The sequence below is a fragment of the Prionailurus viverrinus genome, chromosome E2 (genome assembly GCF_022837055.1).
Source record: "Prionailurus viverrinus isolate Anna chromosome E2, UM_Priviv_1.0, whole genome shotgun sequence".
In the NCBI taxonomy this organism is placed as follows: Eukaryota; Metazoa; Chordata; class Mammalia; order Carnivora; family Felidae; genus Prionailurus; species Prionailurus viverrinus.
Genome location: NC_062575.1, coordinates 50,858,876 through 50,961,683, shown reverse-complemented (window position 1 = coordinate 50,961,683; position 102,808 = coordinate 50,858,876). Strand labels below are relative to the sequence as shown.

Here is a 102,808-nt window from a genome sequence, read left to right as displayed (position 1 = left end):
CCCCCCCCCCCCCCCCACGATCAGAGACCTTAAGAAGGAAATGCATCAGCTGTATCTGGTCAGCTCTGCCTCTGGGACCTCAGGCTGTATCCTCCCTGGTCTGAGGGCCATCCGTGTGTCTTGCCCAAGCGTGGCTTCTGCTCCCCCGGGACCTCTTCCTCCTTGTTTTGGACACTTTGCCTTCCTTGCTGGGTGACTGGCTCCCATTCTCTGGGCGGGGGCAGGGGGGACCCATCAACACCAGCACACTGGCTACGGACGATCTCCCGGGACCTGCGTCTTGGCAGAAGGTGCCTGGAACTCACGTCCTCCAAGTTCACGTCCACCATCTTTCCAGTCCTCGGACGGCCCCGAGCAGCTGAGTTCCAGCCTCGGGTTCTCTTATGGATTGAGGGTTGGAGGTATTTCTTGTCACCACAGGGATTCCACCGATCCAGGGATTTAGAAGTTCAAGGCCAGAGGTCAAATTCTTACAAAAATTCTCTGGCAGCTGGAACAGTCTGTGTGGCCCCACTATGTAGGAAAGGGTTAACCTTGCCCAAGGAAAGGTTTGGCCCTTTGCCCCTGACTCTGGGAGGTAAACCTCTAAGGTGTTGGAGTGTCTTGGCCGATAGTCCTCTTAGTTTGCCTGGGGCTGTGGACTGCACCAAACAGTCTATGCTAACTGTGATTTACAGTGGGGCCTTAAGACGGGGTGCCTGGGTGGCACGGTCCATTAAGCGTCCCACTTCTACTCAGGGCACGATCTCACGGTTCTTGAGTTCCAGCCCCGCCTTGGGCTCCGCGCCGACAGCACTGAGCCTGCGTGGGATTCTCTCCCTCCACTTCTCTCTCTGCCCCTCCCCCGCTTGCACTGGCTCTCAAAATAAACTTTGAAAAATAACATAGTGGGAAGGGAAACAAAAATGACCTAAAAACAGGGAGGGAGACAAACCGTCAGAGACTCTGTAATACGGAGAACAAACTGAGGGTTGATGGTGGGGGGGGGGGGCAGTTGAGTGGTGGGGGGGGTTGAGGGGTGGGTGGGGGATGGGCTAACAAGGTGAGGGGCATTAAGGAGGACACCTGTTGGGACGAGTGCCGGGCGTTACGTGCAAGTGGCGAATCACTAAAATCTATCCCTGAAATCATTATCACACTCTATGTTAACTTACTTGGATGTAAATTAAAAATAATAATAATAATAATAATAATAATAATAAATAATTAAGAAGAGTAACACAGTGGGGCTTTGAGCTACAGAGGTGCTGGAGAGGACGGTCAGCTCCGTGGGTGGTCAGCCGTCCCTACCACGACGGAGCCCCGGAATAAATACTGCAACCAAAACTCCGGCAGCCCAAGGTCCGGCAAGGATGGAGGCACTCTGTTGTGCCATCACACGTCACGGCTGGGAGAAATCGGGGCTGCCCGTGTGGGACGACTGGGGCCTGGTGCCTGGTCGGTCCAGCCTGGTGCCCCCAGGGGCTCTGCATCCACGCTGCTGACCTGAGTCTCATGCTCTCACTGTGATAACCCGAAGCGTGAGCGTAACCGCGTTCTTGGGTTCCGCGAGTCCTTCCAGCGAATGCCTGAGCCAGAGAGTGGTCGTGGGGAACACCCGAACGTGCACCTGCTGCGGCACGGTGAGGCACAGGGGTCATTCCTGAGGTCAGCCTGGCACAAGGGAGGTGGCTAGTCTCTTTGGAGGCAGCCTTCCTCCACTGGGCAGGGTGGCCCCAGTCTCTCTCTCCAGCAGTCCCCACGCAGTCACCTGGTGTTCCCTGCGGGCGGGTCCTGGGAAGAGCTGGCATTAAGGTCCACCGCTGTGTAGGAGATACACTGGAAAGCGGACAGTCAAACTTTAGCCTCCGAGACCTTCCAGACAAAACCCTCCCGCTGAAGCCCAACCCGTACCTGGCACAGAGCGGCGGGCCTGTCCCCGCCCCTCCCCCTGAAGGCCAAGCGTTTCCTCGCTTGGTCTTAGCCCAAAGGCCAACAGGCGACCAAAGCAGCCCTTCTGAAGGTGCCGTCATGAGTGGGGAGGGAAGGGGCGCCCGTGGGAATGCAGAGCCCCAGCGCGGACCCGCCAGACGGGGACGCTCAGGGAGTGAGGGCCCGGGAGCGTGCATGCGGAGTCTGCCCGGCAGGAAAGGCTGGGAACCGCTGCTTGAGGCTTCTGGAGGAAGCCTGGCTCCTGACATCATGCTGGCTTTTGGTTAAGCGCTGCAGGTGCCCGGAGACACCCGTCCCCTCCTTGGGAAAGCCCGCGTGGCGGGGCTGCGGTTCACGCGGAACCCCCACACCCTCCCCGGTGCCACCACCACACTTACGCCATTGGCAGAGGAGCTGTTTGGGGTCCGACCTGGGGAAAGAGGAGGAGAGGTCGTCAGGAACGGACGACAATGCCGGAAGGCTTGGGACGAGGACACACGTGGGTGGCAGTGCCCCCTGTGTTCTCAGTCCCAGCTCTGCCTTTGACACGCGGCGGCCACTCCCCACGGAGGTTTATACATTTGTAAAACCTGGGGGTTTGTGCCTCCCCCAGTTACGCATTCCGTTGTTAAGTATAAATGAATGTTTCTTTATTAAAACTATTTTTTCTCTTTAATGTTTAGTTTGAGAGTGAGCAAGGCACAGCGCGAGCAGGGGAGGGGCAGAGAGAGAGGGAGACACAGAATCCGAAGCAGGCTCCGGGCTCTGAGCTGTCGGCACAGAGCCCAACGCGGGGCTCGAACTCACGGACCGGGAGATCATGACCTGAGCCGAAGTCGGACGCCTAACCGACTGAGCCACCCAGGCACCCCGTAAATGAATATTTATTGAGCATGGGTTCTGGAACCTGATAGAAGGTTCCAAATCCTAGCTCTGTCCTTTAGGGGCTGTGCGACCTTGGGTAATTAACTGAACCTCTCTGTGCTTCAAGTTTCCTCAACCATCAAACGGGTTTATTCAGAAAATAAGAAATGTCTACTTTGGGGATGTTTGGGTGGCTCAGTTGGCTGAGTGTCTGACTCTTGATTTTGATTTTCTTTCTTTCTCTTTCTTTCTTTCTTTCTTTCTCTTTCTTTCTTTCTTTCTTTCTTTCTTTCTTTCTTTCTCTTTCCTTCCTTCTTTCCTTCCTTCCTTCCTTCCTTTTCTTTCCTTCCTTCCTTTCTTCAGGTCATAATCTCACGGTTTGTGGGTTCAAGGCCCGCATTGGGCTCTGTGTTGGCAGTGAGGAGCCTGCTTGAGATTCTCTCTTTCTTTCTCTGCCTCTCCCCCACTTGAGTGCGCTCTCTCTCTCTCTCTCTCTCTGAAAAATAAATAAATATTAAAAGAAATGTCTATTTTATGCCAGGTGCATTCTAGGCTCTGGAGATACAGCCGTGAACAAAAGAGACAAAAGTTTCTGCTCTCATGGAGCTTATGTTAATCAGAGAAATAGCATGACCGCAATAATGATCATAGCTTATATACACCCAGCGTGTGGCTTACCGTGTGCCAAGCGCTGTGCTAAGTGTGTTACCCATATGAGCAGGTACGCTTAGTCCCGTTTCACAGATGAGGAAACCGAGGCAAAGAGAGCAGGTCGTTTGCCCACGCCGACACAATTAATAAAGCAGTAGAGTGAGCGGCAGGTGGTGCTGGGGACACAGCCGTGACCATGAATGACAGTTCTAGCTCTGCCCTCCTGGGCATCACAGGTCACTGGAGAGATCGACAAGTCCCCACCCAATGGTGTCCCAAAGTGGGCGAGCCCAGCACAGGTGCTTGGCTCATTCTGGGAGATCAGCAAGGGCAAGGGCAAGGAGGAGGAGGAGGAGGAGGAGGAGGAGGAAGAGGAGGAGGAGGAAGAGGAGGAGGAGGAAGAGGAGGAGGAGGAGGAGGAGGAGAAGGAGGAGGAGGAGAAGGAGGAGGAGGAGAAGGAGGAGGAAGAGGAGAAGGAGGAGGAGAAGGAGGGGGAGGAGGAGGAGGAGGAGGAAGAAGAGGAAGAGGAGGAGGAGGAGGAGGAGGAAGAAGAGGAGGAGGAGGAGGAAGAGGTGGAGGAGGGGGAGGAGGGGGAGGAGGAGGAGGGGGAGGAGGGGGAGGAGGAGGAGGGGGAGGAGGAGGGGGAGGAGGAGGAGGAGGGGGAGGAGGAGGAGGGGGAGGAGGAGGGGGAGGAGGAGGAAGAGGGGGAGGAGGAGGAGGGGGAGGAGGAGGAGGAGGGGGAGGAGGAGGAGGAGGAGGAAGAGGAGGAGGAGGAGGAGGAGGGTGGAGGAGGAGGAGGGTGGAGGAGGAGGAGGAGGGGGAGGAGGAGGGGGAGGAGGAGGAGGAGGGGGAGGAGGAGGAGGAGGAGGAGGAGGAGGAGGAGGAGGAAGAGTAGGAGGAGGAGGAGGAAGAGGAGGAGGAGGAGGAGGAGGAGGAGGAGGAGGGGGAGCAGGCCGCCTCCAGCTGGGATGTGAGGAGGCAGTTTTGTTTAGTGGTCGAGCGAACAACCTTCGTAGTTAGGAGAACTGCCCTCTACTCCCGACTTTCCAGCTGTGTGGCTGTTGGAAGACTTCAGCTCTCTCAGCAGACATTTCCTCATCTGTAAAATGGGGCTCCCAGCACGAGGCGCTCTGCAGGCTCTTCTCCCGAAGCCGAAGGACTTCACCAGAAGGGGCCGTGGCGAGGGCGCTCCAGGCGGGGGAACAGCCTGCGTGAAGCCCTGGGAGTTAGGAGCATCAGGCCCTTTGGGGGCGCCGAGGTGGCTCAGTCGGTTGAGCAACCGGCTCCCGCTCAGGTCACCGTCTCGCGGTTTGTGAGTTCGAGCCCCGCGTCGGGCTCGCTGCTGTCCGCATGGAGCCCACCTTGGATCCTCTGTACCCTTCTCTGCCCCTCCCTCGTTCCCTCTCTCTCTCAGAAAGAAATAAACATTAAAAAAACCAAACAAAACAGCGTGGGGCCCTTTAGGGAGCATCAGGCATCCTTCAGGGCTGCCCTGTTCCCTAGACATTTGTACGCGGAATCAGTGGTCCAAGGCGCCAGATTCCCTGAACCTGGTGTCCTCATGTGGAAAATGGGGCAACCCCAAGGCACTGGGGATTCAGCGGGAGGCGGCCACGGGCGGGGCTCAGCACGAGTCATAGCAGGCGCCCAAGCCCGGCAGCTGTGGTGACGTTCGTTCGTGGCTGACGGGCAGGGGACGTGCCAAAGAGGGAGGACTCACGGGAGCGTCTGAACCAGCAGAAATAAATCAGCAACAGGGCCACTAAGAACACGGTCACCACGATCGCCACGATGATGGTGATGGACAGGGCTGGTTGTGGCTCTTCCTCGTGAGGTTCTGCTGGAAGAGAAGCAGGAGCCAGGGTTGGGTTCCCAGATTTCAGGGGTCTTCACCTGTCTCCCCGCCACCCCCCCCCCCCACGTTACTCGGTACCCTTTAGGAAGCTACCACTGCCCCTCCCTTGGTCTATACCGTTCAGCAGGACTTGACCCCACCCTGTGGTTCTTAGGCCGAGACTTTGACCCGGGCCAGGCCGATCAGAGCATTCCGTTCTCCATGGCTGTTGTGACTGATTCTCGGGGCAGGGGAGGGGGCTGGGACCCTGGCTGTGCCAATGACTGGCAGCCCTGGGACTTGGGCTGGAGCCTTCGAAAGTGGCGTATTCTCTCCCCTGGGGCTACTGAACTAGGGGAGACGCGAGGCTATAGCTGCTGGGGGACCTCTCGCCTCTCTGAGCGCACACTCAGCCAGCAGAGACAAGAGAGACGTAAAGGAAAGTTCTGGGGTTACACAGCTGGAGTGTGTGGGTCCGACCATACCTGAAGGTGCGTTTTTCAATCAAGTCCCGTTTTTCTTGCTTAGACTATTCGGGGTTGGGCTTCTATGAACTGCAATTGACAGAGCCCTGCCTAATTTGCTTGGGAAGGCCCTTCCCAGCCCCTGGGGACAAGCCTCACGCCACCGCCCCAGCCTGGGTCTGCAGAGTGGTATAGCCAGGAGGCTGGATGATGATTGTTGCAATGGTACAGATGGTGAGTTACCAGGGTAAAGAGGACTCCACTGGTCCTTTCGGGAGGGGGATGAGGGGTAGAATAGGAATCAGAGAGCGGTCTTGTGACTGAAGACTCCCTAGCCAGGGGACCGCTTCCACACTTCTCCCTCAGAAGGGATCCTGCTGTCACCTCCTCCTTCCGTCCCTCTGTTCTCTCCACTCGGGGCAGGGTCGGGGGGGGCCTCCTCACCTCTGATCAGGACGGTCATTTCTGCCTGGCCAGTCCCTAGGGCGTTGGTGACGTGGCAGATGAAAGTTGTGTTGATTGACTCGTCCACGGTACGGATCAGGAGGTGCGAGCCCTGGGCCTCAGCAGAGGGTGGCAGGGGGCCCCTGGTCCTGGGGAGACACGGACGGGTGAGGAAGCGGGAGGTGTGAGCCCTGACTGTATGAAGCTCACGCCCCCGTTTCTGAGCGAAGCCGACAGAAGCCCCGAAAGTTCCCCGACTCTCCCTCTCGTGCCCACACCCAGCCTATCAGCAGGTGCCGACCGCCCCACCTTCAAAACCTCCCCAGACTCTGACCACTCCGCCGCCCTCCCTGGCCACCCCCGCCGGGGCTGACCCCCTGCTCTGGGCTGCTGTGGCCGCCTTCTCACAGGGCTCCCCGCCTCCGCTGCAGTGGCCGGAGACGTCTCGTTAGAACCACCCTCCACTGTTCACAGCCCTCCTGTGGCTGCTGCGTCACTCGGCGTAAACCCCAAGTGCTTACCCGGCCACAGACCCCATGAGCTGGCTGCAATACCACTGACCCCACTGTCTGTTCCTCTCCCCTTGGCTCTGCATCCACAGTGGCCTCCTTATCTTCAAAGGCTCCAGTTATGCCGCCACCTCGGGGGCTTTGCATATGCTGTTCCCTCTGCCAGGAATGCTGTTCCCTCTGCCGGGAGTGCTCATCCCCTGGATGCCAGCACGGCTCATCGTCCCCTTCCTTCAGGCCTCTGCTCCGATGTCACCTCAGTGACACCTTCGCTGGCCACCCTGTTTCAACTGTAGCGCTTCCCTCCCCTGCCTTCCCTCTTTCACAGCATTTATCCTCATCGGACACACCGCGCTTTACAGTGTTATTCTGTTTATCCTTTCCCTTCCCACTAGAATGGAAGTGCCAGGAGGGGAGGGGATTAGGCCTGGCACACCGTAAACAGTCAAAAAGCTTTGGTTTAATGGATGGAGAAGGCGCCAGCATGGAGTTTTGGGCATTCTGCAGAGCCGGGACGGAAACCCGGCCATGGGCCTCCTGAGCCTGAACCACGGCTTGTGGTTTGAGGCAGGACAGTAAGGGCGTCTGCCAACACCGTTGGAAAAGCCTTGGCCGAGCCTCCTTTGACTGGCGGTAGGGACTCGACTGTGGCTCTGCACAGACACGGACAGGCGGGGACGGTCCCACCGCAGCATCTGCGTGGTGCAAACGGGAAGTGAGCCCACGTTCAGGTCTGGTTAAATCAGTGATGGCATGCATCTAGGACGGAACCCCAGCAGCACTGCAAAGGGGGCCCGTGGATGCTTTGAAATGCAGGAAAGGTAAAAGATTGGCGGGTGGAGGGAGGGGTGGACCGATGGACAGAAAACGTGATCGAGCAGGTCCAGCAGAATGTCAGCGGGAGAATCCACGCGGTGGGTTTTTGAGCGTTCGCTGGAAGATTCTTAACATCTTTTGTGTACGTCTAAAACTTCCCCTAAGGAAACGCTGGGGGGAATGGGGATGTGGATCTATGGGCTGGGACCCAGAAAGGCGTTCATGCAATAAGGGGAAAGTTTCAAAACTGTACCCATAGCACAATTTTTGTTTAGAAGTGTAGAAAGGTGGGTTGGAAGTGTTAGAAGCGGGAAGGATGTATAACAAAGGGTAACGGTGGATATTTCTGGAGGTGGCTGTGTCCACTTGACTACGGGTGCTATTTTCTTCTTGCTCATAACTGGATCGTCTCAAGTTTCCATAGTGGTCGTAAGTCATTTTGTAACAAGCACGAAAGCCCAACACAAATTATGAAAGGCAATCGGTCCCTCTGCCTTTTTCTTTCCTCACTCTTAACCCTGACCTTGGCATGAACTTGAAGAAATCTGATTGCTCTGTAATGGGGACAGCACCTGCTCCGTCAGAACTGACTTGAGCAGATTATATGAGGTGACCCATGACAGGGTGGGGGTGGGGAGGTGGCACAGCCCAGAGGTTAAGAGGGTCGGTTTGGAGGTACTTCTGTCCCCTTGTGGCTGTGGGTCCCCCCGCAAAGGACTGCACCTATTGGGGCCCAACTTAACTTTTTTCTTTAATTTTTAAAAAAATGTTTATTATTTTTGAGAGACAGAGTGCGAGCGGGGGAGGGGCAGAGAGAGAGGGGGACACAGAGTCCGAAGCAGGCTCCAGGCTCTGAGCTGTCAGCACCGACCCTGACGTGGGGCTCGAACTCACGCCCCGTGAGATCGTGACCTGAGTGGAAGTCGCAGGCTTCACAGACTGAGGTGCCCCGGGCCCTGCTTATCTTTAACCCTGGTAATAGCGCTTCCTAGGCCCAGAGTGGGGTGTCACACGGGGTCCATGACCACCGGTACACAGCAGACAACAGAAAAGAGCAGGTGTAACGGTGAACCTGAACTAAACTCCCTCATACGCTGTGCACACCAGACAGAAAATTTTACTGGGGCCTAAAGTCAACTTTTCTTTTTTTACTTTCTTGCGCTTCCCTCCTCCCTCAGACCCAGGAGTCCTGCCCCCAGCCCCCTCCTCCCTCAGACCCACGGGTCCAGCCCCCAGCCCCCTCCTCCCTCAGACCCACGGGTTCAGACCCCAGCCCCTCCACCCTCAGACCCAGGAACCCAGCCCCCAGCCCCCTCCTCCCTCAGGCCCAGGAGTCCTGCCCCCAGCCCCCTCCTCCCTCAGACCCAGGAGTCCTGCCCCCAGCCCCTCCTCCCTCAGACCCAGGAGTCCTGCCCCCAGCCCCTCCTCCCTCAGACCCAGGAGTCCTGCCCCCAGCCCCTCCTCCCTCAGACCCAGGAGTCCTGCCCCCAGCCCCTCCTCCCTCAGACCCAGGAGTCCAGCCCCCAGCCCCCTCCTCCCTCAGACATAGGAATCCAGACCCCAGCCCCCTCCTCCCTCAGACCCATGGGCCCAGCCCCCAGCCCCCTCCTCCCTCAGACCCAGGGGTCCAGACCCCAGCCCCCTCCTCCCTCAGACCCAGGAGTCCTGCCCCCAGCCCCTCCTCCCTCAGACCCAGGAATCCAGCCCCCAGCCCCCTCCTCCCTCAGGCCCAGGAGTCCTGCCCCAGCCCCCTCCTCCCTCAGACCCAGGAGTCCTGCCCCCAGCCCCTCCTCCCTCAGACCCAGGAGTCCTGCCCCCCGCCCCTCCTCCCTCAGACCCAGGAGTCCTGGCCCCCAGCCCCCTCCTCCCTCAGACCCAGGAGTCCTGGCCCCCAGCCCCCTCCTCCCTCAGACCCAGGAGTCCAGACCCCCAGCCCCTCCTCCCTCAGACCCAGGAGTCCAGCCCCCAGCCCCCTCCTCCCTCAGACATAGGAGTCCAGACCCCAGCCCCCTCCTCCCTCAGACCCATGGGCCCAGCCCCCAGCCCCCTCCTCCCTCAGACCCAGGGGTCCAGACCCCAGCCCCCTCCTCCCTCAGACCCAGGGGCCCAGACCCCAGCCCCTTCCTCCCTCAGACCCACGGGCCCAGCCCCCAGCCCCCTCCTCCCTCAGACCCACGGGTCCAGCCCCCAGCCCCCTCCTCCCTCAGACCCACGGGCCCAGACCCACCCAGGACTCACGTGCTCCAGTCGTAGCCTGTGGGCTCTGGTTTGCTGCGGACATCACAGTTCAGGGTGGCCTCGCTGCGGCCGAGGTACCAGTTGTCATCATAGCCGGAAATGGAGACCTCAGGGGGGTCTGAGGGAAACAGACACACGGGCTCAGAGACGGGGACTCTTCAGAGCAGCCTAGGGACATGTGGGATCGTGCCATAATGAGGAAAGGCCTCAGTGGGTTTAGGCACAGCTCAAGATAGAGAGGCCTGTCAGGAATCTGGGGCAATGGATTCCCTCGGAATAAAAGGCCAGAAGTCCTCGGCAGCATATGGGAGCCAGCGGGTGCTAAGAAGGCTTTTCGGGACCTGCTGCTCTCTACTCGTTTTCCTGGACAAGCCGGGTCCTTGTGTGCCTCGGGTGTCCTGTGAGAAAAGGCCTCTTGGACACTCATAACACACAGGAGCATATTCAAGGCTCTGACAAGTCCTGCTGGAAAGAATCCTGGATGACCCTGCTTCAGCTGCTGTTTTTCCATCCTAAATGTGATGGACCAGGAAGACGTTTCAAAGTCCCCAGGGGGAAGGCCAGCGAGACAGTGTTTTTTTGTTTTTTTAAAAAAAAATTTTTTTTTCAACGGTTATTTATTTTTGGGACAGAGAGAGACAGAGCATGAACGGGCGAGGGGCAGAGAGAGAGGGAGACACAGAATCGGAAACAGGCTCCAGGCTCCGAGCCGTCAGCCCAGAGCCTGACGCGGGGCTCGAACTCCCGGACCGCGAGATCGTGACCTGGCTGAAGTCGGACGCTTAACCGACTGCGCCACCCAGGCGCCCTGAGACAGTGTTTTTTTGTGTGGGGCGGAGCCCGTGTCGATCCCCTCCTCCCTCGGACCCACTGGCCATGTTGAGGGTGCCCCGTGTAGACAGTGCCCGAGGGAATCAGTGTGGCAACTTCTTGGAGGGAGTATTCAGTATAGACAGTGAAGGGAGGACACAGCCCCTTAGATGAGCCAGTGTAGACACCATCGGGGGCCAGTGTGAGAGAGTACCCAGGAAAACCAGCATAGAAAATGTAAGGTCAAAATGTCAATGCAGACAGACGTCACAGGAGCCAGGCTAGACAACCTGGGAAACAGTGACAGCTTCCCAGAGCTGGCGGCCAAGTGACAGGTGTAGACAATGGGGGCAGTCGGGTCCGCAGCCCGCATGTCCGGCAGAGATGATGGCGAAACAGGGTAGAAAGCGGACAAGGGGGTTGGCGTAGACAACGTGGGAAACCCTGTAGCAATAGGCAAGGTCAGTGTAGACAGTCGGCTCGGGAAGCGGGTGGAGGCGGCGTGTGTAGACTGTGCTCAAGGGAGCAGGGAGAGACAGAGGCCTTCATGTGGCGGTCCCTGCCTTTGCTCACATTTGGGTACACTCACAAGGCACGGCGAGAGTCACAGACAGCAGGACGGCCTCCTTGAAGCTCTCATGTTCCACTTTGCAGGTGACGTTCTGGCCATCTGCCTGGCTGGAGGGTGTCAAGGTTAAGAGGCTGATGACGTCGAACGTGCCAGGCAGGTGTCCTGGCACCAGGCTGTCATTGGCCTTCCCGTCTGGGTATGACCAGGAGATCCGGGCGGGCGGCCGGCCCCCACGGGAGACGCAGCGGGCCACGGGCACAGGCTCCAGGCTGAGCGGGCCGGGCGGGACCTCCTCCGTCTCAGCCGTGTTCTCCGGCTGGGCTGTGGAGGGAAGCAAAAGGGACCAGTCAGTCCTCGCCCGCGGTCGTTCAACAGACATCTCAGCAGCAGACGGGGGAAGCTAGCTGAGGGCCAGGTTCAAATCCCAACTCTGTCCCCGAGCCACTGGGTGGCTTTGGGCACGTCTGTGCCTCAGTTTCCTTGCCTGTCAACGGGAGATAATGATAGGCTCACAGGCAATGAGATTATGCAGGGAAGGCTCCTAAAATGGTAGTGGGCACATAATGACTGCTTGATAAATAATATAATTGGGACGTGAATACCTTGCCTGGCCATATGACGGGCAGTGTTGGGGACCCAGGCATGACTGGGACAGCCCCAGCCCTGCCTTCATGGGCTATACAGTCCAGGGGGAAGACAGAATTCCCCACGTAGTGGCAACCCAGAGTGGGCCAGGCTGGGATGGGGGAGCCCAGAAGGAGTGCCCCAGTCTGGGGTAGCAGTGAAGGAGGGTTTCATGGAGGAGAGGAGGGCTGGTAGCGTCCTGGAGGTCGAGAAGGGAAGTGATGGGCTCAAGGTTATACAGTTGTAATGGACAGAGCTAGACTTTCACACAGTTCTGACTCCAAACCCATCTTGACCATCTCTCTCTCTCTCTCCTTTATTTATTTATTTATAATTTTTTAGACATTTATTTATTTATTAAAAAAATTTTTTTTAACGTTTATTTATTTTTTTTGAGACAGAGAGAGACAGAGCATGAACAGGGGAGGGTCAGAGAGAGAGAGAGGGAGGCACAGAATCCGAAGCAGGCTCCAGGCTCCGAGCCATCAGCACAGAGCCCGATGCGGGGCTTGAACCCACGAACCGTGAGATCATGACCTGAGCCGAAGCCGGACTCTTAACCGACTGAGCCACTCAGACGCCCCTTGACCATCTCTTTATCGTCATTCTGGTGATTCCCAAACCTGGGGTTTCACTTGGTTCCTTCCTCATTATTGCCTGTTGCCGTAATGTTATTATGGACTGGAGATTTCTCTTGAATTTGACTCACTGGTTGGGTTTTTTTTTTTTTTTTTTTTTTGGTAAAATACTGAGAATTTTATGTAAAATACATAAAATTTCCAAAACAACCGTTACCCGGTCTGCTAGGTATCTGCAACGAGTAAATTATTAACGGGAATATTACTTTAAATTAAAACTAGTTTCTATCTCTGCCGGCAGGGAGTTCCGGAGGGACCCATTGCAGGCACAAAAGACCGGGCTTCCGGTTGTTTCTGATTCACATAAAGAATCACACACAGTACATGCTGCAGAATGGGGTCCACGGCCTGAAGGATACTGAAGTTAGGAGGTGGATTAATTTTTTCTTGATCTGTTGCTCGGTATTGTGAGCCCTACCAACATGGTCCCTGCGATCATCTCCTATCAGGACGGCCTCCTCGGGTTCACGGCCAGCACCTCCCAGAGGCTTCCAAAAAGGACATTTTCTCAGGTTTTCCCACGACAGTGGCTTTGGTGTCTGCGGTCCATTTGAAAGCAGTCACGGCCGGTCTGGGGCGCAGGGACAGACCATCCTTCCTCTTGGAATACTTGGCTTTGGGATTGCTATCAGGGGCATACCCCATCCAGGAGGAACCGGAGGGCTCAATTCAGAATTTGATAATGAAAATATTCTGATGCCAAGCCTATGACCATAGCATTAAGATCACTTTTTTGGTGGGCGCCTGGGTGGCTCGGTCAGTTAAGCATCTGACTTCCATTCACTGTTGGTGAGTTCGAGCCCCGCATCAGGCTCGACAGCTCAGAGCCTGGGACCTGCTTCGGATTCTGTGTCTTCCCCTCTCTCTGTCCCTCCCCTGCTCACGCTCTGTGTCTCTCTCTCTCTCAAAAGTAAACAGGGGCGTCTGGTTGGCTCAGTCGGTTAGGTGTCCAACTCTTGGTTTCTGCTCTGCTCATGGTCTCACGGTTGGTGGGTTTGAGCCCGGCATCGGGCTCTGTGCTGACAGCGTGGAGCCTTCTTGAGATCCTCACTCTCCCTCTCTCTCTCTGCCTCTCCCCCACTCGTGTGCTCTCTCTCTTTCAAAATAAATAAACTTAAAAAAAAAATCACTCGTTTGTATTCCTTTGAGATCAGGTAGCCCCCCATCATCCCCTCCCGGCTCCTCGGCTCACCCAGCACGCGGAGCCAGGTGCGCGCGCTCTTGCTGCCGTCGGGGAACATGGCGAACCGGCAGGTGTAATTGGCCTCGTCCTCGGCGCGCAACCCTCGCAGGGCCAGCGACGCGTCCCGCAGCTCCTCGCCCGGCCTGGCGGCCACAAACTCCAGCCGCCCGGGCTCGGGGAAGCTGGAGCCCTGTGTGGGGTGGAAGACCGCCACGTTGAGGTCGTCCCCCGCCGCCGTCCGCCGCGTCCACGTGGCCTGCGTCACCTGCACTTTGTGCTCCAGGGGCGGCAGTTTGCACCGCAGCTCCACCGTGTCGCCCAGGAAGCCGCGCACCTGCGCGGGCGCCTGCACATCGACCGTCCCGGTCCCTGCGGGGAAAGGCGGGGAGGGGGGGGGGGGTCAGACCCGGCGCCTGTGGTCTGTACGCTCCATGCGAGGGGCATCCGGGAGGCCGCTCGCTCTGGGTCTCCAACCCGTCCGGGCCACTTCCCTGGGCTGTTATTACCGTATTTCCCCGATCTCAGCATCATCGATGTGTTTAATTGTAGTTAAAAACTGAAATCTGCCATTGAAACCATTTCAAAGGGCACGAGGCCGTGCATTAACTATCACCGATAACTAGTTCCAGAAGGTTTCTGTCAGCTCTGTGTCGTCAGTCCTGCGGTGACACTGTCACAGCATGAGTCACTGAAGGGTGGGAAAAGGGGCAGAAACTCTTGAGTCTTAGAATCCATGAAATACGGTATTATTATTACTTTTATTGGGCATGGACCCCCGATCGGGAGAAGGTTTGTAGGGGATCCTGGCACAAGAAGGCTGGCGATTATAATCCAAGGATTTTGGATCCCTTCCAGTCTGTGCTGTGAGGCTTCAGGCAGGTTACTTAAACCCTCTGATTCTTTTTCCTAATTTGTAGCGTGGGGCTAATAACAGTTAACACTCACTGATTGCTTACACACACCAGGCGCTGTTCCGAGTGCTTCATGTATCTCTCAGCATTGAGTCCCTAAACAGCTCCTTGAGGCCAGCACGGCTGTCAGCCCCACTTTATAGATGGGGAAACCAAGGCAGAGTCGTTTGCTCCAGGTCACGGAGAGGGTAAATGGCTGAAGTGCGCTTTGAACCCTGGGGTCTGACCTCTAACCCACAAGGCTCTGTATTAAAGTCTTTCAGCCTAGGGGCGCCTGGGAGGCTCAGTCGGTTGGGGTTGACGGTTGAGCGTGAGACTTTGGCTCAGGTCATGATCTCGTGCGTTCACGGCTTCAAGCCCTGCATCCAGCTTGCTGCTGTCAGTGTGGGGTCCCTGCTTCAGATCCTCTGTCCTTCTGTCTCTCTGCGTTCCACCCCGCCCCCCGAGCTCTCTCTCTCTCTGCTCTCTCAAAAATAAATACTTAAAAAAAAAAAACTAAACTAAAAATCTTTGGGCCTGGGGCCCCATCACACAGTAGGCCCTCAATATAGGTACTGACTCTTATTTTGTTTTATTATTTTTTAATATGAAATTTACTGTCAAATTGGTTTCTTACTGATTTTAATAAATAAAATCCTACACATTCTTTTTTTTTCCTATGCACTCTTATTATTAATACAGATAATGGAGAAGGTGGGAAAGAGTTAAGTTCTTTGAACCCCAGCACTGCTACTCATTAGCTGTGGGTCTACGTGTGGGTGGTTTCACTGCTCTGAGCCTCAGTTTTCTCATCTGTGAAACGGGTGTGATTATAGCAGCGTAGGGTTGCCGGGCAGATGAGGTGATGAAATCTATGTAAAGGGATCAGCACCTGCCAATGACTCTATCAAGGTGAACAGTACTGTGTTGTGAGGAAGAGGAAGCTGGGAGGTAGCACGCAGAGGCGCTGGGAGCTGGGAGCGTGGAGGAGGGCACAGCTGGAACACAGGGCGCGAATGTGGGGTCCAATGAGCAAGTGAGTCTCCCGCTCTGGTGCTTTCCTCCACCAGAGGGCAGGTCTCCTCCACACTGAGTGGAGTGTACTAACCACACGCAGGTGCCTACTCTGTGCCAGGACCTGCCTACTCTGTGCCAGGCATTGAGCCGCTTCCTTACAGGTGGCCTCCTGCAACCCCGTCCTAATGCCCCACGAGATGTGCATGATTAGTATTTTCATCCCCACTGGACAGAGAGGGCAAGGGCATTCCTGAGGGTCAAGCCACTGGCCTAGCCCCGGGGCTGGTCTACCCTGCGTCTAGGCTCCCAGGCACCAGTCTCTCCTGCTGCCCTGGTGGAGGGGGGGCCTGTCCAATTTTGGTTCACTCATTGGGTCTGTTACTTGGTTTTTTTTTTTTTTTAATTTTTTAAATGTTTATTTGTGTGTGTGAGAGAGAGATGGAGAGTACGAGTGGGGGAGGGTCAGAGAGAGAGGGAGACAGAATCGGAAGCAGGCTCCAGGCTCCGAGCTGTCAGCACAGAGCCTGAGGTGGGGCTCGAACTCACGGGCCGTGAGATCATGACCTGAGCCGAAGTTGGACGCTTAACTGACTGAGCCACTCAGGCGCCCCATGGGTCTGCTGCTTCTTGCTGGTGCCTGGGGCAAGTTACTTCCTCTCTCTGTGCCTCAGTCTCCTCATCTGTAACTGGAGGTCACAGTAGGACCCATATTGGGGATCTCCTTAAGCGGTGTAGGTTGGTAGCTCTACATGAACTCCTCAAGCCTCGGGAGAAGTGCCCTGTGTTCTGGGAATCACCTTTTGGGAAATGCCGAGATGAGGGACTGTGGCTTCCCCAGTATCGTGATTCAACAATTCCCACACTTCCCAAGTCTGTATTCGGTATTAATATTGTTCACACGAATTATGCTTATTGTTCTTACCAAGTGCAACACTGGTCAGCAACCTCCCAAGACACAGTCTTACGAGATAGGTAAGAATCCCTCCCCACCCTCAACACGTTTTATGGAAACAGAGAGCTTAGGAAACGCTCCTGAGCTCAGGGCCGTCTGACTTCAAGGCTGTATCCCCAGGGCTTGGAACACTGCCTGACACACAGTAAGCGCTCCATAAACGCGTGTGGGGAATGAATGCATGCATGCTTTCATACTGGACACGAGCCTGGAAGGGCCGGCCGCAGGGTAGGCCAGCCCCCGGCTCTGCCACTTGCTGGCTAGCCTAGGCAAGTGACTTGACCCTCAGGAATCCACTTGTCCTCTCTGTCCAGCGGGGATGAAAATACTAATGCCCTTAGAGCCATACAATAGGGGTCAGAAGCGATTCGGGGGAGTTATGTGCCACCGCCTTCCTGTTCCCCATCAAGATTCTCTGTCCCGATCGATCGGCGGGCCGCAGGAGTCAGGGAAGCACATCCGGCCACGGTGAATGGCTGGACATGGAGGAGTCATCCTCCGCTGAGATTCTCCCATTGACTGATGGCCCTACGGTGGTGTATCGGTGTATCGAAGTTTGGCCTGAGCCCTTCCCGGGGACCCAAGTTCCTCCAGAGTCGGGGCGGCGGGGGACCCGGGAGGCCGAGCACCCCGCTGGTGCGGAGGGGGAGGGGGGAGGGTGGGGGAATAAGCAGTGGCCGCCAGGTCGAACGCGGTTACTCACCTGCTCTCGTGGGCGCCCAGAGCAGGCACAGCAGCGACAGCAGCAGCGGCGGCCACACCATCCTGGGTTCCTCCGGGTCGCCGCTGGGGCCGAGCCTCCTCCCGGGTTAGCTGGGCCACCGCCCGGGCTTGGAACTGCTACCCAGGAATCCCCGGGACTGCACCGGCGCTCGCGCGGAGCCTGGCTGTGGAGTGGAAGTTCCGCACGGGTGTGCAGCCCCGGCTGGGAGGGGCTGGGCTGCCCTGCGCGTCGGTGCTCCTCTGCGCCTGCGCGCGGGGACTGCCGGAGGACTGGGTGCGGGTGAGAGGAGTGGCATCTCCCCGGGCTGCGGGCAGAGATTCAGCGGTTGCTTTGTTCTCTTTCAAGCCAATGTAATTAACACACGGCGTGGTGTTAATTTCGGGAGTCCAGTATAGTGATTCAACAATTCTCTACACTTCTCCGCGCTCATCATCATAACAAGCTTACTTTTTAATCCCCTTTACCTACCCCCTCCACCTCCACCCCCCCCCCCCCCCCCCGTCCCCCCACCTCCCTACCTCCCCTCTGGCAGCTGCCAGTTCCTTCTCTGTAAGAGTCTTTTTTTTGGTACGTCTGTCCTCCCTGTGTCCTGATTCTTAAATTCCACCTAAGTGAAGTTGATGTTTGTCTGTCTCTGACTGACTCATTTCATTTAAAAAAATTTTTTTAAATGTTTATTTATTTTTAAAATTTTTAATGTTTATTTATTTTTGAGAGAAGGGGAGAGATGGAGCACCAGTGTGGGAGGGACAGAGAGAGAGAGAGGGAGACACAGAATATGAAACAGGCTCCAGGCTCTGAGCTTTCAGCGCAGAGCCTGATGCAGGGCTCAAACCCACAAACCACAAGATCACAACCTGAGCTGGGGTTGGACGTTTAACTGAGCCATCCAGGCGCCCCTGATTTATTTCATTTTTTAAAGGTTGAGGTTGCTGTGTGCCAGAGCTGAGATTCCAACCTGAAATTGGCACAGATGCCAAATTCTTAAGCAACGTTCCCCCCCCCCCCCCCCAATCCCTTCCCAAACCCTCTGGACTTTGGAGCCAGACAAGGCCTGGGCTCATATTGGGGCCTCAGTTTCCTCATCTGAAAAATGGACATAACAGTACTCCCCTCACAGGAGGGTTTGTAAGGTTTAAACAAGCAACTATTTATTTAGCCCGATTCCTGGTATTATAGTTTGTACTCAATAAACAGCAGCTATAACAACTATTATCGTTGTTTTATGCTTGTCATGAAATAATAATGTTGGTGAGAATGATGATTCACCCATTCTTCATTCAACCTAGATTCATTTTATAATTTTTAAAAGTTTATTTATTTTGAGAGAGAGAGAGAGAGAGAGTGCATGTCTGTGTGTGTGTGTGTGTGAGCAGGGGAAGGGTAGAGAGAGGGAGGGAGAGAATTCCAAGCAGGCTGTGTACCAGCTGCACAGAGAGCCAGACCCGGGCTCGATCTCATGGACTATGAGATTGTGACCTGAGCTGAAATCAAGAGTCGGATGCTTAATTGACTGAGCCACCCAGATCCCCCCCCCCCCCCGCAACATGTATTTATTTATTTAAAAAAAATTTTTTTTAACGTTTATTTTATTTTTGAGACAGAGAGAGACAGAGCATGAATGGGGGAGGGGCAGAGAGAGAGGGAGACACAGAATCGGAAGCAGGCTCCAGGCTCTGAGCCATCAGCCCAGAGCCTGATGCGGGGCTCGAACTCACGGACCGTGAGATCGTGACCTGAACTGAAGTCGGACGCTCAACCGATTGAGCCACCCAGGCGCCCCAACATGTATTTATTGAATCAGGCAATATTCCTGGCATAGGAGATGCAGGAGGAAATAATACAGACAAATATCTCTGCCTTCGTGAAGCCCACCTTCTACTGGAGGGAAACAGATGTTAACAGTTTAATACATAGGACACCATCACGTCCGCTGGTGATGATGGTTATAGAGCAACATACAACAGGGGAAAGGATGAGAAAGAGAGAGAGAGACACCAAGAGAGACAGAGGCAGAGGTGAGAGAAATAGAGACGCTCAGGGACTGGGAGGTAGGGAGAGACAAAGGGAGAAACAGATACCAAGAGACAGAAGATGAGATATGAAGGGAGATGAGAGGCCAACACAAGCACAGACAGGGCAAGATGAGAGAGAGTTGAGAGTTGACAGAGAGACCCAGAGAGCCATATACTCAGGCACAGAGCTTGGGAGACCGCCTGGTCCCCAGCTGTGTCCATCTGGCTCTGGTCCCCCCCAGGCCCCCTAGCAGCTCTGACCCTTGTTTTGTGACACCCTTCTATCTTTCTAGACAATTCCCCTTTTGGGCTTTGGCCAGTTTGGAGGGTTTTGTCTCCCACTGACCTCTTTGGCTTGGACCCGGTGCCCACCCGTGGCACGTGGATGTGGGCAGGTGCCTCTGGCTCTGGTGTCTCTCACCCTGGCTTGTAGGTGAATTTCTGAATGGGAACATGGAGGCTAGTCTCTGGGAAATCTCTGAATTTTCTGGCACCCTTGTTCGGGGGTGCTGAGTTATCTCTGAACCTGGAACCTGTGGTTGCCGCTACATTCCTCCTCCGGACCATGCTGTCACCCTCTGGGGTTCCCCCTCCTCCAGGGCTCCCCCGGCCACCGTGGCTCCAGCCGCCACCCCTCTCAGAGGTCTGGCTCGTCAGAGGCTGCCCCCTCCTCCGTGGATGGGAGGTTCAGATTTGGGGCCCGCCTCATCCCATACCTTCCTTCTTCCCCGCCGCAGGCATGGAGCCTCTGTCTCAAAATAAGCCGTAAGAGCCCTGATCCTAAACCATGTCATATGAAGAGAATGATACTCAGTCACTGAAGCTTAAAAGTGAGGTCAAGGCAGAGCTGAGAGTTCGGGATGAGGTGAAGGTTAGGGATGGAGTCAGAGACGAGGTCAAGAAGGGGAAGGGTCTCAGGGATGGGGTCAGTGGGAGGGGGAGGGCCTTCGGGGGCTGGTTTTCCTGTCCCTCCCCCTGCCAAAAAAAAAAAAAAAAGGGTCAATAAATACTTGGGAAGGCCCAAAGCGCCATGCTGTCAAAATCACCGAATTAGGGGCGCCTGGGTGGCGCAGTCGGTTAAGCGTCCGACTTCAGCCAGGTCACTATCTCGCGGTCCGCGAGTTCGAGCCCTGGGTCAGGCTCTGGGCTGATGGCTCGGAGCCTGGAGCCTGTTTCCGATTCTGTGTCTCCCTCTCTCTCTGCCCCTCCCCTGTTCATGCTCTGTCTCTCTCTGTCCCAAAAATAAATAAAAAACGTTGAAAAAAAATTTTTTTTTAAAATCACCAAATTAAATAAAATACCTTGTTTCAGGTCTGGATGAACCCAGGTGAGGATGTGATGGGGGGGAGATTGTTGCCACTCGGAATGGGTGCGTTGAGACAAGAGACAGCCCCTCCCATGACCCCTCCCCACCTCTGAGCCCTGAAGGTGGTCTGGGGTCTCCTTGGAAACCCTCTCCTTGAGTCCTTCCCTTGTGTGAAGACACCATCAGTTTTGAACCTGTCCTCAGCGCCCGGGCCTTGTGGGTGTTTCTAGTGCTTTGCCCAAGCCGAGGGTGCTGTCCTGGGCAACCCAGTCCACGCCATTTCCCGCCTGCGTGGTGGAGTCAGTTCCTTGCTTTCCTAGAAGCGAGTTTGTTTGGTCAAAGGGCATGCGCATTTGTGGTTTTGGGAGATGCAACCAAAATCATTACCAGTGAAAATCTTGCCAGTGAAGGAGAGTCTAGCAGTGAAATGCTTACTATCCAGGGACCCCCCTGGCGGTGAACTGGAGCTTCTAAACTTTCTGATGTGAAGCTTTGTCCTGAAGGGTCTGATGTAGGAACCTGGAGGCTGGGTGGGAGGGAGGGGGGCAGAACGGGTGGGGAGGGGAGAGAAGGATGAGGGGAGGGAGGAGGGGTGAGGGAGAGAGAAAGCGAGGAGAGGGAAGGCAGGGGAGGAGGGAGGAGGGGCTCCGGAATGTGACTCTTTTGGTTCAGATTCTGGTTTCACCAACGAATAGCTGGTGACGGTACACCCGGATCAGTTCTCTTGCCTCCTTTTTCTCATCCCTAAAACAGGGGATCAAAGAAACCCCTGGGGTGATGGTCAAATAAGTTATGTGAAAATAAGTTAGATGGTTAAAAAAAGCAATTTATGTAGCGGCCTCGCAAATGGCAGAAGCTATTATTGCTGTCCCGGGGCAGGATTTTCGCCTTCTGTACTCTGAGGCTAGGCAGGAAAACGCTGGAAAGAAACCCCCAAGCAACCGCCACAGGCCCATCCTTCCCCAAGAACGGGCTGGCTACGGGAGCGGGCATTTCCTCTTTATCTTCTCCCGCCAGGCCTCGCCCCCACATCCACTGAGGTGTAGGGGCGTAGTGATGCCTCTCCACGGTTGTTCCCTGTCTCCCCTCTTCCATATCCTGCAGCCCTCCCGCGGCCCAAAGAAGGAAATGAAACCTACCCTCTCCAGCCTGCCTCCTTCCACCACTGGTGACTCATCAGAGCCCTACCCTGTGGCAGGCAGGTCTGGGTCGTGAAGGACAAAGTCCAGACTGTACATGACCTGGCCTCTGACGACAGCTTGAGGTCACTTCCTCTCCTGCTTTACACATCAGCCAGCAGAAGCCCTTGCAATCCTTTGAATCAAACTGTGTTTGCTCACGTTCGCGCTGGGACACCTCCTCCCTGTGACCCTGGCGGTGGTCACTCACACTTCAGTTCAACGGCCGAGCCAGCCCAGCTCCCCCCACCTCCCGAAAGCCTTCTTGGTTCCCCATGCCGGGCAGTCCCTCCTCTGGTGTCCCTGAGCCCTCCTTAGGCTTCCCCGGCCCGGCCTGGCCCACTCTGGGTTGTCACTACTTGGGGAGGGTTCTGTTTCCCCCACTGGACGGTGAGCCCCGGGAGGGCAGGGCTGTGGCTGCCGTGCTCAGCCCTGGGTCCCCAGTATCGCCCAGCAGAGAGCTCTACACAGATGGGGGGGGCCAGAGGGAGGCATGTTGAATGAATGAATACAGGAGTGCACGAATGAATGGTTTTGGCAATGAGTTGATCTCTGATTATCATCTGTTAGGCCCCTTTCCAACGGCAGCACATACACTCTGTTTTCTGTCGATACTGGAATTTAGAGGAAAATTACTCATTAAGTTCTGCGTGTGTCTGTATCTGTGTGAGAGAGACAGAGAGCGAGCGAGCGAGTGAGAGCTTGAAGAGAGTCTGAGGAAAGAGCTGGGGGGGGGGGGGTTGTGGGAGGCGGGGAGGGCTGAAGACGCACACAGGGAGTGGGCCGGAGGTTTGGATTTTGGAGATGGAGTCTGTGAACTCTGTGAGGGCAGAGGCCACGTCTGTCCTGTTCCTGCCTCTAGCACAGAGCCCGCCATGCAGGAGGTGCCCAGTGAATATTCGTTGGGCGAATGAAGGAACCAGGTGTTGTTCAAGTCGCCTGGGAATCTCGTGTGCCTCTGTCATTGCGGATCGCAGTGTATCCGGGGCCGGTGTGGAACCAGAAGTAAATTCTCCCGGTCCCCTTCAGGGAGGAGAGTCTGACTCACTTCTGATAAGCATGGGAGGCAAATATGGGACTGCAGTCACCACTCTATTCTGGGCTCCCAGAGACATCAATACTCCCTACAGGTCCTTCACCCTGGAGAGCTTGGGTGGGTCCTCAGAACTTTCGGTTCACCACTTACAGCAGCTGCTGCTGGTCTGGCAAATGTGGGGGTCGAGGAGAAGTGGACGCTGGCGGAATGGGGGTGAAAAACACGAGTTGTAGAGAGGAACTGGGGCCAGAGGTTACAGCTGGAAATCCCATCTCCCCTCGACCGCTTCTTGCTTCTTGTGCTCCTGCCTGTGGTCCTCGAGCACAGGGCAGCAGAGACGGCTGCCTGGATGTCTGGGATGCCTGGATGGAGGAGGAAAATCCCAGGGTTTCTTCGTTGTCGAGTTTTGTTTCGTTTTCGTTTTTGTTTTTGTCTTCTACCTGGATACAAAACGTGTGATGCCTGCACAGTCACAGAATAAAGCAGAACGGGTTCAGGATTCTCAGCTCTCTTTCTTTTTAAAAAGAAATTTTTTTGGGGGCGCCTGGGTGGCGCAGTCGGTTAAGCGTCCGACTTCAGCCAGGTCACGATCTCGCGGTCCGGGAGTTCGAGCCCCGCGTCGGGCTCTGGGCTGATGGCTCAGAGCCTGGAGCCTGTTTCCGATTCTGTGTCTCCCTCTCTCTCTGCCCTTCCCCCGTTCATGCTCTGTCTCTCTCTGTCCCCAAAATAAATAAACGTTGAAAAAAAAAATTTAAAAAAAAAAAAGAAATTTTTTTTAACATTCATTTTTTTGAGAGAGAGAGAGAGAGAGAGAGCGCGCAAGTCGGGGAGGGACAGAGAGAGAGGGAGACACAGGATCTGAAGCAGGCTCCAGGCTCCGAGCTGTCAGCACAGAGCCCGACGCGGGGCTCGAACCCACGAGCCTTGAGAACGTGACCTGAGCTGAAGTTGGACGGTCAACTGACTGAGCCACCCGGGCGCCCCAGGATGCTCAGTTTTCTTATCTAGCATTTCCTACTTTTGACAACACTCTCCACTTGTGCCCCCACCCAGGGACAGGGAGGGGGGGATGTGGGGAGAGGATTTTGCTTGTTCTTGGCTCATACTTTTCACGGTGGCCCAACTCATCCACCCCTCCGTGTGGTCACAGGCTCCCTCCTCGTCATGCAAGCTTTGTTTCGCCAAATGTCGTCTAAATCTTTGACCTTATGGTTTAAAGCTTAGGGTTAGATGTATCCATTGGTATTAGACCGGCTGCCAGGAAAAACAGAGCTAAAACAACAGTGGCGTAAGACAAAGGTGTGTTTCTTCCTTGGTGCACAGAGAATCCAGACACGTTTAAGACAGGGCCAGTTGGAATGGCTTCCCGCAGTCTCCAGGCACCCACTTTTCAGTGGCGTGTCGGTCACCCGGAGATCTCTGGTTTGTGCTGTTTTCCAGTTTCCATGGTGAGCGTGCTGTGGCCAGGCTCACCGAGCACACACTTGTAACGGCCACAGACCTCGCCATCGTGGATGAGATAAATAGTAAATATTCACACCGGTCACTATTTAACGACACGATGCGGTTACATGGTATACAGCAGAACAGTGCCGGGACCGCGTTCAACCAGGGGACCGAATTTGTAACAGGGCTGGTCAGGAGGTCTCTTTGAGGACATGTGCTGCCGTTTATTTTTGTGGGTGGGGAGGGCCATGACGGTAATTCTCAGCTGTCCCGAAGGGCGAGCGAGCAGCCTTGCCACAGCCTTGGCCAGAGGACAGCTGGCCCCCGGCCGGCGAAGGCGGTGGCTGTGGTGTCACCGCTGAGACCTCGCCAAATTGGGAGCCGCAGGAACCAGCTTCCTCCGCGTCACCACCCAGGCCGGAAAAATAACTCCTTTCTCCTTTGACAGGAGGGAACAGGGAGGAGAGAAGGGACAGAGCAGGATGATTCAGGCAGGAAAGGAGCTGTTTAGATATCAGGGGTTTCTAGGTTTCTCAGCAAATCTGAGCCTTTGCACAGACCAGGGTGGGGACCCCAGAGGCAGTGATCTACACATACGGGTGTTGGGGGATTTATTTATTTTTAACAAATAGGGGCGTGGGTTTGGGAATGGAGTAGACTTGAGTCGGCCTCACGCATGGCTGTGGAACCTGGGGCAAGTCACTCGCCCTCTCTCCGAGCCTCCCCTGCTCTGTCAGGAAAAGGGAGGTGGGCTCTCCTTTCCTGTGGACACGGTGAGGATGACACGGCTCATGAGTCACCTACGGCACAGAGCGTAGTGACGGCTACACAGACAACCCTCCACAGACAGTATTCGAACTCACGTCCGTTGCTCTTCTTGCTAAGCAGCACGATGCGGTAGGTGGCTTTGTGCCGGTCACAGAAGCACTAATGCTCCTCGGGTGTTAGATGCATCCGCACATCGGCGTCCTCCAACAGCTCAAAATCAAAGGGTCGATCTTGTTTATAATTCAGCCACGGATTCCCCCGGGGGGCTGTGGCCACCGCCCCCACTTCGCTGCATTTCATATGTTTTTCGTTTATGAAAAGGAGCAAAAATCAGCTCCGTGTGTAGAAGACGTTTTGGGGTGCCTACCTAGCTTACAAGGCCAAACCTGCCCCCGTTCTCGGGGCAACGAGCCCCCACTGACGCGGCCGGGCCCCTTGAGCTCTGCTTGTATGAAGCATCCAGGGCCCCACCCGGGCCCAACCCCCCCCCCCCCCCCCCCCCCCGCCACAGGAAGGGGTGCAAGGTTGACACGTGACCTGAGTGAGCCAATCAGATGCCTTCTCCAGGGGCTTCGGGAACAAGGCAAAGGGGGTTCTGTGGATTTGGAAGCTATGGGATTGTGTCTTCCCCCATGTGGATGGGGAAGCATTGAGAACCCATCTGCAGACACAGAGAGAGAACTAGGAGTCTAACGTACCCGGAGAAGAGGATTACAAGGGGTGAGGGCTGGGGGCCGAGAAGTTTCCAGCAACATTCCTGCTTTTTCTCTTTTTTTTTAAATGTTTGTTTATTTATTTATTTATAAAAAATTTTTAATGTTTTTATTTATTTTTGAGACAGAGACAGAGCATAAGCAGGGGAGGGGTAGAGAGAGAGGGAGACACAGAATCTGAAGCAGGCTCCAGGCTCTGAGCTGTCAGCGCAGAGCCTGACATGGGGCTCGAACCCATGAGCCTTGAGATCATGACCTGAGCTGGAGTTGGATGCTTAACCGACTGAGCCACCCAGGCGCTCCAATGTTTATTTATTTTTGAGAGAGAGAGGCAGAGGATGAGTGGGGGAGGGGCAGACACACACACACACACACACACACACACACACACACACACACACACAGAATCCGAAGCAGGCTCCGAGCTGTCAGCACAGAGCCCAACACGGGACTCGAACTCACAAACCGCGAGATCATGACCTGAGCGGTTAACCGACCGAGCCACCCCGGTGCCCCAAGGATGTGCCATTCTTCATTTCGGGCCTAAGAGGCATTGCGCCTCTGTCTCCCTCCTGGAATCCTGCCTCTGGCATGTGAACAAGCTTGGGTCTGCCTGCTACAGGATGATAGATGATGTGGAGGACAGGTTAGTTGTCCCAGACGACCGTCCTAGTGCAGATAGCCCCTGGGTAACTGCCACCTCATCACAGAAGTGGGAGTGGGCCCAGCAGAGACCAGAAGACCCGCCCAGCTGAGCCCAGCCCAAACTGATAACCCTCAACATTGTAAGCTAAACCCATGGCTGTTGTTTCAAGCCATTAAATTTCAGCGGGGGGCGGGGGGGGGGAGTATTTTGTTACACAGCAAGTGCTAACTGATACACCCTTGGATTTTTTGAGTGTGTGCGTGTGTGTGTGGAAATCTTGGATCCTTATAGTAAATTCGTCCTTTTGTTTTTATTGAGCCACTTAAGTGAGTATCTTTCGCTGACAGCCCACGAATTTTAGGAAATACAGGCTACTTGTGTAGGTGCCTTCCCGGGGGTTGGTGAGCTGGGCAGATGGGAGGCTGGTAATTGCAGAGAGGGGAGAAAAGCGGTCCCTGGGACCCTCAACGAGACGAGAACATCCCACGGGCAAATGGTCAGGAGGGAGGGGGTCTCACTGGAGCCCCCGGTAACTTCCTCTTTTCCCCAGCCGCGGGATGCTCTTGCCGCCTTCCTGGCATCACCTCTTAGGCTGACAGACAGGTGCCCACTTTAGCAGCACATCCGCAGTCTTCGTCGGTGAATCCTACGACGGAGAGCGAGAAGTCGTCACCGTCATCGCCATCAACGTGGCTGACGTTTATTGAAGGTTTACACGCACCAGGCACGATTTGCAGCGCTTTGGTCCTCCTGCCACGTGTAATCCACACACTCCCCCTCTGAGGTAGGTATTACCACTGTCCTTGTTTAACAGAGGTGGTTAAAGGACCCGCTCAAAGTTCCGCAAGCTAGCGGATGAATGGCAGAGCTGGGATGCACCCAAGTAGCCTGGCTTTGGGGCCCGTGGCCTTAGCGACAAGCGGCAGGGGTCTCTCTTGCCCTTGGTGGGTGCGGTCGACGTGTGTGGGGCTTCCCCTCAGTCCATACCCCTCTTTTCCGAGGACTGCCCCTCCCCACCGAGAGGGTCAGGACAGCCATGCTTGTCCTCACGACCTCATCTCTAAGGCTGACGCTGTTTTGGAAGAAGCTGGTTCCTTCTGGCTGACGTCAGCAGTGGTTTGCCATCATAGGTCTGGGCCAAAATGGTAGGGGGACGGGAAGTGACACCCCCCGCCCACTCACAGGGGGCGGGGACTGGATCTCTCATCCTTCCCCTCTAAGAACGTGGTTTTGGATTTGGATCTGGGTTTGGTTCAGAGTCAGCCATCTGTCAGCTGTGCGTCCTTGGGCCAGCTGAGGAGTTTCTCTGAGCTTTGGTTTACTCATTTGGAAAATGAGGCCAAGAATGTACCCATCCCTCAGAGTAGCTGGGACTTGAAGGCTCCCGGGGCTTACGCAGGATGAGCTGACGGATGAGCATGATGCAGGGGTTCAGGGAGCAGCCTGGCCCTCCCCCACCCCTGCCTGGGACTCGCGGACTGGAGCCCTGGCCCCAGCCTCTCCCAGCTGATCCACAGGGCCTTTGCAAACCACGTCAGCTCGCAGTGCACAAGCTACGGAGGCTTGTACTGTTGTGGCGGGAAAAGAGGCCGTGTAGGGTAGGGCGAGAACCAGGAGTGAGGCAGGGTTCTGGGTTCGAACCCCTCCTCTCCGGCTGCGGGGTCTGGGCCCAGCCACTCCTCCCCGAGCCTGGGTTTCCTCTTTGACACACACAAGATCTTCTTTCCTATCCGTGACCCCCAACCCCATCCGCCGAGCTCTTGTGGAAATGAAATAGAATCATGTTTAGCAAGCACATAACCGTAAGATATTACAGTATTGGGATCATAGCTGACACATCTAGGATTAGAATGCGAGTCAGACCTAAGTCAGGTCCTGTCCCTCTTTGCTCGAAACCCTCCATTGCTCTCAGGTCACTAAGAACAAAAGCCAAGTCCTTGCCAGACATCCCCTGAGCCCTCCCTCCTTTGCTCAGTGTCTTTGCTCAGATGTCAGTTTCTCAGGGAGGCCTTCACTTAGTTCAACTGCGCCCCCTCCCCACCCTGGCCTCGCCTCCTGGCCTTACCAAGGCAGACCAGCTCCAGAATCGTCTTCTGTCTCTTTGTTCCCTGGGGGTCACCTCGGGCGGGTGCATCAGGGCTCAGTATCCTGAGTCTAAAGCTTCTTGGGACGAGGCTATCGGTTGGGCTTCTGTCTGGCTGCAGAGTGAGCTCTGTGTCTCGTGGGGGGCCGAGTGGACATCAGGAGGCGGACGGGGGTGAGGACAGGACATACCTTAGGCTCTGGACGATGGTGAAGCCCACACCTCCTATCAGCATCATGCCCCCCACATTGGCAGCCACCAGGAGGGCGACGGCAGCTCCCCCTGACACGGACAGAACGGGGTCTGGCTCGATGGGCTCAGCGTCTGTGGGTTCCACGTTGTCTTCTGGGGACCAAGAAGGGGTGAGACTGCACACCCCTGCCTCCCACCATGTCACCCCCTGAGTGTGTCTTCAGTCTGCCCCCTCTTCCCCACCCTCCGGTCTCCACCCCGGCCTCCCTCTGGCTCTTCTGCCCCTGTCTCTCCCCTCCCCCTGACCTCCCGGCCACACGGGGGCCAGAGGGTCTATGGAAAGCTCAAATGTGTCCCTGTTCCTCCCCTGCTCAGAACCTTGCTGTGGCTTCCCAGGGAGCAAGCGTCTCTCATTTTGGCCTTCGAGGCCGTGCCAGCTGGCGAACCTCACCTCTCTCTCCTACTTCCGGGCCTTTGTGACCCTAGAATGCTAGTCCACCCACCCACCACCTTGGCCTGGATGATTCCTATGTATCCTAGTACCAGCTCAGTTGTCCCCTCCTCCAGGAAGCCCTCCCTGACCCCCTTGCTGGATCCGGTGCCCCCTTGGGTCCCACATCCCTTGGCTCCCCCACCCCAGCCTTGCCCACTCTGGTCACTACTGTCTGTGGACAGGGCTGCCTCCCACTGGTCTGTCCCCTCCTCCCCCCCACCTCCCCGCACTCAAACATTACTGTCTGGGGAAAGGGCCAGGGGCTGTCTCCATCACCAGAATGTCCCCAGCACCACCCAGCACGGGCCAGTCACATAGTAGGCGGGCCAATAAACATCTCCTGAAAAGCTGATGAATGACTAAGGGGGTCTTGGAAGTGCCATCATTCTCAGTGAGCATAGCAGAGTCACCGGCTGCTCTAAGATTTAAACTTTTTTTCTCCCAACGAATCACCCCAAAACCAAATCCTGAAGCTCCTACTGGACCCTGGGAAGCTGGGAAGGAAGAGGTGGCTGGGACCCCGCCAAGCCAGGCTTTCCAGCCCCCGCCCTTTCCGTGCTCTGGACCTTTGCTCATGTGGATCCTGATGCCTAAGTGCCTAGGTACCTTCCCTGCTCCTCTGGTGACCAGGTCCTCTGTTTCATTCTCGCTCACCCGGAGCCACGTGTCCTCCGTGCATAAATACATGAAAAAGAATGTTCAGGAGGATCGCGGCTATTTAAAGCACCTGCTTTTTTTTTTTTTTTCTTTTTGAAGTGGGCTCCGCCCCCAGCTTGGGGCTTGAACTCATGACTCTTACGATCAGGAGTCACATGCTCCACCGACTGAGCCGGCCAGGCGCTAAACCACCTGTCTTTAACAGATGTTCTGCTGGTCTCATTCACATGTTATTTCTGGCCCTGAAAATAGTCTTGCAGACATTTACACCGTCACCCTGTCATACACAGGAGCAAAGGGAGACCTGCCCGGGGGATGGGGGTCCACGTACGGTAACAGTCACGAAATTAATAACATGGACAACGCTAGTTGTAGCAATGATATTAGCTCGTGTTTACTGAGCGCCCGCTGTTATTTTGGGCTGTTCACCTGCGTCCTCGCTGAAAGCTCACAAGTATGCTTTGGGGCGGGCACTGGTGTTTTCTCAATTTGCAGACGAGGACCCTGAGGCCCAGAGAAGTCAAGGCACTGGTCCAGAGTCACACAGCTGGAAGAGGGGGAGCCAGAATCCAAATGCCAAAGCCCCCGCTCGGGACCACTCATGGTCACCTGCATTTTGTCATGGGTGTGTGCTCAGACTCCGAGAGGTTAGGCTCACACAGCCAGCAAACAGTCGGAGTCGGGACCCAGACGGCTGGCTCCAGATCCTGAGCTGAGCTTTTGCTAAGAGCTCATCTCTTTCTTCTGTAAAATGGGCTAATGATCCCCACTCTGCCGGGCAAGATGAGGGGACAGGATGACACCTTGGCTACGAAGGGTCTCCGAGTGGACTGCTCTGTGGTTGGCTCCAGGGAGCCAGGACAGCTGGCCACAGACCAGCAAGGGTGCAGAAGTCTGGGATGGGGACTCACGTGGCAGCGAGATCGTCACAGGATTGGAGGGATACTCTCCCTGGCTGTTCTTGGCTGTGCACACATAGGTGCCCAGATGCTCCCAGGACAACCTCCGGATGATCAGCATATTCCCAGTGTCGTAGGGCTCCCCGTCGAGGGTCCAGTGCAGCACGGGTGTGGGGGTGATGTAAGAGGTCAAACACTCCAGGATCACTGAGTAGTTGAGGTCACTCTGGATAATGCCCTGGACGGCACTGGGGAAGGTCAACAGCATCACCCCGCTGGAGCTGGCTGTGCAAACGGAGAGCAAGGCCACGTGGGTGGAGACCCCTCAGAGAGGCTGAGCATTTCTTTTGTCCACACAGAGGCATCCATCCATCCATTCATTCATTCATTCATTCATCCGTCAATAAATGTGTTTGGAGTTCCTGATCTGTGCCCAGCGTCGCTCCAGACATAGGGAGTAGCAGACCTGTGGGTCCCCACCCCCCAGCCCCTCACCCTCACCACTTCCCACTGCCAGTAAGGCACCTGTTGCCCGAGCGCTTTCCCTGTGGCTGCCAGGGCCCGCTGTGCCCGAGGAGAAAGCAGGCCAAAGTGTTGGGAAATGGACATACCCGGGGGCAGCTGGTATATAAATATCCCAGCTCCCCCGCCCTCAGCTGGACCAGGGTGAGGCCAGGGAGCTGGGAGGAGTGGCTGGATTCTGGATTCGTTTGAAAGCAGAGCCCAGTTCATGCTCTGTCTCTCTCTGTCCCAAAAATAAATAAACAGTGAAAGCAGAGCCCACAGGATTTGCTGATGCCTTGGAGAGAGAGAGAGAGTGAGGAGTCGAGGAGGCCTCCAAGGCCTGGGGCCTGTGCCACTGGCTGCCGCGAATTCCTCTTTGCAGAGATGGGGCGCATGTGATCTTCACAATAGTTTTCTTTCCGTATTTTTTCCAGGTCAAAGACTCGAGGTCCAGGGGTTCTTGGGCCCAGGCTTCACGGTCAGAGAGAGAGAGGCACAGCTAGTGTCTGAACCCGGGAAGTCTGATGTCGTGGTGAGTACTGGGAACCTCCACGCTGAGCTGCTTTCCAATATCAATGCAATATGATAAAGTGAAAAGAACGTCAGCTCAACCAAAGAACTCATGGAAGGCTTCCTGGAGGAGGTGGTGTCTGAGCTAAGCCTTGCAGGAGGAGAAAGAGCCCATCGGGTGTAGAGACAAGAATCAATGTAACAACAGCTGCCTGGGTGTGGCTCTTACCAGGAGCCAAGCACCATTCTTCTTCTTTTTTTTTTTTTTTAATTGTTTAATGTTTATTCACTTTTTGAGAGAGAGAGAGACACACACGGAGGCTGAGCAGGGGAGGGGCCGAGAGAGAGGGAGACACAGGCTCCAGGCTCCGAGCTCTCAGCACGGAGCCTGACGCGGGGCTCGAACTCACGAGCTGCGAGATCGTGACCTGAGCCGAAGCCGGACGCTTAACCAACCGACTGAGCCATCCGGGCGCCCCTGCCGTTACGCCATTGCTGGTGCCCAGCATCACCCAGGACAGAGAAGGCACTAAAAAAGGATCGGATGTGTGCGAAACAATCAGCATTGGTTAAGTGTTTTGCTGAGTGGAAGGAAGTCTGAGCTTCTGTGTGAGGCCTTACAGGGCCCTGCACGGTCAGCCCCATGGACCGCCCGCTCTCTCTGCCTCCCCCCTAGCCGCACGGAAAAGCCAGCGGCTTCACAGGGCCCATGCCCTCTACGCGGCTCGGCTCACGATTCCGCAGGCTTTCCAGATCTCTCTTTACCCCTCCAGCCTTGCCCGGGCTGTTCTCGCTGCCTGAGAACTCGGTCCCTCTTGGGGCCCACTCACCTTTGCCTAGAAGCTGCTCTGTCGCACGCCTGCGTCCTCTGCCGGCTTCCAGCACTGTGTCCTCAGCTGTCACGTGTCTGATGATCAGGTCACCTTGGGTGTCCCACGTCTCCTGGCCGCTGGTGTGGCCGGGCCCCGGGAGGCCCTCGCGGGGGAAGAGCGTGGTTTCTGGCCGGGTCTTGTGCTCTCGGAACCAAGAAGTGGAGAGAGCGCCATTGAGGCTTCCGGGGACGGGCAGGGGGGCACGGGCTCCTGCGGTCAAGGGCTCTGGAGACGCAGAGGAGGGCGGCTCCAAGGAGACAGAGCAGGTGCAGGATGTGATCAGGATACCTTGGAGGAGGGGGGGAAGAGAGAGGAGAGAGCAGAGGGGGCAAATGGGACCAAGGGCGAGATGCTGCCCCAGCGGGTAACCCTTCCTGAGCTGGCGACAGTGAGTGTGGCACTCTGAGAGCTGATAACTGTGATGATGATAGGGACGATGTCGGAACGAAAGGGAACGTTGGCTGAGCACCTCCTATGAGCCAGATACTGTTCTGAGCGCCGAACACGTACTATCTCACTTACTCCTTCCGTCGACCCCTGCAAAGCGCACATCACCCAGGGTAACCGTGCAGATCTGTTGTCTCCCCTTCTCTGCCCTGCTCTGCTCCCCGAGAGGCTGACTCCCCTGAGCTGCCTCGTCGGGTCCCCTTGTCTTTTGCTTCCGGTTGGCCTCTGCCGGTGCGAGTGACGGCTCCCTCCCTGCTCCGTGGACGTGGGGCGGCTGTGTCCCTCCACTAAAGCTGCCGTTGTCGTGTGGCCCTGTCTATGCGCCACTCTCTTTGGGTCTTGGGGTCTGCGGGTCTTCTCGCGGCTTCTAGCACACGGGAGGTAACAGCTTCTGCTGTGGCCAGCCTCAGGGTGCTGCGCGATGCCAGGAGGGGTTGCCTCTACCCTGCTTCTACCTCCGCAGAGCCTCCCTTTACTAACCTCCTCGCCCATTACTCCTTTTGAGAAGACCATCTTCCAGCCTCAACCCTGAGTAACACAACTGCCACACCCCCGGTAGGAGGGAGGAAATGGAAGCTCAGAGAACTGGAGACCATTGTCCAGGATGTCCTAGGTGGTACACAGCAGGGCTGTGATCCACAGGCGGTCAACAATCTTCTTTTTAAAAAAAATTTTTTTTTAATGTTTATCTTTATTTTTTAATTTATTTTTTATTTAAAAAAATTTTTTTTAATGTTTATTTATTTTTGAGACAGAGAGAGACAGAGCATGAACGGGGGAGGGTCAGAGAGAGAGGGAGACACAGAATCCGAAGCAGGCTCCGGGCTCCGAGCCGTCAGCACAGAGCCCGACGCGGGGCTCGAACTCACGGACCGCGAGATCACGACCTGAGCCGAAGTTGGACGCTTAACCGACTGAGCCACCCAGGCACCTCTCAACATTCTTCTTTTTAATGTTCATTTATTTTTGAGAGAGAGAGAGAGAGGAAAAAGGGGGGGTAGGGTGAGAGAGAGAGGGAGACATACCGGGAAAAATTATTTGCAACGGATCTCACAGACCAAGAGCTCATTTCACTAATATATAAAAAGCTCCGAGATCTCAATAAGCAAAAATATCAGCAACCCAACAGAAGCTTATACAAAGGATGTGGGTGGGCAAATCCATAGGAAAGAAAATTCAAATGTCTCTTGACCTAGGGAAAACATTCAGCCGTGCTCATAGTAAGAGAAACGCAAATTAAAACACACGGAGGTAACGCTCTTCACCGATCAGGTTGGCAAAGATCCAAAAGGTCGATGATGTGTCATGTTGATGGGGCTGAGGGCAATGGGAAAGAACATCTTATGCGTGGCTCATACAACCCCGTGCGGAGCACATGGGCTTTTCAGATGGAAAATTCCCATATCCTTTGACCCTGAGATTAAAGATCAGGGAATGTGTTCTATGGATTAACCTTCCCCAGTATAAAGTGACTTCTGGGCAGGGTCATTTGCCACATCTTAGTTTTAATGGCTAAAGATTGGAAATATCCAAGTGGCCGTCCATAGGGAACCGATTTAATAAATTATGCTCCATTCACATGGTGGAACAAGACAGCTGTACAAAAAGGTGGGGAAGGTCTCCGGAACGCCGTGAACTAAGAGGGAGAGATCGCCAAAGTAAGCAGTTAAGATAGAAAGGCAGGCGGCTGGACGGTTCTTACGGTACGATAACTTTGGTGTAAAAACGGGAGAAAAGTCAATCTGTAATATTTGCATTTCTTATAAACATATAAAGAAACTCTGGAGGGATGCACAAAGACAGTGGCTACCTGTGTGTGCCGGCAGGGGGGAGGGGGACCTTTTATATCCCCTTTATATATCTTTGAGATTTGAACCATGGGCATGTATAAGCCATTCAACAAAATTAAGTAAAATTTGAATATAGGAAATAAGAGAGCATAAACTATGTTCTCAGTAGTCTTTCACACACACACACACACACACACACACACACACACACACACACACAGAATGCAGGCTCCAGAACTGGACTGCCAGCATGGGGCACCTGGGTGGCTCAGTTGGTTAAGTGACTGACTTTGGCTCAGGTCATGATCTCGCGGTTCGTGAGTTCGAGCCCCGGGTCGGGCCGTGTGCTGACGGCTCAGAGCCTGGAGCTGCTTTGGATTGTGTCTTCCTCTCTCTCTGTCCCTCCCCTGCTCATGCTCTGTCTCTCTCTGTCTCTCAAAAATAAATAAATGTTAAAAACAATTTTAAAAAGCAGTATAATGAGTGGGAACCTTTTAAGGATCTGAAATGCCCCCTTACAGAACACAGGTGAAAGCATCAGCTCTCTTCCTGAATGAGAAGTGATGGCAAGGGTTGGAACAACTCCTCGGGCAGCATCATGGGAAACAAACAATGCTGTGCTCCGTAAGCGGCTGTGAGAGGTCAGCCGTCGGGATCAGTCGGCACAGTGCCAGGGCCCGGGCCAGATTCTCCCAGCCATTTCCTCACCGGTCCCCTCAACAGCTCTGAGGTCAGCACTAGTCTGTTTTACCGGCAGGGAAACTGAGACACCGTGAGCTTCGGTCTCAGACCCAAGGTCATAAGTGGCGAGCTGGGAGTTGTCCCACTATAGCGCCTTCTGGGTGGGTGATGGGCCTACTGCCCGCTTTGTACCTCTACTGATTTCATGTCTGAGTCGGCTGCTGGTAGGACTTTTCTGTTCCCCTGCTCGTAAGCCTTCCATGGCTCCCCAGCGCCCTCAGGACACAGTGCAGATACCCTCGCCTGGCACCTCCTACACCTCCGTGCCCCTCTCGCCATCTTCCCTCATTCTCTGCGTCGGAGAGACTGAACTCCGGGCAGTGGCTCGGGCCTCCGGGCCTTTGCACGTGCTGGTCTCCCTTCCTAGAATGCTCTTCCCCCTAACTCTTTATCTAGCGGTGATTCCAGTTTCTGCTCAGGTACCCCTCTTCTGGAGCCTTCCCTGACCCTCAGGCATGCTTGGTAATAGATACTACAGTGTCTGGGCAGGGACCTCAATAGATGGAGTGAGGCCTTGCTCTTTGCTGCAAAGTGACAGGAATAAAGTGCTCTCCCCAAGGACCTAGGTGTCGCTTTTTCTTTCTTTCTTTCCTTCCTTCCTTCCCCCTTCCTTCCTTCCTTCCTTCCTTCCTTCCTTCCTTCCTGTTATTTTTGAGAGAGAAAGATAGCACAAGTGGGGGAGGGGCAGAGAGCGGGAGAGAGAGACAATCTGTGTGGAGCCTGATGGGTGCTCGAACCCAGGAACCTTGAGATCATGACCTGGGCCAAAGTCAGATGCTTAACCTAAGGAGCCACCCAGGCCCCTCAGGGTGCTTTTCTATCTCTAGGGAAACAATTTGCATTCTTTTACGAATCACAGGGCACAGGGATGCGATTTGCATAACAGTTGCCACATTTTTTCTGAGCTCTCATTTTGATTCTGACAGCTTTGGGAGGTCCTTCCCTGGCCACCCCCTCCCCAGCTTCAGGCCTGGGCCCTCGTCTTTGGAGACTCTCCCTGGGAGTGTCCTCTCCCTGTCCCCAACCCTTGGGTGAAGCCACCGTCTCTTTCGCACCTGTTAGAAGCAGCCTCTTCCAGGCAGGGCTGTGGCTGGGGCCGGCGTCCAGAAGACACCTCATGCCGCGTTCTGTCAGGCGGCCGCAGAGGGGAGGTCGCCCCGTCTGGAGTGCCGCCTCCCGAGACAGACAGGCGGTTAAGTTCTCAGCCTTGGCCCCGCCCCCGTCCTGGCCACAGCCCCGCCCCCTTCCCCGGGCTCCCGCGTCGGGCTGGAAATTCACCTCCCAGATCGTGCCCTGTGCCCTTCGCTAGCACTGGGTTAGTGGTGGTGGTGGGTGGGGAGCACGCAGGGGCAGGATTCTGGGAGAAGGGGCTCTGGGGCTTTGTTCCCCTCCCTCTCTGCGCCCCCCCACCCAACCCTGGGAGAATGATGAAGATGAAGGGTGGGGCAGGATTGTCCCGCCTCTGTTCACATCAGAGGAGAGAAATGGCTAAAGGTCATCAGGTAAGAGGTAGTGGGGAGGAGGAGGGGGCGGGGGGGGGGGGGAGGGGCTCTTGCTTGCCTCCTGACTTTGCTCTAGCCTCCGGGACCGTCAGCTCCGAGCCTCCACTTTTCTCCTCTCTGAAATGGGGATGTCGATCATCGAGGGGCCTCAGAGTCGGTGGGGCCAATGGACATCAGATACCCCGCAGAGTGCCTGGCATATAGTAGGTGTTCAATAAATCGGCAGTAGCTGTTACAATAATGCTAAGTATTGCTGTTGGTATCCAGGATGTCCTGGGGGCATGCTGGGAAGCCCTTTCTCAGGGCCTTGCTCATATTATATCCGGAATTTTGGCTTCTGGAAGGATCAGCCACAAAAGCTCCTTTCTCTCAAGTTTTTGACCCATTCTTTTCTTAATAATTGTATCCACTCAAACTAATAGCTGGCGTTTACTGAACATCTACCATATGCCGGGCACAGCCCTTGCCCTTTAAGGCTTGTTGTCTGCCTGAATCCTCATTAGCAACCTCGAGGGCTCAGTGTGAGCATCCGCACTTTCCAGGGGCGCACAGAGGCTAAGTAACCCACCCAGCCTGACACAGCTATTCAACATGGCGTCTGTCGGTTCTCGGACGGGGCCACCTCAGGGCCTTAGCACTAGCCGCTCCCTTTTATTAGCGCCTTACACAGATCGGCTCAAGTCTGACTGTATCTTATTGTTCCCGTCTCAAATCAAATATGAACCCCTCAAAAGGACCCTCCCACATGCCTGCTGCAAGTCTGGCCTCGCTTCTTGCCAGCAAGGCGCCCTGTTTCATTTTCTTTCCAACATTTGCCCGCTCGTTTATCTCCCGTCTCCCCTCTCCCACGCCTTCCGGTCTAGAATGTCAGGAGGGTAGGGATTTTGTCTGAATTGTGCCTGGCTGTGTCCACAGCGTCTAGAACAGTGCCTGGGATATCATGGGTGCTCACTCATTTTTTTCTTTTTTGAGTGAATGAGCGAATGGGTGTAACGGGCGTGTTGGAATTTGAACTCAGATCTGACTCAGCAGCGCGTGCCTTTCCCTCCCCGAGAGGTCCAGATTCTACGCTGGGGCAAAGTTTCACTCCCAGGTCTTTATAAAGAGTCAGTATCAAGTGACTTGGTTATATCTTTATGGGCATTGGCCATACTGCCTTTTTTTCACGGTTGTTTGTGAAGGCCTGCTGGGGTGATTAGCCAGGCCAGGGGACTACCAATGTGTGATGAGCAAATATTTGCAACACAGTCAATATTCCATCTGTGGATGAGGAGCCTGTGGTTTCAGCTTGTCCAGCTTTCAGGGTAATAGCGCGGTTCCGGGGAGAGGAAGCCCGGGGTGTGGTCAATCAGAGCACTTCATCCTCCAACCACAGTGACTGGGGGAGGGCTGGACACGTGACTGAAGTGTAACCAACAAGGAGAAGAAGGAGGAGATGTATGGAATTTCTCTCCCCCAAACCCAGCGCCCCAGTCTAAGTAGGAGAAACACTTGGCCAAACCTGAACTGAGGGACATTCTACAAAATAGCCTGCATTCCTTCCGGTGGCCACAGCCGAGAACTTGTTCGCAAAGGAGACTCAGGAGATGTGAGAACTAAATGCAGTGTAGGATCCGGGATCGGATCCCGGGAACAGAAGAAGGACATTAGTGGAAACGTTGGTGAAATCTGAATAACGTCTAGAGTTAAAACAAACAAACAAACCAACAAAAAAACAAGTCCCACTCGGAGGAGACAGTCACGACAATTTCCAGCATTTACCGAGAACTTGACTCTGAGTGGGGCACAGTACGGGCAGGTGTCGCCACTCTCCCGGAACAGAGGAGGAAAGCGAGGCACAGAGAGCGTAGCCGACTTATCTGGGGCCGCGCAGCTCGTAGATGGCTGGGCAGACCCAGGCTCTGGGCTCTGGAGCCCATGATCTTAAACCTTATATACACCTTTGGGCCTCCTAACATCCATAGGTGTTAGCTATTCTTTCCATTTCTTTCCGAAACAGAGATACAACGGATGTGGTTAAATACTTTGTCCAAGGCCAGACTCTCCTAAGTCACACTCACCCCAAGCCGGTCTCACTTCCTCCCATCCTTGGACAGTGAGTTCCCTGAGACACAAAGGTCCTGTTTTCCCGGCTTCTTGAGCCCTTGTGACATCATTCGCCTCTCCTGTTGTGTGTTCTGTGTTGTGTGTGCCAAGAGGCCCCCCCCCCCCCCCGTCCTGCCAGGGGCTAGGGCTGGACGGTGGGGGCACGTCTTACTCCACATGTTTTGTGCTTCCATGGAAGGACTGTTCAGAGGCAACCCAAGCTCCCTCCAGGGGGTTTGGAAATATCTGCCTACCTTTGGGCTGTCACAGGGCCTGAGGACAGAAGGGTGTTGACGCGTACCGGACTAAACAGCCTGCAAGAATATGCAGCACTGTCCTTTATGGCAGAGACCCATGTCGCCTAAAATGCCAGTAGAGCCCCAGTTAGAAACCTGGAGTTGGAATAAGGCTCTGGCTTTTGTCCTCCTGTCCCTGTTAGGCTGATGAGCCTGGGAGAGGAAACGGAGCTTTGTGTGGTTCGGACCCAATCCCTCCGTTTTTTATTTGATTTTATTTTTAAATGGTTATTTATTTTTGAGAGAGAGAGCACAAACAGGGGAGGGACAGAGAGAGAGAGACACAGAATCCGAAGCAGGCTCCAGGCTCTGAGCTGTCGGCACAGAGCCCGACGCGGGGCTTGAACCCACGAGCTGGGAGATCATGACCTGAGCCGAAGTCTGACGCTTAACTGATTTTAAGTCTCCCCTCCAGTTGCCGGTAGAAAAGAGGATGCAGAGACACCGGAGAGTATCTGGAGCTTTTCCTGCAAAGCAGGCAGGAAAGACCAGATACGGGTTTCCCCCTGGATGTCGGAGGCTGCAGACAAAATGTCTCGGGGGTTTTAGATTGTGGATTCATTCGCTCAAGCCTTCCTTCTTCCGATCTGCCTTTCCGTGCTACCGGGGCTGGGAAGCTAAAACCACGCTGCCTCACTTCCCTCGAAGCCAGGGCTCTGCCAGTCTGACCCACTGCATGAGATCCGGAAAGGGGAAGCGAAATGGTGGCCGTGCTTCTGTTTCTGCCACGGATTTCGACAAGCACCGTCAGGTAGAGGCTGTGTCTTTTTCTGGGGCATCAGCGGGAACTGGCTTCGTGCATTTGGAGGGGCTCTTATCTGTGTGCATCTAGCAAGCGTGGTCTGGTTCTGGAGCCGACAACTCCGTAGTGGAGCAGAAATGTGAGTTCCTGCATTTCTATGCTGGGGGAGGTAGCAGCTCCTCCAGCGGGTCAGTTCTATGGCTTCAGAACTGGGGGGAGGCGCTGATGGAATCGGCTTCCTTTTCCTTCCCACCAGAGAGCACCCAGCTGTCTTCCCCTGGGGTGGGTCTGTCTCCTTGAGCCTCTCAGAGTGGGAACCGACCCAATCTGAAATCAGATGCACAAGAAGGTCGCAGCACCAGACCTAGCCTCCCAACATTTAGAAAGTACAGGTTGCGGGGGCATCTGGGGGGGGCTCAGTCGGTCGAGCATCTGACTCTTGATTTCGGCTCAGATCGTGATCTGGGGGTTGTGGGATCTGAGCTGCGCGTGGAGCCTGCTCAGGGTGCTCTCCCTCCTCCCCCTGCTCCTCCTCTGCTCTCTCTTTCTCTCTCTAAAATAAAAGAAAAAGAAAATAAGATGCACGAGCCCTTCCCACGTGAAAACAATTTTCTCACGTTCCTGTTTCCGTCACAGCCCACAGAAGGGTAGGAGGGAAACACGAATTCAAGTGACACAACACTGTTTGTTTCAATAAACAGGTCAAGCAGCGTTATGATGTTCCTTTTTTTTTTTTTTTTTTTTTTTTAGCTCCACGAGGGTGGCGGAAGAGAGACGTGACAATGAAAATTCCCAAGTCTTTGCACCTTTCAGGAAAAGAGAGCGTCGGCGTAGGTCGTACTAGCAAGGGCAGCAGGTCATTAGTTAAGACAACCGGTCCAGAGTTGGGAGGTCTTAGGGACTAACTTGTGGTCCCTGCCCTCCCATTCCTATGTTGAACCCCCAAATTCCAATGCGACCATATTGAAGACAGGACCTTGAAAGAGGCGATTAATTTTAACTGGGGTCGTAAGGGTGGAGCCCTAATCCAATAGGATTGGAGCCCTCGTAAGAAGACCAGACGACACCAGGGATATGTGCACACGGGGCAAAGGCCGTGTGAGGACGCAGCGAGAGGTTGCCTATCTACCAGCCAGAGGGGCTTCAGGAGAGACCAATGCTGCCAGTACTGATCTTGGACTTCCAGCCTGAGAAAAAAGATTTCTGATGTGTAAGCCACCAAGTATGTCCGGTAATATTGTGTTGTGGGAGCTCTAGCAAACCAATACGGGAGGTGACAGGTGGCTGTCGGAGGATGAAGCCACACCAGTCTTTGAAGTCTAGGGGTCTTATAAATAAGACTCCTTTGTCAGAAATACATTCACAAGGACGGTTTCATGAGGGAGGGAGGGAGGCTCTGCTTTTCTGAAGGTGCAGGGGAAGTCGGAATATTTTCTCTTTCTCGCATTCCTGAGGTCTTTGTTACCCGCAGTCAGAACAGTCAAGAGTTTCCAGGCAAGGTCTCGAACTTTCACGATGCAAAGGAAGTATGAGTGCTAGGATTTAGGGGGAAAGTTTTCCATTAGCAATAATCGTGCCTCAGATAAACCGTTGGCTAGGTTACTGCCACTGTGGAAAGTTGTGAATAATAGGACTGTCAATAAATACACACAAGGCGTGCAACGTTTTTCACCCACCAAGGTAAAGAAACCAAGCAGGACAGAAAAATAAAAATTTTGGCTTGAGTTGTTCCAGGCCGGCTTTGAACCTGGGCCATCTTTTGGACTTACTAGCCTGTCACTTTATATCCCGTTTGGAGGTTAACGGTGATATTCCACAAGCCCAAATTTTGGAAAATATCTACATCTTCACAACTGCCTCCCCTCTCAGGGAGGTGCGTCTGAAAAATTCTTGTCTTCTTGCAAAGTTGAGGAGTCTACAATGACCACAACTCCAGTGTTCAAACCTTACTGTGGGGGTGGCAGGTGGGGGTGGGCTTCTTCCCCTTAAACGTCCATCTTGTATTTTAAAACATTTCCATGGACGTTCCATCTTGCCACCTGTGCCCCTGCTCCTCGCGCCGTCCCCTGCTCAACCGAGCCTGGGCTACGATCATGTGAGAAAACCAGCCTTCAAAAACATCAGTTTGGATGCTCCTGGCCGCAGAAGTTGGGTGCCCCAACCCAAAACGGTTGGAAACTTGGACACGCACTACTGGATGTAGCGGGCATTCCAATGGCGGCGCAGTTCCTGGGCTGGTTAACACGGTGGGTCAGCGATGGCCCTGAAGCCCTGGGTTCTGCGTCTCCCTTCCCGGCTCTCAGCGAACTGAACCACAAGGCCAACTCCCCACGCAGACCAAGATAACCTCCACGTGCACCAACCACGTCAGCGGAAGACCATTCCCAGGTCTCTTCAAGAGCCAGTAAGATATTTCCCATCAGCCCCCCCACAGACTTCCTCTCACTCGGCATTGGCCAGAGCCAGGTCACATGACCGGTCCTGGGAATGGGAGCATCTGATTGGCTCAGCCTTTGGCCAATCAGGATTTGTCCCTTCTAAGTCGGCTTCGGTCTTGAAGCTCCGGCCCAGAGGAGGAGGAAAGGAGCCTTCCGGCCGCGCTGGGGCTCGTTCGGCAATCAGGGCGCGGGGTGGTGGGTGCCGCCGAGGCTCCCCAACTGCCTCCGCCAGTCTCCCAACCTTGCAGCATCTGAGGGGGGTCTCCGGCCCCCCAAGCCCAGTTCACAGCCTCTCTCCCCAGCCTCGTGCTCTTCTGTCCGCCTTCCCTAACCCCGAAAAGCAGCCTCGTGGAGACATCTAGCTGGGGAGGCGGGCACTGGCGCCTCCCGCCCACAGCCACGGGAATGAGCCCTCCTGAAAGTGGGTCTTTTACCCCCAAACACGCCTTCGGTTGAGTTAACTGCAGCTTTGCCCCTCATCCTCACGAAAACTCACGAGAGGCCCCGAGTCAGCGCTGTCCAGGTAAGCGGCCCCCCTACTGCTGACACACAGGCGTCCTAACTTTGCAAGCCACGGATTTTCCGAGCGGTTTGTTACCCAGCGGTCGATGCACCCCGAGACGAGGACACCGGGCAGATTCAACGAGGTGGTGTAGACGTATTGGAGTAGGGGGCACACTTAATTTTAATGCTCTCCGTTACTATTTAAATTTTTACTGTGGTTTATCATACTCCGTCCCCCCTCCCCCGCAGAGATTTAAAGTCAGTCCCCTACATGTGCGCTTAGGCTGAACTGAGAGCCACGCGCCGGTCCTTGGGGGTGGGAAACAACACCCAAATGGAAACGTAATGTGAGCTCTACGTGTTTTAAAATTTGCTAGCAGTGACGTTAAAAAGCAGAAAGAGGGGTGCCTGGGTGGCTTGGTCGGTTAAGCGTCCGACTTCGGCCCAGGTCACGATCTCACGGTCCGTGGGTTCGAGCCCCGCGTCAGCTCAGAGCCTGGAGCCTGTTTCAGATTCTGTGTCTCCCTCTCTCTCTGCCCCTCCCCCGTTCATGCTCTGTCTCTCTCTGTCTCAAAAATAAAAACAAACGTTAAAAAAAAAAAAAAAAGAAAGGATAACAGGTTATTTTCACCTGTTTGGCACTGCTGACTTAATACTGATTTCAGGTGGCCGTCGTTTGGTGCCTTTGGATTAGTAGCTGTATTGAAACCAGATGTAACCAATATAGAGTTGTGAGAATCCTTGAAAATTGTTCCTTGAAACTTGGGTATTATGAGCTATTCACTAAAGAGAAACTAGGCGAGACTATAATATCCTTATATATCTGGAGAGTCACTGATTTTAGTGTTCCTTACCAAAAGTGGATTGCCTTGACACAGTTTTTTTTTTAAGTTTTTACTTAAGTTCACGTTAGTTACCATACAGTGTCATGTTAGTTTCAGGTGTGCAATATAGTGATTCAACAATTCCACACATCACCTGGCACTGATCGTGACAAGTGCCCTCCTTAATCTCCATCACCAATCTCACCCATCCCCCCCCCCCCCCCCCCTTCTGGTAACCGTCGGTTTTCTATAGTTGAGTCTGTTTCTTGTTTTGTCTCTTTCTTTTTATTTCCCTTTGCTAGTTGTTCTCTTAAGTTCCACATCGGAGTGAAATAGTATGGTATTTGTCTTTTTCTGACTTAGCATAATACTCTCTAGCTCCGTCCACGTGGTCGCAAATGGCAAGATTTCATTCTTTTTTATGGCTGACTTATCCTGCATATATGCATACTTATATTTATATATATATACACATATATATGTGTGTATATATACACATATATATAAATATATAAATATGAGTATATATATATTTATTTTTTTTAACTTGGAATTTATTGTGAAATGGGTTTCCATATATATATGTGTATATTGTGAAATTTATTGTGAAATTGGTTTCCATATATATGTATGTATACATATATATATAAATATATAAATATGAGTATATATATTTTTATTTTTTTAACTTGGAATTTGTTGTGAAATTGGTTTCCATATATATGTATGTATACATATATATATAAATATATAAATATGAGTGTATATATATTTGTTTTTATTTTTTTAACTTGGAATTTATTGTGAAATTGGTTTCCATACAACACCCAGTGCTCATCCCAACAGGTGCCCTCCTCAGTGCCCATCAGCCACCCTCCCCTCCCTTCCACCCCCTATCAACCCTCCGTTTATTCTCAGTTTTTAAGAGTCTCTTATGGTTTGCCTCCCTCCCTCTCTTTTTTTTATATTTATATATACGTGTATATATATACGAACACACACACACCACATCATCTTCCCCCGTCTTTTCTAGGGTTAGAGTTAGGGTTAAAAGAAGGGTATTTGCCTGGCATCTGCAGTTTGAGCCCTCTCCCGTGCTCCGATGTACAAAACCTCAGACTTCTGCTGGGGTGAGCCCGGGCCTGGCAGGCATCCACCAAGATGAAGTAAGAAGGGGATTGGGGGCTCTAAATACTTTTGAAATAGGTATTCAGTTGGTTCTTGTGTTTTTATCTCTACTCTCACACCATTTTCAGAACTATTACCAATTCATTTTTTTTGTTTTCAAGTTTATTTTGAGAGAGGGGAGTGCGGGAGGGGCAGAGACAGCGAATGCGAAGCAGGCTCCGAGTTGTCAGCGTGGAGCCGGATCCAGGGCTTGATCTCATCAACCGCAAGATCGTGACCTGAGCTGAAACCAAGTGTCGGCCACTTAACCGACTGAGCCACCCAGATGCCCCAGAAATATTATCAATTTTCAAATATTTGGGGTTTTCAGAATAACTAGGCTTCTCATATGTGTGTGTGTGTGTGTGTGTATTTTTTATCGTGTGTTTAGGAACCCACTTTCTCAGATCTAGGGTGAGGGTTAGGGTGACTGTTATGTGCTTGATATAGTGCAGTTCAAAGACCTCTCCAGAGGGTTAGGGTTTAGGGCTTAGGGGGTAGATTGGGGTTACCGTTAGGGTATGTGACACACTTCAGAAAAATGTACGGGTGCTCACAGAGATTCATACTCCTAGAGACTTCTAGCCTATGAGTCAATGCTAGAAAACAGCAACTCCATTGACCGCTTCTTCCTTGAATTATTTTCTATTGTCCAGAGGAAACGGGTGACATCTTTTGCCTGGTATTTGAAGTCCTTTGTATTCTGACTTTCGTTGACCTTTCCATGGTGACTTTCTGCCAGGGTACGTGGAGGCGTGTGCTCCATATGTGGCCACGCCCACAACCCCCCAATTATTTAGCAGGCAAAATCTACCTCAACTTCCTCTACAGCCCCTTTGATAAGACTCCACTGACCCCCCCCCCCCCCCCCCCGACCTCGGGCGCTGTATTTCTGCTTTCGTGGTGCCCATCACGTTTAGTTGAGGGAATGCCTCCGCAGCTACTCTGGACGACCAAGAGTAAGGGTACTGCTGTGTTCAGCCGTGCATCCCAAAGCCCCAGGCAGGGACCCACAGGAAGCCCTGAGCACATATCTAATTGATTGGTATAAGCAGTGTATTATACGTCAGAGAGCTAATTTTCACTCCTGGGTATCAGAATCATCAGAGCTTTGTGAACGTACAGGTAGCTGGGCTCCATACTAGACCCACTAAATCATCTTTCAAGGGTGGGTCTAAGGTTTGTGCATTTGGGGGGCAGAAGCCCCAAGGATGATTTTTTTTAATGTTTATTTTTGAAAGAGAGAATGAGCGGGGGAGGGGCAGAGAGAGAGGGAGACACAGAATCCGAAACAGGCTCCAGGCGCTGAGCTGTCAGCACAGAGCCCGACGCGGGGCTCGAAATCACGAACCGCGAGATCATGACCTGAGCCGAAGTCAGATGTCCAACTGGCTGAGCCACCTAGGCGCCCCTCCACTGATGATTCTAAAGTGGTAATAATTGGGGCACCTGGGTGGCTCAGTGGGTTAAGCATCCAACTTCGGCTCAGATCATGATCTCACTGTTCATGGGTCCGAGCCCCGCGTCAGGCTCTGTGCTGACAGCTCAGAGCCTGGAGCCTGCTTGGGATTCTGTGTCTCCCTCTCTCTCTGCCCTTTCCCCACTCATGCTGTTTCTCTCTGTCTCAAAAATAAGTAAAACATTAACAAATTAAATAATAAAGTGGACTCGGGTGCCTGGGTGGCTCAGTCGGTTAAGCGTCCGACTTCGGCACAGGTCATGATCTCACGGTTCGTGAGTTCAAGCCCCAACTCGGGCTCTGTGCTGACAGCTCAGAGCCTGGAGCCTGCTTGGGATTCTGTGTCTCCCTCTCTCTCTGCCCCTCCTCTGCTCACACTCTCTCTCAAAAGTAAATAAACTGAAAAAAAAAAATCATGAAGTGGGAACAATGGAGTTTGTAAAAAGATCAGAGTAGATCGGAACTGCCAGGGAAAGTTGGTAGAAAGGCCACGTACCAAACTTTGAAGTTCGGGGAAAGATAGATAAAATTAAAAAACAAAACAAAACCAAAAAAACGGAGCTGAAGTACAGACATAAATGTAAAGATGACAGTATGGAGACCAGTTTTTTTGCAAAGAACAGGCCCTGATCACGGGGACTTTGAAAATCTGCGCACACTTGGGCAGTCAGCAGAGCCCGACAGTCTTAGAGACGGGCACATCGCCAAATCACGTTGTCATGGCAAGCGCACGCTCGGAAAGAGGGAAGCTTGCTTCTGAAAAAGAACGAGGAAGGCCTCGTTGGTAAGAGACTATTTCCGTGAAAGTCTTGCCTCAGAAATTTACGAATTGAATCATGGAGGTTTTACAAGTAAGAATACATCTTGATCCTCTGTGCCGAAGTGGAATTCCGTAGAGTACGAGCTCCCCCTTGAAAAAAAGAAACGGTTCCGTAGTTAAATAAATTTGGCATCAAAAACACAAAAGAAACAGGCAGACTTAATTTTGATAATCTGTTTTATTTAACGCGCTGTATCCCAAGCATTGTCATTTCAATATATAGTCAACGTAAAAAATTACTGAGATGCTTTACTTTCTTTTTAAGTTTGTTGATTGATTGAGGAAGAGAGTGCAAATAGAGGGGCAGAGAGAAGAGAGGGAGAGAGAGAGAGAGAGAGAGCTCTCTTTCATAACCTTTTACAAAGATGCCTTCCAAAAGGCAGTTCTAGCCGTGCGCCTGCCTGATGCTTTAGGGACACCACGAGAGGGGCACAGCCCTGCCTTTGCCCCTGCTGTTCCCTTGGCCTGGAACACCCTTCCCCTTTTGTCTGGGTGTCCGAAAGCTACCTGATGATTTCCACTCTCTACACCCCCCCCCCACTTCCTCTTCCATAGAGAACTGGTCAGAACACTAACAAATGTGGCCAAGGGACTGGTTAGTGCTCGTAGTCCCGGGAGTGCCCCACGGGTCAGGACACCCTCTGTTCTTCTCCCGGAAGCTCAGGCCCCCAGCTCGTCTTCCTATCCCTGCGTCTCCAGTCCATCCTCCCATTGCCACCAGATTCTTTCTGTCGCTTGGCCGTGACCCTGTTACTGTGGCTGCGACGTGTCCAGCTTTTGTTATGATGCCGCCCCGTCCTGTGCCACCTCACCGCGCTCTTCTCCGGAAGCTGATGCGGGGACACACGTTCTGAGTCTAGTACTTACACCCCCTCTCTTCTCACCCCGTGAAGGGGTGGACCAGGATGGCCCTGCCTTGCAGAGCCCCATTGGATGTGCTCTGCGTGAGCACTGGACGTTGTGGGTGAGGGCATGGGCGCTCATCCACGCAGGTTGGGGGCTGGGCCTTCCATCTCTGGGGGGCTGCTGGAGATCAGGGCCCCACCTCATGTACAGCTCCTGGCGATCACGGGTAAACCCTCACTGTGGCTGCCACATGGCGAGACCGGATTATAGATTAGTTGCCGGCTCCCAGCCAGTCAGGAAGGGACTTTGCCCCTGGGTGGGACTGGGGTGGTTTCTCTCTCTCAAGGAACTGACAAGGCTGGCCTCTAGCAGAAGATTAACAAGACAGGAGAGAAGGACCTAGCAGGGGATCCTTGGCCTTGTGCGAGCTCCCCAGCTGCCACCTGCCCCAGGTGAGCTACATCCACTGGCCCACTGCTGGTGGTTTCTTTTTGGTGGAATCCGTTCTCCAAACATCTGTCGGGAAACTTCTCAATTTAGAGGGCCTCAGGGGCTGAAGGTTCCGGATGCCCTCCACCTCTGCAGAAGGAATACAGTTTTGGAAGAGAGTCCTCTGATATCCGTGCCCCTTCCTTCCTCAGTAACACAAATTGTAACTGGACACGTTTGGAGCCCAGCAAGAAGGACGTTGTCTGTGTTCCGCTGAGCTGTGGCCCTGTGATTACATTTTGACCAATAGAAGTAAAAGTGGTGTATGGGACTTCTAGGCGTTGCCCTTAAAAAGCAGTTTTCCCAACCCCTTCTTCCTTTTCACTGCTGACTGGAATGTAGATATGATGGCTAGCGCTCCAGCAGCCATCTTGGGCCACAAGTTATATACTGAAGATGATAGCAATAGTATGAAAGGAGGCTGGGTCCCCGCGATTATGAAGTGTCACATTAGCCCTGGGCACCCTATCTCCAGACCCCATTTATGTAAAAGCGAATTAAATTTCTGTCTGGTCTAGGCTATCTGACTTGGGGGTTTTCTGGTATTTACAGCTGAGTCTAGTCATGACAAAGCACTCTGTCAGGAGGGGCAGTCCAGGCTGCATCCTGTCAAGGCAGGTCTCTGGAGATTCTCTTGGGTCCACAGGGTGGGAAGCCAACTTGAAGTAGTTTAAGGCAACAGAGAAATTTGTTCAGATTCCAAGATAGCAGTGGGGCTGTGGCTCGGGGGCACCCAGCACCAGAGGCTCCAGCCCTGCAGGAATTTTTTTTTTCCTCTCTGCCTCGATTCATTCTTGTCTCTTACAGACTGGCTGCCTCCACAGAGGCCAGAGCATGGCTGCTCAAAGCCCTCAAGTTGTCTGCTTACAGTTTTGGCCGCTGGGACGGAGATGAACTCCCTGAGGCTCACCCGACTGGGAATCCCGAGCGAGCTCAGGACAGGTGCCGACCCTGGTTTCAGCAGGGCCAGGGGTGTGCTGGAGGGGTCCTGACCCGGGAAGGTCTGAGCTGCCCTGCCTTGAGGGCTCTGGAGCCACGCCCAGACCCCCATTCCTTTTTGCTGGTGTCCCTTGTCTTGCCGGTGTCCCTTGTCCTGATCGTCCCCACTGGAATAGTCATCCCACCACTAAGATCTGGGGCGCCTGGACGAGTTGAATAGTGTGAGGAAATGTTGGTGACCCAATAGGGACTGGAATAAAAGCCCGATAAAACTGGTTATTCGTGAAACCACTGAGCTCAGCAGGGCGTCTGTCTGCCTGGGTTTGAATCCCGGACTCTCCACCTGCTGGTTGGTGGCTGTGGCCTTGAGCAAAGCACCCCTTTGAGTCTTCCCTTTCTCCTTTGAGAGGAGAGCCTGTTTTGAGGTGTGAATGCGACCAGGCATGTGGTGCCCTGGGGGACCCAGTAGGTGCTTGTGAATTACCGGTGTGGTCGTGGACCCGCCCCGAGGCTGCTCCCACCAGCTTGGTGAGCTGTTACTTATTCATACAATGAGCCGGCCATTTGTAGGTTGACCTTGGCCATGGTGGAAGCATGCAGTGATCGACAGAAATGATGAATGAGGGCTTTTACTTTTCTTCAGGGAACTACCGTTGAGCCTTCAACGACGGGGGCTCGAACTGTGCGGGTACATCTTGTAAGTGAATTTTTTTTTTTTTTTACAGTCCGTAGTTCACCGGCACACCCCTGTCCTCTGTCTTTCCCGGGTGTTGTTCTCCCGTGCCCACCTCCCCTCTGAGACCCGGAACAATCCACTCGGCTGCCTCCTGCAGGTTGTCACCTGCAGACCCAGCAGGCCCGTGGAGACCCGGTGTCACCTCCACAACGTGCACCTCTGCGGTGACCCCTGTCTCTGCTGTGTGCCCCGGCCCCCCTCAGCCCGCCCCACACGGTGGGGTTGAAGGGAAGGAAACATTCTCTATCCTCAAGATCTTCCAGCTGGGCTAAGAATTAAATTGACGTGAGACAGATTAACAGGAGAGAAAAACAAAAAGCCTGGTGTTGTATTACGAGCCCACAGAGGCCCCGTGATGAAGTTGAGACCTGAAGAAATGACCAAGGCAGACGGTTGTTATATTTTTTAGACAAAGAGGCAATCAATCTGTAAGGAATTGGCAGGATAAATAAAGCTTAACTTTGGGAGGGGGGGGTTGCCTGGGTGGCTCAGTTGGTTGAGTATCAGACTTTTTTAATGTTTATTTTTTGAGAGAGAGAGACAGAGTGTGAGTGGGGGAGGGGCAGAGAGAGAGAGAGAGAGAGAGAGCGCGCGAGAGAGAATCCAAAGCAGGCTCCAGGCTCTGAGCTGTCAGCACAGAGCCCGACGCGGGGCTCAAACCCATGAACCGCGAAATCATGACCTGAGCTGAAGTCAGACGCTGAACTGATTGAGCCACCCGGGCGCCCCCATATTTTTCACACTGTCAAGAGGCGGGTGGTGAAGCTGCCTTCCCAGGTAACCCAGGGTCTAGAAGGTACACAGACTTCCATGCCCTGGCTTCACCCCTCCACCTGCGCGCTCTCGCCGTCCCAGCTGTGGGCAGGTCGCTTCGTGTGAATGCGCTGGCTTCTTCCTCCAGGGAGCCGTGGTGATGCCTCCTTCCTCGCCACGTTGTAAGATGACTCAAGGCACATGAAGGCCCTGGCACGGGGAAGACATTTAATAAAAGTCCATTCCCTCTGTGCTGGGGGATGTGTCAGGCCTGGTGGTTGTGTTTGGGGGAGTTTATGGTCCAATCAGGGAGATAAGGTCAGTGCTGTCAGGGCCATAAGGGAGGGGAGACAGTGTTCTGGGACTCCGGACGTGGGTGCCTCCTGCTTGGTGCAGAAAGGTGGGTCTCCGTCCGTTCATTTGTTCGTTTGTTCATTCGTTCATTCGTTCGTTCATTCATTCGTTCATTCTCCATTCAACCATGAAGTGTCAGCTAAATTCCAACTGGCAGGTGTGGGCGGGGAGTGGAGTTGGGAGGGAGAGGCCTCCTAGGGGAGGAGCAGGGCGGGCCCAGGGTCAGTGTCAGAGCCGTTTCTCCACCAGGAGGCCTGGCTCCCTCACTGCCACAGCGCAGAACCCCTTGTCCCGTTTTTCTCATTAAAATCCGTCAGTGGCCCATCTGTGCTACGGAATCAGAAGCAGGTCTATCTGTCGCTGCGTGGGCTCTGCGACCTCCCACCACCCTCTCTCGTTCCCCTGTGCTTGGCGCGCCAAATCGCCCGCACTCCAGAGCCTGGAGCCTGCCTCGGATTCTGCGTCTCCCTCCCACCCTGCCCCTCCCCTGCTCAAGCTCTGTCTCTCTCAAAAAAAATGAATAAACATTAAAAAACAAACAAACAAAAAATGTGCACCCATCGTAAGTGTAAAGCTTATACTTGCGAAAGCGAATTTTCGCAAACTGCACGCGCAGGTTTAACCGGGCCCCGCCTCAAAGTCAGAACATCGGCCCCATTCCCAGCCCCCTGGGTCCCCTCCCCGTCATTACCCCCCCAAAGGCAACCACCGTCTGGGTTTCTGGGGACGCAGGTTTGCCTGCCTGCGATCACACTTCATATAGAAGTGGAGTCACCCGTCGGGCACCCGCGTCTCACCCCTTCAGCCCAACAGCGTGTTGGCAACGCTCACGCCCACGGTTGCCTGAATCGCGTCGTGGAACCCCTTGACGAACGTCTTTGGTTTGGACAGAGGATTTGCGACCTCTGCTTCTCTGACCTTTGAGTGCTGCTGGTTTTTTTTTTTTTTTAATGTTTATTTTTGTGAGAGTGCGAGAGAGAGAGAGAGAGAGAGAGAGAGAGAGAGAGGGAGGGAGGGAGGGAGGGGCAGAGAGAGAGGGAGAGACAGAGTCTGAAGCAGGCTCTGGGCTGAGGGGGTGGGGGACAGTCTGTTCCAGGCCTGTGTCTGGGCTTCTGGCGACCTCAGGAGTCCCTGGTAAGTGCTGCTCCCCCTGTGTCTTCGCTTCATCTTCCCTCTTGGCGTGTCTGGGGCCTGTGCCTAAATTTCCCCTTTTTGGAAGGGCACGGTCATATCGGATCAGGCCTTGCCCTTAACTGACCTCATCTGCACTTGATCATCCGCAAAGACTGTATTCCCAAAAAATAATGTCAGGTTTGCAGGTCCTGGGAGTTAGAACTTCATCTTTTTTGGGGGCCACATTTGAACTCCTAGTAACCCCTTTGCCTCAGTTTGGGCCAGCCCAACGGCAGGACTCCCCAGGGGATGGGCTCAGAGCGGCCAGGGGCCTCACTTCCTGTCCCTCGGCAGATCAGCTTCCTCCCCACCAGGCCTGCCTTCCTCACCACCTCACAGGCCTGCACCCAGGAGCCCTCCCAGGCCAACTCCTGCCACGGCTCCCTGTTTCCCTGCTTGTTTGGGGCAGGCGCAGGGACACGGAAACTGCCAGAATCGGCTTGGCTCGCCGCGAAGGCTGGTGACGTCCTCCGCGGGGCTGTCGATCTCAAAGGTAAAAATCCTGCCTGTTATGTCACCAGCAAAAGATAGACTTAGCCGGGACTAAAAGAGAATCGCGATCTCGGACAAATGGCGCTGTGGCAAAACCGTTCGGAAGCCCCGGGAGCAAAGGGAAGGCGCGCTTTTTAAAAGGGCAGGAGTCCGTGGGGAAGGCTGTTCTGAGCTAAAGTTCATCGCCATATACTGGGAGTTGGAAGTGTGGTGGCTTCTCACTGGCTGAGCTGTCGCTGGCGGGGTGGGGGAGAGGAGGAAAGACTTCCTCAGGCTGCAGTAGTGTCCATGTACAAGGTCAGGTCTGTGTAAGGTCAAGTCCGTCTCTTCCTGTTGGGTCTGCAGTGGACTCCAGGTGGGAGCTCGTGAGAGCTCCCCTCTGCCCAACCCTCCCGACGACATTTTAGTGATTTTCCGATACTAATTTTCAGAAGGCCCACCCGTTGTGCCCATCACCCGAGGACAGGCCTGTGTCACGCTCTGCTTCTGTAGCAGGAGGTGAAGACCTCACGCTGGATGGCCGGGGCTCAGATTCCCATCTCGCCACACGCGGGCTGTGTGATCTTGTGAGATTACTGACCCTCTCTGGGCTTCAGTTTCTTCACGTCTGATGGGGATAATACTAACTAATGATACCTTCTTCCCAAGGCTGATGGGAAGACTAAGTGAGCTCATCCGATAAAGCTCTCATAACTGTGCCTGGCACACAGTAAGCAGTCCATAAATGCTCACTTTCGTTATCCCAGGTTTAGGTTGAGCTGGTCTGCAGACAGTGCCTCCAGACTCCCAAAGGTGGTAGGCTTCTGGCTCCTGAATTTCTGCTTCCAAGTCTGACGTGACTTCTCGGAACGACCAACTTAGGCTCCGTGCGTCCCCTGTGGGGGTGTGTTTTGCATCTGTCCAAGTGTCATAAAATTCCAATCACCTCGAGTTGACCGTGAAAGCGAATTTTTGTTTTAGAAAGAAAAGGTGCCTAAGCACCTAAATTGCCTCCAAAGTCTACAGAGTCTTGCCACCGTTGATAAATTAGAACAAGGAATACACAATAATCCTTTCCTTGGAAAGACTCTGCAAATTTTGAAGAAACAAATGTTTATTATAAATGCAGAATTAAGTCCAAGTGCCCTTCACGTTGTTTTTTAAATTTATCTTATTTTTTTTTAAGCTTATTTGTGTGTGTGTGTGTGTGTGTGTGTGTGTGTGTGTGTGTGTGTGTGTGTGTGTGAGAAAGAGAGAGAGTTAGCACTTGAGTGGGGCAGGGGCAAAGAGAGAGAGAGAGAGAGAGGGAGGGAGAGAGAGAGGATCCTAAGGAGGCTCCGTGCTGTCAGCACAGAGCCTGACAGGGGATTTGATCCCACGAACTGTGAGATCAGGACCTGAGCTGAAATCCAGAGTTGGATGCTTAACCAAGACACCCAGGTGCCCCCTTTTTTTTTTTAAACAAAATTACAATCTTTCCATTTTGAGTTTAACACCCAAAAGAAGTTACGTAAGTAGGACTGGGAGTTCCCGTGTATACTCAGTGTGATGTTTTTACTCCCAGCACTTCTGACACCAAACGTGTGGGTGTCTTTCCTCACATCAACAACCAGTTCTCTGACGGACACTCTAACGGACGGTCCTGCCATTCAGTTCTGGCACGAACCACCCAGAGTTAGCGTCAGACCCCACAGGTGAAGGGCTCAGCCCCAGCAGACTGCCCTCACATCGGATGCCAGTCCCAAGCGTCGGGTCCCCAGGTTACCCACGCTTGCATGTGACTTGGCTATGAAGTTGGGGGGTTTTCACCACCCTCCTCCCTTACAGCTTCAATAGTTTGCTAGAGCGGCCCTCAAAACTCAGGGAAGCACCTAACTTGCATTTTCTGGGTGGTTATGAGGGATACGACTCAGGACCAGCCAGATGCAAGAGAGATGCAAAGGACAAGGGAGGGGGGGCGGGTGGTGCACAGAGCTTGTGTGACCCCTGAGGGCGCCACCCGTCTAGCCCTCCGTGTGCTCTTCAGCCTGGAAGCTCTCTGAGCCCCTGTGTTCAGAGTTTTTACGTAGGTTTCACTATGTAGGTGCAATTGATTAAACCACTGGGCACTGATGAGTAACTCAACCTCCAGCCCCTTTCTCCTCCTCAGGTGTCCGGGGAGGGGCGCGGCCGAGGCTGAAAGTCCCAAGCCACTAACCACATCTTGGTCTCTTTGGTGACCAGCACCACCCCCCACCCCTCGCCCCGGCATCCTGAAGCCATCTAAGGGCCCCCAGTCACATTATTGGCATACAGAAGACACTCTAAACTCTGGAGATCCTCAAAGGTTTTTAGGACTATGCACCAGGAACCCAGAACAAAGACCCGTATTTAGTTTTTATTGTATCACATCCAGCTTTGCCCAGTGATTATATTTTATATAACTATATTACTTTGTCAAAATCAGTAAGTGGAGGGGCACCTGGGTGGCTCAGTTGGTTAAGCGTCCGGCTTCAGCCCGGGTCACGATCTCGCGGTCCGTGAGTTCGAGCCCCGCGTCGGGCTCTGGGCTGATGGCTCAGAGCCTGGAGCCTGCTTCCGATTCTGTGTCTCCCTCTCTCTCTGCCCCTCCCCCGTTCATGCTCTGTCTCTCTCTGTCCCAAAAATAAATAAACGTTAAAAAAAAAAAATCAGGAAGTGGATGTTGGGACAATACTCCTAATTCAGGACAAACTTTATCATGCTGGTTTTTTTTTTTTTAAGTCTTTAAAATACTTAGAAAAACACAAAAATTAAAGAATGAAAAATCCCTTTCACGATGGGGTGAGTTTGAGGTAAGCTGTGCAGGGATAGGGGGTGGAGTTTTGGTTACCCCATCTGGTAGGCTGTGGCTTTAGCCACATTCCCCAGCAGCTGTAGGCTGCTTGACTTTAGTCCGGGTCCCAGATGGATGACTGTCAAATTCTAGACCCCTGGGACCAGCCAATCTGTCCCACCCTCAGTCGCCTCTGGGAAACAGAACATTGTGCCTGCAAATTGAGACGTAAGCCCAGTGCGTGTTTTGTGTCTCTGCCCCCTGGAGAAATGTATGAACCCCTGCCAGAGGGGCCCCTTCTGCCTCGCACACCACCCACTGGGGGACCCAGCTGGGTAGGAGCGGTCAGGGCCTAGGCAGAGACTGGCTCTCATCAATCCCACCGCCTCAGCGTCATTGGTCTGTGGTTTGTTTCTCAGACGCTGGTTGTTATCTCTGATTAAAGCCTCCGCCCAAATGACCCAAAGAAGTGCCCAGAACAGGAAGCTTTTTTTTTTTTTTTTTGAGTTTTTATTTTTATTTATTATGAGAGAGAGAGCAAGCAGGGAGGAACAGAGAGAGAGGGAGACAGAATCCCAAGCAGGCTGCGTAGAGCCCGGCGCGGGACTCAAACCCACGAACAGGGAGATCATGACCTGAGCCGAAATCAAGAGTTGGACGCTTAACCGACTGAGCCACCCAGGAGCCCGGAAGCTTTTTTTTTCCTTTTTAATGTTTTATTTATTTTTGAGAGAGAGTGTGTGAGCTGGGGGAAGGGCAGAGAGAGAGGGGGACAGAGAATCCAAAGCGGGCTCCGTGCTGACAACAGAGAGCCCAGTGCGGGCCTTGAACTCACGAACCGCGAGATCGTGACCTGAGCCGAAGTCGGACGCTCAACTGACTGAACCACCCAGGTGCCCTGAGCGGGAAGCTTTTATACCCTATTGACAAAACAACTTTGTTTTGTACAGATTTCTCAGCCCCAAATTCCCTGACTCTGGTGACGAGAAGGTCTTTCTTCCTGGTACAGGGAGAGGATCTTACATGTCGGAGTTTTACGAGCTATTTCAGGGAAGAAGGGCGAGAGTGACCTTCTCTTTCTGCCATTTCTTAAAATTCCCTCGCGTTGAGATCTTTCGTATGCCAAGGTGCCCCATTTTGGGGTGGCACATCCTCAACCCCGTCAATGGGGAGACAGCCTCGATTTCCAGCCCAGGTTCAGAGCTCCCCTCTCCTGTGCAGACTGATCAACCCAGGGCTCAGGTCCCTGACCAGTTTCTTTATGAGGTGGGGGTCTCCTGTTTTGGGTCATTCTCCCTGTGAACCGTCCCAGGGCCAGATACCTGGCAACTAGGGACAAACCCTGCCCCCCAAAGCCTGCTGAAATTACTCAAGGCAGCCAGTTGTAAATGGCAGTTTATACCCTACTTTGTCCATTTCCCCCTGCAAAAAGCACAATGCGTATACTCTCTCTCTCCCCTTCCCTCCCCCGGAGATCAACTTTAGTGTTCTCTCCGATGGCCCTTCGTGGCGGGGTATACTCCCTCGTCATGGGAACTGTATGTCTTCAGTGGCAAGCTCCCGATCTGTTGGCCACGCCCTGCCTGAATGAAAATTAAATCTGTGCTTTAAAACGTCCCACGAGGGCTCACAGTCTCATCTGTCAGCGCGCGGTCTATGGCTTGCTCACCGCTGACAAAGCCCTGGAGACAAAGCGGGCATTCATGCAAGCTCCCGTGGGGGCTTGCAGAGAGGAGCTGGATCCCGGTCGAGTCTGGCCCTTCCTCGTCCCCGGGGCCCACATGCAGAGCTGCCTGAGCCCGGAGTCTCCCGGCAACCCCCTTCCCCCACCTCCAACCCGCGTCTGCCCTTACCCAGATGAACTCCAGGGCTGGCAGTGCCTTCAAACTGAGTGCCAAACGTGGTGTGTGCCTGCATTTTCGTCTTGGAGAGAGGCCTGAAGGTTTCTGTCCCGACTCTCCAGGGAATCTTTGACTCTTCCCCAAAGATGAGCAATCTCATCCCTAACTTGCGTCACCTATATGGTGTGATTGCACCGATAACTGCCTTAGGGGAGGAGGATGGGGTGGTGACTGGGAGGGACACAGGCAGCCTCTGTCGCTGGCAGGGTTCTAGCTCTTACTCCTGTGGGTGTTTGCTAGAATTTGAGCTGCATATTTGGGTCTTGCATACTTTTCTCTAAAAATTTTTTTTTACTGTTTATTTTTGCGAGGAGGGGAGGGGCAGAGAGAGAGGGAGACACAGAGTCCGAAGCAGGCTCCAGGCTCCGAGCTGTCAGCACAGAGCCCGACGCGGGGCTCGAACCCACGAACCGTGAGATCATGACCTCAGCTGAAGTCAGATACTTAACCAACTGAGCCACCCAGGCGCCCCTTTTTCTCTAAACGTGTTAGGAAAATTTGGGAGTGTGGTAAAGCAGATGTGGCACAATGTTATCATCTGGGAGTTTACAAAGTAAAGGGATATAGATGTTAGTTTTGCTATTCTCGTCAGTAGGTTTGAGATTTTTCGTAATTTAAAGTTGGGTAGAATTACAAAGAAACTGCACACACACACACACACACACACACACGCACGCACGCACGTGTGCATATTAATACTAAACTAAAAAGCTTTCCCAAAGAAGTAGGCGGGAGTCACACTACCTTCTACACCCTTGCATGTTGTCCGTCTGTCGTGTTTCTGTGTCGCAGGCTTGTTCCCAAACCTGTCATCCTCCTCTCTCGGGAAATCATGAAATCTGCCTCCCTCCATCCCTCGCCTCCTGTAACACCCACCCCCTCAAAGTCTTCCCAGCCCTTCCCCGGGGCTGGAGCTTCCATGTACTCTAAGGAAGAAAACACCAATCGTAGACTCAGCTCAATCCAAGTCCCAGCTCTGCCGCTTTCCAGGTTGTGTAGGTTACCTATCGCTGTGTAACAAGTTGTCCCCGAGTGCAGTGGCTTAAACAACAAAGCATCATCTCACCCGCCCACAGCACCCTGAGCCAGAGCAACCCCACTGGGCCCTTCCTGAATTCCTCACCCGTAGAGATTGGGAGAGACAATAACAAAGTTGCGCCGAGTGGCTCAGTGTTGGGGTCATTCGTTACGCACCGGTAGTGACTGGGACACCAACCCAGGACACTTTAAAGCCAAAAGAACGTCCTAGGACACAGTGTGTACTTTGAGAGGGCTCAGAAGAGAAAGCAAGCCAAGTCAGAGCCTCATGAAAGCCCCGAGTACCTTACCTCTGTCTCTCTCCACTCACCTTTCTCCTCCTAATCAGCTTTCCCTGTGTCTCAGTGCCCAGCATGGGGAACCGTTCACCGTTCTCCTCCTAACCAACTTCCCCTGTGTCTCAGTGCCCAGCGTGGGGAAAGGGGGCTGCCCCCAGTGCCCGTTTTCATAGCCTTTCTTCAAGAGGCTGAGCTACAGTCTGTTGGTTTCAATCCCAAATTCCCACAGAAAGAGACTCTGGTGTCCACACTAGGGGTTCTGAGGTTGCACAGGCAGTGCCCACCCTTGGCCTCAAGAGACTCTGACATCAGGCCCCTCCTCTGCCTGCCAGATTGGGCACCCAGGCCAGGGCTGGAGTTGGGGTGCTGGGTATGTTTGGGGCTCCCAGAAGCAGCTCCAGTGACCAAGCTTTGGATGCCCGTGGCTGAGTTGGTCGCATAAGCCCAGGAGGCACCCTTGGTTGGGGGGTGGAGTGAGAGGGAGGGAGGAAACCTGGGGGGTGCTCATGAGCAGGGCACTTCTGTGGGTAGGGGCTGGGGGGTCCTGCCGGGGAAAGCGTTGCCTCTGAGCTCCTGTCCTCAGGGACAAGGGGGCTGTTATAGCCCAAATCATGCCCCGCCCATTTCCTATGTTGAAGCCCTAAACCTCAATGTGACTGTATTTGGAGATGGGGCCTCTTTAAAGGCTCCTGTGGGGGCACCTGGGTGGCTCAGTAGGTTAAGCGTCCGACTTTGGCTCAGGTCATGATCTCGCGGTCTGTGGGTTCTAGCCCCGCATCAGGCTCTGTGCTGACAGCTCAGAACCTGGAGCCTGTTTCAGATTCTGTCTCCCTCTTTCTCTGACCCTCCCCTGTTCATGCTCTCTCTCTCTGTCTCAAAAATAAATGAATGTTAAAAAATAAATAAATAAATAAATAAAGGCTCTTGTGTCCCACGTTGTAATTAATTAATAATTCGTGGGGAGCTGTTCTGAGACTATGTAAATATCCTCTTCGTTATCACACTTTATTAATTTATGTAAATCAGTATTTATATATCGGTATGGATTTGTGGCTTCCACTTTATTCAGTGCTTCATAGTCTCTTACTATCTGTTGAGGGTTGAATTGTGTCCCGTCCCCTGCCCCCAATTCGTAGGTGGAAGTCCTAACTCTCTAGTGCCTCAGAAGGCGGCTTCGTTAGGCAAGAGGGTCATTGCAGATATAATTCGCTAAGATGAGGTCATATTGGAGCAGGGTACGTCCCTAACCCAGTATGACTGGTATCCTTATAAAAAGGGGGACATTTGGACACGGGCACACACACAGGGAGAACGCCATGAAAAGATGAAGGCAGGGGCGCCTGGGTGGCTTAGTCGGTCAAGGGTCTGACTTCAGCTCAGGTCATGATCTTGCGGTTGATGAGTTCCAGCCCCGCTTCGGGCCCTGTGCTGGTAGCTCGGAGCCTGAATTCTGCTTCATATTCTTTGTCTCCCCTTCTCTCTCTGCCCCTCCCCCATTTGTGCGCGCGCGCGCGCGCGCTCTCTCTCTTTCAAAAATGAATAAACATTAAAAGGCTCGTGAGGGATGTTGTCACATACACGTATAGCCAGGTGGCCTGGAGGGGTTTTTTTTTTCCTTAGGGAGGGGACCCTACCAAATTCCCCCTTTTGATACTCGGGCCCCACTCTTTAGGGTCAAAAAGCCTCATCTTGGTTTAGAAGTTTATATAGGCTTCCACGTATCTGGTATAGTCCTCCTGGGGGCCGCCATTTGATAGCTGCGTTGACTTTGTCCCAGGCCTCTTGGAGAGGAGAGAAGTTAGACAAAGGGTGGGGGTCTGGCTCAAGGTGATCTGGGGTCCCCCACCATTGGGTTTTTCAGGCAGTTGAGTTATAAAATCTTTGGCCTGGGCATGTTAACTTTTTTTTTTAAATTTTTTTTTTTTAACGTTTATTTATTTTTGAGACAGAGAGAGACAGAGCATGAACGGGGGAGGGGCAGAGAGAGAGGGAGACACAGAATCGGAAACAGGCTCCAGGCTCCGAGCCATCAGCCCAGAGCCCGACGCGGGGCTCGAACTCACGGACCGCGAGATCGTGACCTGAGCTGTAGTCGGACGCTTAACCGACTGAGCCACCCAGGCGCCCCGCATGTTAACTTTTTAACAGAGATGACGATGAACGTTTTCCCCCACCGGGCAAGACAGTTTCTCCCAATAGTTGAGCTTTTGAGAAGCCAAATCCTGGCAGTAGGACTGGGGTATTTTGTTTTCGTATAAGGTTTGTGGGGATCTAATTTTTTTTAGTCTCTTATGGCCATTGTTTTCCCTTGTTGGTACCAAATGAAGTATCTATCCTATCCACAAAAGGAAGGTGAGCGTTAACAGAAACCCCTCACCACATTTCTAGCCGGCCAGGGTGGCCTCAGCCAATCCTGTGGCAAAGAGTAGAGCGAGAATCACAGTAAGGAAACACATAGAAAATCGGGGCGCCTGGGTGGCTCAGTCGGTGAAGCATCCGACCTCGGCTCAGGTCACGATCTCGTGGTCGGTGAGTTCGAGCCCCGTGTCGGGCTCTGGGCTGACAGCTCAGGGCCTGGAGCCTGCTTCCGATTCTGTGTCTCCCTCTCTCTGCCCCTCCCCTGCTCATGCTCTGTCTCTCTCTGTCTCTCAATAATAAACAAACCTTTTAAAATTCTTTTTAAAAAAGAAAGAAAGTAAGGGCAGTCTTGTTTCACCAGACCGTCGATTCCTCAGGCTTCTGCCGTGCGTCGAAGGGACTAAAGCAGTGACTAAAGCAGGGCTGCAGTCTCCCGGAGCCCCTGGGGTTGCAGATTGCTTCTTCCGTGTGGTCAGCTTGCACAGCGCTGATGAATCAGGGATGCACTCCCAGTTTCGAGATGCCGGCTTCACTCTGCTCTGGTGAATCCAGGGACCTACTTTGGCTACCTTTACTGCAGTAGGGGTGGACAAGATGACAGCGAACAGTCCCCTCCAGAGGGGTTTTAGAGGTTGGACAGTCCACTCCTTTATCCGTATGGCATCTCCTGGTTTAAAGGGGTGAGCGTCTGTGGTCAGACTCACAGATAATCGCTCCCTGACCCAATGGTGTGAGGTGGTTAGGGTAGAGCCAATGGTCCACATCTGTTGTCTTAGGGTTAGATTGTCTATCTCATTTAGATGCCCCCTTATGCCCTTGATAATGGGGGGAGGGCACCCGTGCAGGATTTCAAAAGGGGAGAACCCCAGATGTTTCTTCAGCCTCCCACCTGCGGCTGCGGTCGGCCGCCCTGAACGTCCCTGATCTTTCCCGGCCTAATGTTACCCCTTTCGCCACTCACCCTTCCCCTGGAATAGGGCCTAAAACTGCTGTTAGGGAACAGGGACGGTGACCGTTCTGGCTTCTTCAAGCTGGTAAGGGACGGGGTAGGGGTACAGCAGTTAGAGTCTACCCAAGGGTCGGTTGAAGGGCCAGAGTATGGTTTTACAGGAAGACTGGCAGGCATGAGGCGGCGTAAACATTAGCAGACACAAAGAGAAAAACACAAAGATTATGGCATCCTAAGATGGCGTCTCCAGTTTCCGAACCTGTGGAATAAGCTGACCTTGTAAACAACGTATGTCAGGGAATCTCTCATAACCCAGGCGATGGAGAAGCCCGAGCAGTAAGAAATCAGTGGTGGCTCTATTTCCAAGAGTTTGGCCCTAACTTAGTTAAAAGAAAATTTTTGTTGGGGGCGCCCGGGTGGCTCAGTCGGTTGGGCGTCCGAGTTCAGCTCAGGTCACGATCTCGCGGTTCGCGAGTTCGAGCCCCGCATCGGGCTCTGGGCTGATGGCTCCGAGCCCGGAGCCTGCTTCCGATTCTGTGTCTCCCTCTCTCTCTGCCCCTCCCCCGTTCACGCTGTGTTCCTCTCTGTCTCAAAAATAAATAAACGTTAAAAAAAAATTAAAAAAAAATTTGTTTAAGCATCTGATGCTTGTGAGGTGTTAGAGTTTTGCTGAGTATAAGCAGACGGTTTGCTTTCTTTTGATTTGTAAAACTTTTCCAAGAGCCAGGATTTCTAGAGAAAGAGGCAAGGCAGCTCTTTACCGTTATTAATTTGTAAATTTTTGGGTAGGCCAAACCTGGGTATTATTTTATAAAGCAGCATTTGTATTAACTTTTGTGCCTTTTTTGTCTTGTAGGGGAAGGCCTTTACCCAATGAGTAAAAGTATTAGCCCATACCAACAAATGTTGGCATTTCTTTGACCTTGGCATAGGAGCGAAACCTAATTGTCAAGTCTTTTCTGGATAGCCTCCAGTTCGCCGGTGGCCTGGGAGAGCAAGTTTGTGGTTGAAAGGATCGTTTCTAAGACATACTTCACAGGCTGATACCATTTGCACAACTGTCCTTGACAATTTTTTTTTTTTTTCCCCCAGTAAGCATCCTTTGGGCCATTTGGGGTTTTCATGTTGGTTGTCCCCTCTGAGGACGCTCATTTCGGTCCTCTGCATTCACAGCCATAGAAATGGCCCTTGGTGCCCGGACCTCAGGAAGTCCGGTCTGACAAGGTACGTAAGGCCACAACTAAGGCCTCAGGTTTTTTTTTTTTAAAGCCTCCTTTTCTGTTTTGTTTGTAATCTACCCAACTGGCAGCTGGTAAGAGCTCCTCCAGGGTCCCTTCGAGGCCAACAGCCAATTTTTGCATTTTCTCTGAATATCTAGGGCTGATTGAGTGACAGATTTGTCCTTTAAAATCATCTCAGCCTTAGGGGTGTGGGGGGGGTGGGGGGAATAGCCATATATTTAATGAGAGCCTTCCTCAACCTCTCCAGGAAGGCCATTGGGCTCTCATTTTGTGTTTGTAAAATAGTGGCTAATTTAGCACAATTTAAGGGCTAAATCTCAGATTTCCTTAAATTTTTTTTTTTAATTTTTTTTTCAACGTTTTTAATTTATTTTTGGGACAGAGAGAGACAGAGCATGAACGGGGGAGGGGCAGAGAGAGAGGGAGGCACAGAATCAGAAACAGGCTCCAGGCTCTGAGTCATCAGCCCAGAGCCCGACGCGGGGCTCGAACTCACAGACCACGAGATTGTGACCTGGCTGAAGTCGGACGCTTAACCGACTGCGCCACCCAGGCGCCCCTAAATTTTTAATTTTTTTAATTTTTTTAATTAAAAAAAAAATTTTTTTTTTCAACGTTTATTTATTTTTGGGACAGAGAGAGACAGAGCATGAATGGGGGAGGGGCAGAGAGAGAGGGAGACACAGAATCGGAAACAGGCTCCAGGCTCCGAGCCATCAGCCCAGAGCCTGACGAGGGGCTCGAACTCCCGGACCGCGAGATCGTGACCTGGCTGAAGTCGGACGCTTAACCGACTGCGCCACCCAGGCGTCCCTAAATTTTTTTTTTTAATATCTGTCTCATTAAGGGTCTGATTTAACAAAAGCATTATATCTTTCTAGGTCAACTCAGAAACATGTATAATGTTCTGAAAAGCCTTTATATACTTATCGGATCAGAAAATTTACCTCGATCTCCTTTCATCTGTCTTAAACCTTGTACTGTAAAGGTTTTTTTCTTCTGGCATTCTAGCTTCTTGTAAGGGAAACATGCCTGTTACATTACAGAAAGGGCCTGGATAAGGTGGGTAGCAGGGAGCAGAATTGTATTTTTTTTTTTTTTTTAATATAGATTGAGGACCCGAGGAGGAGGAAGTTGAGGTGGGAGACTTCCCTTCCTCCTTCTCTACGTCTGTTTTGGGTACAGGTAAGGGGCCCTTAATTGTGTCCCCTCCCGATTGCTGGGCTCTAGAAAGGGTTGCCATTAAATCAGGATCCATCTGACGTTGCTTACCTATATCTCGATTTTTTTCTTTTTTTCTTTTTTTTAAAAAATTTTTTTTTTCAACGTTTATTTATTTTTGGGACAGAGAGAGACAGAGCATGAACGGGGGAGGGGCAGAGAGAGAGGGAGACACAGAATCGGAAACAGGCTCCAGGCTCTGAGCCATCAGCCCAGAGCCCGACGCGGGGCTCGAACTCCCGGACCGCGAGATCGTGACCTGGCTGAAGTCGGACGCTCAACCGACTGCGCCACCCAGGCGCCCCTCGATTTTTTTCTTAAGGCCCCAAAAGAATGCACATTGGGGAATTCCCCCCCATTTTCCTTCACATTTGCAAAAACAAGTCCAATTGTAGGGTACTATGGTCATTGATATTTCCTTCTGGCGGTCAGGTTCCCTCTTCCAATTTGTAATGGGGCCAAGCCTTTGGGCAAAAGGAAATGAGTCATAATGCATTCCAGAGGAGTGATCGCCTTAGTTGGGGGAATTACCCATCTATAGGAAAAAGAAAGAAAGTTGTCCCTTATCTCAATTTCCTGGAGCTGGCCAGGAGAAACCTCACCTCCTGGCCCCCGCATTTTGGCTGGCTATGTGCCAAAAGTCATTCTTGCCCAGGCTTGACCTCACCTCCCGAGAGCTGACCTGGTCTTTCTGGTAGGGACAAATCTGTTATAAGATGGCTGACAGGACTGATAGGGAAATTCCTGTCCCTGACCTAAGACTCCCCTTCCAGGTTCTTCTTCCCACCCTGCTTGCCATGCACCAGATTACTACTAATGAGGAACGTGGAGGTAACAGACTATAAATTGTGCCCTCTGCTTATGCTCCGGGCTCAGACCTCTGGGGAATGATCTCCTCTGAGCCCTCCTGCCTCCCAAGACCTCCAAGTATCGCTTGGTTCTTCTGCCGGGTGATCCAGACCAGTTTCTGTGACATTTCCTGTGGTTTTTTTTTTTTTTTTTTTTTTTTTTTACCCCTCTGCTTCCCACCTGTAGGACCTTGGGGATATGCACTGTGACCAGGCCAGACTTTCTTGGTTGTCGTAGTATGTACTCATTTTATTTTGGCCCAACAGTAACTTCCATATTGATCATGGCCGTTGAGGGAGGGCATTGAAGGGCCAAAGTCGAGGTCTATTCCCCTGCCTTTTTCAACAATGCCTACTAAATAAGTTTCAGCCATGTGGATATCCATTTTTGGCACACAGTGAGCTAAGTTTAGTAAAATGCCTCCCATGTATCTCAGTAAAAGCCCTTCAGAGACCGTCCCTCCCTCCTGCGGCAGAGGCATCCATTTCTCGGCTGAACAGGAACAACACAAAAGGGAAGGATTTGGAGGCCGGCACCAAGGGTATTACCATCATTTTCACAGCCTTTGGATGAAAGGAGGAATTTTAATCTTAACCCTGTGTACTTCTAAAACCCATTTATTTTAACCTTACTCCGTCCTGACCACACATACACTTTCTTTTTATTTAAAAAAAAAAATTTTTTTTAACGTTTATTTATTTTTGAGACAGCGAGAGACAGAGCATGAGCATGAACGGGGGAGGGGCAGAGAGAGAGGGAGACACAGCATCGGAAGCAGGCTCCAGGCTCCGAGCCGTCAGCCCAGAGCCCGACGCGGGGCTCGAACTCACGGACCGCGAGATCGTGACCCGGGCTGAAGTCGGCCGCTTCACCGACTGCGCCACCCAGGCGCCCCTACACTTTCTTTTTAAAGATTTTCCTTCACGAAACTTCTACAACTTTTCTTTGCATTTAGATGTTGTCCCAAGCCATTTCTCTCCAAAGAGCCAGTCTCATTTAGGACAAAATTACTTCCTTTACCTGCAGCAAAAATATATTTCCATTTTGTATATCTTTCTTTCGTATCTCCTACTTTTCTACGTACAGCGTTGCTTTTTTTTTTTTTTAAATCCGTTTTAACTACATTTAGTAGAACTTTAACTCTTAGAAACTTTAGTCTCCAGTGAAAACTAAGTAGTGACCAGTTGTGAACTCTATGTTACATCAGAATTTTGTTTTTAGATGGCAGGCTGATGAACCCACTAAGCACAAAGCATGTTTTTCAACTCTTCCAAATATCCTTAGTTTTTTTGCAACAAGTCAGAAGCACAAACCTGCATCTAGTAATTAGTGCTTCAGCCTCTTATCTCGTTAGATATCCAATGAATTCAATCTCAATTTATCGTGCAAGCAAAAGTTTAACATTTTAGGTTACCAAAGACTTTGAAAGCTATCTTCACAATTACTCGTGAAAATTTTGAGACAGACAAAATCAGCCATCACAGATTGGAACAGAGATAACCACTTATTTGACTTTTCGTAAATCTAGGTAGAATAAAAGTTTGTTTTTGTTTTTAATGTTGATGAACATTGTCTATCTCAAACCAGCAAACTTAAAATTAGCTTAAACACTGAGAATGTTTTACTTGGGTCCATGTAAGGCAATTTGTTCCCCATGGTTGTTTTTTACCTGGGACATTGGTCGGGAAATCTGAAGTGGGCAGTCTTCGGTCCTCAAAGTCTAGGGTGGGAGGAGGAGCTGGGGCGCCTGAAGCATCGGGGAGCCAGTTATGCGAGCCGCCCCCCAAGTGGGGGCAGAAACAGGAGGCGGGGAAGGGCAGGCAGAAGGGGCGCAGTGCCCGCAGAAGGCAGAGAAAGAGAATTCCCAGTTTTAAATCTTGTCAGCTCAGACAGAGGAGCGGACTCCAGGCTTTTGTTGTTGTTGTTGTTGTTTTGTTTTGTTTTGTTCTCCACTAGTGGAATTAGGCAGTCCATGTCAGTCCAGAGAAGACAGGGAATTTCCCCGAAACAAAGGAGTTTCAGCACCTGCTTGGGAATATTCCTTAAAGTCCCCGTTCTGAGGTAGGGTAACCAGAGACAGTTGGCTCTGATTGTCATAGTCATTGACCCAGGAAATGAATGAGAGACAAGTCCCCATACACAATCATGGCAACTCCAACCTGCTGCCCAGCATCCAGTGCCCATCACCTTAGAGTTGTAGCTTTGTTCCTCGTCCCTTGTGGAATTAGGACTGGGAGGTGATCAGGCTCCCTTTCTGACTCTTATGGGCAGGTCTGCCTAAATGAGCCTGGCTTCTTACCAGTCTCTGAACTGGTTCCTGGGCCTCACGGGTTCCATTGGTGCACACGGGGTCCTCGCCCCGGTGCACCGGGAGGGCTAGTCTCCTGCGGATCAAGCGCACCGTCTCCGAATCCCGGATGAGCCCCCAAGTAATGTAGCAGGATTCTTGCACAGAGAGTCGTGACACTGAGGCTTTTCTTTCTAGGAAGCAACTTTATTCCTGCCGGCACTGCTCAGTTGGGTTCGTATCCAAAGAGCTGAGCCCCAAACACCACGTGGCATAGTTTTTTATACATTTTTTACTTCTTTGTCTCCCACATATGGTAACGCACAAACATGCAGCCTGATTAAGTAAGTGGTCTCATGTTACAAGGTCATGAGGAACGTTGTCAGTACACATATAGCCAGGTTGCCTTGAGGTTTTTTTTTTCTTTCCTTATCACAGCCCCAGCTAGAAATAATCCTCTTGTCCATTGGATTGGTGAATGGAGAAGCAAATTGTGGAACATCCCCGCAGTGGAACACCATTTGGCAATAAAAAAGGATGAACTCTCGAGCCACACGGCAGCTGGGATGAGTCTCAGACTCACGAGGCCCAGTACAAGAAGCTGAACACAAAAGACCACGTGACATCTGATTCCATTTCCATGAACTTTCTAGAAAAGAGGCCTTGGGATGTCCAAGACTGGCACCAGCAGGCTTCAACTGGGAGGCCCGGTCACTGGGATTTGAAACGAGAGTCAGGGGCCCTCCGGCAGGTAGCTCACTTGGAAGCATGAAGTCAGGGGTCTACGGTAGCCATTTTCTCGCCTTGGTGGGGAGAGTTTGCCAGGGAGAAGATGATCGTGATAAGCGTTATATATGACGTATGTAATACATAAACCATGCATAGAACAGCACACACAAAGCCAGGCTGTGGACCCGGCAGCGTTCCCATGGGAAGGAGACAGTATTATCGCTCTTGTGTGTGAGAACAAGATGAGGAAATAGGGTGAGGGAGGCCATGCGGTGTGTGGGGTGTGAAGGGGTTCGTCTGACTTCAGGGAAAGGACAGAAGCCGCCCTGAGGGTAGGGGGGCCCTGGCTGCTCAGGTCCATGAGATCCAGCCTTGTCCTGCCTTTGATTTGGAGTCGCCTTTTGGTCTCCTGACAATAAATCCCTTTCCACTTGAACAATTTGACGTCAGAGTTTCCGGCCTCTTGAGGCTAGGGAGGCATCGGCGGTTCTGCCTCCTTGGGGGCCCCGACTTGCTTTGGCCACTGCCTGCCGATGCGTAATTCATGCGTTATGGTCCAGGGGATGAGGCGGGGATAACCCGTGGCACAAAAGCTCGCAGCTCTCTTTGGGGATCCCATACCTCTGGAGGCTCAGTGGCCTTGGCAGGCACTCAGAGTTGGGGGGCCGTGCCCTTAGCAACCCCAGGTGGACGTGACCCCTCTCCTCCACGACCGCAGGATCACTCCACACAGCTTATGTGAATTCTTGTCCCATGTAGCTACATGTCCCAGGTAGCTTGTCCCATAATACTAAAAAGAGCTGCAGGGGCGCTCTCAGAGCCCTGCCCGCATCCCTTGGATGTTCCCTGGTGTTCTAGTAGACTTCCAGCATGCATCTTGGTGCCTGTGGACTGTTTTCTGGCCACTCTGAAGGCCGCTCTCCCTGCATGGGCCAACTTGGGAGTGCCTCAGAACTAATACCCTGTGGGAACAGCACTCAGGCAATGACTGAGAGACATGGGAGCAAAAATACCCCAGTGCCCTTGAACCTTGGGTGTGCACCTGCCTTGCTTTCCTATAGGCTTGAGCTCTGGTTACTAGCTGTGGCAGCTGGCATAGTGGCCCCCCCTTATAATCTGTCCTCCCTGCTCTGTGTCACCACCCCCCCCCCCCCCCCCCATCACTGTTCCTTGAGCTTCCGAAATTAACTAGGAAGTCTCAAGAGTCCTCTTCTGGGAGATTCTAAACTAAGACAACAGCTAATGCTTTTGAGCCCTTCCCATCGCCAGGCCCGTGATCTTACTTAATCCGCACAAGAACCTCAGAGATGAGTACTACTGTTAATCCCCATTTTAAGGAGGAGGGGACTGAGGCACAGAGAGGGGATGTCTATCCAACCGTGGCAGGCCGAGTAGTGTCCTGCCAGGGATGTCCACATCCTAATCCCTCGAACTGGCGACTATGTTAGCTCCCGTGGCAAGAGGGACTTTGCCGACATAATTGAGTTAAGGATCTTGAGATGGAGTGATCCACCTGGAGTATTTGGATGGGCCCTTAGTAATCCTAGGAGTTCTTATAAGAGGGAAGCGGAAGGACCAGAGTCAGAGGAGGAGATATGGTGGTGGAAGGGAGGTCGGAGCACCGTGGTGGTGGGGGGCGGGGGCGCGTGAGCTAATCTAAGGAACGAAGGTGCCTCTAGAAGCTGGAAAAAGCAAGGGCATGGATTCTCCCCTGGAGCCCAGCGGAATGCGGCTGTGTTAAGTCATGTTAGATTTCTGATTTGCAGAACCGTCAGATGCTACATTTGTGTCCTCTTAAGCCGCTAAGTTTGTGGAAATTCGTTCCGGCAGCTACAGGAAATGAAGGCTTTTGGCAGCCACGTGACCTCTTATGACCTCACCAGGAAAGTCACGAGTCACTGTCTTAACGCTGTTGCCAAAGCAGCCCCAAGCCAGCCCAGATTCCAGGCAGGGGTCTCAGTCTCATCCTCTCCGTGGAGGGAGTGACAAAGAATTTGCAGCCATTTTAATACCCTAACAAGCTCATGATCGACCTTTGCTGCTATCTCCACTTATTAGATGAGGAGGAGGCTCAGAGAGGTCTAGTAATTTGCTAAAGATCACTCAGCTAGAAAGTGGCTGAGCCGGAATTTAAGCCCAGAGTCCTTATTTCGAAGTATTTCCAATGTGTTCTTTGAACCCAGCGTGTTCAGAGCCCCCTGTTTCCAGAAGCCAGACTGCTGACGTCTCTCGCTTCCTTTATTCAGTCCGTCCCAGCGGGGTCTGGCCAGGTGCTGATCACACACGGTTCTGGCCTTAGTTCGGACAGACTAACTTCAATTCCACGAGTATGCTGTAATCAATGAGCTCACTCTTCCTGGGCCCCGGGGGTGGGGGTGGGGGACACTCTAGATTAATGATGCTCGGTTGACAGGGCAGTTGAAATCCAGGGTGAATGGGTGGTTCATGGAGGTGTTGGGCCTCTGGATTGTTATCCTGTGGCTCCTGTAAACAATTGCCACAAATGTGGTGACTTACAACAGCACAAATGTATCCTTATATACTTCCGGAGGTTAGGAGTCCAAAATCAGTCCGCCAGGGGCAGAAGTCAAGATATTGGCGGGACTTTGCCCCCCTGGGAAGCTGTAGCGGAGAATGTGTTCCCTCATCTTTCCCAGCTTCTAGAACTGCATTCCTTGGTTCTTCGTCTTCAAAGCCAGCGTCATGGCACCGCCTCTGACCCGGTTTCCCTCTGCTTCTGTCTGCTCCTACCACGTGGCCCTGTTCTCTTCTGTCAAATCTCCCTCTGTTGCCTCCTTCTAAGCACACTCGCCTTTGGGGTCCAGCTGGGTAATCCAGGCCAATCGCCCCATCTCAAGACCCCTTAACTTCGTCGTATCTGCAGACTATCTTTTTACCACATAAAGGAACAGTCACAGGTTCCGGGGATTAGGACTGGGAAATCTTTGGGCACTCTCCCCTCGTCTCCACAGAAGCCTCGGCGGAGAGTGGCCAGGGCATTCTACGGACCACCCATCCCTGGGGAGGGGGCATTGCTGGCATTGTACTTGGAGTGATGGTTGGTGTGGTTCTGGTCACCACCGTGGGCTATTTCCTGGGCTTCACGAGGGGCCAGGTAGCCATGGCTTCCCTTTCCCGAAAGGAGGGCTGGGCTCTCATCTCCGCAGGGAGGCTGGGGGAATCCCTGGACAGGATGAGGATAGAAATGGGTGAACCAGATTTCTGAGTTCTCTTTATGCTGGTGGAGACTAAGGGCGGACAGGTCAGCAGAGACCCGATCACAGAAGCCTTGAATGCCAAGCTGAAGGCTTTAGAGCTTACTCGTCTGGGTGTGGGGGGGAACCAAAGAGCTTTCCCTGCTCCACAGGCCAGCCCTCCACCGCTCTGGGCCTGGCAGAATGGCTGGCTGGGAGAGCATGCAAGGGTAGCATGTGGGGGACAAGAGCTCAGAATTCTTTGCTAGGTGTGTGGAAGCTAGTGGTGAGAAGGGAGGCAGAGGCCTGTTTGTAGAGACCTTGAAGGCCAAGCTCAAAACTTCTCCCGCGGGGGGTCAGCGAGCACCATCTTCAGCCACCCCCCCCCCCCCCCCGCCCCGTTGCATGTAGATCTGGGGCAAGGAGGTGGTAAGGTTGAGTGAGGAACAAGAGAACGGGGCTCCCTGTGTGTGTGTGTGTGTGTGTGTGGCAGGGAGGCGGTGGGAGGAGGGACATTAATGGTGGAAAGGCTGGTGTGGGTCATGTCATGGAGGCCTTCGACACTAGAGCAGAGATTTGGGATTTTAGCCCCTTGTCGCGGGAAGCCCCGTATTCTGCACCCCCTTCCTCTGGGCAGAATTAAAATCCTCTCTCCTCTGACTTCCCCTCCGGCTCAGGGCCGCTGTGTTTTCTCACCTGAGAGGGTAAGTCCGGTGCCGATTATTGCCGACAGGGTCAGCAGGTGCACAGCGGGGCTTGGGGAGGGGTGCGGCATCCAGGGGAGGGAGCTTGAAAGCTGTGGAAGTGTCTCTGTAGATGAACCTCTGTACCTTCCTCTCCTCTGTCCTGCATGGGAGGCTGAGGCTGGGCCGGAGGGCCCAGGGGCTCCCAGGGGCATGAGGAAGGGGCCCACTGGCCGGTCCAAGGACCCCTGGTTACTCCAGCTCCCCTTCTCTTTATCACCCTCAGAAGATATATGAAGAGTGAGAGCTTGAAGGGGTCACTGCAGGAAGTCAGGGGAACTCGAGGCAGCTCCCTTGCAGCCTGTCCCGGTCCTGCCATCTTCTGCTTAGAATGCACATCCTGGGCAGTGTGAATGGAGCCCCATTGGAGTGTCAGCGCCCTGGGGGCAGGGCCTTGCCTGCTTTGTGTGCCGTCGTGGCCGCAGTCCCTGGAACAGCGCCCGGCCCGTGGTAGCTGCCCAGTGTATGTGAGTTGACCGGCAGAATGAGCGGACAGATACCCTCTGGGACTACAGTGAGGACCAGCGCACAGACGTTCACGGCAAAAGCCGTCGATCGGGTCAGTGTGCCGCCACCCAGAATTGAGGGCCCTTCCTGGCCTCCCAGCCCTCTTCCTGGCTGCTTGGGCCTCTTGTCTTTGGGCTTCTGGGTTCACTCGGCGAAGCAGAGATGCGGGGAGGGGTTATCTTCATCCCGCACACGTGGCTGAACTTCAGGCCCCGCTCCCTGGGGCCAGGGGCTGGTTTTGCTTTTGTCCTTTGCAGACTCAGACATTTCGGCTTGGAGTAGTGATCCAGAAGGCCAGCGCCACCCTGACACTCACTCCTTGGAGTTTTCTGCCGTTGAACAAAAGGGACACCCAAATGCCAACAAGCACGTGAAGAGATGCTCCAAGTCAGAAGTTCTCAGGGAAGTGAAGCTCAAAACAGCAGGATGTTATTGGACACCCGTCAGCCTGGAAGAGCGAGAGGGCTGGATGATGCCAAGTGTTCGTGGGGACAGAGTCGGGGGAGCCTCAGACAGCGCTGGCGGGAATGTGGGCGGCAACAGCGATTCTGTGGACAACCTGGTAGGACTTGGGAAGACCAAGCATGTGCAGCCCCCAGGACCCAGCAATTATCCTCTTGGGTATATACTCCCACAGGAATGTTCTCGCAGCCCAAAGGAACCTAAAGATGCGCATTGTAGGGGCGCCTGGGTGGCTCAGTCGGTTGAGCGTCCAACTTTGGCTCAGGTCACGATCTCACGGGCCCGTGAGTTCGAGCCCCGCCTCAGGCTCTGTGCTGACAGCTCGGAGCCTGGAGCCCGCTTCGGATTCTGTGTCCCCCTCTCTCTCTCTGCCTCTTTCTCTCTCTCTCAAAATTAAATAAACATTAAAAAAAATTTTTTTTTAAAAAGAACCCCCAGGTTAAGTCTCCCGTGCCCCTGTTCCTACCTGCTCTCTCGAAGCTTTCAGAGAGAGAGGGTAGATGGGAATTCTGAAAGCTCGCGACCCTGTCTTCATCCTTCATGCCCACGGAATCAAATCCAGCCCCCAGCATGTGCCTGACAAAGTGGGCTGAGCCAGAACCTGCCCCAGGAGAGTGTGACTGTCGCCAGATGTGTGGGTAGGCCACAGGAGGACGAGGAAACACGGTGCTGGTGGGAAGTGGCTCCCTGACTGGATCCTCTTGCCCCTGGCACCCCCAACCTCACTTACTTCGGTTGTTTGAAGTTTTCATGCTCCTCCCACCACAGGGCCTTTGCTTATACTCTTCTGTCTGCCATGCTCTTTATACCAAGTAGGGATTTGGTTCCGGGGCATGAAACAGAAATTCAAAATAGCAGTGCTTTTATTAATAGAGCATGTAGTTCTCTCTCATGGAATGTAATTGGTGGTAGTTTCATGGCAGCAATGACCCCACTTCTCCACTCGCTGTATCCACACCCCCTGTACCATGACTTACAGCTTCTTCCATCAAGAGGCAGAATCCTTTTCCTGCCCCCCCCCCCCTCCCTGAGTCTGGGCTGGCCTCCTGACTTGCTTTGGTTAACAGAATGAGGTAGAAATAATAAAGGGCTAACGCTGAGCCCAGGTCTCAAGAGAACTTGTGTACTACCTGTGTCTCTCTCTTGAAGCCGCTAAGCTTTAGGGGGGTTTGTGACACAGCGATAGCTAATTGGTAAAGAAATCACAGTCTGGTCTTGTGGCTTCATGGTCCCCAGAGATCCAAGCACCTTCTGTGTACGTCTTTCATTGTACCAGGCATGGCCTCCTTCCATAGGTCTCCTCATTGCTCAAAGTGGCTGCTGGCGCTCCAGCCGTTGCACGTTAGTCTCTTGACTTAGGTAATTCTGACCTTTTCGATCCCAGACCAAACGATCCCATGAACAACACTTTCACGATTTGCCCCGAGGTAAATATCCTCATGTATCAATAATGATTGTCCTAAGATAAATACAAGAGGAATTGTGAGGTCAAAGAGAAGGCACATTTTTATGTCCTTTGACACATCCTGCTTAGAAAGCTTGCAGTGGCGTGCACTCACCCTTGCCAGCGCTAGCTGCTGTCATTTAAAAATTCGGCTGGGGCGCCCGGGTAGCTCAGTTGGTTAAGCAGCTGACTTAGGCTCAGGTCATAGTCTCACGGTTTGTGAGTTCGAGCCCCTTATCGGGTGAGCTTGGGCCCCACTTTGGGATTCTCTCTCTCTCCCCCTCCCTCTGCCCCTCCCTCACTTGTACTCTCTCTCAAAAATAAAAAAACAACAGGGGCGCCTGGGTGGCGCAGTCGGTTAGGCGTCCGACTTCAGCCAGGTCATGATCTCGCAGTCCGTGAGTTCGAGCCCCGCGTCGGGCTCTGGGCTGATGGCTCAGAGCCTGGAGCCTGTTTCCGATTCTATGTCTCCCTCTCTCTCTGCCCCTCCCCCGTTCAAGCTCTGTCTCTCTCTGTCCCAAAAATAAATAAACATTGAAAAAAAAAATTAAAAAAAAAATAAAATAAAAAAACAACAACCAAACAAACAAAAACATAAAAATTCTAGACCACTGTTTTTCACACTTACTTTGTTTTCTCCCATGCTGACCGGGTGACACATCTTTGTTGACCCTCTCTGCCCGTCCATCCATTTGCCAAGCAGCCCGCAGGCGTCAGAAACCAAGCATCGGGGTGACTCGAGTGTCCTTGTGGCTTCCTCGTCCACCCCTAGGCCTTTGGACCCCAGCTGGCCTTTGGAAACTGCCTGCCAGGCAGAATCTGAGGCGGAGAAGAAGCCGCCTTTACTTTTCCTCTTGTTCTCTATGGCTTGTTCCGCTAAACTCCCATCCGTGGCCTTGGAGGCTGATGTCAACACCTTCACAGCAGGCTGCAGGTGCCTGGCAAAAACTAGCCCGGAGCCCAGGCTCGGGTCCGTAGCCCGTGACTCCAGTTGGGGCCAACGCTGTGTGCCCGGCACCTCGGGTGGCACGGAGGACCTCCGGGGCACATGGAGGCTGCCCCCGCCCCCTGCCGAGGGGCCCAAGGCCACGCTCCTCATCAACAAAAGCAGGGCCGGGCTGTTCTTTCTGGCCGGGTAGCTGGGTCACTGCAGCCTCTGGAGGAACCTGCGGAATTGGTGAGACCCCAGCCTGGTGCCGGTGGACCCCGCCCTAAGCCTCGGGCCCTCTTCCCAGGCTCACCTCCAAGACCCTGGGGGCACTTCTGTCCCTCACGGGGCAGTCTGGGCTGAACGGGGGCGGGACACAGAGGGACAGGACTGATGGGCTCTCTTTGGGGGTGACGAGAAACCAAGGACCCTGCAGCGGTGCGTGTGGACACTTCTCAGACGCTCCTGCTTTTCCTCTAGGTCTAGACTCCAACTGGGAGGAGGCAGAAAGACCATGGGGGCCTCACGAAAGCATGGCTGGTCCCTTAGAGGGTCCCTGCGGACGGAACTTCTGGAATGGCTCCGGCGTGCGGGTAACAGCTACGTGCTCACGTTTCCTGATTTTCTTCCCCAGCCCTGTGCGCCACCCCCCCTTCACATCGTAGGGAATGGCACCCCCGTTGTTTCAGGTGCTCCTGCCCCTGAACCCAGAGCCTCCTCTGACTTCTCTCTCGCTCGCCTTGCGTCCCCCCCGATCTGATCCGCCAGCCAATACTCTCGGCTTCAGGATGGCCAATGTCCGCATTTGTCGGTTTCGTGATTGCAACCACTTCGGTTCAAGTCACCGACCTCTCGCGCCTGGACTGTTGCGGCCACCTCCGGACCGCCTCGCTTCTGCTTTGCCCCCGGGGTTGCCGCGTGTAACTGTGCGTGTAGCGGGGACCCTGCGGGTGTTACCTGTATGCGCATCGCAGCCTGTCTCTCCGAGCTGAGCAGTGTGGCCACTCTGTCCTTGGACTGCAAAACCCATTCACTGTGCAGCCAGAATGATCATTTAACGTCACCCCTTCGCCCCAAAGCCTCCAGTGGTTCCAGAACTCTCTTAAGAACACAATCCTTAAAATGGCCTAGGAGAGCGGCCGTGAATTGGTCCCAACCACGGCCAATACTGCCCCCTAGTGGGGGGCAGTGTGTCGGGTAATTGGCAATGGGGGGATGTTCTCGTCTCAAAGCCTAGAGGGACCTTCTAGGGCAGTGGAGGGTCAGACTTGCTAAACTACTTGCAATGCCTAGGAGAGCCCCACAGGACAAATAACTTAATAATAATAATAATAATAATAATAATAAATCATATACATATGATTCATATATATACATTTATATATTTTATATACCTGTACATAATTCTCCTCCTCCCCCTCCTTCTCCTTCCCCTTCCCAAAGATGCCAATAGCACCTGTGTGGTGTGCCCGCCTTACCTCTGACCTTATCTCCTACCTCTCTCCTTTTCACTCACTCAACTCCAGCCACACCGATCTTTCTACTGTTCGCTTAAACCAACACTCTCACTCCTGCCTCAGGGCCTTTGCACCTGCCCTTTCCTCTCCCTTTGTTGAGCTCCCATGAGCGAGAACCTAAAAGGGGCTAATTCCAGTGTTGGAATGCTGCCAAGTGGCCCCCGTGGTAGTGCCCCTTGCCTCCTCCCTCTGCCTGCTTCACGGGCTCCTGCAGTAAGCAGGTGTCTGCCCAGCTGGCCGTGGCCTCCATTCCTCCCTGGGCCACCGAGGGGAACGACATCAGCCTGTCTGTCCAGGGGCTCCCTCAGAATCTCATCTCCTACAAGTGGTTCTGAGGAACAGCCACCACCCAGGTTACCCAGATCCTTAATTTTATTTCATTTATTTTTATTTTTTAAATGTTTGGTCGTTTTTGAGAGAGAATGAATGAATGAATGAATGGGGCAGAGAGAGAGAGAGAGAGAGGGAGACCAAGGATTTGAAGCAGGCTCTGCACTGTCAGCAGAGAACCCAACGTGGGGCTCAAACTCATGAACTTTGAGATCATGACTTGAGCCAAAGTCGGACGCTCAACCGACCGAGCCACCCAGGCGCCCCTGTTACGTTTGTAAAAAGTGTGATGCCACTTAGCGTTGTCAGGGATGTGGGAAGTGAACACTCCCAGGCACGGCTGTGGAGAGTGTAGGGAGAAGCCTTGTTCTGAAGGCGCTTGGGTCTTTTCTGGCACGGAATTTTTAAAGGCTTTCTTTGGGAATAATTTCAGATTTCAAATTGTGGCAAAAATCGTCAAAAGGGTACAAAGAACCATCACGTCCCCCTTAACCAGATTCGTCTGTTGTCACTATTGACTCTTTATCATTCTGTGCTCTCTGTCTCTCCCCATCCCCAGCCCCCATGTGAGAGTAAGACACAAACATCACGACTCTCTACCCCCAGATACCTGGAGTGTGCATCCCTAAGAACAGGGACGCTCTTACCTAAACGACTGTGGACTTCGTGAATGCACAGTGATGAACTGCTTGTAGCAAATTGTCCACGTTCCAACTCTCAGTCACTGCGATAAAAAGTCCTTTATAACATATATCCCCCCCCCCCCCCCATCCAGTTCAGGACCCAGTCTGTAATCGGGAGCTGTTTTGTGTCCTGTCTCTTGAGCCTCCTATAACCTGGGACTTTCCCACAGCCTCTCTTTATCTTCAACAACAGTGACTTTTTTAAGGACTACACCTCCCCCTTTACAAAAGAGAACATTTCTCACTTTGTGTTTGTCTGATGTTTCCTTGTAATCAGGCACTCCTGGCCAGCATACTGCATGTGTGAGGTTGTGTCCTTCTTGGGGACGGGGCACAGTGTCCGTCTGTCCACCGCGGGCGATGTCATTTTGACCACCGAGTCAAAATGGTTGCTGTTTTCTCTTTCCTCCCTTGGAATAAATAAGCATTGTGTGGACAGACACATGAAGGCCGTATCCTACTCACCAAAACTTCCTCCGAGGCTGAGCGTCCACTGACGGTTCTTGCTTTGGAGGTCTTGCAAATGACGATTTCCTGAGTCCAAGACTCTCAGCATTGAGCAGTCAGAAATGGGATTCTTCCGTAAGCAAGATCCCTCCCCCACCTCTCGTTCCTGTCCTCTATTTTCTTTCTTCCTTTCCTCCTTTTCTTCTTCCACACTTCCTCCCTCCCGCCTTCCCTCCCTCCCTTCCTCTTTCTCTCTCTCGCGCATCTGTCGTCTATTATCTGCCACCTACCTGTATGCCATCTATCATCTACTTATGTATCACTCTGTCATCTACCTACTGTCTAGCCACCCATCTTTCTATTATCCATCCGCCCATTATCTATCAGTCATCTGTCTATCTCTCATCGCTATGTGCTCATAAATTTCTTTTTTAATGGCTTAAAACTCATCACTGGACTTAATATTTTGGTGCTTAAATTCTTCCAGATGTGGCCAGTGAGAGCCTCTTTGATCTTCCTTGTGACATGCCCATTTTTCAAAAGCACTTCCTTCCTTTCTGGCATAGGACATCCCAGGCTCGTGTTGTACATATCCTGCTCGACTTCTGGGTGTTTATCCAAAGGAAACAAAAACACGACCCGAGAAAGATAACCGGCACCTCCCATGTGCACTGCAGCATCATTTACAGTGCCCAAGACACGGAAACAAACCTCAGTGTCCTTTGACGGATAAATGAGTAAAGGAAACGTGTAAGCTATGTTGCATTGAAAATTTCCGTTTGCATGTTTTTGCTGCTGGTACATAGGAATGCAGTTGAATTCTGTGTGTTGATCTTGTATCTGGAGACCTTACTGAACTCACTTGTTGGTTGTAGGAATATTTTGGTTTTGGTTCTTGGATATCATTTAGGATTCTCTTCGTAGACCATTGTGACACCCACAGACGGAGACGGTTTTATGCCTTCTTTGCTGCTCTGGATGCCTTTTCTTGCCTGTTTCACTGGCTAGAACTTTCAGTACTCTGTTGAATAAGAGTAGTGAGCCCAGACATCCTGACTAGTTTCTAATTTTAGGAGCAAAGAATTCATTGTTCTACCATCAAATATAATGTTAGCTGTAGTGTGTGTGCGTGTGTGTGTGTGTGTGTGTGTACTGTTTTTCAAGTTGAGGAAATTCCCCTCCATTCCTAGTTTTCGGAGGGTTTTAATCATGAACAAATATTGAATTTTCTCAAATGCTCTTTTCTTTTTCTTTTCTTTATTTTTGAGAGGGACGGAGGGAGAGAGAGAGAGAGAGCACGAGCAGGGGAGGGGCAGAGAGAGAGGGAGTCACAGAATCTGTGAGCTGTCAGCACAGAGCCCAATGTGGGGCTTGAACTCACGAACCATGAGATCGTGACTTGAGCTGAAGTCGGACACTTAACCCACTGAGCCACCCGGGCGCCCCTCTCAAATGCTTCCGGCATCAATTTATATGACCTATGTGATTTTTTTTTATTAGCCTGTTAATATGGTGGATGACATCAGTTGGTTTTCAAATATGAAACCAGTCTCGGATCCCTGGAATAAACCCCACTTGGTGCTGGGGTACAGTTCTTTCTACGTATTTCTAAAGTCTATTTGTGACTATTTTGTTAAGAATTCTTGTGTCTGTATTCCTGTGGAGATACGGTCTGTAACTTCCTTTCTTTGTACTGTCTTTGTTTGGTTTTGGTATCAGGGTAATATTGGCCTCGTAAAATGAATACAGAAGTATTTCTCCTTTTTCTATATTCTGGAAGAGATTGCATAAAATTGGTGCTGATTCTTTAAAGAGTTGGTAGAACCCTCAGGCAAAACCCTCTGGGCCTGGAGATTTCTTTTTTCCTGGATTTTAAATTACAAAATCAGGGACGCCTGGGTGGCTCAGTCGGTTAAGTGTCTGGCTGTGGCTCAGGTTATGATCTCATGGTTTACGAGTTCGAGCCCCGCATTGGGCTCTGTGTGGACAGCTCAGAGCCTGGAGCCTGCTTTGGATTCTGGGTCTCCCTCTCTCTCTGCCCCTCCCCTGCTCATGCTCTCTCTCTCTCTCTCTCAAAAATAGACACTTAAAAAGTTTTTTTTTTTTAATTATAAAATCCACTTCCTTAACTGTTATAGGGCTATTCAAATAATCTGTTTCACACTGGGCTAGTGATGGTACTTTGTGATCTTCAAGGAACTGGTTCATTTTCTCTACATGGTTAAATTTATGGGTGTAGGCCTGTTTGTCCTGTTCCCTTATCACCCCACTGTTGGTCGCAGGGCCTAATGATGTTTACTGTTTCTTCCCCAACACTGGTGATTGTCCGATAAATTAGTAATCCGAAGGCTCCCTCTGTATTTTCTTAGTAATGGTAGAGGTTAATCAATTTTATTGATCATTTGATAGGACCAGCTTTTTTGTTTCACTGACCTTCTCTGTGGTTCAGTTTCATTGATTAGTGCTCTTTATTATTTTCTTTCTTCTGCTTGATTTGGGTTTAATTTATTCTTTTTCTAATTTCTTGAGGTGGGAACTTAGATTGTTGAAGACTTTCCCTCTCAGCCCTGCTCCCACAACTTTGACGTGCAGTATTTTCATTCTCATGCAGTTCAACGTATTTCTTGTTTTTCTCCGAGCCTCCCTCTTTGGCCCGTGGCTTATTTATAAGGTGCTGCTCAGTCTCCAAACGTTTGGAGAGTCTGCTATTATCTTTCTGTTAGTTATTTCCAGTTTGAGTCTATTGTGGTCACACTGTATGATTTCCATTTTTTAAAAAGTTTGCTGAGTTCTGTTTTATGGCCCAGGATATGGCTTATCTTGGTATATGTTCCATGAATGGTTGAAAAGAATGTACGGGGCGCCTGGGTGGCTCAGTTCGTTAAGTGTCCGACTTCAGCTGAGGTCATGATCTCGGTTTGTGAGTTCGAGCCCCGCGTCGGGCTCTGCGCTGACAGCTCAGAGCCTGGAGCCTGCTTCGGATTCTGTTGTCTCGCTCTCTCTCGGCCCCTCCCCCACTTGCATGCACACTGTCTGTCTCAAAAACAAATAAATAAACCTTAAAAAAAAATACAGTCTTCATTGTAAATCAAGACCCTTTCCAGTTTACCCTTTTATAAACTGTGTGGCACCAGATATCTTTATAGCTAATTTCTTTGCACATGGTTATGATAATTTCATTAGGAATAATTATAAAAAGTGGAACCACTAGGGCAAAAGGTATACCTGCTTCACAGCTTTTGATCTGTATTGCCAAACTCTCTTCAAAGAAGATCTTTACTAATTTATAACCTAGTCTTCACCCGGCCTCTGCAGTCGGTCCTTAGAGTAGCCCATGATTACCTGAAATTAGAGGCAAATGTGTGCATGGGTGTGTTTTCTGGGGAGAGGACCCGGGATCCACTCTTCAGGGCAGTGGGTGAGGGCTTGTTGGGTATGTGTGTGAGTGTGTGTGTGTGTGTGTGTGTGTGTGTCCCCATTAGAGTTGAGGCTGGTGCCAGATGTGCTCACTTTGGAACCAGCAAAGCCAGCGGTGGGTGTTTCCAAGGCCCCAGGGAGGCATTTCCTGCCACTGATAATTCCCGGGGCTCCAGATCCCTTTTCAGCCCTATCACCCTCCGTTTCTCTTTTCTCCTCCCCAGAAAAGGCCGCCAACCCCGGTGGCAGCCCTGTCTCCCGTGGAGCACGTGGCCTCCTTGAATTTGACATGTGTCTCCCCAAAACAAGGAGGTGATGATCTGGTGGTTTCTGAATGTCGAGGTGATTCGGGGAGGGGAGGGGCCGGTGATGTCGGCGGATGGCGGGGCCTCGCATTCCCACAGTCACACGCCATGACTCTGGCACCCACCACTGGGACACCAGGAGGCACCTGGGAGCCAGACCCCACGAGGGCCTTGTGCTGATGTGGCCTGCGAGTATGGGTTTCCCCGCCCCGTAACAGACCCACCTCTGCAACACAGGGTACCCCCCTCCCTACCGCCCACTGGCCCATCCACCATTTATAGCCAAGAACAGGGGCCGTGTAGATGGAGCAAGGGCTCTACAGACTGGCCGGATTCAAATCCAGGCTCTGCTCTTTCTGAGCTGGTGACCTTGGGCAAGCTACATCACCTTTCCGTGCCTCAGTGTCCTCATCAGAAAGGTGGAAGTCACAGTCGTGTCTCCCTCCATGGGTCCTCGTGAAGAGCAGAGTCGGTTCACGTAAGAACTTAGCCTGGCACGTAAGTACTCCTCCCACAAGTTCGTTCACCATGTATTTATTTAAGAGGCACTTACAGAGCCTTTATTATGTAACAAATTAGGGACTTTCAGACTCGTCCTACCTCAAGTTCGAGGTCAGATGTAGACCACAGGATTCCAATCTCCCAGAAATTCCAGTCCTTAGGACACAAATATTTGCAGCACTGAAAGGACTCGAAGATACCCTTCCTTCTACAAACAACAAAACCGAGGTCAAGAACGGGGAGGGGCTCAGCCGAGATCTCACAGCGGGGAGTAAAGGCGGGAACTTGAACCCAGGTTTCTCCCCCTCCTGCCCCTCCGTCTCTCTTGAACGATATGAGCTCATGCTCTATGCTGAACGTTAGCCCAGGCAATGCAGCGGACATAACAGACAAGCATCTGTTCTCACGGAGCTGAAGTCTCGCTAGGGGCAGTGAGGGACCCAGACACCACAGTGAAGGGGTGGCTGCAACAGTTCATTCATTCATTCATTCATTCATTCATTCATTCATGGGGCAAACTCCCAGGTTATGTGACTGCACACCGCCCTCAATGTGTGGAACTTTCAGCCCTGAACTAAATGCCCAGTCTGGTGGGAATCGTGGTCCTTGTTTTCCATACTTTTCCCAACTAGGATGTTTTTCTCTCGGTCCAGGTGGCCCTGACACTCCACCATGACCTCACCAGACCCAACTTCACCCGAGTGATTGGTTCCAACGTCCCCCTACTCTGCTTGGCTGACTCCCAGCCCCCTGCCCGGTACATACGGAGCATCAGTGGGATCCCCGGGCCTGATGGCCGGACCCTCTTCATTTCCAGTCTCTCCAGGGCACGCTCGGAGGTCTATACCTGCAGGGCCTCAAACTCCATTTCCAGCTCACACAGCAGCGTGGACGCCGACATCACCTTCTCAGGTATTGCTCTGTGGGCTGAATGTGTGTGTCCCCCGCAAATTCATAGGTTGAAATCCCAGCTCCCAGAGTGATGGTGTTGGGAGGTGGGGCCTTTCGGAAGGTGATGAGGTCACGAGGACAGAACCTCCTGAATGGGATCAGAGGCTCCAGAGGGATCCCAAGCTCCTTCCACTGTGTGAGGACACGGTGAGAACCAGGAAGAGGGCCCTCACTAGAACCTGACCACGCTGCACCCGCCAGAACCATGAGATATAAATTTCTGTTGTTTATAATCTTCCCGGTATGTGTTTTGCTATAGCAGCTGAAACAGACCAAGACGGATGTACAGCTAGGGTTGAGGCCTATTGGTTGGAGGTGAAATGCCCAAAATTTAAGAAAGAAAAAGAGATCAAGAGAAAAAGATCATTCCAATAAATAAAGTCCCTGGGACTTTATTGTTGGAGTTTGGTTCTATTTTCTTCTTGGGATTCTTTTCTTGGCTCTTCCACGCCTCTATATACTCAGCAAGATTTTTCTAACCCGTGTTATGCAAAATAAGTTTTTGTTCTTAAACTAGCAAACTGACTCTGACCTGTAGGGGTTGCTTTTTTTTTTTTTTAAGTATTTAAATTTTTTTTTTTAATGTTTATTCTTGAGGGGGAGACAGTGTGAGCGAGGAGGGACAGAGAGGGAGGGAGACACAGAATCCGAGGGAGGCTCCAGGCTCTGAGGTGTCAGCACAGAGCCCGACGCAGGCTGGAACTCATGAACCATGAGCTAGATTATGGCCTGAGCCGAAGTTGAATGCTTAACGACTGAGCCACTCAGGCGCCCTCTAACTAAATGTATGTATTTTTTTATACATTTTTATTTTAGAGAGTGCAAGCAGGGGAGAGGGGCAGAGGGAGACAGAGAGAGAGAGAGAGAGAGAGAGAGAGAGAGAGTCAGTCCTAAGCAGGTTCCATGCTCAGTATGGAGCCTGATGCAGGGCTCGGTTCCATGACCCTGGGATCACGACCTGAGCTGGAATCAAAGTCAGATGCTCAACCGACTGAGCCACCCAGACGCCCCGCCCCGTTGGTGTCCTGCTCGTTGCCTGCCTCCCTCTGCCCCTCCCCATCCTTGCATAAAAGTGATTTCTTTAAGGGCAGAGATCTGTATTTGTTTCATTTGCTGGTCTGTGCTCCAAGCACCTAAAAAAAAGTGCCTGGCACATAGTAGGCCCAAATAAATGTTTGCCGAGGGAAGGTGGGCGCGAGCCATAGAGAGGCAGTACGGGCTGGGAGGTCAGTCGAGGTCATGCTTGGGAAGACACAGCCTGGGGCCAGCCTGCGTGAGTCTGGCAGGTGAGGGTGTGGGGGCAGCAGGGCCCTGGGTTTATTTGCACTTGTCAGAGACCAAGTAGAAGTTGTCTTCCAGGGAGGGGCCCAGGAAGTTCCTCTCTCTTGTTGGAGCAGGAAAACACAGAACCTGCCATGGGGAAGGGGGGTGGGGGATTTGGGGAGAGAAAACCCCAGCCCTGTGTGAAGGGGCAGATTCGGGAAAGTCCACTCCAGTGGTGGCTCTGTCCTCTAGGGTGGGGCGGAGGGGAGGGAGAGGCGAGGGTCTCCGGCCCGGGGCGGTGGGGGGCACTGGGCAGCGGAATCCGGAGGGAAGCCTGGCTGAGGAGCGGATTGCAGGTCAGAACAGGATGGGTAGACGGAGGCCTTGAATGCCGACTCAGGTGCCCCAGGTGCGCTCAGCACAGGGAGCCCCAGGCACCGGGGGTGCGGTAGGGTGATGCGGCCACCGGCGTCCATCTGCGTGTACAGAGGAGACGGGGCTGGAGGTGGCCAGGAGCCACTTTCGGACCTGGGAAGGCAGGACACGTGGAGGTGAAGAGCCAAGTGGGTCAGAGCCTGTGGCCCGATAGGCCCTGTGACTTTAGGCGAGAGCTAAGTCACCTCCCCTCCGTGAGCGTCGGTGTGGTGGGCGATGAGATGGGATAATAATATCCCCTAACCTGCTTGACTCTTCCTGTCTCCGTCGCCGAATCACTTCCTGATATGCCGCGTGACGTACCTGTTTCGTATGCTTGTCGCGTATGGTCTCTGTCTGCACTGTGCATTTTGTCCCGAGCACCTAGAGCAAGCCCAGGAGGTGCTCAGGGTGCGGGCGTCGAGTGACGGAGTGGGTGCGCACTTCCACAGAGGGGCTGCTGTCCCGACGCCTAGTGGAGACCCACGCCCACCGAGGGCTCGTTCTGTGCCGGGCTCTGCTCCAAGCCCTTGCCCGGCCTTAAGTCATTGTCTCCGTCTGCAGCTGGGATACGGAAGCTCACAGAGGTGACATCCCCTTCCCGGCAAGGCGCAGCTGCGGCGTGGAGGGCGGAGAGGCTGAACCCTCCCCGCCCCGTCTTACAGCGGAGGACCGGGTCACGAGGGCGGGGGATCGACGCGCTCAGGGCTGAACACGTGGCCGGTGGAGGGGCCAGGTTTCGAACCTCCAGAGCCAGTTTGCTAAGCCTCGTGCTTCCCTGAAGCAGATGCTTGGTGACTGCCTGTGGCAGGAATGAGACCCAGGCGGGCAGCAAGCGGAGGTAGCCGGGTGACTGAGATCTTCTGTGATGCCAAGGTGCCTCTCGTGCCCTAAGTCGTGGCTTTAGAGTTTTCTTAACCGCTACCTACGCCGCCCACCCTCTCACTTCCTCTTTTCTGGAGCCGCCTGAACTTCCTTCCTTGCCGCCAACTCAGCAACCTCCCACATGCCGCCCCTCCGCCTGCCAGACTCTCCCCTGACCCACCCCTGCATCTTCCGGGTCTCAGGTTTGATGGCCTCTCTTCCAGGAAGCCCTCCCTGACCTCCAGGCCAGGTCACGTGCCTCCTCCAGGCTCCCCCCCAACCCAGCCCCGCCCGTGCTGGGTTGGCACAGATGGGGAACAAGTTCATCTATTCTGCCGGACTGTGAGCCCATGTGGGCAGGGCTGGGGATGCCTTGGCCACTACTGTGTCCCCAACGCTACTAAGCACAGGGATCATCACAGAAGAGTTCAAGGCATGTTTGTTGATGAATAAGGAAGTGAATGAATGGATACATGAGTTGATGCTCGTTAATGGTTATTCCCTAACTCAGTCGATGACACTAAATCTTGGTCTACGTGCTCTCAAAGACCAACAGCTTGTCTTGCCCGCAGGGAAGTAAAAAAAAAAATGTAACTCCCCTACGTTGAACCTTGACTGTGTCCCCAGTTCTCAGCTCAGATGTCTCCTCTTCCAGGAAGCCCTCCTTGCCTCCCCCCCACCAGGCTGGGTCAGACACCCCCTGGGGCCCTCCCAACCCAGTTCATTCTGTGCTCCCAGCTTTTTATTTATGACCAGTATCATTTCAGCTCATTGAATATTTCCAGGCTGCTCGTGGCGAGCTTGGCACTGAGCCCGATTGTCCTAAGGTCTTCACAAACAGAAGCCACCGTGATTGTTTTTGTTATCATTACGATTGCCTATCATTATCTTGGCTCCTGTTTCCCTTAACTCTTAACATTCTCTTATTGTCGCTCCCTGGTACCTCTTCTCCCTGGATTGCTTCCCCGTCCTGGCAAAGAGGCGGCGGGGGGGGGGGGGGGGGGGGGGTCTCAGGAGGAGGGAGACATGATTCTCAAAGGACTCAGTGCAGAGGAAGGAAAGAGAGCCCTGGGGCGGAGGGTGGAGGTGGGTCCAAAGTTCCTTCTTGCCACCACCCCTGTCTGTCCTGGGAGCTGCTGTCACCATCATAGTGCCTGTGAGTTTGCAGCAGGGCAGAGGGGAAGGAAGAGGGAGCTGGAGGGGGCAGCTGGAGTGAAGACGGTGTCTGTGTGTGCAAGTTGGGGCACGTCGATCAGGTGCCAGAACCCATGGGACTCGCTGGCTTAAGGGGCCACCACTGGGCAGGAATCCTGCTTGTAGGTGAGTGTACTGTTCCATTCAGATGTGGATGGGGCTTGTGTGTGTGTGTGTGTGTGTGTGTGTGTGTGTGTGCACAAAAAAGAGAGATACAAAGAGAGATAGGCACACAGAAATAAATACAAAAGAGATTGACAAATGTAGAGAGACACCAGAGATAATGACATACATACAGAAAGGAATGGAGTTGGGACCACAGGACCAGAGACCCAGAGGGAAATAGGACACAGAGGCAAAGAGTGAAAATAACAGTAGAAACTGTAGCAGAGGGGAAAACAGGGAGGGACAGATAGGAGAGAGGGAGGCAGAGGACAAAGAGACAGGAAGGAAAGTGTACAAACACACAGAGAAATAGACTTGGGGAGTCGTGGAGAGAGAGACCCAGCAAAAGAGAGGTAGGAACACAGCGGACAGACAGGTCACACCAGGGGACGGATATGAAGTTTATGCCTAAAGGGTCTCTGAGCTAGAATATTTTGATAAGCATTTTGGAGGCAAAGAAATGACTTCTCAACGGGTGGTGTGCAAAACTCAGCCCGGCTTTGCCGGGTGGCCCTGAGGCCGGCTCTTCCCTCTGGCTGACCCTGGCAGGCTGCAAGGGGCTCCGGGGTCCCACGAGGGGCGGAGAGTCACCAGCTTCTCTGCAAAGTTTGCTTCCCCCCTGTGCGCAGAAGGCAAGACCGTGTAGGGAGGAGGCAGGAGGGAAGGGGCCAGGTAAAGGCTGTCTGCAGAGGGAGGTTGATCTCAAATGGGTATGATGAGGCCCACCGTCGATGACTGCACTCTCAGGATTTCTTTTATGACAGTTCTATGAAGTGGCAACTGTTATTACTCCATTTTACAGATGGGGAAACTGAGACTCAGACGACATCGCTCGCCAAACAAAGCAATGGCAAAGCTGGGATTCAAGGGGAGGCAGTCAGGCTCTGGGTCTGTGGACTTAGCCTCTGGCAGCACCACAGGCAGAAAATGCAAACTTAGGAAATAATAATAATAGTGACCGAACACTTCCTATGAACCGTTTTAGGCACGTGACATCTGATATCGAACCCCACAACAACGCGACGGACTAGGTTCTATCCTCCCCATTTTGCTGTTGGAGAAACTGGGGCTCGCAAAGAGAGCCCCGTGCCCGTGATCGTGGAGCCAGGACGCATCAGAATCAGTATTTGCTTCCAGATATCCTAAGAGCTCATGCCCTTCACCGCTGACTCAGCAGGGAATGGGGCCGTGCCTGAGCCAGACTGGGGTCCATTGAAGGCTGGAGAGAAACACGGCTGCCAGCCTCTGTTGATTGGGCAGATGAGAGGGGTGGGGCGTGGGACGTCAAGGTCAGCTGTACCTAAGCATGGCTGCCGGGGTGGGGAAGGGGGGTCCCCACTCATCCCCACAGTCTCTTCCAGTCTTGAAACTGTGTCGAATGGCCAAATGGAAATCTGACAACTCCTGGTTCCCCTTGCCTCCCCTTGCTAGGGAACTCTCTCCCTGAGGGCAAGAGTACCAGAGGTTAGTTTCCCCCATCAGAGGTAATAGAGGTTCCGGTTTGTGAGGGGATAGGCTCTGTGCCCATCCCTGGGCCGACAGGAGTCACGCGGTGTTGAGAACACAGTTTAGGGCCTGGCAGGCCACGTTCAGTCTTGTCTTCTGCCGCTCACTATAACGGTCTTGGAAAGTGACTCCACCTCTCTGAGCATCTCTTTCCTTCTGGAGTGTGGAATGAGGAGACTGGTCACGTGCCTCTGTCAGGATGAGCATCATCGGAAAGAGCACAGTGACCCTCAGGGGGCCGAACTAAAGGTTACCAGTATTCATTACCACTTCACGGCAACCTTAGGATGCAGGTGATGGGATGCCCATTGTACAGCTGGACAAATTGAGTCTCGAGAAGATTAAACTCATGCCACAAGTCACATGGTCAATAAGTAGTGGAGAGGAGTCAAGCCTCTAGGGATGAAGTGTCATGTCCATGACCCCGACCTCCCTCCATTTATGACGACCATAACTGGATACTGCCAACCCACCTCTCCCTCCCTGAATGCCTCTTCTCTCTTTCCCACCAGCCTCACTTTTGACCATGTGGAGTCTGCCAGCTGCAGTCCAGCTCACCTTTGATGCCAACCCACTTACCACCATCCAAAGTGAGAAGGATGTCGTTCTGTCTATGTTAGGGACCCCCCCCCCCGGGGACCCCAGGCTCATCGTAGATTCAGAGATGCGAGCACAGAAAACAAGGCTCTCATTCTGATCCCTGCCTTCATACCTAAAACACCCATCGAGATTCCACGCCCAAAGTCCTAATAGAACAAATCTGATTGGCCAGCCAGGGTCTGGCAACAACCTGTCAGATCAGCTGATTTGGGGGATGGGGTAAAGGGGTGGATTGTAGCTGTCGTGGCTGGGGGTGGGAAAGGTTGGCTAAGACGTGGGTAGTGGGATCTGGCTGGCATCCGTTACCAGCCTGATTCTCCTTACAGCTGATGTTCATTGACCCATTGTCAAACCCCAGATCCTTCTGCTTTATCTGGACGATCCCATTTAATGAGGCTTAGATTGGAAGTAGGTTGTCCACAATCACACTCCAAATGAGCAGTGGATCCAGCATTTGAGCCCAGGCATTGAGCTCATGTGTCCTGAGGCAGTTCCGAACCACCCTTGCCTCTCTGGGTCCCTCTGTGGCTACATTTTGCTCGGCCCTCCTCTGTGTCTCTGCTCCTGCCTCCCTCTTTCTCTGCCTGCGCAGAACTGCTGGCCAGACCCTCCATTGCCGTCAGCCAGGACACTGCCACGGAACGGAGGGAAAACGTGACCTTCTGCCGTAGCACCCCGGATGCCGACGTTACCATCCACTGGGTCTTCAACGATCTCCCCCTGGTGTTCCATGAGCGCATGCAGCTGGCCACAGATGGCAAGACCCTCACCATCCTCACTGTACAGCGGGAAGACTCTGGGACTTACACATGTGAAGCCCAGGCTTTCCGCCAGGTCCGGAGCAGTGCTCCCACCTTCCTGGCTGTGAACTGTAAGTCCCTTTCCATTCTCCCCAGCCCCTCATTGACGCCCCGTTCCTCAGATACCATCCAAATGTGGACTCGTCTACCCTTGGACTCCAGACGTATAACCATTTGATGTCTCTACTTGGTTCTACTGGAAACTTCCAAGTTAACATCTCTAAAACTAAGTTCTTTAACCTTCAGATGTGCGCCACAAAAGCTTGTCTGGGTAGGGGCAAGGAAAGAGCATTTAGACACGTCTTACAATCCTGCTTTACCCAGGGATAAGGCTGACATTTAATTTCCACTGGGTTCCCGTATCCCCTTTGTAATTGATCCAGAGCTTGGGTGGGGGAGAAGAGAAATGTTAATATTTATTGACCTCTGAGCTCTGTCTCTCTCAGAAAGCCATTGCTGAGCTGTTGTTGCTGCTATGATTGTTCTTGTCCTTCCAGATGGTCCTGGCCCGTTTGAAATCAAGTTGGAGTCTGGCGTATCCAGAGGGGAGGTGGTTGAAGTGATAGAGGGCTCCACTGTGAGCTTCTCCGTGGAAACACAGTCTCATCCTCCCCCTGCCTATACCTGGTTTCTCCCCTATGACTCCATCCCACCTCCCACCATGAGTTCGTTCGCCACCCAAGCTGTGTCCCGGGAACATGAAGGCACGTACAGGTGCTTGGTATCCAGCGGTGCTACCCACCTGCTTCGCCTGGGTGCTCTTACAGTTCGAGTCCTTGGTGAGGTTCTTCTTCCTGTTCCTCTCCTTTGTTCCTCTGAGAATCAGAGCTATACCAGTATCCCGGAGCCTGAGAAGGACCCAGAGGAGTGGGGATTTCTCGCGTGGCTGGTGGCAGAATAGGGCTCTGACCACAGGGAAGATCCTGGCTCCTGGCTTGACGCGTCCTCCCCAAGACCTCGTTGGCTGTCTATGGGTTGTCCATTATTTGATTCTCTCTGAAAGTTGGGGGGGGAGGGGCGGGCGTTGATTCTCTGTCCATACAAACACACAATATTCACACATCTCACACACACAGTCTCACATGCGTAAATAACAACCACATATGCACAGCTGTGCACGATACACACAATTTACATACGATACCCGTAACACAGTGCAACCAACGTATAACCTACACACGAAACATATGACGTGCACACAGCTGACACACGATATACATACTCCGTAGCTACAGGCACACACGACAGCCGTACACAAAGCGTGTCCACACCACACAATGACGCACGCCATGTACATTCACATGCAGAAGGCCCACGTACACGATACAAACTCACAATGCCTCACAGTCACACAACAAATACGACACACGCATGCAGCGGACACAGACGTGCACACAAGACGCGTCCGTAGACCACACCCTCACCAAACATACAAAACCCGTCACGCCCTCGCGATTGTTACACGACACCCGCAGCACCCGTATCACGCAGTCACACACACACACACACACACACACACACACACACACACACACAGACACACAAGACATACACATGTATCCCTGGAAAGCCCCCAAGGGCCCCCCGCCTGGGCTGGAGACTAGGGAAGGGGTCCCTGACCCCTACCCGTGTCTCTTTGTGTTTCCAGAAACGCTGACCAAGCCTCACATTGTGCCCCCAAGCCTGAATCTCGTGGAAAATGCCAGCTCCGTGGCCCTGACCTGCCAGACCCCCCATGAGGGGGCTGGAGTCCTGTGGCTCCTGAGGGGCCAGGCTCTCCTGCCCAGCGATCACCTGGTGCTGTCGGCTGACAACAGGAGCCTGGTCATCCACGGCCTCCGGCGGGACGACACAGGACCCTGTGAGTGTGAGGTCTGGAACTGGGGCAGCCGGGCACGAAGCGAGCCCTTCAGGCTTGCCATGAGCTGTGAGTCACCCGGGCTGGGCCTTGTCCTCCTCCCTCCCTCCTTCCCTCCCTCCCTTTCCGTTTTTCCTTCTAGCCATTTATTCCACAATCACCGAATACCTGCTGTGTGCCAGCCCTGTCTCGGCACCCGACAGGACGCAGCACCAGCCCTGGTGGGGCTTATATTCTACTGGGGAGACAAACCTTAAACAGCTAAGCAGGGGACAGATGTGTTGTGTCACCGCCGTGGGGCTAAGGAGAACCAGGAGGCAGCGAGAGGGGCAGGGAAGGCCGGGAGGGGAAGGCCTTGCAGTCTTAGCTGGGGTAGTCAGGGCAGGCTTCCCTGAGGAGGTGGCATTCCTGCAGAAGCTTGTCGGCAGCTAAGGGAAGAGAGCGCCGGGCGGAGGGAGCAGCGTGCGAGGTGGGTGGTGACAAGTGGGCAGAGGAACCCGAGCAGGCCAAGGCGACCAGACAGGTGAACTGGGGCGGATGGAATGGAAGAGGTCAGGAGGTTGTAGGGCTGGGGGCAGATCATGCAGGGCCCCGTGAGCCGTGGTGAGGACACTGGGAGCCACAGAAGGCTCTGAGTGGAGGGAGGAGAGGATTAGACTTAGGTTTTCCCAGAGTGTCCTGGACCCTTGTCTATGGGGGGGGGGGGCGGTGAAGCGGGGGAGGAGGAGGTTTAGAAAGTTCGGGTCCTTGGAGAGGCAGACCCCAAGGTAGGACTAAAGGGGTGACACAGGCGAGGATTTTAGTAGGATGAGTGCTCCTGTGCACAAAAGAAGGGAGGGAGCTGTGAGGGCTGGGGGAGCCAGTGAGTGAGGTGTTTGACCCTGAGCAAGCAGAGGAGGGGAGGGCAGGGGTGGGGTAGAGAGGGTTGGGTATAAGTACAGAGACCACCATGCAGCCTAAGGAACATTGTCAAGGCAGTAGGGAGAGTCCCATGTCTCCCAGGAAGGGGTCTGCCTCAGTTTCCCCAACACACTCAGGTATAAGTCGGGGGCAGCCCGTGGGGAGGGCCGGCAGTGGATTCCAGGGCACAGAGGTTGGGCCCTCCGTTACTGAAACCCCTGCCGTCGGAAGTCTGCGAGGCGCCTCCTCCCGGTGGCCACGGCTGTCCGTCAGGAGGTGACGGACCTGGGCCAGGGGGCAGCTGTGGGGGCGAGAAGCGGTGCCACCGTGGATGCATTTTGAATATCAAACTCACGGGGATTTGCCGCTGTCGGCACTGAGTGAAAAGACAAAGGGCCTGACCCCGCGGTTTTTTTTTTGCCTGAGCTACTCGCATGGTGTAGCAGCCCGGAGCTGAGGTGGAGAAGAGGTTCCTGCAGGGAGAGAAAGTAGGGTCCACGTTTATTCGTGCTAAGTAACGGGGGACACGGGCGGGGGGGGGGGGACAGAGGTCACACACACTGCTGTCGTCTTCTTCCCTTCCCGCCGCCGTCACGAAACCCAAAATTGCTCTTTTGTTCTCCCTCTCTGCCGAGCAACATGTCGGGTGCTTGATAAGTGACGACAACGACCTCTTGAGCTCACAGCCTGCTTGGGATGGGGAGGTCGATCATCAGGCAAAGAAAATACAGCGTGCAAAGTGCTGCCGTGGGGCGACGGTGTTTGGGGAACCCGAGGGAAGCCCCCAAAGTCTGGCGGTGGGGGGGGGTGTCGTGTGGGAAGGCTCGTGGTGAGATGTGTCTACCATGGGATCCAAAGGACAGGCAAGTTATCTAGGAAGAGCAGGCTCCGGGAAGAGCATTCCAGAGAAGGAAGAGAACGTGCAAAGGCTCTGAGGCAAGACGGAACAGGAGAGAGATGGAAGAACCAAGCAGGATGTTATTTCTGGATTGGGAGTGGAAGGTGTGGGGAGGTGGGCGGTGGGGCTGGAGGGGTCTGCAAGGGCGAGATTGTGAATGAGCCCCTCAGCCATGGCCTTTGCCCTAAGGACACTGGGGAGCCATGGAGGGTTCTGAGTGGGGGAGGGATAGTGTCAAATTTGCACTTAGGAAGTCCCCTCTGGTTGCCTTGGGGAGGATCTGATGCCAGGATTGGAAGACCGTGAGGGATCCTGGTAGCCAGGCGGTTCAGATGGGGGCGGATATCAAAGGATTCCTAGGCGGGGGTGAGGGCAGGATTGTCCTCTTTTCTAGGAGCGTAACAACTCAAAACTCTTTGCATCCTTCCTCCCAGTGGTTCATCATTAATTTATTTAAAAAAATTTTTTTACGTTATTTTATTTTTGAAAGAGAGAAAGAGATGAGGGGGGGAGGGGCAGAGAGAGAGAGCGAGAGAGAGAGAGAGAGAGAGAGAGAGAGAGAGAGAGGGAGGCACGGAATCTGAAGCAGGATCTAGGCTGAGCCGTCGGCACAACAGAGCCCCACGCCGGCCTCGAACCCACAGACCGTGAGACCATGACCTGAGTAGAAGTCAGACTCTCAACCGCTTAACCAACTGGGCCACACCCAGGCACCTGTCACATTAATGTAAATAAGGTAAAGACTCAGGGCACCCGGGTGGCCCGGTCGGTCGGTAGGCTGTCGTTTAAAGAAGACAAAGACTCAACTCTCAGTTTGTGTGAGAAATTCAACAGCCATTGTGTTTGTTTCCTTCCCTTTCCCTTTGTTTCCTCTCCTTCCCTTCCTGTGCCAGGCACCTGTCCCAGGCTCTCCTTCTGGCTTCACGGGGCAAAGCCACAAGCATCTCTCTCTACCTTTGGGGATACACGGGTGTAAATTCAAATATCGCAACAGGGCTATTTGCTGTTCGGTTAGAAAGTCCCTCAGAACGGTGACGGTTCTGGAAGTTCAGGGCTCATGTTTGTGGGACGCGGCAGCAATCTGTGAAGCCTGGTTGTGTTCACGAGGCCCCTTGGGGAGAGTTCGCTTTTGCAAGGGCAGGGGGTTTTGTTCGTTTCGTTTTGCTGCCGTTTGGCTTTGGGTTCCTCCCCTCCACGGTGTGGATTACAATCCACCCACTTGGGAACCAAGGAGGAAGAGGGAACATCTTGCTGGGGCTCCTTTCTTTTTTTTTTTTTTTAATTTTTTTTTCAACGTTTTATTTATTTTTGGGACAGAGAGAGACAGAGCATGAACGGGGGAGGGGCAGAGAGAGAGGGAGACACAGAATCGGAAACAGGCTCCAGGCTCTGAGCCATCAGCCCAGAGCCCGACGCGGGGCTCGAACTCACGGACCGCGAGATCGTGACCTGGCTGAAGTCGGCCGCTTAACCGACTGCGCCACCCAGGCGCCCCTACTGGGGCTCCTTTCAAGGGCAGCTGGGAAAGCCTGGGTTCTCTGGGCTACCACCTGCAATGCTCTTAGAGTTGAGAAGGGGGTGGGGAAAGGGGTGACACTTCCAACGCGGAAGCAGAACGGGGCAGGACAGGAAAACTCACCGGTGAGGGTGGAGGCGTGATGTTTGGCTTTGCACACAGACAGCCCTGACCGAGTGGACATCACCAGCGGGTCTGCGCCCGGGGTGGTCGGCACCGTGGAGGCCGAGCTCAACTCCAGCCTGACTCTGCGGTGCCGGGCGGAGTCCCAGCCGGGCGTTGAGTTTCACTGGACCCTTGAACAGTCCACCGCTGTGCATGCAGGGCAGGTGCTGATCATCCGGGCCCTGACCTGGGAGCACCAGGGGATCTACGGCTGCACGGCCTCCAACCCGCTGACCCAGCTGGCCCGCTCTGCCTCGGTCCGGGTCAGAGTGGTAGGTGAGTCCTCCAGCGCCCCTTCCCCTGGGGTCCAAGTGGCTTTTCCTGATGCCGGCCGAAGCTATCTGGGCTTCTCGCGTGGCAGGGAGTGTGCTGCGTGGGCAGGTTCCCAGTGTGGGGCTGTTCGATCCCAGCCTAGAACCTCTGCTCCCTAGCCGTGCGCCCCCCGGGAAGCCCTCCAGGCTGCTCTGAGCCTCAGTTTCCTTACCTGTAAACGGGGGTTGTGATGCCTTCCCTTCCAGAGTTGTTTAGCAGTGCAGTGAGTCGGGAGACAGCCCCTGGGTGGAGGAGTGAGATAGGAATTCTATTAATGATAGGAATCACATGAATCACAACTGGGTGTGACTGGCAGCGGGTCCCCGTATTTCTGTCTTGAGTTCTCGAGGGGACAACACGGTGTGGCTCTTAGCCAGGGTTCCTATCCCAGCTCTGGTGCTTGATAGCTGTGTGACCCTGGGCGTGCTGCTTAACATCTCTGGTCCTCTGATTACTTGTAGGTAACACAGACATAATAACCGCGCTTATATCCTAGGGTTGTTGAAAATGAACCGACATTCGTAAAGTGTTTATGGCAGTGCCTGGCATATTGTGTTTATTAAACAAATAGAATTATTCTTTGCTGAGCCTGTACCACATGCTTGAAACAAGCCTTTCCATATACCGTATCAGCAAACACTTCTTGGGTAGCTCCCCAGCCAGCCGGCTCTGAGGTGGGCCTGCTGGCATCTCTGTTGGGTAGGAGAGACTGAGCCCTGTCCTAGGGTCTGAAGCCAGGAGCGACGTTTTTAGTCGTCGCTGAGCAGAGGACCCAGTGTACCTTCCCAAACTACCATATGTAATCTTCAGAACAACCCTCTGGTCTTGTTAAGACCCTTTTTTTTTCTATTTTTTTAATGCTTATTTAATTTTTGAGAGAGAGAGCATGAGTAGGGGAGAGGCAGAGAGAGAGGGAGACGCAGAATCCGAAGCAGGTCCCAGGCTCCGAGCTGTCAGCACGGAGCCCGACGTGGGGCTCGAACCCACGAGCTGTGAGATCATGACCTGAGCCGAAGTCGGACGCTTAACCGACTGAGCCACCCAGGTGTCCCCAAGACCTCTTGATGAATGGAGAAATAGAGGCTCAGAGGAGGAAGCAGTGAGTCCGGAGGATGGTCATGGGGATGTTGTAGGGTTTGAACGAGATCACGTATGAAGGGCTCTCAGAGCTTAGAGCCTGGGGGAAGGCAGCGTCTGGCATCATCATCACCGGATCATATCATCGCCTTTCACCAAGTGCTTACTCTGTGTCAGGCATGGCCCTGGTTCTTCCAAGTGGGATCTCACTTAATCCCGGCAGAAGCCTACAGGGTTATGAATGGCCATGCTCATTTGGCACAGGAAGAAACGAAAGCTCAGAGAATGAAACCAAGAACCCCCATCACATCCTGGAAGCCCCCCTCCTGTGCCTCCAGAGCAGAGCCCCTTCCTTCTTTTTTTTTTTTTTTTAACGTTTTATTTATTTTTGAGACAGAGAGAGACAGAGCATGAACGGGGGAGGGGCAGAGAGAGAGGGAGACACAGAATCGGAAACAGGCTCCAGGCTCTGAGCCGTGAGCCCAGAGCCCGACGCGGGACTCGAACTCACGGACCGCGAGATCGTGACCTGAGCCGAAGTCGGCCGCCCAACCGACTGAGCCACCCAGGCACCCCATCCGCTTCCTTCTTTTTTTTTTTTTTTTTTTTAAATTTTTTTTTTCAACGTTTATTTATTTTTGGGACAGAGAGAGACAGAGCATGAACGGGCGAGGGGCAGAGAGAGAAGGAGACACAGAATCGGAAACAGGCTCCGGGCTCTGAGCCATCAGCCCAGAGCCTGACGCGGGGCTTGAACTCCCGGACCGCGAGATCGTGACCTGGCTGAAGTCGGACGCTTAACCGACTGCGCCACCCAGGCGCCCCGCCGCTTCCTTCTTAAGAGCAGTGTCCTGATTCTTTCTCCTTGCCCAGGTCCCCAGTCATCCCTGTCTGCAGGAGCCATTGGTGGCATTGCTGTCGGGATCCTGGCTCTCATTGCCCTGTCCGCAGGGCTGGGCTGTTTCCTCTGCATCAGAAATGCCAGACGGTAAGGCTGGGAATGGGGTAGGAGGTGTGGCCTGCAGGGGGCCTGCCTGGCAGAAGTGTGGCTGACCGTGGTGCTGAGCTGTGTCTGTAGCAACTGGGGAACTCGGGGGGTTTGGGACATTGCCCAAGAATGGACGTGGGATATGGGTAGGGCCTGTGAAGATGGCGAGGACTGGAGGCACACGAGAATGAGGGATTTGGGGTTTCAGGTTCTCAAGGGAAAAAGCAGAGGGCCCCATCCAGGAGGCAGCAACACCCACCTCCGAGGAGGAGCCCCATGCAGAGTCCTGTTCCAGTAAGTGACTTCATAGCTGATGCCCGGGGCAGCAGTGGGGGCTGGGAAAGAAGCTAATATTGGGAGCCTGGGCCTCTGCTCCCAGCTTTGCCACTAGTGTGACGATCACGAATGAGATTGGAGCCAAGAACTCTGAGCAGTTATGTCTGTCCCAGCAACCACAGCAAAAATGGGGCGTTACTTGCCATCGTCTCCTTCCTCACTCTTGGAAAACTTTGCTGATGGATTGCTGATCCCTGCTGAACCCAGAGCCAGCCTCGCAATCCACCTCAGCACCGTGCTTTCCACACCCTCTACTGATGGGTGGGAGCTGACCAGAGGCAAAACGAAACATCTTTGACATCTCCGGCCTAGGATTCTGGAAGGATGGGCCCCATGGGACGGAAGTCCTAGACGCTGTCTAGTTCAGCTCGGTTTTACAGAAATTGAGATTCATGTCCAGGAAGGATAAAGGATAAACCCGTGCTACAGAGGACCCCCTGGCACCGTTAGGGCTAGGTCTTAGATTTCTGTCCTTATCCATCTCATCAAACGGTCTACTCTAACCCAGAGCTAGATTTCCAGGACTTTTCCAGGTCAAGCTCACCAAAGATGTGATGGGTAGGTAGTCCTGGGAAGAAAGGAAGGAAGGTTTCTTGCACCACCTTTCTGGGGATGGGAGTGACCCAGGAAAACAGCCCCTACCCCCACATCTCTTCCTAATTCCAGCCCTGGGCTGGTATTCCCTTTCTCTAGATTGGCTGAGCCCCATGTATGCCAATTTACCCAAACCTCAAGGACAGGTTGGAGTCAAAAAGGTGAGCAGTGCTCCAGAGGTCCCCCTCCCTGCTCCCCTGACTACCTGGCTCATCCCCAGCCCAGTAGGGCTGTGTCAGTCCCACCTCTTGGGTTGAGGAGTGAGGCACGTTCTCTTGAGGATACCCAGTGCTAGCTTGGGTCTCTGCATCTCCTCCCCTGCCTTCTCTGGGGATCCCAAGATCCTCCCTGACTCTCTTCTCCTTTGTCTTGTAGCTCTTCAACATGACAATGTGCAGCTTTGAGCTCCTCTGGGAGTCAGGAGGGATGTAAACGCCTCTGAGGCCAAAGCTGTTTCTGGGAATTTCTGGGGGCGGTCCCCATCCCAAGCCCCATGACCTCTTCACCACTTTCTTTTCCCCCAGATGCTGCCACCAGCTCCCCTAGAGCAGTTTTATGAGGTATGTTGGCCCTGCTGGGCTTGATATGAAAAATCTGCAGAGGGAATACAACCTGAGAACTTTGTCTTTGACAAGTCTGAGAAACCATCCTGTGTAAATAGTAATTGTGCATTGCAGGGCCGGGATGGGGAGAAAGTAGCCCAAGGCGTTAGAGGCAGCTGGGTCAGATTCCAGGTCTCTGGCCCCTCCTGTGTTCCTTTCACCTCCGGGGCTCTGAATTGTATTGCAAATGAGGTGGCACCAGCCTGGCACATGCTGGGGTGCAAAGGAAATCTTGGAGTAGAGGTTGCAGAGGTCGCCAGGTGGAAAGACAGAGTCTAGATCAGGGGCAGGGCCTTGGGTCCTAAACTTACATTCACTTCTGATTCTTTGTAAGATCCTGGTGAAACCTGTTCCTCTCTTGGGTCACTGAAGAATGCAGGTTGACGCTTTTCAGACACTGTGATTTTAAGGCCGTCTGTGCCCGTGGTCCCTAACTGATCTCTCCATTCACTCACAGAAGGAGCCCCCATCAGTAACCCCCGGGAACGATTCTCATGGCCCCAGAAAACCATCGCCCGAAGTTACATTGGATCCATTGGTTCCCACTCTACCGAAAGGAAACACAGAATCACACTATGAGGCACTTTTATGCCACCCTGAATCTTTGGATAGGTCAAGAGCTGTCACCAATCTGCCGCTTCCTCCTTGATGGGATGTCTGTGGGATAAACTATCAAGAGCATTTTCCCTTAATCGTTTTTCAGTTCCATCCCACCCATTTCCATCCTATCATGTTCTAGTTCACTTCATTCTCTTCTTTTCCGGTCGACTTGATCTTACTCCATTCCATGTTTCTGCCACATTTGTTTTCACGCCACCTGTTAGAAGGCGGAGAGGGGGCAGGAATGTATCCCCAAACTGAGGAGGCGCTCTGAGACCAGAAAACAAAGCAGGTGACTCCATACAGTTTACACAGATTTTCATTCAGAGTAACCTACTGAGAAGGGGAGATCGGGTGGATGATAATCCAGGCACCTGCACAGCAGTTCTCCAAAAAGTCCCCATCTTCATCCACGGATTGTATAGAGTGAAGTCAAAGGGTCTAAGGCTTAACAGACCTCTTGTGCACCTGTGTGCCAGGAGGCGTGGGGGTGGGGAAGAAACTATGTCATCTCTACGAGTTACCTAAACAGCCACACGGAATGGCCAGAACAAGCCTTCCCACGTTCGCCTGGGGGACACGCTAACTTCCAAGGTGCACGGAACACGTAAGCCGCCCCCCGCCCCCCGGGGAGGTCATCTTGCAGATGTGAACAAGATGGGGTCAGTACTGGGGACACTCCGACACCGCGTGTTTCTTTTCTATCCATTTATCTGTTTACCAAGAGAGCGGCAGGCCACGCAGAGCCCGATGCGGGGCTCAGTCTCACGGACCGCGAGATCGTGACCTGAGCTGAAATCAAGAGTTGATGGAGCCCCCCCAGGCGCCCCTTGATTCTTTCCGTAAAATTCCTTCTGTTTCTCTTACTCAATCGACTCTATTCCCTTTCCTCTCTTCCCACTCACTGAACCCCATCGCGCTCTGTGGATTCCATCCCAGTCCACTGTGTGAGCCCGTCGCGCCCCTTTCCACCTCGCCCTCAGCTTCCTTCCCTGCCATTCTCTCCCACTGCTCTCTATTACGTTTTGTTCACTTTTCCCTTCTAATTCCACTCGATTCCTTTCTTCCACGTTCTGCTGCCTTCTGCTCTATTCCTGTCCACCCCGCTTCCGTCCCATCCCTTGGGCTCACTTCCGTTCCTTTCCTTCTCATCCCATGTCATTCCTGCTCTTCCCCATTCGTACATGTAATCCGTTCTATGCATTCTGGCTTCCATCACCCCGTTCCTTCCTGTTCAGTATCCCTGTGTACACTCAGCTCTGTTGTTGTTTTTTTTTTTTTTTATGAATTTAAACATTTTGGTCTTTACATTTTAATTAATTAATTAATTAATTAATTGTCAAGTTAGCTAACATACAGTGTGCCCTTGGCTTCGGGAGTAGATTCCCGTGATTCATCACTTACATCCAACACCCAGTGCTCATCCCAACAAGTGCCCTCCTCAGTGCCCATCACCCATTTTCCCCCACCCCCTTGTGCCCTCTGTAGTTAAAAGTCTCTTATGGTTTGCCTCTTTCTCTGTTCATAACTATTTTTTTCTTTCCCTTCCCCCATGGTCTTCTGTTCAGTTTCTCAACTTCCCCATGTGAGTAAAAACATACGATATCTGTCTGTCTCTGACTGACTTATTTCACTTAGCTCAATGCCCTTCAATTCCATCCACGTTGTTGCAAATGACAAGATTTCATTCTTTTTCATCGCTGAGTCGTATTCCATTGTACAAATATACCACGTTTTCTTTATCCATTCATCAGTTGATGGACATTTGGGCTCTTTCCATAATTTGGCTATTGTTGATAGTGCTGCTGTAAACATTGGGATACATGAGCCCCTATGAATCAGCACTCCTGTATCCTTTGGATAAATTCCTAGTAGTGTGATTGCTGAGTTTTAGGGTAGCTCTATTTTTAATTTTTTGAGGAACCTTCACACTGCTTTCCAGAGCGTCTGCACCAGTTTGCATTCCCACCAGCCATGTAAAAGGGATCCCCTTTCTCCTCATCCTTGACAACATCTGTTGTTTTCTGAGTTGTTAATTTTAGCCACTC

General features: G+C 53.0%; 3 protein-coding genes across 7 annotated transcripts; 1 reads left to right on the top strand and 2 right to left on the bottom strand.

The window, feature by feature from the left end:
- Window positions 1-1,181: 1,181 nt before the first annotated feature.
- PVR (PVR cell adhesion molecule) lies at window positions 1,182-17,333 on the bottom strand. Of its 4 annotated transcripts, none has more exons than XM_047837199.1 (9): window positions 17,120-17,333; window positions 13,567-13,926; window positions 11,131-11,433; window positions 9,732-9,849; window positions 6,169-6,317; window positions 5,147-5,266; window positions 4,435-4,633; window positions 2,310-2,341; window positions 1,182-1,818 (listed from the first exon to the last, which is right to left on the bottom strand). In XM_047837199.1, exons 1-7 carry the CDS (start codon window positions 17,178-17,180, stop codon window positions 4,443-4,445), a joined length of 1,302 nt encoding a protein of 433 aa, XP_047693155.1. In that variant the 5' UTR covers window positions 17,181-17,333; the 3' UTR covers window positions 1,182-1,818; window positions 2,310-2,341; window positions 4,435-4,442. The 4 variants fall into 4 exon arrangements, with proteins under 4 accessions (XP_047693155.1, XP_047693156.1, XP_047693157.1 ...); XM_047837200.1 differs by having other exon boundaries at window positions 5,147-5,263; XM_047837201.1 differs by lacking the exon at window positions 4,435-4,633.
- A 9,206-nt stretch (window positions 17,334-26,539) lies between these two features.
- On the bottom strand, window positions 26,540-36,602 carry IGSF23 (immunoglobulin superfamily member 23). The gene is made up of 5 exons (XM_047836407.1): window positions 36,492-36,602; window positions 32,417-32,746; window positions 30,585-30,857; window positions 28,523-28,676; window positions 26,540-26,894 (listed from the first exon to the last, which is right to left on the bottom strand). Exons 1-5 carry the CDS (start codon window positions 36,553-36,555, stop codon window positions 26,861-26,863), a joined length of 855 nt encoding a protein of 284 aa, XP_047692363.1. The 5' UTR covers window positions 36,556-36,602; the 3' UTR covers window positions 26,540-26,860.
- A 149-nt stretch (window positions 36,603-36,751) lies between these two features.
- On the top strand, window positions 36,752-102,132 carry CEACAM20 (CEA cell adhesion molecule 20). Of its 2 annotated transcripts, XM_047836405.1 has the most exons (13): window positions 36,752-36,938; window positions 40,812-43,022; window positions 83,975-84,069; window positions 90,027-90,104; window positions 90,707-90,985; window positions 91,412-91,693; window positions 92,563-92,775; window positions 96,249-96,527; window positions 98,514-98,628; window positions 98,837-98,922; window positions 99,658-99,719; window positions 100,083-100,118; window positions 100,618-102,132. In XM_047836405.1, the coding sequence occupies exons 4-13, from the start codon at window positions 90,041-90,043 to the stop codon at window positions 100,807-100,809; spliced, it is 1,608 nt and encodes a 535-aa protein (XP_047692361.1). In that variant the 5' UTR covers window positions 36,752-36,938; window positions 40,812-43,022; window positions 83,975-84,069; window positions 90,027-90,040; the 3' UTR covers window positions 100,810-102,132. The 2 variants fall into 2 exon arrangements, with proteins under 2 accessions (XP_047692361.1, XP_047692362.1); XM_047836406.1 differs by lacking the exons at window positions 36,752-36,938; window positions 40,812-43,022 and adding an exon at window positions 76,347-76,550 and having other exon boundaries at window positions 82,576-84,069; window positions 96,411-96,527.
- The last annotated feature ends 676 nt before the right edge of the window (window positions 102,133-102,808 follow it).

Excerpts from the sequence above, each read along its gene's own strand:
- PVR (XM_047837199.1), bottom strand. The coding sequence starts at position 17,180 with ATGGTGTGGCCGCCGCTGCTGCTGTCGCTGCTGTGCCTGCTCTGGGCG. Across the intron at positions 11,434-13,566 it reads CACCTGGCTCCGCGTGCTGG|CCCAGCCGGAGAACACGGCT; the intron begins GTGAGCCGAGGA and ends TTCCCTCCACAG. Across the intron at positions 9,850-11,130 it reads TGTGACTCTCGCCGTGCCTT|ACCCCCCTGAGGTCTCCATT; the intron begins GTGAGTGTACCC and ends TGTTTCCCTCAG.
- IGSF23 (XM_047836407.1), bottom strand. The coding sequence starts at position 36,555 with ATGAGGTGTCTTCTGGACGCCGGCCCCAGCCACAGCCCTGCCTGGAAG. Across the intron at positions 32,747-36,491 it reads GAAGAGGCTGCTTCTAACAG|GTATCCTGATCACATCCTGC; the intron begins GTGCGAAAGAGA and ends CCCTCCTCCAAG. Across the intron at positions 26,895-28,522 it reads ACCATCGTCCAGAGCCTAAG|GATTCACCGACGAAGACTGC; the intron begins GTATGTCCTGTC and ends TCTCCGTCGTAG.
- CEACAM20 (XM_047836405.1), top strand. The coding sequence starts at position 90,041 with ATGTGGAGTCTGCCAGCTGCAGTCCAGCTCACCTTTGATGCCAACCCA. Across the intron at positions 90,105-90,706 it reads CCCACTTACCACCATCCAAA|AACTGCTGGCCAGACCCTCC; the intron begins GTGAGAAGGATG and ends CTGCCTGCGCAG. Across the intron at positions 96,528-98,513 it reads GGTCCGGGTCAGAGTGGTAG|GTCCCCAGTCATCCCTGTCT; the intron begins GTGAGTCCTCCA and ends CTCCTTGCCCAG.